Source organism: Tachypleus tridentatus, chromosome 7, assembly GCF_004210375.1.
Source record: "Tachypleus tridentatus isolate NWPU-2018 chromosome 7, ASM421037v1, whole genome shotgun sequence".
Lineage (NCBI taxonomy): Eukaryota > Metazoa > Arthropoda > Merostomata > Xiphosura > Limulidae > Tachypleus > Tachypleus tridentatus.
In genome coordinates this window covers 184,285,056-184,402,509 of record NC_134831.1, presented here as the reverse complement: position 1 = coordinate 184,402,509, position 117,454 = coordinate 184,285,056, and the positions used below count along the sequence as shown (strand labels likewise).

The 117,454-nt window shown below is 33.6% G+C and overlaps 4 protein-coding genes, 1 long non-coding RNA gene and 1 pseudogene across 10 annotated transcripts; 2 read left to right on the top strand and 4 right to left on the bottom strand.

The window, feature by feature from the left end:
• Positions 1-14,112: 14,112 nt before the first annotated feature.
• On the bottom strand, positions 14,113-15,131 carry LOC143257468 (lectin L6 pseudogene; annotated as a pseudogene). The gene has a single exon (XR_013031871.1). The product of XR_013031871.1 is annotated as a lectin L6 pseudogene (transcript).
• A 7,406-nt stretch (positions 15,132-22,537) lies between these two features.
• LOC143257465 (lectin L6) lies at positions 22,538-24,224 on the bottom strand. The gene has a single exon (XM_076516160.1). The coding sequence runs from the start codon at positions 23,638-23,640 to the stop codon at positions 22,921-22,923; it is 720 nt and encodes a 239-aa protein (XP_076372275.1). The 5' UTR covers positions 23,641-24,224; the 3' UTR covers positions 22,538-22,920.
• Positions 24,225-27,461: 3,237 nt separating this feature from the next.
• LOC143257466 (uncharacterized) lies at positions 27,462-28,897 on the bottom strand. Of its 3 annotated transcripts, none has more exons than XR_013031868.1 (3): positions 28,663-28,685; positions 28,179-28,421; positions 27,462-27,691 (listed from the first exon to the last, which is right to left on the bottom strand). XR_013031868.1 is itself a non-coding variant. In XM_076516161.1 (3 exons), exons 1-3 carry the CDS (start codon positions 28,843-28,845, stop codon positions 27,688-27,690), a joined length of 348 nt encoding a protein of 115 aa, XP_076372276.1. In that variant the 5' UTR covers positions 28,846-28,897; the 3' UTR covers positions 27,462-27,687. The 3 variants fall into 3 exon arrangements, 1 of the variants encoding a protein (XP_076372276.1); XR_013031869.1 differs by lacking the exon at positions 28,663-28,685 and adding an exon at positions 28,535-28,557; XM_076516161.1 differs by lacking the exon at positions 28,663-28,685 and adding an exon at positions 28,745-28,897.
• On the top strand, positions 28,752-30,965 carry LOC143257467 (uncharacterized). The gene is made up of 2 exons (XR_013031870.1): positions 28,752-28,892; positions 29,695-30,965. It is a non-coding gene; the product is annotated as an uncharacterized LOC143257467 (long non-coding RNA).
• Positions 30,966-35,432: 4,467 nt separating this feature from the next.
• LOC143257463 (uncharacterized) lies at positions 35,433-50,282 on the bottom strand. Of its 2 annotated transcripts, none has more exons than XM_076516159.1 (4): positions 50,113-50,282; positions 41,817-42,445; positions 38,784-40,081; positions 35,433-38,432 (listed from the first exon to the last, which is right to left on the bottom strand). In XM_076516159.1, the coding sequence occupies exons 2-4, from the start codon at positions 42,319-42,321 to the stop codon at positions 37,605-37,607; spliced, it is 2,631 nt and encodes an 876-aa protein (XP_076372274.1). In that variant the 5' UTR covers positions 42,322-42,445; positions 50,113-50,282; the 3' UTR covers positions 35,433-37,604. The 2 variants fall into 2 exon arrangements, with proteins under 2 accessions (XP_076372274.1, XP_076372273.1); XM_076516158.1 differs by having other exon boundaries at positions 50,123-50,281.
• A 22,883-nt stretch (positions 50,283-73,165) lies between these two features.
• Positions 73,166-114,649, top strand: LOC143257462 (cytoplasmic polyadenylation element-binding protein 3-like). 2 transcript variants are annotated; one of them, XM_076516156.1, is made up of 10 exons: positions 73,166-74,601; positions 77,948-78,062; positions 88,386-88,436; positions 90,815-90,841; positions 96,783-96,959; positions 100,198-100,287; positions 103,837-103,955; positions 107,041-107,155; positions 111,137-111,318; positions 112,918-114,649. In XM_076516156.1, the coding sequence occupies exons 1-10, from the start codon at positions 73,273-73,275 to the stop codon at positions 113,143-113,145; spliced, it is 2,433 nt and encodes an 810-aa protein (XP_076372271.1). In that variant the 5' UTR covers positions 73,166-73,272; the 3' UTR covers positions 113,146-114,649. The 2 variants fall into 2 exon arrangements, with proteins under 2 accessions (XP_076372271.1, XP_076372272.1); XM_076516157.1 differs by lacking the exon at positions 90,815-90,841.
• The last annotated feature ends 2,805 nt before the right edge of the window (positions 114,650-117,454 follow it).

Below are 117,454 nucleotides of genomic sequence, written 5' to 3'. Positions count from 1 at the left end.
CCTAACGTTTTATAGCCTTTCGCTAAAATTGCTGTGAAATTTAAAATCAATTGTTTTAAAGGGAAGTTTCTCAGCATATTGAAAAACAAGTATTCCCTTTCTCTAAAAATGGGTTTGGCTGTTTCAAAGCAATGTCACCCAGGGTTACTGTTTCTGCTGTGATGTATCGAAGCCCGGATTTTGGCATTGTGATTACATAGGCGTACTGCTGTCTTGCCGAGGGCCCTCCAAATAGGAATAGATATGTCATTTGTCATTTTGTTTATTTGTAGTTAAGTACAAAGCAGCACAATTAACTCTGTGCCCTGAACATCACGGGTATCGAAACCCGGTTTTTAGTGTTGTAATTCTGCACATATACCGTAGGTTCAGGCCGATCTATATCAAGAAAAGAATCTCTAAGAGAATGATGAAATTGATGACAAATTGCATACCGAATAGGTCAACTCTCAAAGACAGTATTCGTTATGATGTCACTTCGTCATTACAAAAGGAAAACTAAGTAGGACAGAGTGTTTGTGCCTTTCTAAACCTTTACTCGATCGATATTACTATAAAAAGCAATTAGTCCAAGTCTAAAGAATTCTCTAGCGTCATATTCCGCGAAAAAATCAGAAAGCCGAATGGGCAAGTAAATTTGGTAACGCGTCACTATTAAAAAAAAAAAGCAAAAAAAAGCGGTTATTTCAAAACCAGTTATCAGCACATTATACATCCCAGTTTCTTGGAAGCTTGCTAATATATTAATGTTCCATAAGGAAGGAAAGCCAGCAACTGAACCTAATAGCTACCGACCAATCAGTCTGACCAGCTGTGTAGGAAAAATTCTCGAAAGAATAATCAGTAATAGACTCTCCACATTCTTGGAGATAACATCAAAAGTACCAAAAGAGCAAAATGGATTCACGAAATTTAGACAAACGACAGACCACCTAATCAGATTAACCGAAACTGTAATAGATAGCTTCAATAAAAAAGAATGTACTGTCGCTTGCTTCCTTGATATCGAGAAAGCATTCGACACTGTATGGCACGATGGTCTAAGGTTCCGAATGAATGAAATGGAACTACCGTGAGGAATTATTTGCTGGTTATCTAACTTTTTGTAAAATAGAAAGTGTAGAGTAAATGTTGAAGGAACATTTTCCGAATACTTTACTCCACTAGCTGGTGTCCCTCAGGGAGGGGTGGTTAGCCCTATACTCTTCATCATGTATGTAAACAATATGCCACTGAGGGATCCGAATCATGGATTCTCTTCACAGTTCGCAGATGACGTGGCAGTCTGGAAAAGTGCCGCAACACCAACAATAGCAGCCACCAACATACAACCGCAAATAAATAGAAAAAGCGAATACTGTCAAAAATATAGAATAAAAATAAACACAGCAAAAATACAACTCGTAGTCTTTATGAAATTGACAAAACACAAAAAACAACAGCCAGAAATATATATGAATGGCACACGACTTCAGACTGCCCCATCGGCAAAAATTTTAGGTCTGACCTGTGATTGAAAATCAACTTGGATCAATCATGTTAACGAAATTAAAGTAAAATCTGGCGAAGAACTAACTATGCTAGGAGTCTAACTGGTAAAAACAGTGGATCATCTACAGATAACATGCTAAATATCTATAAAACATATATTAGACCAGTAATAGATTATGCAGCTTCAGCATGGATAACTGTAAGCAATAAAATAATTAAAACCAAATTACAAACAATCCAAAACACACTTCTCACAACTGCATACAGAGTTCCAAGAACTATATCATCTCAATTCATTCACAAATACTCGAACATACCAACCGTACCAGATAGACTCCTATATAGTACAATAATGTACTTCGATAAGAATTGGATGAAAAACGAATTACTACGCGAACTAGATACATGATGAAGCTCGCCTTAAATATCTCTCCACAGTTAATTTATATTTTAAACATAAAAATAAATAAATATATTAATATTATATATTAAATATATTATAATAATAATAAAAATTATAAATATTAAATAACAATAAAAACAATAAATATTAAATAATAATAATAATAAATATTAAATAATAATAAAAATAATAAATATTAAATAATAATAATAATAAATATTAAATAATAATAAAAATAATAAATATTAAATAATAAAAATAATAAATATTAAATAATAATAAAAATAATAAATATTAAATAATAATAAAAATAATAAATATTAAATAATAAAAATATTATATAATAATAAAAAAATAATAAATACAAAAATAATAATAATAAAAATAATAAATACTAATAAAAATAAATAATAATTTGTTTGTTTTAGAATTTCGCAAAAGCTACTCGAGGGCTATCTGTGCTAGCCGTCCCTAATTTAGCAGTGTAAGACTAGAGGGAAGGCAGCTAGTCATCACCACCCACCGCTAACTCTTGGGCTACTCCTTTACCAACGAATAGTGGGATTGACCGTCACATTATAATAATTATATTAAATAATAATAAAAATAATAAATATTAAATAATAATAAAAATAATAAATATTAAATAATAATAAAAATAATAAATATTAAATAATAATAAAAAAATAATAAATATTAAATAATAATAAAAATAATAAATATTAAATAATAAAAAGCCATATATAATAATAAAAAAAAATAATAAATAGTAAAAAATAATAATAATAAAAATAATAAAAAATAATAATAAAAATAAATAATAATTTGTTTGTTTTAGAATTTCGCAAAAGCTACTCGAGGGCTATCTGTGCTAGCCGTCCCTAATTTAGCAGTGTAAGACTAGAGGGAAGGCAGCTAGTCATCACCACCCACCGCTAACTCTTGGGCTACTCTTTTACCAACGAATAGTGGGATTGACCGTCACATAATTATAATAATGAATATTAAATAATAATAAAAAATAATAAATATTAAATAATAATAAAATAATAAATATTAATAATAATATTAAAAATAATAATAATAAATAATAAATAATAATAAATAATAATAAATAAATAATAATAATAATAAAATAATAAATAATAAATAATAATAATAAAAATAATAAATACTAATAAAAATAAATAATAATTTGTTTGTTTTAGAATTTTAAAGCTACTCGAGGGCTATCTGCGCTAGCCGTCCCTAATTTAGCAGTGTAAAACTAGAGGGAAGACAGCTAGTCATCACCACCCACCGCAAACTCTTGGGCTAAAACTTTAAAAAAGTGGGATTGACCGTCACATTATAACCAACGAATAGTGGAATTGACCGTCACATTATAATAATTATATTAAATAATAATAATAAAAATAATAAATATTAAATAATAATAAAAATAATAAATATTAAATAATAATAAATAGTAATAAATATTAAATAATAATAATAATAAATATTAAAAAATAATAATAAAAATAAAAATAATAATAAATATTATAATAATAATAAAATAATAAATATTAAATAATAATAAAATAATAAAATAATAATAAATAATAATAATAAATAATAAATATAATAATAATAATAATAAATATTAAATAATAATAAAAAATAATAAATATTAAATAATAATAAAAAATAATAAATATTAAATAATAAATAATAATAAATATTAAATACCAACGAAAATAATAAAATAATAATAATAAAAATAATAAATATTAAAATAATAATAAATAATAATAAATATTAAATAATAATCACCACCTACCGCAAAATAATAATAATAAAATAATAAATATTAAAAATAATAAATAAATAATAAATAATAAATAATAATAAATAATTAATAAATAATAAAAAAATAATAAATATTAAATAATAAAAAAAATAATAAATATAAATAATAATAAATAATATTAAATAAAAAAAATAATAAATATTAAATAATAAAATAATAAATATTAAATAATAATAAATAATAAATATTAAATAATAATAAAAAATAATAAATATTAAATAATAATAATAAATATTAAATAATAATAATAAATATTAAATAATAATAATAATAAATAATATAAAATAATAATAATAATAATAATAATAATAATAAATATTAAATAATAATAAAAATAATAAATATAAAAATAATAATAAAAATAATAAATAATAAATAATATTAAATAATAATAAATAATAATAATAATAATAAATATTAAATAATAATAAAATAATAAATATTAAATAATAATAATAAATATTAAAAATAATAAAAATTAAATAATAAATATTAAAATATAATAATAAATATAAATATTAAATAATAATAATAAAATATTAAATAATAATAATAATAAATATTAAATAATAATAATAATAATAATAAATAAAATAAATAATATAATAATAAATAATAAATATAAAAATAATAAATATTAAAAATAATATAAAAAATAATAAAATAATAAATAATAAATAATAATAATAATAAATATTAAATAATAAAAATATAAAATAATAATAAAAAATAAAATAAATATTAAATAAATTAATAATAAATATAATAATAATAAAATAATAAATACTAATAAAATAAATAATAAATTTGTTTGTTTGGGAATTTCGCACAAAGCTACTCGACGGCTATCTGTGCTAGCCGTCCCTAATTTAGCAGTGTAAGACTAGAGGGAAGGCAGCTAGTCATCACCACCCACCGCCAACTCTTGGGCTACTCTTTACCAACGAATAGTGGGATTGACCGTCACATTATACATCCCCACGGCTGGGAGGGCGAGCATGTTTAGCGCGACGCGGGCGCGAACCCGCGACCCTTGGATCACGAGTCACACGCCTTACGCGCTAGGCCGAATAATAATAATAACAAATATTAAATAATAATAATAATAAATATTGAATAATAATAATAATAAATATTAAATAATAATAATAACAAATATTAAATAATAATAATAAATATTAAATAATAATAATAATAATAATAATAAATATTAAATAATAATAATAATAATAATAATAATAATAAATAATAAATAATAATAATAATAATAATAATAATAATAATAATAATAATAATAATAATAATAATAAATAATAAATAATAAATAATAATAATAATAATAATAATAATAAATAATAAATAATAATAATAATAATAATAATAATAATAATAATAATAATAATAATAATAATAATAATAATAATAATAATAATAATAATAATAAATAATAATAATAATAAAAATGCCACCAACAAACTTGATATTCTGTTGATAGAATAAAATAAAAACTATACATGTACCAAAATATATGGGTATTGATTGCCCTGAAAAGGATCAAAATTAATATACAGTTCTACAACTACAAATACCAATCCGACAAGAACATAAGTACGGGGAGGAGGAAGAGGTCATAGAAAACCTGACCCTCCAGGGTATGAACTTTTCTTACCCAAACACCGACAGATAGAGCGAACGCACTAATGTGTCTCTAACACGTGTATTCGTAAAAACTTTGACGGAAAAGTAAGTGTTTTAACTCTTCAAAATAAAAGGAAATTATACACCTACTATGCATCACTTACTATATGATCTCAAACTGGTCGAAAATGTTATTGCGATAATAATACTGCAAAACAATCAGACGTGATGTCAACTTTCCATTTATGCATAATTATTGTCTCAAACATTTTTTGTTATTGAACCTTGAATTCAAAATCAAATATTCTGAATTAAAAGTGTCACAACAATTGTTCAGATTATTTTAAACACATGCACAAAAGAATTAATTATTTGTTTTCTAAAACTTGGCATTATGGCTGTGCAAAAAAATTGCAAAAATCTTCATATTGACGACCATCTCCATAAATGATGAATATCCCCATTTTTTGGTATTGTATCGGAAGTGTTAATAAGCTTGGTTGAAGGTGAACTTTGTGATTAATCAATATATAGCCGTAAATCAACAACACGAGTGATAGTATAATAAGCATTAAACCATTACAGATTGATTAATGACGACTATTTGACAGAACAGTTGAAATTAAAATGAAAGCAAAATGTATTTAACTAGCCAATGACAGTTTTCCAATAAAACCCAAAAATATTTGAGAATAAATAAGTTAAGAACATTCTCTTAAAGTTATAAAGTTGTGTTATGTAGAAAAATTACTCGTGGAATAGAGACATAGATTTTAGAGTTGTAAATCTCTAAAATGACCACTAACCAATCGAAGGACCACAAAGTTTATTATGTGTAAATAACAACTAGAAGAACACATACGTCTTTTTAGCTTCTGAACGATCCTCAATGTTTATAATTCTTACTTCTGCCTCCATCTGTCATTAATTAAATGACATGGACTAATTTTGCAATGTCTCCAATTTTTCACCAATGTAACTTGATTCACGTCCGTAAGTAGCACTTAAATAACCAACAATAAAAGCACAAGTAACATGTGAGATTTTTAAGACCTGTCACACGAGAAACCCCGGCATATTGACGTGGATCCAAAAAATGAGTAATTTCAAAAAAAGGTTTGAATTATTTTAATAAGGCAAAAAAAAAAAATCGCTGGAGCTGATCAAAGACAACGAGAGCCGATATGGAAAAGTTCACTTGTAATTTGAAATCATGCAGCAATGAACCTTGCTTGAAATTATTTAGAAGTGGTTGTGATAGTGATGGTTTAAGTGTAGCGATTAAGCTAAACTGTGTACCAGGTATAAAGAGGGAAGCATTTATTGGAAGATATTTTAATAAATTTTATACACCAGATGAATTCTAGATTTAACAATTGATTACTGTACTGACAGCGAATAATAAAACAAGGAGCACAATACTATCGTTATCTTTAACTTTGTTTGTGTGTGTGTGTGTGGGGGCGGTATTGGAATCAAATATAAGAAATTTTCTGTTCAATACTACTTTTTGAATGTAACAGTCTAAAGCTGTAATGGTAAACTTCAAGAAGATACATATCTTATAACATGATTTCCCCAGCGATTCTCCAATTGTCATTTCTGCACGTGGCATTTCATGGATATAAATATAAGTTATCGGTAACCTGTATCTCTAAATTGGCATAGGATAGAAAACAAAACTTCTAATCTATACATTTCAACACGGTGAAGGTCACAACCAATAAACACAAACAAACTAAAAATAATAAACAAAAGACTGGTTACTATTTTTATATATCTTCCTTATTTAATGTGATATACAAGTGGGGGTAGAACATTATACATTGGTTAATCTTGAGTTACTCTATCATGGTTTTCTTTGTGTTGATTTCGTGATCATCTTTACATACATTCATTGTTGAAAAACACGTATCATTATTTTATTGTTAATTAATATAAGTTTTTTCACCGGTTGTTCAAACAAATGAAACTCGACTTTAGTAAATAATGTGGATCTGTGAAACCTGTTACTTGAAAACGTTTATCATATTTCATCATATTGCTAATTTTAAGATAGAATTTACGATAAAGAATACAAAGAAAGATTTTCTTCATGCACGTGTGGTTGAAATTGTATAGTATATAACTCAGGGATAAAAGTAACACACGCCCGTCGAGTTGCTGTTTTGAGCTCTGAAAACTCAGGCGAAACGTTTCAACTTGTTGACCAGTTGTCGATGAATCTGAGTATTTAACATCATTCTAATGGATGTAGAGTAAAAGATTTATGTTAAAATTCACTTTACATGTTGTAACGTTCAAATGCATCAACTGATTTCTCGTTCCATTTTAACAGATTATTTCTGGCTTCGTACATCAATATATCAGTGCATTAGTTCAAAGTACTTACGAAAGAGTACCATCTGATGAATGTTTAAGTATTGATTTTAAAAAAACTGAAATATTTCTCAATAAAACTCGCATTTCAAATTACATTGTTGATGACATTCTACGAAAAGTAATTATGGAACAATTCGTGTATTCAGAAAACTTTGAGAGAAAATCCATCAAGAAACAAAGAAACTTATACCTGCTGTTAATGAGTTTTATGTCAATTAATATACTATACACTGTAGTATTTCAAGATAAAACTGAATTTACTTTTGAGCCATTCAATACGTTGACAGAATAACAGAATATTAGTTCAGGATATCTATAACAAACTGGTAACTACCAAACGGTACAACGAAATGTTATCGGATTGTAGCCAATATTAATCTGTTTACTGGATATTTTACTTTTACTCACCAAAAATGGCAGAATGTTTTATCTCCAGACATACAACGCTAGAAACTGGGTTTCAACACTCGTCGTAGGCAGATCATAGATGGCCCATTATGTAGCTTTTTGCCTGAGTATAAACAAATGAAATGAAACGAACTAGTATTAAATTTCCAATAAAATTCGGTTTTGGAAATGAATGAAACAAAGAGACCGGATACAAAGTAATATATGGAATAAACTAAAAACAAGGAAAACGTCATTACGTGAAGCATTTATTTAGACATTTCGGAATCTTCAGAATTCTATATTCCACGGGTACCAAAGTACACCTTAGTAAATACATTAGAGTGTTACAAAATCTATAATAAACGACAGTCATTTTGCAAGTCAGACATTCAATCCTCAAAATTCACTTTGATTTCTGTCATTTGTGGGATATCAAGGGAGAGAACGCCTTGAGACTTCTTGTTGAAATGTTTCTTTGTTAACATTAGTAAGTTCATCACAAACTAGTTTTATTTGGAATATTCGTGTTTATTACGGAATGAAATATCTTTATTAAAACAAATTTAACATAGGCACAGAGTGTGTACTTGATATAACAGAATGATTGGTTTGGTTTTTGGAATTTCGCACAAAGCTACTCGAGGGCTATCTGTGCTGGCCGTCCCTAATTTAGCAGTGTAAGACTAGAGGGAAGGCAGCTAGTCATCACCACCCACCGCCAACTCTTGGGCTACTCTTTTACCAACGAATAGTGGGATTGACCGTCACTTTATAACGCCCCTACGGATGGGAGGGAGAGCATGTTTGGCGCGACTCGGGCGCAAACCCGCGACCCTCAGATTACGAAGCGCATGCCTTAACGCGCTAGGCCATGCCAGGCCCCAACAGTATGATAAATTGTTTCTTTTCTCACGCAGGAAACGTCCAAGGAATCTATTAGCGCCACCATGCGACTTACTTCTTCATTAAAACGTGACCTCGAGATATTATTTTATTACCTTTGAAGGACGCTTTGTTGACATCATTTCTTCAATTATATGGAGGTTAAATTTAGAAAATCGAAGGTCTCAATATTTGTTGCACCCCCCGACGTGAACTTGTAAACCCGTTCCACTCAGCATTTTAATATAGTTACTTGTTTCTTTCGTTTTAGTCTGTGTTGTACTTGTCTTCTTTCTTGACGTCCAACGATTTCCAACTGGTAGAGCTGTGAGTGTTTTATTTTACATTTCTAAAGTGAGGGGTTGGATTACCTGGAAAGCGACGGCATTATACAACTATTAATTATGGTTTGCTACACTTCTCGTCCAGGTTATTTTAACTCTAACGTGGCAAAATTCTTTACGAAATTTGTATTTAGTTTACCAAAATATATAAATTCTTTAGACTGCGGAAGTTAATGTCGAACTCAAAAATTTACCTAGTTTGTGAAAAAATGTTTTTCGAAACGACATCACCGTGTTTTTTTACCTTCCTTCTTTGTTGAATAATTTGAATCATCATTTTATTGTTAATTAATATAAGTTTCCTTCACATATTTTTCAGAAAAATTAAACTCGTTTTACTGAGTAATGTGGATCTGTAAAATCTGTTTCTTAAACAAGTTTATCATATTTCACTTATTTCCGATTTACACTGAAATCATATTGCTGATTTTAAGAAAGAAATTATTAAATAAAAGCAAATTTGTTCATTCACATGTACTGGCAATTGTAATGTAGAAAGAAACCCGCGCACATTGTATTCTGAAAAGTAAATCAAAATGTTTAAAAATATTGATCCATTCTTGGTGAATCCCAGTAGTCAACATGATATTATTAAATTTAAAGTAAAACAAAAACGTTATAGTCATTTTAGAAGTTGTACCGATCAAATATCTGAACTGGTTTGTACGTTCATTTCAACACTTTTATTTCTCGATAAGTACATTAACACATTTTTCATTAAAACATTAGTTAATCGTAGGTGGGCCCTACCATGCATTGCTAGTGTACTTAATTTACCACTAGGTGATCTCTAGGATGCATTGCTCGGTGTAGTTCATTCACCATTATGTGGTCCCTGACATGGATTGCTAGATACAGTTAGTTAAGCAAGAGGTGGTCCTTATTAATTTAAAGTATAACATTAAATTTTAATATTGAAAGAAGTGTAGGATGATTTATGCATGACTATATTATCATTATGTCCTTCTTTGCACTATTTTTGGCACTACATTGGCTACATCATGTTTAATTTACAAAATATGTTTTATTACTTGCTCGACATTTTCCCGTGCCTTAAAGTATGAGAAAATTTAACATAACGTGTATTCACGCCACTAGTAAAGCGTGGACGGAGGGGTAAAACCACCCAGCTTGGAGCCGAGGTAATACAGATATTAAAGTTATACAATGTCACGGAATTATCTCTTCTACGTAAGTCTGCCAATGTCATTTAAGCTTAAAGAGATGCATCTCTGTCAATTGTGCTGAATCTGCGTTAACAAAGAGCAAATGCCTTGAAAAGGCCCAATGATAAAAATGAGTCTATTCCAGGAAACAATAAACAAGCGATTTTTCCACAGAATCGTCCAGAAGCTAAAAAGACGTACGTGTTCTTCTACTTGCTATTTACACACTGTAAACTGTGTGGTCCTTCGGTTGGTTAACGGTCACTTAACAGATTTAGAAGTCTAAAATCTATGTCTCTATTCCACGAGTTATTTTTCTGCAACAGACAACTTTATAATTTTAACGGAATGTTTTGAAGTTATTCGTTCTTGATTAACTTATTTATTCTCAAATATTTTTAGTTTTTACGAGAAAACTGTTATTGGCTGGTTAAATACATTTGCTTTCATTTTAATTTCAACTGTTCTATCAAATATTTGTCAAAAATCAATCTGTAATGGTTTAATTCTTATTATACTATCACTCGTGGTGTTGACTAACTGCTATATACTGATTGATCACTGTGTTCACTTTGAACCAAGATTATTAACACTTCTGATGCAATACGCAGAAATGGTGATATTCACCATTTATGGAGATAATCTTCAATATGGGGATTTTTTTTTTTGCTTTGACACAGTTATAATGCCAAGTTTTAGAAAACAAATAATTCATTCTATCGTGCATGTATTTAAAATAATCTGAACAATTGTTGTGACACTTTTAATTCAGAATATTTGATTTTGAATTCAAGGTTCAATAACAAAAAATGTTTGAGACAATAATTATGCATAAATGGAAAGTTGACATCACGTCTGATTGTTTTTGCAGTATTATTATCGCAATAACATTTTCGACCAGTTTGAGATCATATAGTAAGTGATGCATAGTAGGTGTATAATTTCCTTTTATTTTGAAGAGTTAAAACACTTCTCCGTGAAAGTTTTTGAAAATACACGTGTTAGAGACACATGTTGTGCGTCTCTCTCTGTGTGTGGACATTTGGGTATTGAAGTTTATCTACCCAGGAAAGTTAGATTTCTTTAACCTCTTCCTTCATATTGTACGTATAATGTACTGATAACTGGTTTCGAAATAACCGTTTTTTTATGAAGTAGTAAAGCGTTACCAAAATTACTTATCCATTTGGACTTTCTGATTATGTCGCGGAATATGACGCTAGACTTGGACAAATTGCTTTTTCTCGTAATATCGATCGAGTAAAGGTTTAGAAAGACACGAACACTCTGTCTTACTTATTTTTACTGATGTAATGACGAAGTGACATCATAACGAATACTGTCCTTGAGAGTTGACCTATTAAAAAGCATATAGTCATCAATTTCATCATTCTTTTAGAGTTTGTTTCCTTGATATAGATCGGCCTGAACCTACCGTATATGTGCAGAATTACAACACTAGAAATCGGGTTTTGATACCCGTGATGTGCAGGGCACAGAGTTAATTGTGCTGCTTTGTACTTAACTACAAATAAACAAAATGACAGATCTATCCCTATTAGGAGGATCCTCGGCGAGACAGCAGTACGTCTACATAATCACAGTGCCAAAATCCGGGCTTCGATACATCGCAGCGTGAACAGTAGCCCTAGGTGACATTGCTTTGAAACAGCTTAACCCATTTTTGGAAAAAGTGAATAGTTCTTTTCAATACGCTGAAACACTCCCGTTTAAAATACTGATTGTAAATTTCAAAGCAATTTTAGTGAACGGCTTTAAAACGTTAGGTTTGAAATTGATTATGTTCACTGAACATAAAAATTATGAAATACGGCAATGATTCTACTCCCACCACAGATACTGAACTCCGAATTTTAGTGTTATAAGCTATCAACTCCCCGTTGATACTCAGTTAACATATATCGTTCTTGCTCTTAAAATGGTACTGAAACCAAATTTCTTCTGTCATCATTGTCCCCATTCTCCGATAATTACGAAAATAACTTTCAATATTACAATAGTACGACAAATATTACAGATCAAAGGCTGAAGCCACGTTTACTATTTCTTATCGCGCGAGTTATAAATTTATTCATCAGGCTGGTAACGCTATAAACCTGGAAATATAACTTGTATTAGATTCATTTTCCATAATATTTTCTGTAATAAAGTGTTTGTCACGTCTCTGTTCCTTAAATATTTCTAACTGTATAGTAAGTGATATGAAACAAAATAATGAAAATACATTTGAAGGTATTTTCAGAAACAACCCAATTTTTTTAATGACAACGACAACGTCCATGACAGTTCATCATCCACAGAATATGCGGTTATTTGGTCGTAGATTATAAATTACAGACATAATAGAGACGAAATTTTCAAAGTAAATTTAGTCTGTTTCTTTCTCTGTTGTTAGCACATAAACAAGGACAAAAATAAATAATATAATTTTCCATTGAAAGCCAATTAGTTATATTTTACTATTCTTATTTTCTTGGAAGTTTGCACTCTAGCGTTTCAAATGATGGCCCACTATAAATAGCGAAACTCAAATCGAAGGATTCCAATGGCAAGTCGTTCTCAAAATTCCGAGAAACTTCTTATAAAATTGAACATAGTTATATTGCTTGTTTTGGTACCCAACTTTCATAATAATATATATATATCCTTGAACATTCTCTTTGTTTAAAAGCATATATTATGAGTATAAGCATTCGAAATGTTTACTAAAAGCAGCAAGTACTTAATAAGTCGAGAACAGCGCCTCCTAAAGAGTGAAGATAATTCTTATTTGTTTCTATTAATTCCTAATAAAAAATCTATAAGTTAGATATAATGTTTAAATATATATATACATATACTCTTTGTGACAAAAGCGGTTTGACATTAACGTCACAATCTGTTAATAAAAAAAAGAAATATTTCGTAATTCGCTATTTTGACACAATTAAAATTTTGAGGAAATGAACTTTGTTTAAAAGAAGGAACGTGATGCATGGTTACTTTAATATTAGCCAGCGGTGCCAGTTAAAATCATGTTCGTAAAAGACGGATAAATTTACATAACTACATAACATAATCCACTGAAAATCTCACCGTGAGCGCAGCAGGTGTGCAGGCTCGCAACGCTGTGAACCGGCCACAGCATTTGTTTGATTTTGAATTCTGTGCAAAGCTACTCGAGAGCTATCTGCGCTCGCCGTTCCTAATTTAGCATTGTAAGACTAGAGGGAAGGCCACTAGACATCACCACCCACCGCCAACTCTTGGACTACCTGGCCATGCCGGGCATCTGGGCACTGCACAGATATCCCATTGTGTTGCAGTGTACATAATTCTAAGTAAATAAATAAACAAACAAACTCTTTGAAAAGTGTATTATTTCCCCTTATACGGTTGAATGTTCGGGTATTAATTAGGTAACTAGAAAATATATGAGTCAGACTGGCAAAATTAAACTATCAATGTTTTGTCTATAGGTTTTTCATCTAAGGAAAACTTCCATTCAATCATGAGAGAAATATTTACCAGTTTTATTATCATAATTTAAATGACACAACAGAGAAATAAAGCAAAACTAATTTTATTTGTATTAAAAAGAATCCTTATTATATTATTTATTAACAGGACAAATTAAGGTCATAAAATAGAAAGATTGAAAAATGAAGTGATAAAAATCTCTCATAGTATTGAAGCATTTATAGCGTTTAAAGAAAAGATCATGCTGGAAACTACATAAAGACATTTTAACCTGAACGGTAGATATTGTCAACAGAATTAACTCCCACAATTGTGTTTCCAGTGGCATCACACTGCTTCAGTTTTCCATTTATTAGTGACCATTGGCCAGAACAAGGTTTAGTGCAACGGTAAATCTGGTCGTTAGAATTAACTCCGAAAACTTCGGAAATGCCCGACCCGGTTATATGCTTTAGGCTACCTGAAATCTGTTGCCAGGAACCGCTTCCATCTACTGGACGACGATAAATTGCGTTGGCGCTGTTGACCCCATAAACCATAGATTGACCACCATCTATCTGCTTCAGACGTCCATTCACTTGTGTCCACGCTCCATTACAAGGCTTTGGACATTTGTAGATTTGGTCATTCGAGTTAACACCCCAGATGTAGCCGTAACCTGAAGCGCTGACATGTTTCAGTTTACCTGAGACACGAACCCAAGTTCCGCTGCCATCCACAGGCCGTTTGTAAATATCATCGTTACGATTCACTCCCCAAACCTCGTGGTCATCAGCGTCGACCTGTTTCAGTGAACCGGATATTTGGGTCCACTGGCCGTCATAGCAAGGTTGTCTACATAAATAGATTTGCTGGTTACTGTTCACTCCCCAAAGGAAGTGGGGTGTCGCTGTAATGTGCATAAGTTTACCAGGGATTTGGTGCCATTGTACACCCAGACACACAGCTGACAAACTCAACAGCAGGAAGGTAATTCTCTGTGTCATTCTGGAGTTAGTCGGTTCACGTCTGTTATGCCGAGCGAATCTGGTCTTTTTATATTACCAGTCACGACGTATTATCAACAAACAAGTGACGTCTGTTTTTCACCCAGCAAGTCTGGTTCCTGAACACGAGGCGTTTAATGGGTATAAATATAAGTTATCAGTAACCTGTGTCTCTAAAATGGCATGAGATAGAAAACAAGACCTTTAATCTATATATTTCAACACGGTGAAGGTCACTACCACATGTTCTCTCTAACGAGACATAATAAACAAACGATTGGTGACTATTTTTCTTCAGATGAAATTTTCTAATAAATATGTTGTTTTGAAATTCGCGCAAAGCTACACGAGGGCCATCTGCTCCAGCCGTCCCTAATTTAGCAGTCTAAGACTAGGTAGGAGGCAGCTAGTCATCACCACCCACCACCAACTATTGTGCTACTCTTTTACCAACCAATAGTGGGATTGACCGTCGTATTATTACTCCCCCACGGTTGAAAAGCCGATTAAGTTTGGTGCGACCGGGATTCGAACCCGCGACCCTCAGATTACAAGTCGAACACCTTATCTCTCATGACCATGCCGGGCCAAAGAACATACAATGTGATATACAAGTGGGGGTAGAACATTATACATTGGTTAATCTTCATTTACTCTATCATGGTTTTCTTTGTGTTGATTTCGTGGTCATCTTTACATACATTCATTGTTGAAAAACACGTGTCATTATTTTATTGTTAATTAATATAAGTTTTTCACCGGTTGTTCAAACAAATGAAACTCGACTTTAGTAAATAATGTGGATCTGTGAAACCTGTTACTTGAAAACGTTTATCATATTTCATCATATTGCTAATTTTAAGATAAAGAATACAAAGAAAGATTTTCTTCATGCACGTGTGGTTGAAATTGTATAGCATATAACTCAGGGATAAAAGTAACACACGCCCGTCGAGTTGCTGTTTTGAGCTCTGAAAACTCAGGCGAAACGTTTCAACTTGTTGACCAGTTGTCGATGAATCTGAGCATTTAACATCATTTTAATGGATGTAGAGTAAAAGATTTATGTTAAAATTCACTTTACATGTTGTAACGTTCAAATGCATCAACTGATTTCTCGTTCCATTTTAACAGATTATTTCTGGCTTCGTACATCAATATATCAGTGCATTAGCTCAAAGTACTTACGAAAGAGCACCATCTGATGAATGTTTAAGTATTGATTTTAAAAAAACTGAAATATTTCTCAATAAAACTCGCATTTCAAATTACATTGTTGATGACATTCTACGAAAAGTAATTATGGAACAATTCGTGTATTCAGAAAACTTTGAGAGAAAATCCATCAAGAAACAAAGAAACTTATACCTGCTGTTAATGAGTTTTATGTCAATTAATATACTATACACTGTAGTATTTCAAGATAAAACTGAATTTACTTTTGAGCCATTCAATACGTTGACAGAATAACAGAATATTAGTTCAGGATATCTATAACAAACTGGTAACTACCAAACGGTACAACGAAATGTTATCGGATTGTAGCCAATATTAATCTGTTTACTGGATATTTTACTTTTACTCACCAAAAATGGCAGAATGTTTTATCTCCAGACATACAACGCTAGAAACTGGGTTTCAACACTCGTCGTAGGCAGATCATAGATGGCCCATTATGTAGCTTTTTGCCTGAGTATAAACAAATGAAATGAAACGAACTAGTATTAAATTTCCAATAAAATTCGGTTTTGGAAATGAATGAAACAAAGAGACCGGATACAAAGTAATATATGGAATAAACTAAAAACAAGGAAAACGTCATTACGTGAAGCATTTATTTAGACATTTCGGAATCTTCAGAATTCTATATTCCACGGGTACCAAAGTACACCTTAGTAAATACATTAGAGTGTTACAAAATCTATAATAAACGACAGTCATTTTGCAAGTCAGACATTCAATCCTCAAAATTCACTTTGATTTCTGTCATTTGTGGGATATCAAGGGAGAGAACGCCTTGAGACTTCTTGTTGAAATGTTTCTTTGTTAACATTAGTAAGTTCATCACAAACTAGTTTTATTTGGAATATTCGTGTTTATTACGGAATGAAATATCTTTATTAAAACAAATTTAACATAGGCACAGAGTGTGTACTTGATATAACAGAATGATTGGTTTGGTTTTTGGAATTTCGCACAAAGCTACTCGAGGGCTATCTGTGCTGGCCGTCCCTAATTTAGCAGTGTAAGACTAGAGGGAAGGCAGCTAGTCATCACCACCCACCGCCAACTCTTGGGCTACTCTTTTACCAACGAATAGTGGGATTGACCGTCACTTTATAACGCCCCTACGGATGGGAGGGAGAGCATGTTTGGCGCGACTCGGGCGCAAACCCGCGACCCTCAGATTACGAAGCGCATGCCTTAACGCGCTAGGCCATGCCAGGCCCCAACAGTATGATAAATTGTTTCTTTTCTCACGCAGGAAACGTCCAAGGAATCTATTAGCGCCACCATGCGACTTACTTCTTCATTAAAACGTGACCTCGAGATATTATTTTTATTACCTTTGAAGGACGCTTTTGTTGACATCATTTCTTCAATTATATGGAGGTTAAATTTAGAAAATCGAAGGTCTCAATATTTGTTGCACCCCCCGACGTGAACTTGTAAACCCGTTCCACTCAGCATTTTAATATAGTTACTTGTTTCTTTCGTTTTAGTCTGTGTTGTACTTGTCTTCTTTCTTGACGTCCAACGATTTCCAACTGGTAGAGCTGTGAGTGTTTTATTTTACATTTCTAAAGTGAGGGGTTGGATTACCTGGAAAGCGACGGCATTATACAACTATTAATTATGGTTTGCTACACTTTTCGTCCAGGTTATTTTAACTCTAACGTGGCAAAATTCTTTACGAAATTTGTATTTAGTTTACCAAAATATATAAATTCTTTAGACTGTGGAAGTTAATGTCGAACTCAAAATTTACCTAGTTTGTGAAAAATGTTTTCGAAACGACATCACCGTGTTTTTTTACCTTCCTTCTTTGTTGAATAATTTGAATCATCATTTTATTGTTAATTAATATAAGTTTCCTTCACATATTTTTCAGAAAAATTAAACTCGTTTTTACTGAGTAATGTGGATCTGTAAAATCTGTTACTTAAACAAGTTTATCATATTTCACTCATTTCCGATTTACACTGAAATCATATTGCTGATTTTAAGAAAGAAATTATTAAATAAAGGCAAATTCGTTCATTCACATGTACTGGCAGTTGTAATGTAGAAAGAAACCCGCGCACATTGTATTCTGAAAAGTAAATCAAAATGTTTAAAAATATTGATCCATTCTTGGTGAATCCCAGTAGTCAACATGATATTATTAAATTTAAAGTAAAACAAAAACGTTATAGTCATTTTAGAAGTTGTACCGATCAAATATCTGAACTGGTTTGTACGTTCATTTCAACATTTTTATTTCTCGATAAGTACATTAACACATTTTTCATTAAAACATTAGTTAATCGTAGGTGGGCCCTACCATGCATTGCTAGTGTACTTAATTTACCATTAGGTGATCTCTAGGATGCATTGCTCGGTGTAGTTCATTCACCATTATGTGGTCCCTGACATGGATTGCTAGATACAGTTAGTTAAGCAAGAGGTGGTCCTTATTAATTTAAAGTATAACATTAAATTTTAATATTGAAAGAAGTGTAGGATGATTTATGCATGACTATATTATCATTATGTCCTTCTTTGCACTATTTTTGGCACTACATTGGCTACATCATGTTTAATTTACAAAATATGTTTTATTACTTGGTCGACATTTTCCCGTGCCTTAAAGTATGAGAAAATTTAACATAACGTGTATTCACGCCACTAGTAAAGCGTGGACGGAGGGGTAAAACCACGCAGCTTGGAGCCGAGGTAATACAGATATTAAAGTTATACAATGTCACGGAATTATCTCTTCTACGTAAGTCTGCCAATGTCATTTAAGCTTAAAGAGATGCATCTCTGTCAATTGTGCTGAATCTGCGTTAACAAGAGCAAATGCCTTGAAAAGGCCCAATGATAAAATGAGTCTATTCCAGGAAACAATAAACAAGCGATTTTTCCACAGAATCGTCCAGAAGCTAAAAGACGTACGTGTTCTTCTACTTGCTATTTACACACTGTAAACTGTGTGGTCCTTCGGTTGGTTAACGGTCACTTAACAGATTTAGAAGTCTAAAATCTATGTCTCTATTCCACGAGTTATTTTTCTGCAACAGACAACTTTATAATTTTAACGGGATGTTTTGAAGTTATTCGTTCTTGATTAACTTATTTATTCTCAAATATTTTTAGTTTTTACGAGAAAACTGTTATTGGCTGGTTAAATACATTTGCTTTCATTTTAATTTCAACTGTTCTATCAAATATTTGTCAAAAATCAATCTGTAATGGTTTAATTCTTATTATACTATCACTCGTGGTGTTGACTAACTGCTATATACTGATTGATCACTGTGTTCACTTTGAACCAAGATTATTAACACTTCTGATGCAATACGCAGAAATGGTGATATTCACCATTTATGGAGATAATCTTCAATATGGGGATTTTTTTTTTTGCTTTGACACAGTTATAATGCCAAGTTTTAGAAAACAAATAATTCATTCTATCGTGCATGTGTTTAAAATGATCTGAACGATTGTTGTGACACTTTTAATTCAGAATATTTGATTTGAATTCAATGTTCAATAACAAAAAATGTTTGAGATAATAATTATGCATAAATGGAAAGTTGACATCACGTCTGATTGTTTTTGCAGTATTATTATCGCAATAACATTTTCGACCAGTTTGAGATCATATAGTAAGTGATGCATAGTAGGTGTATAATTTCCTTTTATTTTGAAGAGTTAAAACACTTCTCCGTGAAAGTTTTTGAAAATACACGTGTTAGAGACACATGTTGTGCGTCTCTCTCTGTGTGTGGACATTTGGGTATTGAAATTTATCTACCCAGGAAAGTTAGATTTCATTAACCTCTTCATCCGTATTGTACGTATAATGTACTGATAACTGGTTTCGAAATAACCGTTTTTTTATGAAGTAGTAAAGCGTTACCAAAATTACTTATCCATTTGGACTTTCTGATGATGTCGCGGAATATGACGCTAGACTTGGACAAATTGCTTTTTCTCGTAATATCGATCGAGTAAAGGTTTAGAAAGACACGAACACTCTGTCTTACTTATTTTTACTGATGTAATGACGAAGTGACATCATAACGAATACTGTCCTTGAGAGTTGACCTATTAAAAAGCATATAGTCATCAATTTCATCATTCTTTTAGAGTTTGTTTCCTTGATATAGATCGGCCTGAACCTACCGTATATGTGCAGAATTACAACACTAGAAATCGGGTTTTGATACCCGTGATGTGTAGGGCACAGAGTTAATTGTGCTGCTTTGTACTTAACTACAAATAAACAAAATGACAGATCTATCCCTACTAGGAGGATCCTCGGCGAGACAGCAGTACGTCTACATAATCACAGTGCCAAAATCCGGGCTTCGATACATCGCAGCGTGAACAGTAGCCCTAGGTGACATTGCTTTGAAACAGCTTAACCCATTTTTGGAAAACGTGAATAGTTCTTTTTCAATACGCTGAAACACTCCCGTTTAAAATACTGATTTTAAATTTCAAAGCAATTTTAGTGAACGGCTATAAAACGTTAGGTTTGAAATTGATTATGTTCACTGAACATAAAATTATGAATACGGCAATGATTCTACTCCCACCACAGATACTGAACTCCGAATTTTAGTGTTATAAGCTATCAACTCCCCGTTGATACTCAGTTAACATATATCGTTCTTGCTCTTAAAATGGTACTGAAACCAAATTTCTTCTGTCATCATTGTTCCCATTCTCCGATAATTACGAAAATAACTTTCAATATTATAATAGTACGACAAATATTACAGATCAAAGGCTGAAGCCACGTTTACTATTTCTTATCGCGCGAGTTATAAATTTATTCATCAGGCTGGTAACGCTATAAACCTGGAAATATAACTTGTATTAGATTCATTTTCCATAATATTTTCTGTAATAAAGTGTTTGTCACGTCTCTGTTCCTTAAATATTTCTAACTGTATAGTAAGTGATATGAAACAAAATAATGAAAATACATTTGAAGGTATTTTCAGAAACAACCCAATTTTTTTAATGACAACGACAACGTCCATGACAGTTCATCATCCACAGAATATGCGGTTATTTGGTCGTAGATTATAAATTACAGACATAATAGAGACGAAGTTTTCAAAGTAAATTTAGTCTGTTTCTTTCTCTGTTGTTAGCACATAAACAAGGACAAAAATAAATAATATAATTTTCCATTGAAAGCCAATTAGTTATATTTTACTATTCTTATTTTCTTGAAAGTTTGCACTCTAGCGTTTCAAATGATGGCCCACTATAAATAGCGAAACTCAAATCGAAGGATTCCAATGGCAAGTCGTTCTCAAAATTCCGAGAAACTTCTTATAAAATTGAACATAGTTATATTGCTTGTTTTGGTACCCAACTTTCATAATAATATATATATATCCTTGAACATTCTCTTTGTTTAAAAGCATATATTATGAGTATAAGCATTCGAAATGTTTACTGAAAGCAGCAAGTACTTAATAAGTCGAGAAAAGCGCCTCCTAAAGAGTGAAGATAATTCTTATTTGTTTCTATTAATTCCTAATAAAAAATCTATACGTTAGATATAATGTTTAAATATATATATACATATACTCTTTGTGACAAAAGCGGTTTGACATTAACGTCACAATCTGTTAATAAAAAAAAGAAATATTTCGTAATTTGCTATTTTGACACAATTAAAATTTTGAGGAAATGAACTTTGTTTAAAAGAAGGAACATGATGCATGGTTACTTTAATATTAGCCAGCGGTGCCAGTTTAAATCATGTTCGTAAAAGACGGATAAATTTACATAACTACATAACATAATCCACTGAAAATCTCACCGTGAGCGCAGCAGGTGTGCAGGCTCGCAACGCTGTGAACCGGCCACAGCATTTGTTTGATTTTGAATTCTGTGCAAAGCTACTCGAGAGCTATCTGCGCTCGCCGTTCCTAATTTAGCATTGTAAGACTAGAGGGAAGGCCACTAGACATCACCACCCACCGCCAACTCTTGGACTACCTGGCCATGCCGGGTATCTGGGCACTGCACAGATATCCCATTGTGTTGCAGTGTACATAATTCTAAGTAAATAAATAAACAAACAAACAAACTCTTTGAAAAGTGTATTATTTCCCCTTATACGGTTGAATGTTCGGGTATTAATTAGGTAACTAGAAAATATATGAGTCAGACTGGCAAAATTAAACTATCAATGTTTTGTCTATAGGTTTTCCATCTAAGGAAAACTTCCATTCAATCATGAGAGAAATATTTACCAGTTTTATTATCATAATTTAAATGACACAACAGAGAAATAAAGCAAAACTAATTTTATTTGTATTAAAAAGAATCAGTTTTTTAGACACAAATTGTTTGAAAATCATCTTAAATATTTGTGGAGATAAAATATATAGAAATAGTAATTAAGATATTCTACATACGAACATAAACTACTTACCACAAAATATGTTTTCAAATTATAACTAATTAATAAACTATAATAAATTTTCAAAATTAGACATTATTATCGATTGGTTTAGTCACATGATGCACATCCTTATTATATTATTTATTAACAGGACAAATTAAGGTCATAAAATAGAAACATTGAAAAATAAAGTGATAAAAATCTCTCATAGTATTGAAGCATTTATAGCGTTTAAAGAAAAGATCATGCTGGAAACTACATAAAGACATTTTAACCTGAACGGTAGATATTGTCAACAGAATTAACTCCCACAATTGTGTTTCCAGTGGCATCACACTGCTTCAGTCGTCCATCTATCAGTGACCATTGGCCAGAACAAGGTTTAGTGCAACGGTAAATCTGGTCGTTAGAATTAACTCCGAAAACTTCGGAAAGGCCCGACCCGGTTATATGCTTTAGGCTACCTGAAATCTGTTGCCAGGAACCGCTTCCATCTACTGGACGACGATAAATTGCGTTGGCGCTGTTGACCCCATAAACCATAGATTGACCACCATCTATCTGCTTCAGACGTCCATTCACTTGTGTCCACGCTCCATTACAAGGCTTTGGACATTTGTAGATTTGGTCATTCGAGTTAACACCCCAGATGTAGCCGTAACCTGAAGCGCTGACATGTTTCAGTTTACCTGAGACACGAACCCAACTTCCGCTGCCATCCACAGGCCGTTTGTAAATATCATCGTTACGATTCACTCCCCAAACCTCGTGGTCATCAGCGTCGACCTGTTTCAGTGAACCGGATATTTGGGTCCACTGGCCGTCATAGCAAGGTTGTCTACATAAATAGATTTGCTGGTTACTGTTCACTCCCCAAAGGAAGTGGGGTGTTGCTGTAATGTGCATAAGTTTACCAGGGATTTGGTGCCATTGTACACCCAGACACACAACTGACAAACTCAACAGCAGGAAGGTAATTCTCTGTGTCATTCTGGAGGTAGTCGGTTCACGTCTGTTATGTCGAGCGAATCTGGTCTTTTTATATTACCAGTCACGACGTATTATCAACAAGCATGTAATATCCGCTGTTTCTCAATATTGTTTGGAGAAACAATCTAGCCTCTCTATAACACCCAAAACACTTTACTTGTTTTAACGTTCAAATGCATCAACTGATTTGTACGTCCATTTTGACAGTTTTATTTCTGGATTAGTACATTAGCTTAGAGTACTTATGAAAGAGCACCATCTTTTGAATGTTTCAGAAGTGATTTTAAAAAACTGAAATATTTCTCAATAAAACTCGCATTTCAAATTACATTGTTGATGACATTCTACGAAAATTAATTATGGAACAGTTCCTGTATTCAGAAAACTTTGAGAGAAAATCCATCAAGAAACAAAGAAACACTTATACCTGCTATTAATGAGTTTTATGTCAATTAATATACCATACACTGTGGTATTTCAAGATAAAACTGAATTTACTTTTGAGCCATGGAATATGTTGATAGAATAACAGAATATTAGTTCAGGCTATCTATAACAAACTGGTAACAACTGAACGGTACAACGAAATGTTATCGGATTGTAGCCAATATTAATCTGTTTACTGGATATTTTACTTTTACTCACCGAAAATGGCACAATGTTTTATCTCCAGACATACAACGCTAGAAACTGGGTTTCGATTCTCGTCTTTGGAAGAGCAAGACATAAAAACATTTTTGATCCGACCCTTCACCAAAAAAAGTTTGCCGACCCCTGCTGTAGAAGAATAAAAGTTAATCATATTTCCTTACTAGCTCACGTAATTTTTGTTCCTCGTTTATTTATTTTGTGTTTTCACATCTCATAGTTTGCCATTTTCTTGTGAACTTTACCGAAGGTTATAACGGAAATACCTATTCACATGTTAAAACCATCTAGCAGAGTAAATCTAAACGTACTCCATTATTATAAGTATTACTACTGCGTTATTATAGCATATAACAAGTTATTGTGTACAAAAATTGTATTATGATTATATTTTTATTCAGTAAAGAAAAGTATTTTTGAATAATTTTAATACTTTTTTTACATATATAAATTACTACAACGTAAAATAAAAATGAAACACAGTCTGCTGTGTCGAAAGCGATTTTATTTCTATTACTCAAAATCGAAGTCATTTTTTATTCGAAGGTTCTTTAGAAACTCTTCGTTCTTAGTCTAGTTAGATATCGCTTTACCACTTATGTGCAACAACATAATTTAAGGAAATCCTTTCCATTATCAGGCTAAAGAGGAAAACTGCTTCCCTTGATAAAGTTTATATTCATGGAACCGTGAAAGGCCAATAACTTCTCATCCCAGGAAGTTAACTGGGAGTCTTTTTGTTCCATCAATGTTAACGTATGTTTGTTTGTTTATATTAAGCACAAAGCTACACAATGACGCAATGGGTTATCTGTGCTCTGCCAACCAAGGGTACTGAAACCCAGTTGCGAGTGATACGAGTCCGCAAAAGTTTGCATTTATGTCACAGTAAGAATATAAAAACGACACCAGCCAACAAAGTTTATAAATACAGTGGTTAAAACTTTCTGTAGCACATTTTGCACAAAATTAATTTTCGAATGCACTTCAAACACATACAAGGTATTAAAACAAGTTCCAGTACATTTCAAGTATACAGATACGGCCGATTTTGTACATAAACATTGGCAAAGAAATTAGCAAAAAAATAGTTGAAAACTGAATACGTAAACTTCATTTGGTTTGTTCCGAATTTCGCGCAAAGCTACTCGAGGGCTATCTGTGCTAGCCGTCCCTAATTTAGCAGTGTAAGACTAGAGGGAAGGCAGCTAGTCATCACCACCCACTGCCAATTCTTGGGTTACTCTTACCAACAAATAATGGGATTGAGCGTAACATAACGCTCCCACGGCTTAAAGGGCGAACATCTTTCATGCGATAGGGATTCGAACCCACTACCTTCGGATTATGATTCTAGTGCCTCAACCACCGGACCTACAGTAATAGATAAGAAAACGCTTGAAAACGTTTTCAAAGCAAAGTAGAACAAACCCTTTATTATGTTTAATTATTTAGATAATTCAAAAAAAGGTACAAATTTGAAACTTCTGACTTTTATCCAGTCAACTTGAAATAAATAACAGTTAACGCCCCAGTTTCTCAGTCAAACTACAGGGTGTTGGGAAAGTCACTGTGCAGTTAGGATCCAGGCCTGCATTGATACCAACGGGGGGGAGGTGGTCACTTTCCACATTGTTTATAATTGTCATCCATATTTACCTCCTGTATTCTATATTGGAACATGTCTGCTAATAAATATATAAGTGCATAGTGACTTTCCGAACATTCTGTATTAGTGTTATAGCTATTGATTCGTTTCTACTGAATTCAGTTGATGGTGAACGAAAATTTTTTTTTTCCTCTGGTTGTGACAACGCCATGTAATTATTATTATGTTCTATATCCTTTAGGAAGAAGTAACTAAATTCGTCCCCCCCCCTCTCCTCCCTTGAATAGAATATCACTCAAGCAACACCAGTTTGCTTATTGTACGAGGGGTAGTTTTCTTATATGGAAATAAAACTTTAATAAAAATAAAAAGGTTAAATACGTTTCTCATATTCCATGTTTAAGGTATTGTAATTTCAGGTTAACAACATGTAACCAGATATTGACCACCTTTGGTTTTTGTAAACGTTTTCAAACTTACGTTGGAAGTAAGCTCGTTCGTTAAATAGTAGTTCGTTCTTCGTTTCTTACTTTAAACGCAAAATAAATCTATAAATAGATGCCAATTTCATTTCACTTTTGTTATTTGGTTAGAGAATAAACTGAAATATAGTTTTGAAATAAAGTCACTTCCAAATAACTCACACTTTTGAGTTACACATGGATGGGTAGAATGTCTCAAAAGATTAGTTACCTAAAGCCATAACATTTATCTTGCTTCTAAATACAATGCGCATAACAATTAAAAGTCATTAAGTATCAAAGAAGGTACTTAAGTAATAAAAAAGTACCTTGAAATGTCCTTTGAGATTGTATGCAAAAATGTTTTTTCTAATTTATTTTAATGCTATTTACAGTCATTAAAAGTTAATTTCCAAATAGATATCGGCAGATGAATATTATTAGGACTGAAAACGTGAACCACAGCAGGAACGTTAAATTTCTCGTACTAACGTCACCTTCCTGAACAGCGAGAAAGGGAAGTAAGCCAACTTTCAATGATAGACTTGCACAATAGAGGACTAATAGATTGGGGTTAGTGTGCTTATAGGCGAAATAAAAAATGTCGTTACATTAACGAGATTTTGGTCTTTTGTAAATTAAAAATCCATTTGAGTGCTGCTAATATATTTATAATTAGATGAATTAAAAAGTAATAATTAAACTATAGGAATATAGAAAAGTTATTTAAAAAGATTATTCGTTAAGATGTACTAATCACGTAATGTTTAAAAGCGCATAGAATGCACTAAAAAGTATTAAATAATAGAACAAACTTTTGTTTTAATGTAGCCTCTGCAGACTTATTCGAGTAAAGTTGTTTACATGATAGTACTAATATTTGAGTACAAGTTATTAGAAATCACAAGAGTAATTTCAAGCTTGGTAGCTTATTTGGAAATTAGACATCTGTAGTCACCGATTGTTAATAATCAGATTTATATATTCTATATTAGTGTTGATAGAATGTAGTTATATCTCAAGAAGATGTTTAGTTTCGTATTGAAGTTTACGCAAAGTTAATTTATCTAATTAGGAAAAAGGTTTTTTCAGACTTTCAGAGATTGTTTTACAGATGTACTTTAATTTGTAAGGTACATCGCGATAAAGGTTATAGGGTACAGTTTCGAAGTTAAAAACACCCAACAATATTAAAAACAGTTCGAAGGAACTAGTAAAACTGGATAATTTAATACAAAAACAAAACGATAAAAATTAATTTAAACAATAAAATTAAAGATAACGCACGAGATAAATATCCTCCTGGCGTCGTATTTCGGCTCCATGGTTTTATCTGCGAATGTAAACGAAATACAAGTATACTAACTAAAGGAATAAGGTTTAAATACAGATAGAAATATTGTCGATTAAAACAAAAGTAAAAATGTTGAAAGACAGACAGACAGACATACTATAAAACGGGAAATAAGTAACAGGAAATTGCTTTTAGTTACATTTTACACATTATTTTAAGTTACGTATCCAAACTTAAATTGCAAAGCGGCTACGATGAAGTCGTAGCCGATAGAAGAGGTGCTAGTATTCTTTGTTCACATAGCTCAAGCCTCAAACTATGCTAACAATAACTTAGTTGAAAGCTACAAAGTATACAATTTGAGCTACGATAATCTTCACAAAGATATAGTAAAGGATGATACAGTTTTGTATGGAAGAAAGTAGTAGTCTGGGGAAACAATTTTACTACATGTGAAATTAAAATTACAAGTGGTGTCACTTAGAATATGATTTCATATAGAAAGAACGTAGTGTCGGTGGCGTACCTGTGCTTGCCAGAATCGATAGTGTTACTCGCCTCAAAGGTAGAGTTCGTATTGAGCGATTTGTTCATGGCTGTATCAGATATCAGACTATCATCAGCGAGGTACTTCGTATATACTGTACGAGGGATAGAAATTTTTATCAATCGTAGCAGCGTGCTGGAAGGATGTGGTTGCTTCAGAAAGACGTTCCAGTTGAAGCAGCTTGTAACAGATAGTAGACCCAGGATTACGAACACGGAGAGTCTATAAATGAAAGAAGTAATGGAGACTTCTAAAAAAAATTTATTTCGAAATTATGCAATTTCACCATGAGAAACAAAGACTCGAGTATTTAGTATTAATAATTATACTCCTACATTGAAAGGAAGGCTTATAAAAAGCTTCTTATTAGGCAGTAGGTTGCCACCTCAGTTGCAATAAACAAACACTTAAAGTAATATAACTAAGTCTTCTGGACCAAACTAATAGTTTTATTAGCTCTAACCTTCCTTCGAAATACTTCACAAGGTTCAGTAACGTAAAATAAATATCTAACACTATTATAACGTGAAAACAAACAACTTTACCCCTTCATTATATTTCTTTCTTCCTCAAAGCACAGATTCAGACACCTCTCAGGAACACTCCTTTTTAAAGTCCTAACTTGAGAAGCGGTGTTACTGTGCATGATTGAGAACTACGGTGCTGGACAATTCAATGTCACATGGCCGAAAGGTATGTTTTACTATCTACTATTTGAGGGGGTGTAAGGCTATAGATACTGTTTTAAATATAAAGTATCAACTTTCTCTTCGTTTATCGTTATTTTGAAAGTTAGAATTAACATGTATGTTATCCATTTATAAATCTTGGATAACATGATACTCTATTACTCGTTTCTCGCATTTATCTAAAAGCTCAGAACTGCATAATAGGTTATATGGACTATGCCCACTGCAAGGATCGAACATCGAATGTTTTGTATTATAAGTTCTCAAGTTTGCACCTGGTCCATCCGGAGCCGATACTCAATAAAATAAAAATTAGCTCTAGCAATTTAACTTCAAGAAAAACAACAGAAACCTCGAGCGGTTTCTATTTGATAAAGTTGTTTGTTTGCTTGTTTTTGAATTTCGCGCAAAGTTACACGAGGGCTATCTGCGCTAGCCGTCCCGGAAGGTAGCTAGTTATCACCACCCACCGCCGACTCTTGGGCTACTCTTTTACCAACGAATAGTGGGATTGACCGTTACATTATAACGCTCCCACGGCTGAAAAGGTGAGCATGTCTGGTGTGACGGGGATTCGAATTCGCGACCCTTGGATTACGAGTCGAGTGCCTTAACCACCTGGCCATGCCAAGCCACCTATCAACAAGTTGGATTAGAACCTGAGTAAGGCGGAAAAATAGTTTTCGATTAAATATTAATTTCTTATTAATTAATTAATTTAAATATTAATACATTCTCTGACATTTTGTTACAGTAAATATTGGTTAAATATATTCTGTTCTGTTTTTCTACCGTCATTATTCCAGAGGTCGCTATTCGAAAGAACGATTGACTGTACTTTTGGTCGCATTTGGTGATGGAAAACTAGAGAAACTATGGGTAATAGGTAAAAGTGAAAATCCGTGTTGTTTCAAAAATTTAAGGAAGAATAAACTTCCTGTGGAATAGAAAGCGAATAATAAAGTGTGGATGACAAGGTTATATTCGAATTTTTGAAATTAAACAAAAGAATGGAACAAGAAAATAGAAATATTCTACTTTTCCTTGATAATGCAAATTGTCACCCAAATGTTCGTTTAGTTTTTCTACCTCCGTGTACATCATCAGTTCTACAACCACTAGATAATGACATTATACAATGCATAAAATTGAAATACAGAAAACTGATGCTTCAGCATATTATTGTAAACTTGGACGACTATAAAAAAGCATCTGAAATGACTATGAAAATTGACGTGTTAGATGCAATTACATTTTTAAGTCATTCAATCAAATGTGTAAAAGACGAATGTGTAACATAGTGCTTTTAAAACTGTGAATTTATTCTTGATAATGGCGGAGATTGTGGAGAAGTTGTTTGTTATGACGATTCTAATGAAATCCAAACTTTGATTGAGAAGATTGATACAGATGATTTTGTGAAAGTTTGACAAGAATGTTGTAACAGAAACTGATGAAAATGATTTAAAATCTATAATAGAATCGCAAGATGATAACAGTGTGAGAGATTCAGAAGATGAACAAAATAGAAAAGATAGTGAGGAAATAGAAATTCCTACTTCATCGCAAGTGTTAAGTTATATTAACGCTATCAAATTGTACGCAAAAATGAAGTGGGAAAATGAACTTCATGAAAAGGCCGTATAATTGACGTTCTCTTTTAACCGCATGAAACAGTTGAAATTGGACACTTTCTTCGAATAAATTTTATTAAGATTTTGTGTATCTATGTATATTTTGAATGTCTATTTTTGTTCTTATTTAAATATATATATAGTATAAACAGTATAGTACTTTATTCACAAACATCTTACTTCCCTTGAGTCAATCAAGTATAACGTTCCGCTCAAAAATTATATATAATTAAGGAAATACATGTTCTCTATGTCTAAGCCGGAAAGTTTACTCGGTCCCGTGCAATTTCGCATTATACAGGTTTTACTGTAATTTTCATCCTTTCAGAAACTTCAGATTTCCTTTGCAAAAGTCTCTACAACGTCCTAAATATATTTCAAATGTTTTTTCCTCCAGGTTGTTCACAAGTAATTTAAGTATAGGTAAATATAAAGGTTGTAAATATATGTTTGTTTTTGTTTGTGTTTTGATTCATTTGTTGTTTTTGAATTTCGCGCAAGACTACTCGAGGGCTATCTGCGCTAGCCGTCCCTAATATTGCAGTGTAAGACTAGAGGGAACGCAGCTAGTCATCACCACCCACCGCCAACTCTTGGGCTACTCTTTTACCAGCGAATAGTGGGATTGACCGTTACATTATAACGCTCCCACGGCTGAAAAGGTGAGCATGTTTGGTGCGACGGAGATGGGAACCCGCGACCCTCAGATTACGAATCGCACGCCTTAAACCAACTGGCTATGCTGAGCCTTTGTAATGGTTCCCCAGGTGAGGCCCGAACTCTTGTTTTTTTACTTTCGCGCAAAGCTACACGAGGGCTTCTGCACTGGCCGTCCCTAATTTAGCAGTGTAAGACTAGAGGGAAGGCAGCTAGTCATCACCACCCACCACCAACTCTTGAGCTACTCTTTTACCAACGAATAATGGGATTGAGCTTGACATTATAACGCTTCCACAGTTGAAAGGGCGAGCATGTTTGGTGTGCGGGGATTTGAACCTGCGACCTGGGTATTTAACAACATCAATACCCAAATACCCACACAGTCAAACTTAAACTTGAACAAAGCAACTGAGCAGTTAAAAGCCGTCAAAGCGGAATGGTAATGTGTTGCCATCTAGTGGTACAAATTACAATAATACACGTATGAGAGCTCAACAATTTATGCTAGCGAGTAAATTATGTGTATTAAAAAAACACTTTGCAAGAAATTATGATTGAAAATCATTCTAGGATGAAGCACTCTCTACTTAATGTCACAGTAGTGTGCTGAGATACAAATATTCAAATAGAAAGAATAGTTTCAAAATGTGTAATTTAATAGTCCATGCGGCATGAATATTTAAAAAATACGACATCATGTTTCTCTATTTACCACAGCCACGATTTTCAAAATAACTCCCCCCATTGAATTAACGACAAATCTGAAGGCTTATAACGCTACAAATTGAGATATGATACCCGTAGTGATCACAGTACAGAGAGCCCATTATGTAGTTTTGTACTTAGGAACAAAGAAATTCTCAGAAATGGAATTCTTTAACTTACTGACAATCAAAATTATTCTTTAAACTAGTGTTTAAAGAAAAAACATTTTTAGACTATTAAGGCAGGTTAGTAAAATCAGGATACTGGACTTACGGTTTGTAACTATGGGATCTTTTTCTTCTGTGTGGAACACAGCAGATAGTCCGATGTGGCTTTGCTCTAAGAAACACACACACGCACACAGAATGTTTACAAAGAGAAAGGAAACTGAAACATTTACGTTTCGAACTGGATATCTGCATTTAGCTATCCATAATTTAGCAGTGTACGAGTAGAGAGAATGCAGGTAGCCATCACCATAAACTCTTCGGCTACTCCTTTGTTTATTTGCTTGTTTGTTTTAAATTTCGTTCAATGCTACACGAGTAATGTAATACTAGAGGGAAGTCAGCTAGTAATCACTACCCACCGCCAACTCTTGGGCTTCTTTTTTACTAAGGAATAGTAGGATTATCTGTAACGTTATAACTCCTCCACGACTGATAGGGCGAGCATATTTGATATGACGCATATTCGAACCCACGACCCTCAGATTACGAGTCAAGCGCTCTAACCACTTAGCCAAGGTGTTAAAACTGGAAATAGAGAACTAATAAGTGTAGTGCTAAAATATTTAGTCTTAAAAGTGGACTTCCCACGAATAAAAGTTTTGAACTTGGAACTGGAAATCCTTAGGGTTTAAAATATTCAAACTTGGAACTGGAAATTCTCAGAGATGAGAGAATCGAATTTGAAATTTGATATTTTTGTGAAACCAGACATCAACAATGGATAAAATAATTAAACTTGGAACTAAATTCAGCATCAACAAGTTCTTCATTTAACCTATTGTGACTGTATAACTTTTACTTCTTCTCTCATTTTCTAGTGGAATTAATTTCGAACAAAGGTTATTCATCTGAAGTGTTAATGAAGACCGATCTCATTATTAATGTTTCTCTCATTAGCAATGTTAACTAAAATGTTTAACATGTCTACTTTTGTTTCCTGGTGAGACAATGTTAAAGTCTATACACGCACAACGCTAAAATCCGTAGTTCGATTCCCAACGTGACTTTGTTGACAAACAATCCTTATTTTTATCTTGTCATACTTCTGTTAATGAGGTCGTTTTTCATTGTCAGCTGAGTAGGACTGACCTAAATCTGAGTATATAGATTCAGGACGAACCTAAATCTCCCGAAGGCCAAAGTTCGAGCTATACTATCGAGTTTACAGCAGAAAATATCGTCAACAGATAAAGTACCCAACTAATGAGACAGTGTATTCTGATCTTGAAATGTAATAAATGTATAATTAATCATCTATACTCATTACCGAGCCACGATATTACCATAAAAAAACACAAGAAGGGAAAGAGATTATTCAGTCAGTTCTAGTTCTGGTTCGTTTAGGTGACAAACTTTGAAGTGTTGTGCTCCTTTTGAGTTTTTTTTTGTATTTTTTGGTTTACGAAACTGTCATAGTTTAATGTATTACCATACAAATCACTTAAAATTAAGTTTGCCTTGCAAATGTGTTATTAAATGAATGGTGATCTCGTTGAAGAAATTGCCTTTGCCTTTATTCGCCATCTCACGTGACAGAGGCATACAATATATTTATATTTATTCAAAAAAGGAGCTGCCGTAGTAAAGAAAGACTTTGAGACCTAACGTCAAAGATGGTTGTTTTAATGGTTAAAACAATATATGTATAACAATGTTTTTAAAAACTAATTAATATAAATATTTTTCATTTAATTGTGTGTAGCCAGCTCTCCCAGTGGCACAACGGTATGTAAATAGCTAGAAATCGTGATGGGCAGACCACGGGTAGCCTATTGGGAATCTTTGTGCTTAATTACTGTAAACCAGTACCGATTTACAACGCTTAAAATCAGGGGTTCTATTCCCCTCGCTTGACTCAGCAGATAGCCCAATATGGCTTTGCTGTAAGAAAACATACATAGTATCAACCCAAAGTGCGTGTGTAAAGTTAATTACCAGACAATTAAGATTTCACTTTTAGTTTTAGAAAAATGTATTTTGGTAGATACTGCACCTCTAAAGGTTACTGACTGAAACGTCTCCCAAAACTTTATTTGCTTGTGTTAGAAGCACCCTCTAGTGAGTACCATCTGTTTCGACCCATCAACATCGCCTGCTACGTCAGTAGAGGTATAGAATCTTCACAAAATTGCTTCTTTTTACATGGGGCGTCGCTTGCTCTAATGAATACACAGAAGAGTCTCCTATATCTTCTTTCTTTTTATTCTTTTTAAAGAATGGCAGAAGAAGCTCTGTAATTATAAATACATAAACTTAAACAGTTTCCGTTCAGTTGTGTGAATTTGCGTGACCAAATTTCGCGATCTTATCGAACTTATGTTACAAAATTGGAATGATAAACTAAACGACTCTGGACATTCTGATTTTTGTTTTAAATTTAAACTCACTGCCTAAATAATTTATTCTTATCCACTGTAAACATATTTAATTTTTTTAATTCGCGAGAGATTGTGAAGGATAGAAAAATTCGGTGGTTTGTCCTTCATTTATTTTAAACATGACGTACCGCAAGTTAATATCAGAAACTCAACAAATTTCCTGTTGTTTTATCACGAGATGGAGCTACAAAAATATGACGGGCCCACAAGATGAATTTTTAAGTACACGTGACCACATATTGGCCACGTATTAGTGAGAATGTGATAGCTTTCAACCATATTTACTATAACAAATGCTGAAGAGGTCTTTCGGAATTGCCAAGAATCATCAGGCCATTTGAGATACGACAAACTGATGGAGATACTGTATCTAATAAGTTATTTGAACAGAAAGCGTTTCATTGTGACCTAAGTTAAGTTGGTGAAGTTTAATCTTTATCAGTATGTTAAGTTTTTGTTTTGGTTGTTATGATCAAGGATTTGTTTATCTTGAATTTCGCACAAAGCTAGACGAGGACTATCTGTGCCAGCCGACCCTAATTTAGCTGTTTAAGACTATAGGGAAGGCAACTAGTCATCACCATTCACAGAGCGAATAGGTTTAGTGTGATGGGGATTCGAACCCGCATCCCTCATATTACAAGTCCAGCACCCTAATCTCCTAATAATGCCACAGGTAACAGTTGACACATAAAACCGATTTCCCGACTTTATTAATAAAAGAAATCTGTAGTTTTAGTTTCAAGCTGATATTGGTACCAAGTAGTCATTTGTTTCAGCGTTCTGTAGTTGATAAAAAATGAAAATTTGTTACATTAAAGCATTATGCTTATGTTTTTAAAAGTAATTTAGACAGTAAACGTCAAGAAAAGGACATGGTGTGCTAGATAAACGACACATGCCACAATGGATAATTCCAGAAACGTTCAACAGAGCATTTTTTCCTTCTGAAACGATTTTATTTACAATGGCTAAACTTACATTCAGTCAATGTATAAACAATGAAGCAAGTTTAACAAATGTCCAAGAATAAATCTTAAATTAGCAAAACATTTTCATTATTATATTATCTAAAGCTTTAGGCAATATAACATCACAACGTTAAGGTTTAATTTTTACTAAATAATTTTCAATAAGAAGAGAATGCAAGGACATTGCTGGATTAGTTTGTCATTCGAAAAATTCTTACTTTGTATAGAAATGAGATCGGTAGCACTCTACGACAGGCCCAATCAGCTAACTGATCGGTTATAAAAGCTCAATATGTCAATACTTGTCACGTATAATAAATATACTGATATATACACACATACAAACCTTCTTTGGACTTCCTTTCATTCATGATCAGTTTACCATCAATTTCAAGATAAACTGCTAGAGAGCACAGATGTCTATCAAGTGTTTTAGACAAAACTGTTCATTTTTTCCTGTTCAATCCAAAGGATTGAGTTATCGTTAAAGTTTTAATCTCTCGAAACTGCTTCTTATTTAAATAGGCGGCGTCAGATTCTGTAGAAAACCACCACATGGTATCGCTCTATTCCCATTTGAAACTAATTTTTTGAGGACAGATACTTTAAGGATAGTAGGCGTTTAAGTTCATAAGAAAGCACCGTTAAATCAGTAACTATATTTGGTCTCGTGTAAAACAATATCTTATAGTTATGGATCCTTTCATTAGCACATGTGGCACCCGCCAGTAATACAAGCAATATAAACACAGTCGCAATTTTCTGGAAGAAAAGCGACGTGTTGATTCTTTTAAATAAATAAAAAAGGAGAAACGCGACCCGAATCTGGCAAAACAAAATATATTTCCAAACAAAATATTTTGGCAAATAAGGTCGCGTTAAAAACTACAAGGCACGTGAATAACAAAAAAAAAAAATAAACAAATTAAGTCAGAACATTTGTTGTTTTATAATTATAACAACATTCTAATTTTAACGTATCTTAAACCTTGTTTTTAGTATAACTGGAACATTTTCAATCAGTTACATTTGGTTAAATTAGATGGCCCTATTGTATACGATCCACGATAATTCTTTGTGTATAATTAAATTTAAAACAATAGATTTAGCAAGTGTTGATTAAACGGTTTGAAACGTATTTCAGTTAGCTCCACAATCTTGAAAAAAGTATAGAAAATCTAGAACTAACACTAGTTAATATTGGATTCAGTATGCAAAATTGTTTAAGTCACTTTTGATTAAATAATCGTCTGCTTTGTTTTCTGAAATGTTTTCGTGTATAATGACGATTAAAACTTTAAACTTGTTAGTTAGTAAAACCATCGAAATACTGAATAATACTAAGACTTGACTTTAGAAATACGAAGATTAATCAAAGAAACAGTTCACAGTTATGTAGCACATGCTAGTAAAAAGATTATATCTTCATAATATCAGGGTTTGGAATGACTGTACACCACAACCTCTCTCTCCTAATCTCATCCATAGTTGAAACATAAGTTCATTTTACGTTCTCAGGACGACGTATTTTCTATTCATAATCATCAGTTATAGAAATAAACGATGAAAAAATGAGCAACATAACAGGCGTATTTTCTGAAACTTCAGTTTTCGTTGGAATTCTTTAAATAAAAAATATATTTAAATAAGATATAATGCCACACACAACATGAACTTCCTAGATGGTTTTGCGGTAAGCTTGAGAGCTAGTAACACTAAATTCCGGGGTTCGATTCTCTTCGGTGAACACAACGTTTATAGCCTACTCTGTAGCAGTACGCTTAACACTAAACAAACACAACCTCTACTGTTTATATACATCATTGGTCAACACGGCATGGAATCAACGACCTTGGCCACCGAGTACATCAGTTCGTCAATAATGGTTCATGAAGTTGCAATTAGAAATCGACGAAATAAAATGAAAGCACCACTTGAACTGGTCATGTTCCTCCCCTCTGTCAGTGTTTTTCCCCACGGGAAAAATTTTTACGAAACTAGGATCCTATAAAGACAAAATGACATCATTTGTGGATAATAGAGGAGTCGTTCACTTTTTATAAAACCGACAAATCACATTGCATTTAGTATTGCCGTTTGAGTGCAGTTAAAATATTGTTGTTGCCACTCTTAAGAGGTCAGCAACGCGGAATGCTATTGTCCGAATCTCCAGAGGAGGCTAACGAATAGTTAGCTGAATCTCTTCTTTTTTGGTCACTCAGAGCTGACCTTTCATTGTGCGTAGGTTGTCCGACAAACTGATTTTTGCTGAACAGCTCATTATCATCTGCAGCAGGATGCTGGGTCCAGAAAGACGTAGGTTCGTTGTTTACAGCATTAGAAAGCAACGGACCATCTGTATAGTCAGGATGGTCATTAAGTGGTGCCATACGTTTATTTGTAGTCCGATCAAATCTACTGCTACCATTTTTACCACTGCCAACTCGGTTATTTTGGTGCCTCATACTCACAGTTAATTCGTATGGGTTATCATACAACGTACTATTTGGTAGCAACGAGGATAATAGTGTGGGGCCATTAGTGTAGTCACTTCCTATAGGTGGAGTCATGGTCCGCTGTAATGACAAACTTTTCCACTTGAACTTTGGTGGATCCATAGCTGGTATGTTCTCTAGACTAGAACACTTCTTGTCAGCTATAGTGCAGTTGGAGTGAACTCCACTAGGTGAGTCTCTAGCTGTTTTATCAATAGCGGTGGAAGCTTCACTGGTGGACCCTGATCTGGACGTTAGATTATCTTGAGAGCTGTTCTCTTTAATGATTCCAGAATCCGTGCTGAGAGTACTATGTGGAGTTGAGCTCCCGGGAGAAGACTGGAGACCACTGTGGACAACAACAGGAGCCAAAATCCTGTTAGGAGATCGACGGTTGTCGAGAAGGAAAGTATACTCTCCTTCGTCCAACAGAGGGCGTGTACTTCCATTAAAACGGAAAGGACTCATACTCTGTAAGAACAAATGCATGTATTAACTATTTATGTAAATTTCAGAACATGCAGTAACTAATTTAACACCCCGTTGCTATACTTTGTTATGTAATGATATATAAACTTATCACCTCTAGGTTAACTGCTTCTAGTTATTTAATAAACTTTTCTACTCGAAAAAATGTTCTAACATTCGAAGTCACACAACCAACTCGACAAATGAATTTATTTTAAACTTTTTTTATAAATCTGTATCTATTAATAAATATTACCAACTGTTGTTGTTGGTATCATATAAAACATTTTTTCTTTGTTTTCTTTGGACATAAATTCTCATTTCATTATGAAGTCGAGTATTTACTTTTCTCACCTTTAATGAAGGTCTCTCAAATCCATCATCTTTGGTTCTGATAAGTTCCCTCAGCGTCGTGTAATCCCCAATGTCCGAGTTAACGTCAGAACATTCTTCAAACTTAACTTGTGGTTTTCTAATTTTACCAACAAAGCTTGGAGTTTTGCTATTAAAGGATCTCACTCGTCTTAAGGAAGATCCTTGTAGCTTATCTTCAAATGTTACTTTCTGTTCTTTGGAGAAGGACGACTTTCGAGATATTTTGGGCAATGACATTCTGTCTTCTTCTAGTGGATCATCTGTAATCTTTGGGAGAGGAAACTTAGGTTTCAGCCAGTAGATGTCTCCATTATCGCCTGGTGATTTTTCACGAGTCGTTGACACCAGTGCTATGTCCATAATAGCCTCTTTAGATGTTTTTTCTCTGATGTGATAAGTGTGACCATTTTCGATAACCAGTAATGGCATTTCTTTGGTGTCGTTTAACAATTCTAGTTCACAATCATTAGCTGTTCTTGTTTTACTACAGTCTAGAGAGCAAGTTTGGCCTTTAGTTGTCCTGAATCTCCATGATTGCTTAATGGTGAGGCCTAACCAAAGCAACACCCAAAGCAAGAGGTGCATTACGGTGCCTATCACACCAGCAAATACCGCTCCATCCAGGCTTCCACAATAAACCATCGTATAGTCATACATCAAAGGTGCGGAGATTGAGATTACCAGGAGCAGAATGAGGAGAGCACTCAGATGAGGAATGTAACCCCAGAGACGACGAGATTCCTCTGTCCAGGTGACGTGACGTTTTTGGACTTTTTGCTCTTCGAATTCATGAAATTTCTGGAGACCATAAAGATAAAGAACACTGGAAGACATCATTAAAATCATATTGTAAACAAAAAACAGTAGCAGGCTCTGTGAAATGTCGAGAAGGAGTGGGGTGAACTTTAGGAGGACCTCTGTAGGTCCAAACACGTTAACTTTGTAAAGAACCGTGAACCCTGTGAACGCTAAAAGTTGTTGCAAGGCAGTGAGAACTGTCTGAATCGAAAAGAATAAAGTGAAGGTCTTGTTTACCTTCCAGAATACGGAGGGATAGCGTACTGCGTAAACAAATAAAGCCAGTCCATAATTTAAAAATTCTGCTGAAACAGGGGTCATGTCTTCTAATTGACCTTCGGTCACTGCTTTGGGTCTGAGTTGTTCTGTTGCTTCCTTCCCCCACACCTCAGTTTCATTTATCGTGGATAGAAATTTAAGCGTTACTAATCGATCCTTGTGGGTGATCATGAAGTCCAAATCCGTATTCCAGAGATTAGCTAAAAATCAAAATAAATTAAAATCATAAATTTGGTGTTCCTCAATTACAAGTAACATTTTGTTTCATAAATTTGGTGTTCCTCAATTACAAGTAACATTTTGTTTCATAAATTTGGTGTTCCTCAATTACAAGTAACATTTTGTTTCATAAATCTGGTGTTCCTCAATTACAAGTAACATTTTGTTTCATAAATTTGGTGTTCCTCAATTACAAGTAACATTTTGTTTCATAAATCTGGTGTTCCTCAATTACAAGTAACATTTTGTTTCATAAATCTGGTGTTCCTCAATTACAAGTAACATTTTGTTTCATAAATCTGGTGTTCCTCAATTACAAGTAACATTTTGTTTCATAAATCTGGTGTTCCTCAATTACAAGTAACATTTTGTTTCATAAATCTGGTGTACTTCATTTCATGTAACATTTGTTTCATAAATCTGGTTTTCTAAACACGTACGAAAACTAACTTTAAACTATTTAAAATAAGAAATCGATAAGAATGTTGTTGAAAAATAAAGTAACATTTTTATATAAAACATGACAAGTAACATTTTGTTTCATAAATAAAGTGTTCATTTTATATAAAACATGAGAAGAATGTTGAAAAATAAAGCTACATTTTGTTTCATAAATCTGGTGTTCCTCATGAGAAGTAACATGTTGTTTCAAAAATCTGGTGTTCCTCAATTACAAGTAACATTTTGTTTCATAAATCTGGTGTTCTCAATTACAAGTAACATTTTGTTTCATAAATCTGGTGTTCCTCAATTACAAGTAACATTTTGTTTCATAAATCTGGTGTTCCTCAATTACAAGTAACATTTTGTTTCATAAATCTGGTGTTCCTCAATTAAAGTAACATTTTGTTTCATAAATCTGGTGTTCCTCAATTACAAGTAACATTTTGTTTCATAAATCTGGTGTTCCTCAATTACAAGTAACATTTTGTTTCATAAATCTGGTGTTCCTCAATTACAAGTAACATTTTGTTTCATAAATCTGGTGTTCCTCAATTACAAGTAACATTTTGTTTCATAAATCTGGTGTTCCTCAATTACAAGTAACATTTTGTTTCATAAATCTGGTGTTCCTCAATTACAAGTAACATTTTGTTTCATAAATCTGGTGTTCCTCAATTACAAGTAACATTTTGTTTCATAAATCTGGTGTTCCTCAATTACAAGTAACATTTTGTTTCATAAATCTGGTGTTCCTCAATTACAAGTAACATTTTGTTTCATAAATCTGGTGTTCCTCAATTACAAGTAACATTTTGTTTCATAAATCTGGTGTCCTCAATTACAAGTAACATTTTGTTTCATAAATCTGGTGTTCCTCAATTACAAGTAACATTTTGTTTCATAAATCTGGTGTTCCTCAATTACAAGTAACATTTTGTTTTCCTACTTCGTTTCATGAACATGTGTTTGGCAGAACAAATTTTCTAAACACGTACGAAAACTAACTTTAAACTATTTAAAATAAGAAATCGAGAAGAATGTTGTTGAAAAATAAAGCTACACTTCATATAAAACATGAAAAAACAACACAACTGTTCTGTGCTAACAGAGTTCCTTCCACACAAAAAACAACAAACAATCACTGGGTTCTGAAATTTATAACACATGGAAAATTTCAAATTCCTGATTATTCATTTTATAGCTTTTGTTGAGCAGAGTTTAAAAACTTATTTAGTTCATGAATCTAACCATTAAAGAGTTTTCAAGACACACCTTTACTCAGAAATCCGTGCTGGATCAATCGGGCCTGGATCAACACTCTGGGTAGTAGCAAACAAAACGCTGTACAAACGTGAAGAAAGGGCGCTGTTGGGCCGCCATGTTTCCAAACAATCCTAAGCCACCTCCTTGGCTTGGCTTTGGGCAAGTTTTGATAAATAGCCCCATCGTCATCAGCATCTCTTCCCCACTTGCCGCCATCATTAGGAAAGTTTCCTACTTTTATAATACCAGCAGTGACAAAGAATGGTAGCAGAATCAGGGCTGCCCCAATAAAGGCAACATACGCATTTAATTCCACGAACGGTTGGTCATCCACTGGCCAAGGTAAAGAAATATGTTTAGTAAACTGGCGGATACTATTGACAATAATGTAGATTTGAAAGACGAAAGTCATGATGCAATACCATATTGAAAATAGGTTGTTGAGGCGAGGCCTACGGCATGTCAATGAGAACGCTCTCTGGTGTTTTCTGTTAGTATTTGTAACGAATGGCATGGTAACAATTGATTAATCCGACACTACAATTTAACGAACATCAAATAACATGCGAATTCATCGACAAAAGATATATTATTCCTAAGTGATGACCTGACCAGCTACGACGAACTCTCCGAAGGACCTAAATAGACACAAAAAAACGTAATTAGACGCATAATGTTTAGATGTTTCAAATCTTTTTAAAAATTTGATGCACTCATTAAATTTGAACTTTTTTCGTTAATAAATCAGTTACGTGATTAAGACTAATTAACTTAAAACACAATAAAATAAGACAGTCACTTAAAAAAATCACTTAATTATCGGTGTAAGGTTATTAAAATGAACTACTTTGGCAATGTCTCACCGCGGGATTATAAGGCTTGAATGTGGGGTCCGATACTCGATGCAGCTACAGCGCAAATAGTCCCAAAATCGAAATCTGTGTTCTGATCTCATTTAACATAACAGATGTCATATATGGTTAACACGTGATTTAATTCTACACCTATAACGAATAGTTCCAGTGGTATAACCTATATTACGTCATTAACTCCTCAACTGCTGTCAATAAATACCTGATGATTTGTAATGTTATCACCGAATGGTGTTAAAAATATACACATTAGTAGTGTTTTTTAAGTTTACTAACTGATTATAAGCATTTTTTAAATTACAAGTTACAGTTATTACAGAAACAGGTACAAGTTTCTTTATCTTTAAAACCTGTGTACTAATCCCATCAGTGATCAAAACTACATCTCTGTTTATAGAAATATTCTTACTGTAAAAACCGTAATTTATAATAAGAAATACATGTGTAGTTCACGCTTTATCAAGATTTACAGTTCACGGTGTATACAACAGTATGGAAAGAATAACGATTCAAGATAATATTGGTACTACCCTTGGAGTAAATGCTAAGAAACACAATGGTAAAAGTTTCCTATGAAAAGAAATGGAAGAGTATCGTATCGGTTAGTGTTTCTGAAACTGGGGCTATTAAGCTTTTTTTTTTCTGGGCGGAGGAGGGCAAAAACATAAGCCAAAAACAAATATGCTGAATTAATTTTAGTCCTAAATAAATAATTGTCGATAAAAAGTTATGTTAAATTCATGAAATGATACAATATGTTGAAAGGATATGTTAGTTTGTTTTAACTACGGCACTGTTTCTCAATCACCATGCTAAAGTTATAGGTTGAGGGGATCAGACATTTTATTAACATTAAGGGAACCTCAGACTGAAAGGGTTTAGGAAAGTCTTTTAAAACAACTGTTTTTTCTAGTCCTATCCGTGACCTGTTATAAGACGTTACTAAGGGTTACTAAGGGTAATTCTGTAAATTCAAATGATTTTTTTTTATATTTGAGATTTCCTTTAATTTTATTTCACAAGCCAGGTGGTTAAGGAGCTCGACTCGTAATCTGAGGATCACAGGTTCGAATCCCTGTCGCACCAAACATGTTCGCCCTATCAGCCATAGAGTCGTTATAATGGGACAGTCAATACCACTATTCGTTGGTAAAAGAGTAGCCCAAGAGTTAGCAGTGGGTGGCGATGATTAACTGCATTCCCTCTGGTCTTATGCTGCTAAATTAGGGACGGCTAGCGCAGATAGCCCTCGTATAGCTTTGCGCGAATTTCAAAAACAAACAAATCTATTTTATATAAACACACCACCGAAATATCATTAAAAGGGATAGTAACCAAGCAAAAAAAGATTGCATTCTAATTTGTGCGCGTTTCTACATAAGAAGATCGTATTTAATTAGCTATACTGATTTCAAGGTTGTTGTTTTTTTTGTTTCGCTTTTACTAAATAACTTGCTCTGATTGTAAGCCGTGATGCAATACTATACTGAAGCCCTTCGAATGGCAAAGCGGTATGTCTGGGGGCTTACAATGCCCTTAACCCATATTGAAAATAGATTATTAAGGTGTGACCTATGGCATGTCAATGAGAACGACCTCTGGTATCTTATGTTAATATTTGTAACAAATAGTATGGTAATATTTGATTAATCCAGTAGTACAACCTAACGACCATAAAATAAGATGCGACTTTCATTTTGTAAAACATCTGTAGAGATCAAAACCGAATTCCTTCAAAGTATTCCATATTCGAAACACACATAGACACGAACACACAAGAAGATAAAATCTAAACATTTGGCAGAAGAAAGCATCTCATGGAGATACGTTATGAGAACAGCTGCTCTCTGAACATGTGTTATCCATTAAAGACAGAGGTCTCATTACATATGGGCTGCAACTAGATCTCCGTGAACGGTGCGAAGATTTGGTGGAAACTGACATTACATCTACAGTTACGATCTTCCCGCCAAAAACCAGTTTCATAGAACCAGTCGAATTTATCACAAATACAACTTTTTAAGCTACATGTGACTACCTAAATCGTTCTAACCATTAAAGAGTTGTAACAACAGTCATAAACGACAATTTATCTAATGTGTTGTAGCAAACGGATACACACACAAATTGTTTTTGAATTTCGCGCAAAGTTACCCGAGGGCTATCTGCGCTAACCGTCCCTAATTTAGCAGTGTAAGAGTAGAAGGAAGGCAGCTAGTCATCACCACCCATCACCAACTCTTGGGCTACTATTTTAGCAACGAATAGTGGGATTGACCGTCACATTATAACACCCCCACGGTTGAAAGGGCGAGCATGTTTGGTGCGACCGGAATTCGAACCCCGACCCTCAAGTTACAAGTCGAACGCCTCAATCCATATGGCCATGCCGGTCCTTACACAGTATGTTACAGCGTATAATACGCCACTAACTGACAACAGTATCGTAATACATTTTTAATTATGGCCCAGCATGGCCAAGTGTGTGAAGGCGTTCAACTCATAATCCGAGGGTCGCGGATTCGAATCCCGGTCGCATCAAACATGCTAGCCCTTTCAGCCGTGGGGGTGTTATATTGTGACGGTCAATCCCACTATTCGTTGGTAAAAGGGTAGCCCAAGAGTTGTCGATGGGTGGTGATGACTAGCTGCCTTTCCTCTAGTCTTACACTGCTAAATTAGGGACAGCTAGCGCAGATAGCCCTCGAGTAGCTTTGCGCGAAATTCAAAAACCAAAACATTTTTAATTAATTATAAAAATAACTAAACAAAAATTAAATTTTCTCATTTATAGTTTCTGAACAAAGTTTCTAAGAGATTTATTTTTTCTTATATTCTTGGGTAAAGCATTCCAGATGTTCACTCCTACCTAAGTTATTGGACTCTGACCTAATGATTATTAGACAAAGCAATATGTGCCAACCAACATTAAATTTTATATCATGACAATTAAAATTCTTGTTATTTTTAAAATACTTAAAAAGGAAAGTAGTCAATATCAGCTACTGAGGTACCCTATGTCCTTTCACATGGGGTATAAGTGAACTATTTAAGACAATAATTTTAGGGTTTAGCAGCCTGCAAAAAGTGCTGATATTTTAAAATTATTTAATTGAGACATCTAGCAGAAAAGAAGAAAACTGCTGCCGTAATATCTCGTTATACATCGTGGTTGGTGGTGGTACGCATCACAAGCTATAGATAGATAAGAATCGCTTGTTCCAAGTATAAACACAAAGCTTCACAATGGACTATCTGTACTCTTTCCACCATGGGTATCGGAACCCGGTTTCTAGCGTTGCACAACTGTTGAAATATCGCTATATCACTCACTTGGAAGGGGGAAGAAGATGGAAAAGAAAATCATTACAGTAGTAATATTATTTTAAATATATATTATGGTTGATGGTACATATTACAAATGTTAGATTGATAAGAAAATCGTTACCGCAATGGTATTACTTTAATATACATATTATGGCTAATGGTACATATTACAAATGTTAGATTGATAAGAAAATCGTTACCCTAATGGTATTATCTCAATATACCTCATAACAGGTGGTCCACATTAAAAGCATTTCCCTACTTTAGAACATTAGCAGCATTCGTTGTATTTAATAGTAATTACTCAATTACATAATGCACTTTTTATGTTCCTTTGTTTTCTGATGGCTTTTAGATTGACCAAGCTTCATACCGAAAGCTGATAAGTTCATATATCATTTACCAAATGGCACTATTTCTATTGTTTCCAGGGATGATTACCTACGCTCGCACCAAGGGTTAAACAACTGCAAACATCGATGAATCGTGAAGCACATTAATTTATTCCAGAACTTTCTTTTATCAACCTCAGAAGCTCAACCTCAAGGCCAATGGCGATAACTTTGGCCTGCGTCCCCTCAAAGGTACTCAAATAAAAACACATAATTAGTGAGTCTGGTGCGTTAGAAACGACTGTTTACAGGTTGGTCAGGAGAAACTTCCCGCCAGTTCGTGACTCCCACCAAACGCCACTAATTTCCAACTTCCTGTCCCATAGTTCCGTTGTCAACTGTTAAGACATTTGCGTGAAGAATTTGTCATACGGGATCTACGATTGAACGATTCAATAAGAATCTTTCATGTCATTTTAAACCTTTTTATCCAATATTTGCTCTTTCTTACAACCAGCTGTTTCATTGTAGTGGATTGTTAAATGCTGTCTGCTATCATATTCGTTCAAAATGGAGTTCCCAAAAAGAAATCGATTTTTTTTTCTTTTGCTAAATAGATATGTTTCCCCAAACCCGATTGAATTCTTAAAATAATCAATCAACAAACGATTACTTTTCTTTTTTTTTTTTCAAAATAGACTTCTCATTCATGTTGGAATGAATATTAGAATAAGTGGACATGTAGCTTTTCTTTAAACATTTTTAACCTTCTAGTCACGTGACAAAGATATGCGAAAAAAATAAACTCTTTGTAAGGACTAAGCCTAATGAGTGTTTTGGTTTGATGCTTCTCGTTATATGTATGTATAACCATACCAAGTCCAAGGAAAAACAAACCATTAGTCTAAAACGTATTGTAAATTACCCTATACTAAGTGAAGTACACGTCTTCGGAACCTAAAACATATTGTTAGCTACCATATACTAAGTGAAATACACGTCTTCGGAACCTCTGCTGATCCGAGAAGAGTCCACTGAAGTGAGCTAATTTGGGTTAACCTTTAGTTTTGTTGAATAAAAGACACGTATAAAAAAGATGTCTATTTTCAGGGCTGTCTCAAGTACTTCTTGGAAGAAAACGTAGACGGGAACAATGGCCGTCGTGAGATAGATATTTAAAACGTTTTTACAGGTGTTTTTATTCCCAACGTTTTCGGCGAACTGAGAAAACCGTTTTGTTCTCGTACTCCCGATTACTGTTCGATTTCCCCGACTCCAAACGAACTTTCCAAAGTGCTTTCAGAAGCTTTGTCACAAACGGTCGACGACCCTTGGAAAAAGTGCTCGTAAATATATTAATACAATAAAACACGTCCACTAATCAATAATAGTAAAAGTACTTAGTGTGCATGCGTTAACCATCAAGTGAGACATAAAATAGACAACAAAGTCGATAAACTGGGAATAATACGCTGAAAATCACGTGGTACGAGATTGTCAACAATGTGTATACAGATTAACAAATAACAAAAGGCAACAAGTGTTAAATCTGAGATGCTGTATTGTTTCGTAATCAAGTAGCTTCATTGTTGTTTTGAAATTTTAATAGAACTATTTCTTCCCACGAACATACAACTAAGTTATTGTATTAGGTCCCATTACTCTTTCATCATTAATTAGAGAGAACAAACAAGCTTAAAGATCCTTCCTCGACCATTCCTCTTAACAATGCCAGTAATTGCGCTGGTTGTTCAGTTGTGGTTCTAGACGAACGAATTCCAACAATTGGAGCAAAATCCAAGTGGATCGCATGACACCGGAAGTAGACGAAAGCTGCTACTCGGCAAATGTTAGAAAATGATCTCGAATGTTCTGACACTTCCCTAAACTAGCATACACAGATGTCACTTGTGTTGCAGGTTACCTTCGTCTGCTGCAATTTGATTTACGTTTTATCAGAACTTAAGGGAATTCATCAAAATATTTGAAAATGTGTGTGTTATAAATTTATCTTCCCTTGCAAGACTCAGACTGTCATACTCTACAGGAGTCACCTTACGGACATTGTGCATGTTCCAGATAAAACCTGACAGTGTTACAATAGTGCACGATGTGCCCCGTTCCAGATAAATCCTTACAATGCTGGAATAACTTCTTGAAATAAGACCTAATTTGGAACTATTGACCAAAAAGTTGTTTTATTAAGCACATAGCTATACAATGGGCCATCTGTGCTCTACGCACCACGTGTATCGAAACCCGGTTTCTAGCGTTATACCTTCGCGAACATACCGTTGTGCCGCTGGGGGGAGGCTGACCAAAAGGAAAATATTCAACAAATAGAACCCTAATAGCCACAATCCTCACGACTTAGTGGAACTCTGTTAAAAGAATATTTGCTGTAAAAACATTATTTAGATCTCCAGGGTTTTGAGTCAAAACTGCCCCCCAGTGGCTCAGCGGTATGTCTGCGAACTTACAATGCTAAAAACCGGGTGTCGATACCCGTGGTGAGCACAGCACAGATAGCCCATTGTGTAGCTTTGTGCTTAATTCAAAAAACAACAACAACGAGTCAAAACTATATAGTTATTGTATACACTTCACTATTATCTCAGAGTATTTCTTTTGGGTTTGCTGACCCATGCTATATTGATGACCCTTGATAGGCCTAACTGCATCTCACAGCAAAGAGTGTAGATAATAAAAGAAGGTATTAGGCCTCTACATCACAGGTTCTCTTTCCGATTTCGCCTCTTGTGAAAAACGAAACAAAATCTGTTATATATTTATTTCTGTTGTACTTCATTTATGATTCAATGTAATATAACCACAGGAGACCTAGTTCATTTGTTTTTGTTTTTGAATTTCGTGCAAAGCTATACGAGAACTATCTGCGTTAGCCCTCTCTAATTTAGCAGTGTAAAACTAGAGAGAAGGCAGCTTGTCATCACCACCCACCCCAACTCTTGAGCTACTATTTTACCAATAATAGTGGGACTGATAGCACGTTATAACGACCCCACGGCTAAAATGGCGAGCATGTTTAGTGTGACAGGGATTCGAACCAGCGATCCTCAGATTACGAGTCGGCCATCCTTAACCACCTGGCCATGCCGTGCCTAGTTCGTTGGTGTATTGGTTAAAAATATTTTTTTAGTTTTGATCGTCATCCGTACCAGATTGTTAATTTAAATCGTCCTAGTTATTGTTCCCATCAAATTACATAACGGGTATCTGCACATAGCTGCACACGAATTTAAACTGATCGACTAGAAGGAATTCAGTTACCCAAACAGCCCCCACCGCCAATTCTTGAGCTACTCTTTAATTTTTATTTTTTATTTATTCATTGTTGTTTTTATTTTGTTTTGTTGAGCACAAAGCTACTCAGTGGAATATCTAATCTGTGCCCACCACGGGTATAAAAACCCAATTTGTAGCATTATAAACACTGAGAGTTACCTATGAGCCATTGGGAGAAAGGTAAATTCTAGATTGACCGTCACTATTCTATTGCATCAACAGTTCCAAAGGACGGGACACATTTTCGAAATAACGCGCAGCGAATCAAGAATCTTCGAAACTACAGTGCGAGCGCGCTAACCACTAAGCTACTCTTAGCTCTACATCTACATTAGAGATTGCAATCGCTAACCGATCTTTGAAAAAGAGTTCTAAGTAAATATCAGTCTTGGAAAGAAATAATCATATAAAACCTCTAAGCTAAACCAAATAATTTTTGATAAAAGGAGAAATGTAAAATCTCTTTACCTTTGCTTACTTCTAAAACTGTTTCTTTTCTCACACCCGGTCAGTACAAAAAATTACATACAATCGTTGTTATAAGAAATTAGTATCAACAAAGACGATTTCACGTGAAGCACTCACAAACTCCCGTGCTTATTTCCTGTCTTCTCAACATCTTGTGCCCAGACTCGCAAATGTATCGCACAGTAGCTCAAATTCAGTGCACCACTAGCGACATCTGAAGTCTTGCCTTCCAGCGAATGTCAGGACGCATTCACTGGGAGGAGGGGGGAAGGAAGGAAAATGAAAGGAATGTGGCCCAGACAAGGAAAGTAAAAAAATGAAACAAAACGTCGGAGTTTCTAAGGTTGTGTTTTGCGTAAATACTTCCAAGTAATTCCGCTAGTCGTCTCTGTAGCTTAAGAAAAAGCTTTGTTTCTCACCTGATGATGATACCACCTATGTAGCAGTTCTATTTCTTGTTTTTGTCGTTTGTAAGTTATTTTAACCAGTAATAAAAAGTAATAAACTTTTCTTCCGCCTCAAATAAGTGGCGTACATAATGCATCAGAAGGGTTTATTTCCAAGATACTATAACTTGAAACGTTCTTTTCCGAACGTTACTAACGTGTTTTTGACAAACTTTTATCTTTCTTTCTTAACCCTGTCGGAATGATTTTTCGAAGTAAATAGTAATTTCCAATCAGAATAAACTCAGAGCGAAATTAAAATCAACCTAGTCACCAGTACAGTTAATTAAATATACTTTTCTTTCGTTTGTACTTAAAAAACTTACAATGCATTGTTTCATCAGTTGGCAATTCTCACTGTTAATAATATTTTCGGCTGTAATCTAAATAATATCCCATCTAGGAGATACAGGCTAGTCCTAAATACAAATTGTAAGTTAGCAGTGTAAAACAACCTTTGTAATAAAAGTATAATAGCAAACAATAAATCAAAATAAAAAAAAATTACTATTAAAGAAAGCGTTATTTATTATATCTAACTTAGGGAAAACACAAACGTTTTAACCATTGTCGTGGAAGCATGTTTCTATAGAACAAGGAGTTTATTCTCTCTGACACGGCCCTTCTCAAAATGTCTGCCCTGAGTCAACATTTTACTTAAATAAATAAACTTGTTATGTTTTTTTTTTCATCTTTGTAAAGATAATGGTGGGTTGCGACGGCCGAAGTTACAACGAGAGATTCATGTGACAAATCCGGCTGAGAAACAGGGCTCTAACACATAATTTTATGTATATTAGAAATTCCTTATTTCTTCCTTACACATTAATGTATGCAATTTTTATATAAAACGTTTACGACAAGTCCTAACAGAAATTAGGTATGTATAAGTATTTAGACAAACAGATCGATATTAGTGTATGTATTGACAGACAGTTTCCAACTGTATGTAACCAAAACACAGCTACCATACAAGCAAAAGCAGAAATACTCATTAAAACTAGCAGCCGCTCGGCATGGCCAGGTGGGTTAAGGCGTTCGACTCGTAATCTAACGGTCGTTGGTTCGAATCCCCGTCGCACCAAACATGCTCACCTTTTCAGCCGTGGGAGTGTTATAATATTACGGTCAATCCCACTATTCGTTGGTAAAAGAGTAGCCCAAGTGTTGGCGATGGGTGGTGATGACTATCTGCCTTCCTTTTAGTCTTACACTGCTAAGTTAGGGACGGCTAGCGCAGATAGCCCTCGAGTAGCTTTACGCGAAATTCAAAAAACAAACAAAAACTAGCAATTACGTTAACGTTAAAGTAGTTAACTGGAAGGCCCGAAGATACTAAAACTTTGTCACGCTTTTCTAGAATTATAAACTTATCATTTCGAAATTCAGAATACAGAAATTTAAGCGTTTTTTTTTCTTGTGAATTTCAATTGACACACATAAAATGACATCACTTGTTTAAAGAATGCAGTCCTATTTAAGAACGGGGCCGAGTAAAACACTTATGTTATTATGCTTCTTTGTGTTCAAGCGTAAAGCTGTAAAACTGGTTCTATGCCAAACACAGGTATCGAACCCATATTTTTAAAGTTATAAGCCCTCACCTTCACTACTGAATTCACCGAGGGAAATAAACTTAAACAGAAATGGAGAAAGTTAAATTGGAAATTTGTTGGTGTTTGCGCCCCGCCCCCAGAAATTAATTGTATTTTCTGTTAAAATTCAGTGTTTTTTAAGTGTCAATAATACCACGTTTTTTCTTTGCACTTTTGTGAGAGGTAAAAATAAGTGAAACATTTTAATTTTAAAAGCTGTTTCCAACTCATGATTGTGAAGCTACTATTATAACCACCTCTCGGTTACTCCTGAGACTAATGTTGTTGTTTGTTTTTTTTCTCTCGTATCTAGCTATTAATTTCTTTAGAACTTAATAACAAAACTACACAAGGACTATCTGAACTAGCTTTGTACCTATGACCCCGATGTGAGGAATGCTCTTTTGCGGCAACGGGTTGAAAACCATTTAGTAAGGATTCGCAGTCCGATCACATTAATCACTAGGCTACGCCTCACTGTCTTTATTGAAATTATCACTTCTCAGAACTGAAAATGCTTTTCATAAGAAGAGGTTATACTGAAAACACCAATACACATTAGTTCAGAGGTTATACTGAAAACACCAACACACATTAGTTCAGAGGTTATACTGAAAACACCAACACACATTAGTTCAGAGGTTATACTGAAAACACCAACACACATTAGTTCAGAGGTTATACTGAAAACACCAACACACGTTAGTTCAGAGGTTAAACTGAAAACACCAACACACATTAGTTCAGAGGTTATACTGAAAACACCAACACACGTTAGTTCAGAGGTTATACTGAAAACACCAACACACATTAGTTCAGCTAAAATATTTGGGATATTTAAACAAATCAGGTTTCCTGCCATAACGGTCACAGCTGCCTATATTATATTAACAATTGATTATTTATGAATGAGAGCACGGGGAAAGGGAGGTGAGAAGGACCTAGGGTGCGCTAGGGAAGCTCTGAGAAAACACCAACCTGGGCTCGACTGTGAGCCTGGTTTAATGCAGCGAGTTTCTTTGTGATCCTTGTCTGCCTCTGAAAAAAGTTATTTTTTACCAAAAAATAACCGAAAACCATTCGTTTCTACATCTTCAAGAGTAACTCAATCTCTTAAAAATTATTTGGAAAACGAATAAAAATATATACGACCAAATATATAAAAGGGAAGTTTTCAAACGATTGCATTGTATAATTAATATATAACTTCAAGAACTCATGAGTGAAAAGAAAGACTAAGTAATAATGTGCCAACTACACCAAGTCTGCCATATTCATTGCCGACGAGACCTTTCGCACAATACCAAACCTCAAGAGGCATATAAGCTCGGCAACGCCAGCGTATTTTGTTGGATTACTAATAAAATCCCTCACTGTACGCAAAGATAGTGTAGGCTCATATTTGAAATTTCTTCATGAACACCCACTTTCGAGTGCCTTTTAAGCTGACGAATACGTGAGACTTGTTGCTTCTGTGAAAGTGAAGACGAAATATTGCAATTTAATAATATAAAAAATAGTTGTTTGGACTCTTAGACGTGCTTTAAAAATTAAAAAATAGGGGGAGTTTAATAGCTGAAACATGCTTTGTAAATGTGTCAATATAGGCGTTCTAACACATTGACTTTCTGTTAACATAGTTGTTTTAACACATTTACTTATTGTCTTCTTGTTAACGTAAGTGTGTGTTCTAACACACTGACTTATTGACTTCCTGTTAACTTTGATGTTCTAATTCATCGACTTTATGCCAACGTAGGTGTTCTAATACATTGACTTCCTGTTAATGTATGTCTTCCAGCACATTGACTTATTGACTTCCTGTTAACATGGGTGTTCCAACACAATAAATTCCTGTTAACGTAGGTGTTTTAACATATTGAGTTCGTGTTAACTTAAGTGTTCTAACACATTAATTTCTTGCTTACGTAGATGTTATAACACATTAACTAAGACTCCTTCTATGAAACATTTTTTATTTGTCAGAAAACTTCGATATTAGTAGTATGAATTTATGTACTTCTAAACTCGTGTGAGCAGTGTCTGCTGTTCTTGTGTTTTGTTTTTTACCGCAAGCACGAACATCGCTAGTCCACTGATGGGTCAGCAGTAGGCTTACGGAATTAGAACGCTAAAATCTGGGGTTCGAATTACCGCGATGGACAGAACGTAGATAGTTCACTGTGTAGCACTTGGCTATTAAAATGCCATCAACTTCTAACTAAACAGTGTTTATGTAGAAAGGAAGTTTGTTTTTGTTTGTTGTTATGGGCAAAGCTACACAGTGGGCTATATGTGCAGTGCCCACCTTATCTGTTGAAAACAGGTTTATGGCGCTATAAATTCATAGCCACCCACGAATTTGCAGCTTCTGCTTCCTGTAAGGGCGGTGATTTCATTTGAATTTTCTGTTAATAATATTATGTGGGGAACTTAAGAAGCTCTTTTTCATGACGTCACTATGTTAGGTTTCAGTTTTCATTATAAATATTTTTTGGAACTAAAACACAACGACGTGACCTTGTCTTTTTTCCTCTTAACTACGAGAGTCTTTCAAGGCGTTCGGTTTTAGTAACTTGTGATGAGCACTGTGTAAAGATTAAAATAAAAGAGGGAGTTGCGATCGTTCTCTTGTGGTAACGAATGTCGACAGTGTGTGTACAACATAAAATATTTTATTTACATGTAATAAGCGTTTCAAAATGTATTACTTCGATCATCAGCGAGACTTAACTATGGACAAATCATAAAATTTCCGTCGTAATAATAACAGTAAAATATATATACATATTCTATATCACACTACGAGACTTTCTCCACTGTGATGATTGAAACGCTTTTCTAGTTCCGTATTTTCAATCACGAAAAAACATTTTTTCACGATTCATCGTTCGTGTCTTGATGCTACTGCTGTAACTACTGGATACGTGTTTAACATCATAGGCGTAACTTACATGGGGAGACGTACCCCCCCTTAGAATTTCATAAACTTAATATAGTCCCTTTTCACATTTTAGCATTAATCACAGTGAGTCGTGAAGTCTTTTGAAAATTGTAGTGCATACTGGTGAGATTTACGAACTTTGATAAAAAGGGCAAAAATAATAATTACCAAAGAACTTTGGTTTTTTTAAACAACGTCGGTTAAAATACGAATTATGTTATAATTATCTGGAGTGTAAAAGTATAACTGTTTTCTAACTTTATTGTAAAATGAGTCATGGGGGTGTGTTCTTGCAACGGCCCGGCACGACCTAGCGCGTAAGGCGTGCGACTCGTAATCCGAGGGTCGCGGGTTCGCGCCCGCGTCGCGCTGAACATGCTCGCCCTCCCAGCCGTGGGGGTGTATAATGTGACGGTCAATCCCACTATTCGTTGGTAAAGAGTAGCCCAAGAGTTGGCGGTGGGTGGTGATGACTAGCTGCCTTCCCTCTAGTCTTACACTGCTAAATTAGGGACGGCTAGCACAGATAGCTCTCGAGTAGCTTTGTGCGAAATTCCCAAACAAACAAACAAACAAACAAGTGTTCTTGCAAAATATGCAATGTCTCTCACCCTTGTCCCCCACACATTCACTTTGTGACAAGTGGACGAAGGGAGAGTTTCAATACAGGAAACGAATGCTTGATCTGTACGTGGACAAAGATAATCACATTAATTATTCTAATCAAAACAATTTTTTTTAAGTTTTGTGTAAAACTCGTGAATCTGCTCCCGCCAATGGCACAGCCGAACTTCTGCGGATTCACACCGCTAGAAACCGGTGGGCAGAGCACAGATAGCCCATTGTGCACTGTGTTTAATTAAAAAAAAACACTCGTGAATCTGTTGGTATTGCAGAAGACCAAGAATGGCCAGGCGTTAGAGGGCACTCAACTCGTAGTCTCAGAGTCGTGACTTCGATGTCCCGTCCCATCAAACATGTTCGTCCTTCCAGTAGTGAGGGGCATTATGATATGACGATCAGTCCCACTATTTCTGTAGTTTTGCGCGAAATTCAAACAAACAAAGAAACTTCTACAGAATCAAAGTCGGCATGCTCCTGTAAGACTATGTAACACAAATTTTGTTCCTGGATAGTATGTGTTATTTCTTAATTGCTTATATTGTAAAAGTACAGAAAATGGCCATTATTCCCTTCAAACTTTGCTTTTGTGACCTGGATAAAGAAATTTAGAAATTAACCTATTTTCTATGTAAAAACGAGCAAATTTGCACATTTTCATTTACATAAGGTCTGAATAAAACAACATATGAATCAAGATTTACATATATTTACACTAAAGTTATACAAAAATGTTTAGAAGTGAGTAGCTTTTCGAGATTTGCGACTGTAATGTAAATCACTTTCACGTATCAGGCCCCAGATATAGTCTTCCATCATGTTTTTGTTATACGCTCCCAGGTCACAAAAATAAAGTTTGAAGAGGAAAATAGGCCTTTTCTATTTACTTTAGGCATAAGCAATTGGGAAATAACACTTTCTGCCCAGGAATAAGGAAAAGTAAAAAATTTGTTACATAATGTAATAAAACCAGATAGTTATAATTAATTTCTTTAGCTGCAATAAATATATTCAAAGGAAATATCAACTGTTTCTTAACCCACATCCTACACGTACTTTACATGCTTAGAAAAATAATAGTACGTATTACCACACTTAGATAAAACTACCTGCAATTTCAGGTGAATTTTGTCATTGGAAAGCATTACGCATTAAGTAAAGGACCGAGCGTGGCCTAGTTGTTAGTGTCCCATCTGTGAATCGGAGAGTTCATAGTTTTCATGTAGTTACCGCAAAAACACACGCCATTCCTCTTGTATGAACTTTAAGAGTGACCGTAGGTGCTGCGGACTAATGTTTTATTTGCTTCATTCTATAATCTATTCGCTTAAGCTTAGAGATGACTGTGTGAAGATAGTCTTTGTGTAGGTCTGTGCTAAAATTTCATAGCAAAGAAACGAATATTGTAAGATAAAATAAACATTGAAGCGTTCTGCGGAAGATAATATATTTTCTATACCAAACATTAATAAAACACTAACAAGATAATTATTGAAATCCATTAACAGATGCACGTTGTAACAATCAAGCAGTTAACAGTCTATTGTTTTTTTCTTTCTTTTTGTTAACAAGGGGTGTTTTCTCCACACTTTCCCCTTCAATTCAAACACTATGTGTAATATCAAGATCATTCATTAATACACAGGTATCGAAAAAGTTCGAAATGAAAACAGAAACGAATAGAGCAAGTGTGAGAAATAAGAAAAATTAATAAACATCGAATTAACGTCTAACAAAACCAAAACAGCCTTTCAGTGGCACAGCAGTATATCTATGGACTTATACGGCTAGAAATCGGGTTGCGATACCCGTGGTAGGCAGAGCACAGATAGCCCATTATGTAGCTTTGTGCTTAATAACAAACAACAGCATAGTCTGGTGACATTTGGGATAATTCAGCTAATATTATCTGTTGCCTATTGATCAGAGTTAACCTGCAACGGTTACAAAACCATATGTCATCGCTATCTTTTAGAGCCGTTGACCTGACAACACCCATACCTTCGACAGATTTAACGCACGCAGGTCTGCATGTACTACACCTATGACATTGAAAATACCAATATAGCTTCCAAATTATAGCCATCACGTGCTCAGTCCCGCCAGACCCTAGTCTATAGGCAGGTGGGCAGCTGCACGCCGTGCCCTGGTTTTGTTTGAGCAAAGAACGAGGTGTGCAGATACGAACATATGTGCGCCAACGAAGAGCAGATGGACGGAAATTGGCTTGCCTTCAATATTCTCCAAAACGTCGAATGTTTTTCATATTACTGAGCTTTAAATACTGTTGGATGTTGTTCATTTGCTAATCACTTGATTATACTTATTTGACTGATTCTATCTATCCGCTCATGAGTGTAATCTGTTTGCAACAGAGCAAAGCCATTTTGGGCTATCTACTGTGTCCACCGCAGGGAATCGAACCCCTAAAAACTTATTGCCGTTCCAGCGAGGAACAAGGTGTTGTGAACACATCAGGGTGGAAAATTTTTTCTACATAAGGAATTTAAACAACTTACATTAGTCAAAATAAAACTACTTGAACAATAACAATTTATTAAACTAACCCAAGAGAAGCAAAACTTAACTATGTATATCACTGTAATAAGCTAAAGAACTTAAACGTCGGGAGTAATTTAATTTACATCAATGTTACGATTCAGAATTGAACAAATATTTACTTTCAACACAAAAGACAAAATAAACTACAAAAAACAGAAGCCAATTTCTTTATAAAAGATATAGCATTTTAGTCCTTTCACAATGTTGAGTGGGATAAGACTGAGGAAATTATTAGTAGGGTAATTCTGACAAGATGATGAATATAATAATATTATGGAGAAAGTATAGCGTGAGAAATATCTGTTATGTAAACTGCTTTGTAATAAATATATAATATTAACTTATTAACTGTATTTACATCACGAAACTAGCAGCAAGCTGAAAAAATAGACTAACCACATGGTGACCAGACCAAAAAGTTATCAAACGTTGAAGTTCCAGAAGTAACTCGATGAAAGTGTGGCGGGCTAGAGATTAGTGATAGACATAATAAACAGACGGTTTTGTTTATATTCAGCCTGTTTAAAATTTACAAACATAACGTAAACACAGACACTAAGCTAGCACTTTGTACTACAAGTATAACTATCTTAAACTGTCTTTGAAAAGGTTTGTTTGTTTGTTTGTAATTAAGCACAAAGCTGCACAATAGGCTATCTGTGCTCTACCCACCACGAGTATCAAAACTTGGTTTCTAGCGGCGCGAGTCCGGAGACATTCCGCTGTGTCACTAGGAAGGGGGGGGGCATATTTGAAAAGTAAAGAAAATACTGGATTACACTAACTATTTGCAAACTTGTGATACTAAATCAGCGGGACGTGTATATGAAAAGCTGGCGTTTAGATCTCTATATACCACAATAATTAAGAAACGTAAACTGTTGATAACACTTGTGAGCCGTAACCTGTATTAACGGTAATTAAAAGGTTTCAGTGCCATTTAGAGGTAAAGCACTATTAAAGTATGACTAAACAACAAAAGAACCCGAACTCTTAATGAGGTTTAAAAGCTTATCTTAGTCTCCTGATGTATGGCGCAATTTAGTTACCTGTTGTCGCGTGCCACGTGTTCGCGGTGCCACAAACAGAACAATAAGCTATAGTTAAGAGCAGTTCTTGCCCGAAGTATAAGAAGACCGGCAATCAAGCATTGAACTTTGTTCCTAGGCTCAACTGGCGAATGGTAGCCTCACACCTGCCTGTAGCTCTTTAGCGTTCTGTAACAATACTAACAAGTATGTCTCGCACGCGTGCATGCGCACGACCTCTCGGTGTGTGGTGCAACCGAAGGTTGCTATCGATGGAAGCAATCTACGGACCATCTGTTGAGCATTGGCAGCTTGCTGACCAAACTATCAGCCGCGCCCTAACACTAACGTGAATTTGCCTGAGGACAGCCAAAGAACATCTGCTCCGTCGGCACGTGCCTTCTTTCTCTCAAGATGCTGCCGAGAGAAAAGAGGGGCCGCTACACCATCGTATAACATTCAAAATAACATCTTTTCGAGCGTTGCTTTCACATTGGTTCAAATGTGAATTCTTACTTTCAGTTTTCTTATTTTAACAAAAGCAACATATTTAGAACACGAAATAACCATATTTTGTTGTTACTCTGGACCTCGGGATGGGTGTGATAAAGAAAAAAAACCCTCTTGTCTAGAACAAGATAACATTCACGAAGCTCGTCTCTCCTAACACACAAATCACCCGGGTCAAAACGAACACACCCATCCACCCAAAGATCATTTATGGTTTTCTGTCACTGGAATGTCTTATCAATCAAGTCGTCTCATCCGATTACATTTCCTAGTAGCGTTAGACTTTTATTTATCAACGCCGAATGGCTATGTGAAAAAATACATTTCTACTTCCTCATTCGTACGGGTTTGTTCTTATTGACAGTGAAATTTCTTATCAACCAACAGGGGGAGCTCCATACCGCTCCACGAAGCTGACGTTTGACTTGCCTGAAATATAGTTTTCAGTTCTTTATTTGTCTAGGATCTAGCTCACTTTTGCCTTACATTTTTTAAATAAACTTCATAAAACTATTTTATATTGTTACGATTTATGTAGAAGAAATATTCAATCAGAAAAGTGAATCTCGTCTATGAGCGATTTCTTCTTTTTTGCTCTGGTTAGGAAAATTAATATATATTATCTAACATTTATATTTTCTTTTAATCTTCTAAGACTATTAAGGGATCTCCAACAAGCTTTAATTATACATACGGTCCCTTAAAGCTTGATTCTCTGTCAGAAGCATCTGCTCTCGTCTTGTCACGTGGCACGAGGCAGCTGGCACGAGGGCTGTGAAGACCACCTGTTGATTTTTATCTTGCATCAGAAACCAGATTGTCTTGGTGCTAGACAAGGTTACTCGAGCAACCACAACTGGACAGTTAGTAATACGAGGAAAAGTTAAACTGTACAATCTGCGCAGATTCCGGCTACCTACCTTCAAGTTTTTTACAGGAAGATCGTGTACATTATGTTCCTTAACTTTTTTTTGGTAATGGAACACTTCTGTTTTAAAATAACGATTTTAACAAGACAGAGGCGTTTAACTTCCGACAAGAAGAAACGTGTACAAGTTCTTTTCATGTTGTACATATCTGTTTCAAGAATCGATTATGTTAAATATAAAACCGGAAAATCACACTTAAGAACGAACTAAAGAAACTACAATCTGATTGGCTCCTTCGTTTTTATAAAAGCTATTTTAGAACTAACTTAAATGCTTATTCTAGTGTTCTTATCTTCGCAGGGATTTCGAACGTCTCATTTGATTTAGTTAAAATTCTTTGCGTCGTTATAATGTTAATAATATGCGTTGCTTGTTTGTTTGTATCGAAATTTCGCCCAAAGATACACGAGAACTATCTGCGCCAGCCATCCCTAATCTAGCAGTGTAAGATTAGAGGTAAGGCAGCTAGTCATCACCACCCACCGCCAACTCTTGGGCTACTCTTTTACCAACGAATAATAGGATTGATCCCCACGGCTGAAAGAGCGAGCATACTTGGTGTGACAGAGATTCGATCCCATGACCCTCAGATTATGAGTCGAGCGTCCTAACCACCTGGCCATTCTGGGTCAATACGCGTTGCACGTTCCAGGAAAACAAAAACAATAGTTTACAGAGAAAGAGTGCACGCTCTTGCCCCCTCTCCTTTTTCGATATTGCTTGCGTTTGTATTAAATAGCATCACATTTCATCTTGGAAAACTCAGAAAATCCATCTCAGATCTAGAATGATCAACGATCTGAATTATGAGGAGTCTTATCCGTAATCTGCTCATGAAAATTGGTACAAACCCGATCACACTTTACTGGAGTATTAATTAACCCTAAACCGTGAACCCATTTATAAAAAAAAAAATGTTTCAAAGTGTTACAGAAACTGGATCCGGACAAAATCTGGGGGGAACTAATTTCCCATCTTGTATAAAATTTTCGTATATGTCGGTTCATTGGTTTTTAAGGTGCGCGTACGGAACCACTGACAGAGACACATACAAACACTGACACCAGGCCCAGTATGGCCAAATGACTAAGACATTTGACGCACAACCTAAGGGTAGGAGGTTCGAATCCCCAAACATGCTATTTTTTCAGCCTTGGGCCCATTATAATGTGGCGGTCAGTCTCATTATTAACTGGTAAAAAATTAATCAAAGAGTTGCCTTCCTTCTAGTCTTACACCGCTAAATTAAGGATAGCTAGCGCAGATAGCCCTCGCGTAGCTTTGCGAGAAATTCAAAAGAAACCACTTTTTGCAATACCCTCGCCTTTGAATTTATACTTACAGTCACTAGAGGGCTAGTTTTTATTAGTTTTCTTCTTGCTGAAATGCTAACAAATTGAATTAAGACCGTGTAATAAAAGAAAAAAACGTGCAGACGTCTTTCTTTATTATTACTTATCGTTACCATAATAAACGCGATCGTATTTTCGAGCGTAATCGGTTACGTATAGCTTGACTAACCATGATGAGGAATTTGATTTACATAAATAAACTAATGCCTCAAAGTTATGTAACTTTAAATGATGTGTAGTCTAGAAAATTGAACTTTTTGCTGCTTCCAACAGACACGAGTCTTTACAAAGAGGTAACCAGATATCTTTGGTTCAAGGTTTCGTGCCCATTTAACGACTTACGAAGAGGGTAAACAATGAGGTTGATTGTGTGTGTTTAATCACCCATGCACACAAAAAATCTAATTGGTTTTTTTGTGTATGTGTGTGTCAGTTTATACATCTTAAGTTCAAGGTTGAGTCACAGAGCCCTCTACTCATGCATATCTAATAGCTGTTAAAATATTTCTGGCGTGTTGTTAATTGTCAGCATTTTCTTTTATGTAACATTAGAAGAGAAACTTAATGGCAGTTAAAAGATGACTTTGTTCCTTCTTATAAATAAATCTTCTTTGAGTTGTCAATGGCACTGATGCAGCAGATAAAACACTGGCTTATTTTACTTGTGTGTACTTAGGGTGTGTGTTTTGTCATAACAAAGTCATTTTGGGCTGTCTGCTGTGCCCACAAAAGGGAAATCAAACGCCTGGTTTTAGCGTTGTAAATCCGAAGACATACTACAGTCTCTCTGAGAGACTGCTGTTAGGGACAGGATGAATATGTTTTGTTTCAAAACTTCACATCACGCAAGTCCTTACCGTATACGGTCTTCCATACTTCACATCACGTAAGTTCTTACTACATACGGTCTTCCCTACTTCACATCACGTAAGTTCTTACTACATACGGTCTTCCCTACTTCACATCACGTAAGTTCTTACTACATAGGTCTTCCATACTTCACACCACGTAAGTTCTTACTACATACGGTCTTCCATACTTCCCATCACGTAAGTTCTTACTACATACGGTCTTCCCTACTTCACATCACGCAAGTTCTTACTACATACGGTCTTCCATACTTCACATCACGTAAGTTCTTACTATATACGGTCTTCCCTACTTCACATCACGTAAGTTCTTACTACATACGGTCTTCCCTACTTCACATCACGTAAGTTCTTACTACATACGGTCTTCCATACTTCACATCACGTAAGTTCTTACTACATACGGTCTTCCATACTTCACATCACGCAAGTTCTTACTACATACGGTCTTCCCTACTTCACATCACGTACGTTCTTACTACATACGGTCTTCCATACTTCACATCACGTAAGTTCTTACTACATACGGTCTTCCCTACTGCACATCACGTAAGTTCTTACTACATACGGTCTTCCCTACTTCACATCACGCAAGTTCTTACTACATACGGTCTTCCCTACTTCACATCACGTAAGTTCTTACTACATAGGTCTTCCATACCTCACATCACGTAAGTTCTTACTACATACGGTCTTCCATACTTCACATCACGTAAGTTCTTACTACATACGGTCTTCCATACTTCACATCACGTAAGTTCTTACTACATACGGTCTTCCCTACTTCACATCACGTAAGTTCTTACTACATACGGTCTTCCATACTTCACAACACGCAAGTCCTTACTATATGCGGTCTTCCCTACTTTGGAGCTGATATATTTGAGAGAAGGGAGCTAGAGAACAGTACCAACCGCCAATTCTTGAGCTACTCTTGTCTGATCGAGCATAGGGGTTTGCTTGGTTGCTTCTATAATGCATTTTGGCTCAAAGTGCAGAGCGTATATTTGCAAAAACGTGTCCAATTCAGTGTACGGCAAAAGTCTCCCACTAGTCCACGCCCAGTCTAGGACTGAAAACAAATATTATGAAAAAAGAAGTCGACAAACAAATTGTACGTTAGTTTAGTACACTTCGACCAAACAGCACAGCTAAGTGGTTCCTCATATTTATTAGCGCTTCGTTAAATATGTCTGCGGTCTTACAACACTGGAAACTGAGTTTCGATACCCTTGATGAGCAGGGCACAGAAAGCCCATTGTGTAGCTTTATTGTGCTTAATTCGAAACACGAACAACATCACTGAACAAGTTTGATATGACTGATGCTAGATTATAACCAGACGCAAGCTAAGAAGTTTTAAAACGATGTGAAACTGTCCATGTGACAGTAAGCAGGGGAAGTTTTAAAAAAGTAGTAATCACAGAATTCTGTTACAAAATTAAACCTATCCATCTTTTAGGCCATGTTAATGAGTTGTTTTATGTATGGATACACTTATTTGACTACTGAAAGTGGGTTAAAGTTTTTAGCTACTAAAAATCTTAGCTTCATACTTTTCTCTTGAGTGTGTTTGTTTGTTTGAAATTAAGAACAAAACTACACAGTTATGGTATCGGAACCCGATTTCTAGCTGTGTGAGTCCACAGACATACCGCTGTGCAACTTTTTTCTTTTGAATGAAAGTAACTTAACCTGTCACAGTTCACACGTGTTTTGAGCGCTACGTGTGACCCCTATATAAAACTAATCTAATCTCATACGTTGAACCAAAACGTTAGTTCCTGTTGCCGCTTTCACGAGTATTAGCTGCATGTCAGAGAAATTTAGCTGTGTATCACATATGGTACTCAAGACCGGGATAGGGTTAGCTCTAAGTAATGGTTCCGTACCTAACTTAGCTACTGTTACTCCGCGAAACTGTTACACTTTAGTTTATCATCATAAACCCGTTAGAGACACAAACAACAAGCCGTCTATAAAAGAGGTGTTAAATAATAATTTATTTAGTTCTTAAAACTAAATGACGTACATTTGTAAAGGAATACGTAACCTCATTTAAACTTCACAGTAATAATAACATACTGTCATCCACATGTGAGCTAAGTTGTCATGTCAGAAAACCTACTGGCGTCACTACTGACCAGAGAAAAGGCAATTGGTCAGCAGCACATGCTGCCATACGGTATTTGCCCAGTTTCATTAAAAAAAACTTGAAATTCAGAAGTATAAAAGCATCGAGGCACGAACCTTGGACCTTTAAAATCCATAGTACAATACGCTAACCTCTAAGCCATTCTTGGCCATAACTGTAAGGTGACCATATTTTGTTCATTAGATTCAAGCACACTTCTAGAGAAACTGATATAAATTCTCCATATTCCAAACAATCAATCATTTATTCGGTTATTAAAAATTAGACTAACAGCCGAAAGTTAGGGTACAGACGAATTTAAAACGATTTCTAATTAATAGTAATAAAACTGTGGCTAACAAATAATTGGACAGACAGAACGACATAGGTTACTAATAATAGAAGCAATTAACAATATAATCTTTGGCCCGGTATGGCCAGGTGGGTTAAGGGGTTCGACAGTACAAAGCTTTTTTTTTTTTTTGGCATTTTATGGTTTAAAAGTGCTCTGCTGTTTTCATTCCTTCCATATTGCCCGGCATGGTCACGTGGTTAAGGCATTCGACTCTTAATCCGAGATTCGCGGGCTCGAATCCCCGTCGCACCAAATATTCTAGCCCTTTCAGCACGGGAGAGTTATAACGTACGATCAATCCCACTATTCGTTGGTAAAAGAGTAGCCCAAAAGTTGGCGATGGATGGTGATGAGTAGCTGCCTTCCCTCTAGTCTCACATTAGTAAATTAGGGACTGCTAGCACAGATAGTCCTCGAGTAACTTTGCGCGAAATTCAAAAACAAACATATAATTGTTACTCTAGGGTCATATGCATGGACTGAGCCCTGAAATGGGCCTGAGTACGATGTTATACTTTTACTCTGGCCCAAAGCTATAAAAAAAAATTCCTAAAGACAGACGCTATAATCGTTCGGGAGGGAGGAAGAGGTCTAATGTACCTGACCCTCCTGGGTATTCAACATCAATACCCAAATACCGACACAGTGAAACTTGGAACTCTAGGGTCATAAATGACTGGTTGTCAATTATTCACAAGCACACAAACAAACTCTTATTATTTTCAAGTTCGCATACAAAAACATAGATTCTAAAATTAACTTAAATAACTTTTAGATATAAGGAGGAAATATATTAAACACTTATTTTGAATAAAATAGTTTCTACAGAAAAAAATGCCTACTTGAATTTTTCACGCTATACACAAGAAATAAAAACGTTCGACATAAGTGCTGTCATCTAACGACAAAATTAATATTTAAACAAGTAAAGTATCAACGATTATTACATGATGGTTTTCTCTAATATTTTCAGAAAAGTTTATTTATTTACTCTACTGGATCCTTCAAACATTGCCATAAAATATTTTGTTTTTATGTCGTAGATAAACATTAATTCTACCTAAAACAAGCCTGAACTTTCATCTGCAAAAAAACAATATATATATATATAAGTGGCAATAAGTGTATGTAGCTGTTCATATTTCTTGATCAATCAGCAATAAACTTGATGTAGTGGCACAGGATAATGTGAGTAAGGTCATGTGATGAGGGTTCTACCCCCCATCTAATTTTGGAAAAACAATCATTGTTGTGCATCACTCAACATTAGAATGAACTGTGTAATCACTGTTGTTTGGAATTCTTGAAAACACTATGTTTTTCTTTACAGTATTACTACCTTTATGTATTTTTATTCCATTTTCACCGTTTATATGTTAAGAGAAATAAAGATGCAGAACTTATAATCCTTTGTTACGAAGGAGTTTCCATTTCACTGGTCCAACAGACGAGTGTTGCAGCTAATATGAAAACAAATACCAAACACGACAAAGATTAACTGAATAAAGATGTGTAAATAAATCTAAAATCAGCTCTGTAACACTCGTTGTATATCTTAACCATAACAAAGATAACTACTGTACTGGTAAGTTATCACAGACCTCGGTGTGATCTCTTTCTTCAAAGTGTTTCCAGAATAAAGCCTGAAACAAAATTTGAGTGGAGAGTCTTTCCAAATACCGAAAGAACTCATCATTATATTTATACATATTGCGCATTCGTTACCCACGACACTGTGGACGATCTAAAAATTAAAATAAATAGGATATGTTCTCGAGGTATCATAAGGCTCGCCAAGGTAAAAAAAATCACTGCCAGTATTTACGTAATATATTCCAACGATATATACATATATATATATCTCAAAGAAATCTTTCCCCTGAGAAAGTGCATTTGATATCATATGCACCATGGCCAGGAGGGTTAAGGCGTTTGACTCGTAATCTGAGGGTCATGGGCTCGAATTCCGGTCGCATCAAACATGCTCGCCCTTTCAGCCATGGAGGCATTATAATGTGACGGTCAATTCCACTATTCGTTGGTAAAAGAGTAGCTCAAGAGTTGGTGGTGGGTGTTGATGACTAGCTGCCTTCCCTCTAGGCTTACACTGCTAAATTAGGGACGGCTAGCGCAGATAACCCTCGTATAGCTTTGCGCAAAATTCAAAAACAAACAAACAATCCTAAATATTTCATTTCAGAAGAAAAACATTTAATTGTTTTGAATACTTGACGTGTTGTATAATTTAATAATAGTAATATCGTAATTACTCCCTTTTCTTTCAAGTTTAACTTATAATCATAGTTGTGGTTAGATTCCTGTGGTTGATGTAGCAAGACGACTCTGCAGCCTTTTACTTTAAAATCCTTTAAAAATATCCTTGGTTAGCTTGAATAATCCACTCATTAAATCCCACGGATCTCTGATCACTAAACTAACGTATAAATTATGGAGCGTCCTCTCACGGTATCAGAAGTTAATGTATATTATTTATTATTCTATTGTTTACTACATTTTCAAGTACAGGACGTATTTGCAGTTTTTATACCCAACTTAGATTTTAGATCCAATATTGTAATTTATTTATCATCGCTACTTCAAAAAACAGTCTGTAGATGACACTACCATCACAACGAGTCTTTTTTATATATATATACATACATTTAGACACCTTCTATTATAATAATTTATTAACTGGCCATGCCAGGCCTCCTTAGTTTTACATAAAAGCACATAATTGGATTGTATTCTCCCCAAGGGGATGCCCCAGGGTTTGGGAAACGTTAATTTAGTATGCAATTGTAAAGAAATGGGTTATAATATTGTAATAGTTAACGTAATTTTTGCAGATAGGTTTATTATCATACTATTTAATCGAAACAAAATGTATATAATTACTTCTATAGCGCGCGAGTTACAAGAATATGTATATATACATACACACATACACAAACATTTATTTGCTTTAAAGAATTATAAAGAAAGGCTCTTAGGTTCCTTAATTGTATACAATAGCTGAACAACATTGCATAAATAATGCAAAAAACAACAATACTATATGATTGTTGCGGTATTGTATAAGTAATTGATCAACATAAAGGATTGTACGAAAAGTACTGATAAAGAAATATGTCCATCGGTGGGTTAGCGACAAGTTTACTGCCTGGTATCGCTAAAATCTGGAGTTCGATTCCCAACAGATAGCCCAATATTGTTTTACGGTTAAAACAAGTTCTGTTTAGTTTTTAAAACAAACGTAAAGAAATGATCCCCCCCCCATACACTTTATGTGAGTAAATAGGAACTGATGAAAAATCGTGTTACGCTGCACAACAATATTTTTTGAAAAGTTTGGCTTCCTGAAAAGTGTTTGCTGATTGTAACAGGTACCTAGTGGGTATGCACAAATATAGTTTTGGTTTTGCTTCCTCACGTAGGAACTCTGAGAAATAGACAGTTAACTGTTCACCGGCAATAATGTATTTAATTGCGTTTATGTTTTTAATACGCTATTAAGTTCAACGTAATTAAAAGTGTTTTGCTCTTGATTTTGTTTGTATTCAATGTCCGGTGCATCACTTTGCAGTGTCCAACAATAGCCAGCAAGCAGTGATGGATTCCAGTTGCCCTAATATTGTTTTTCCATTGTAGCAATGTCCTGGTGGAACTAAACATTTCGATGAAACGGTACGTGATGGGCAAATTTTGATGAGAATTTCGTGATCAGCAGCCAAAAATCTATAAGGAACACCCAACAGTGTTCAAGAAGCAGAAACTGCAATTGTGCAGTGTTATCGGCTCGAAATCGATCCGCCGGTGTGAATTTGGCTTTATACAACATGATGTAACCTACATCTTAACAAACGAAGAAGAAAAAGTTAAATAGGCACATTACAATACGTCCTTGACGAAACGTATTTGTAATTTATGCGTTAAGCCTAAAAGAATCAAAATAGACAATCCATGTTGTTTTAAGTGCGTTTACTTTAACTTGAATAGGCGAAACTACAATCCACAGCAGAAGGTACGGACGATCAAAGAATGCATTAGATCTCAACGTCACACATTGCTTTAAAATTTTACCTTCAGTAAAAAATAAAAGAAATCATTAATGTTTATGTACAAAATGGGATATGTTTTTGTGTTGTTGTTTTTTTAAAAATGATAATGACACATCATAGATGTAACTGAGAAGATAGAAACAACAGTCCTTTCCCATGTAGCCTTGAACTAATATCTGTGTTTTGTTAATGTTTCTTGAGGGCTGTCAAAGTGGGCATGCCCAGAGAGTTGTTGTTCTCTTAGCAGTTTGATGCAATTGTAGACTTAGGATCACGCCTCACCCCATTTTACTGAGCTCGTGTAATGAAGCTCATTAAAGGGTGAATTAATTATAGTTAAAAAGGATTATGTTGACAAGTGAAACTCGGGCGTCTATTCTTCTCTTTTAAATAAGAAATCAACTTTCGTTTCTGTATGAAGATATTTTGTGTAATAGTCCAACGCAATTACTAAAGAGTTAATTTGTTTATTTGTTCTTATGCGCAAAGCTCCACAATGTGCTATCTGTGCTGTGCTCATCGAGGATGGAAAACACAGATTTTAAGCGTCAGAAGTATTCGACGTTACCGCTGTGCCACCAGGGGGCTATAGAGTTAATAGATTTTAATGTTTTGTTTCCTTGTTTTTGAATTTCACGCAAAACTACATGAGGACTATCTGCACTAGCCGTCCCTAATTTAGCAGTGTAAGACAAGAGGGAAGGCAGTTAGTTATCACCACCCACTACTAACTCTTGGGCTACTCTTTTACCAACGAATAGTGGGATTAACCATCCCATTATAACGCCCTCACGGCTGAAAGGACGAGCATGTTTGGTGCGACGGGGATTCGAACTCGCGACCCTCAGATTACTAGTCGAACGCCTTAACCCACCTGGCCATGCCGGGCCGTATGCATAATGAGGTATAGATAAAGAACTCGTGGATGTACTTCTGGTAAACCCGTACATTACTTCTTCAGTAGTTCGTGTGTGTGTGTTTTCTTATAGCAAAGTCACATCACGCTATCTGTTGAGTCCACCGAGGGCGATCGAACCCTTGATTTTAGCGTTGTAAATCCGTAGACTTACCATTGTACCGGCGGGGGACCCAATAGTTCGTACAGCGATAATTTTGCAGTTTTGAGTGAAAACTAGTAATTCTATGTTATTCCTCAATGACTTTTTGTGTTAATTCTGAAATACTCAAATAATATTCCGATAAAACACACAAAAAACAAAATAACTGAGTATTATTTATCTATTCTTCTGAAACTAAAAAAAAGGGATAGTGGGGGACGGATACTGATAGAAAGAATCTTTTCGCAGCATATACTCAACATGTGTGGGAAACTGAAAATTTGTAAGTAAAGAAAAGAAGGAAGCTTTTAAAATAACAAGCACACAATAAATAAAAACATTAAAACTTCGTATATTATCAAGCATACACATAATTTCACAGGCACTATTTTTGGAATGTGTAGTAGATGTATTGTTGCTATTGTTTTATTATTGTTGACAGGTGATTCAAATAAAATAACCAAACGACTTTTGTTTGCCCAGACAATCTCTTTGCTCTGCTGAACTTCAACAGTAAACTAACACTGTTAAGTTACTAACATATGTTAATTATCTTTCAAATCGGTTGTCTTATAAAAATTGCGTGTCTCATAATCTGTAACTCTATAGTAATTTTCTCAGTAAATTACACAGATATAATTTTTATTGGCAATATTTTAGTAACGTCGTTTAACATCTGTGTTAATAACAACAGTTTCTCCATCTAGCGGCTGAATAGTTTTCAGGGCTAGAAATTGTAACAATAAAATTTATGATTCGTATGAAGTTAATATTTCAATTAATGACGACAACTGAATAAAAAATAATATTATTTATGTAAAAATATGCATCATATACAAACAAGTAACTCTCTGCATATTAATAATTAGGAAATATCTTGTGGTAATATCTCAACCGAATAACATAAGACGTGTAGAGATCTGTAGAGTTGAAAGTGGGAAAGGAAATAAGGAATTTGCTACAAACTTTTCGTTTCAGAAATTTTCATTTTTTGACATTGTACCCACTTCCGGAACATAATGACATCAGTAGTTCTTTGTTTTCAACTGAAACCAGTTAGAACTCGAATACTGTATATATTTTATATTATCGAATCATTAGTTGTTTTTTATATCAAAATACTTTAAAAATTATATTAGTTCTTCTGGATTTTTAAACAGAACGTATCTTAATTATATTTTTATGTGGTTACCAATATTTATTTGACATTATTCTTATACTTTATTCTTTAAAAGAGGTATCGGTTGTTGCCTAGTAGGTAGCGTGCCCAAATTGTAAATCGGTGATTTTCTTGTTTTCACTGCATAACTTTGTTACTCACCTCAAGATCGTGACTGTATCGTAGAAGTGACGATCGATCTCACTATTCGGTCATATAAGAGCACCTATTTTTCCTCTAATTTAGCAGTTCAAAATTAGAAAGGGTTATGTACAGATAACCTTGTGTAGCTTTGAAAGACAATTCTGCAATAAACAAACAAGCACAACAATGTTTGAAAGACTAGTTTGTTTCGAGTGAAGCACAAAGCTACAGAAATGGCTACCTGTGTTCTGCTCACCACTACTATCAAAACCCAGTGTCTATTGTTGTAAGTCCGCAGACATGACACTGTGCCACTGGGGGCGGTTTGTCGTCCGTTTTAATGTACAGGCTATGTTTAATTGCTTTTTCCTTTACATTTTTAATAATAAATGAAGAGATGACTAGAAATATTTTCAAGAATAGTGTATGTGTGTGTGCGTGTGTTTTCGTATGGCAAAGCCCCATCGGGCTATCTGCTGAACCCCTAATTTTAGCGTTGTAAATCCATAAACTTTCTGCTGTACTAACGGGGGGCGTTCAAGAAAGGTTTAATGTATAATTACATAACACTTTCATACCATCCTATACCGTTTAGTAATATGTTTGTATTTTTACTTTTTTTGATAAATTCAATAACATATTGAATAAGTTTTTGTATGTTAAGTAATAAACATTTACACAAAGAAGTTTCAAATATCATCTTTCACATTATATACAGTATGCACAATTTTTTAAAAAATTCTAAAGATATTTCGTTGAACACGTCCTTGAAAGTAATTTATACAAGCAAGTGAAACCACAAAAGTATCATTTTTAACATATTAATTAAAAGATTAATCAAATTACTTATAAATATTGATATTAGTGTATGTCATAATAACAAACATTTGAGTTTCTCCAGTTTTTTGTTGTCGCTTTAATTTATAATCTCATCTTGAATAACATAATCAAACTTTAATAAACACGGCGTTTGATGAATTTAACGGAATAAACAATGTGAAAAGAGAAAATAATATTTTGCTTTGTAAAAAAAGAAAAGGTAAAGTGATTTGAAGATCCTTCACTTTTATATTAAAATATATATATTTGTCAGTGAAAAATAAAACTGTATGCTTATACTTTATACAAAAAGACTGGATAATATAAGGGGAGGAAAAACTGGAAAGGAAAAATTATTATTGAGCCCAAGAAGGTACAAAATACCAAGCTGTTCACAATATGTATATTCTGCTGACTCTATAGATAATAATTAGGCACCAGATGTCGTAATATTCTCCGGTAACTATGCTGCACTGCGTACAAGGAGGAGGTACCATTTAGTATTGAAGACGTGGCTGGAGAACGATTGAGAGTGAAAAATTACAATCTCTTATGCAGGAAAGTAATTTAGGTAATGGGGGATTTCAGCTTGGAGTTATCATCAGCTGTAAATCATATATCATCCAGTGAAAATAAGAAAGTTAGTAACACAGCTGTCTTGTTTTCGACCAAGCTGAAAGCAGCAAGTGAACAAACCGGACAAGTTTGTTCCGGTGGATCAACCGATAGTAACAATATCGTAAACGATACAGTATCTTGTAGACTAACAAGTAATAATATTTCTAACATAAGGGAAGTCACGTCTGATATTGACACTAAAGAAGAACTGATGTTTGAGAAGTCTAAATCCCCAAGAAATGTTGAAGTTGAAAGTGAAAATTCAGGTATTTCTTACAAAAACTTCAGTGGGGCTACAGCAGCGTTTGGTACAAACAACGTTTCTCCCATTAGTATTAGCAGCAGTACTAATAACACTACTCAGGCTCAACTTACACGATCTCAGAGTCAGCCGCAAAACTTGTGCTCTTTTTCTGAAACAGGAATTGAGGACCCAAGAAGATTAGATTCAAGAAAAAGTGCAGATGGGTTTGTGTTTCCTATAATGGAGTCTAATACTAGTAACAAAAATATGGTTTCTCTCTCAAAAGAAGATTGCAGTGTATCAAATGCAACTGATAGTTTGTCAGTGAAAAATGGAGAAAGTGAGAATTTATCCTTAATGTGTGAAATATCACCTATTTGTACGGTGGTTTCTACCAGTGTAGGTCATGAAAGAATGATAACCTCACAGCTTGAGTTTGCTAAACCTTCAGTCTCATTTATAATGCCAACTTCTACATCAAGTTATTGGCCATTTGTTGGGCAAAACTGTGAAGAATATCCCAGCGGAATGCATACGGTTAATGGTAATTTTTCAGTACAAAATTCTCAGTTAAGTACTACACCAAATATCAATCATATCAACTCTGTTTTAAACTTAAGTGCCGGCCTAGGAAATCAAGTACAAACTGTCAGCAGTTTGAGTAATAATTTGTTTCCTCAACAGTACCAGTATCACAGACGGGCTATCACTGGAGCTCACGGTTTTGGCCGGGGTGGCCATGACAGTCAGTCACTAAACGAAGGGTATCCAGAATGGAATACCCCATCACAAGCCTGGCCATTACAACAAACTCGTAACTCTGTGTATCCATGGAGTGCAACAAATCTTGCAGGAGTTCAAAAGCAGTCTGTGTCTAATCCAGCCTCTTCATTGAAAAAGTTCCCTGTTTCTTGTGGACATTTGTCAAATTCACCGTCCAAGTTCCGGAAGAATGTTACGTGGCCTTTCAGCAATTATGCTGAACAGCAAGACTTACAGGCTAACCTTCGAAGAGAAGATGGCAAAGAAGAAACATTTCGGGTATTTATTGTAACTTTTAAAATGTTTTTTCTTAAACATAAAAAAAAACAAAACATGTTGATTGTTTAAGAGAACTGACATAACACGACAGTGTAGGTGATGGAATTTTAAAGTAGTTGTTTCTAAGTTATATGGTTTGTTGTTGTTCTTTTGATCAACCTAGATCAATTTATGTAATATATAAAAATATTAAAGTTTATAATGATGACAATATATGATTAGTTGCTGTAATTAGAACATAAGGACCAAAAATCGGAAGAAAAATTTAAAATGCTAGGAAACTTCAGGTAATCAAGGTCGCACCCATACTAACCTAAACATAACTTACAAACCACAAGGGACCATTTGGTTCTGTATAGCTGACCTTACACCAACACTTGAGAAAAGACAGTAATCTAAGTTCACCTTTAGTTTTTTTGGAAGTTGGGAACTTTCTTAATAAACCTCTTTGAAGTATTGGCATTTTTTAAGCCAATCACCCTGTTAATAAAACAAAACTTGTCTTCAGGATACAGGATTAATAATTCAATGGTTTATCCTGTTGATCCCTCAGATAATGAAAGTTTCATTGAGCTTCCCCATGCTCTTCTTTTCACAAGAGAAAATAAAATATTAATTTGCCCCTTTAATATATTTCTTTCCAAGAATCGTCTTAATAGCTCTCCTCTGATTCAAAATTGTGCACAGTATTCCAAATGAAGTCTAATTGGTGACTTGTATATAGAGATAATTACTTAGTTTTATAATCAGTGTGTCTACAGATACTTACTAAATTTCTATTAGTTTTATCATGTGCAACAAAACACCACTTTATTTACATGAGTGACTTATCCACCAGTATGCCAAGGTCTGTTTTTTCTGTCACACTGCTGAGAGGATTCCTGTTAATATTAGTTATTACATGTGTGATTCAAAGTTTTTGATGACTTTTTACTCACTGTAATTAAAGGCCCCTTGTTAAATGTTGGCCAGTTTATCAATTGATCTAAGTGATTTACTGTTACTGTAACATCCTTGGTACCCTAGGAGTGTTTAGTGTCATCAGGATACTTTATTAATTGTCCCCCTGTAGTTTTCATTAGTGTAATAATAATAAACAAAGCCTCAAGCAAATAACCTAGATTTAGTTTTGTTTTGTATTTACATGGCTACAGTATCTTTTTATGTTTAATATTACATTTTTGCATTTGCAGCAAGGTCCTTTTGATTTAGTTTTGTTTCTTTCATACCACATTTCATGATTTTAGGAAAGTATTTCTTACTGTACAGAACCCAATGTAAGAACCCAATAACTGAGATGAAGAGCTAATGTAAGTTCTAAAATTATCAGATGGAAATAATTGTTTTTGACAAATAACAACAGGTCTGAATAATTGGAACTCTATCAGATTGGCTTGAGGTAATTAGTAGGAATAGAACAAGGTAATGTCCTGGGACCCAATTTGTTTATGATTTATATGAATAATATTTCAGATATTGCTGCAAATACTCTGGTTTTGTAATATTTATATCTATTAGATACTGGATACCAAGTAAGTTTAGTTAAACTGAAATCCATAATTAATACCAACCCTAAGATGTTAGATACCAGATAAGTTTAGTTAAACTAAATCTACCAACATAACACTTGAAGATTAAAAGAAGACATGGTTAAAACTTAAAAGATTGTTAATAATAGCTGTGAGAGAAAACTAGTTATAAACAAGTGAAAGTAAAATAAATCAAAACTGTCAAATGAAAGACAGTTAGATATATGAAAATTTAACATTTTTGAGAGACTAGTAAAAATGTGGAATAGTTTTTCAAGTTATATAACAGAAGTTGGTATATTCTTTTGCAAAATGCTCATGAAATAAAATAGTAGTTTTCTCTAAATTCTGTTCCAGGACTTCTTTTCACAGTCAATGTAACCACAAGAAGTTTTTAATGTTTCGAGTTAAGAAACTCTTAACCCTTATTTTTTAACTTTCCTTATTTTAGCACAAGTAACTTTCAGTTTCACATCTCACTTTATTACAGTAATGGACCTTTTTTGGTCCAGCTAAGTTGTTCTATTCACTAAATTAAACTAAACATAAACTCAGTATCAGCCCTTATCATTCAATATTTATCAAGCTTTCCCTTAAACTCCATTAAATTAATTGCATCCACCACATCCAAAGGCAACCCATTCATAAGACCATTTATATTTTTGTAGCTAAAGATGACTCCTATCCTGCTAAAGATGATATATAAACACTCAATTCTCTTAACAATTTTAGACACCTCAATTAGATGCCCTCTAACTCTTTTCCCAAGAAAAAAATTCGGAGATCTTAAATTTTCTTTGTATAACAATCTTTTCATCGTAGTTATCATCCTAGTAACACTTTTCAATAATTCAATATCCTTTCTAAGGTAGGAGCCAGACTAAACCGTTATACAAGTGTCTTAACCAGTGACCTGTACAATAAATTATTGCCTCTTTAGAACTTCTATTCAGTATTTCACATACGGAATTTTCATGCAAGATCTGTTGAGTTTGCTTAGGAAGTACTAAAAATAGTCTAAAATAGCACCTTCTCTGGATCTTTCACTTGATGACTGAGAAGGCAGTTACTCAAAAAATCAAGAAATGCCTGCACATTATAAAATGAAGTGTTACTCAGTCAAGTTCCTTGAACATTTTTATAGTAAAAACTTTGTTTTGCTGGCACCATAACTAATCTGCCCTGAACACATTCCTGCCAATGATCAGTAGAAATTGTTGAGAAGTATTTCTCTAATGTATGCCTGACATATACCAACCTTGTTTATTTTTATTTCATAACATTTGGCTATTTTTTTTCCAAGCAAAATTCCTTGTTTCATTTGCACAGTTCATTTATGATACTGTTTAACCCTTTCACTGTGTAATGTTATTAATTTGCCATAACCAAAAAAAGTCTTAATATGATCTCTCTTATTACTTTTCCAACTTGAACAAAAACTATAAAATTTCTACATATAACATTAAAATTTCTTGACAATGTTATTAAAGGATGTAGTTTTAGATCTTCATCAAGAAAATATGCTGAAGAGAGTTCTTTGCTATATTACTAAAGAATGATGCCAGTTTTATGACCAGGGGAGTTCTGTTGACTGTTACAATGATGGAAAGCATATTTTGACTGCAATGGAGAAATTTCTCTAATGCATTTTAATATTCAGTTGCTGGTATTGATAAACTATCATTCTTGTCAACGTTATGACTTTAAAAAAAGTATTTTCATTCATCTTGATTTCATTTGCAATGTGACTTTTTTTTGTTTATATAATGCTCATATCAGATATGTGGCTTTATGTGTAATAATATTTCATCCTTTAGGAATGTCAGTTTACGGGAAACTTTAACTCAAGTCCTTTGGAACAACTTTATCCACTTGAACAACAGATATTAGATATAATGAAATCTGCACGAGTGGATGGTTATGACCCTAAAGGTAAGAAATGTTGAATGGTTTTTCAAGTTGTCAGTATGTCAGAGAGAGAAATGTAACAATTGGATTTTTGTCCCATGTAGGTAACTTCTAGGCCTAAACAAACCAAATTAAATATGAAGCCACATAGTATATATATATATATATATATATTATTAAACAGGAACTATAAACTTATGCCAAATCACAAGGCCAAGTATTTCAAAATTTAGTAATTCATTGTAAAAAATCATACTGTCCAAACAGTCTTCTTCATAGATTCCAGAAAGTTTATTCCTCAATCAAGTTACCATTACTAAAGCTATCACAATAGTGACATTATATGTTAATTATAACAAGGGACCTGTTGGTTCATACAGGTTGTCCTATACACAAAACTAAACATTGAGATAAATACTCAGTTTGTTTTTAAACTCCTTGAAATTAATTACACCTACCATATCTGAAGGCATTCCATCCTAAAGACCAATCACCTTCTTAGAAAAGTAAAGCTGTTTTAGTCAAAATAACTACAACCCTGCCCAGATTTGTTCCCCCGGGTACTGTCATTGTATATATTGAAGTTGCAATTTATTTTTAAGTTATTTCATAAAGTTTATCTCTACTATAATTGGTTTCTGTAGTTCAAGTGTCATTGATTTTTTTTTTTGTCGGATGAATGATAAACACAGTTCTTTGCATCAGTAATTTTTTTTAATTTTTGATTCTCAGTTGATGTGTTAATGGGAACAAAATCAATTTTGCTTTATCTGTTATTGTTTTTTATAATGAGCTTAAGGTCAGGAACTGAAAACTTATTACAATGAGAAGAAAACTTGTTAAAATCTGTAATTAGTTTCTTCATTATAATCTCATTAGCAATCTCAAAAAAGCTATTAATCAGAATACTACTGCACTGTTTTCTTAGTTTAGGTTGTATATAAAAATAAAAACTTAAACACAATTGTAGATTGGAATTGGATGGATTTCAGAAAGTTACCCTTGTAATACCATCCTTAAAAAAAAAGTCAAATATAGCACTTCTACTGTTGAGGCAAACTTTCTATAAACAGTTTATCTAACCTTATAACAATTTCTGGTTCTTGAAAGATTCACTTTATCATTAAACATTAAAAATTTTAAAATATTGCAAAGGCTCTTTTACAGGATTTGTGAAGGGACATGGTATTAGTTGTTAATTTAGTGAAATTATCTGCTTTCCATATAGTTGTTAATTTAGTGAAATTATCTGCTTTCCATTTAGTTGTTAATTTAGTGAAATTATCTGCTTTCCATATAGTTGTTAATTTAGTGAAATTATCTGCTTTCCATTTAGTTGTTCTAAAGAAAGTTAATCATTCAGCAGTCTGTACGTTAAACCTGATAAAATATTTGTATCACACATGGAAGGGTGGATCAAAGTGACAATAAGAAAGAGAACTGTGACAGCATATTTATTCTACTCAACACTCAAGAACAGAGTTCTTGATAAAGTACAGATAATATCAGGTAGAGAACAGCACTGGTTGAGTTGAAATATTGATGTGAATCTTACTTACCACACCCTACCAGTTGAAGGTTAAAGAGTATAGAGATTATTGTACTTTTTTTATAAGACTAATAAAGCCTAACTTAAATTACTGTGTGCAGTTTCTGGAAAGAGTCCAGATTGCAGTTATTATAATGGAGAAATGACATCTGACCTCCATAAATTTAGCTATGAGGAGGGGTTCCAAACCTTTGGAATAGTTCTTTTTTGAACTAGCGATGATTTAATTCCAATACTTATGATTGCTGAGGAATTAGATCAGTTGGACAGTGGAGGTTCAATGCTATAGAGTAGATTAGCTTGGAAGTACTGCAGATACTTAAGTGTTAAAAATAACAAATTTAGAAACTCAAATCTAGGCATTCACTGCTTTTATAAATAAATACTGTTGGTTTTAAAATGATTTACTTGATGTACAGATTCTAATTTCTCTAATTTGGGAGGTCTCTTATTTGAAACATTGAGTTTAACTTTAGATAATTTAGTTAATTATCTTGGTTAAGAGAGAGGGAGAGGAAGAAACTTTGAGATGAATAAATCTGTCATCTTTCCCATTTCCATATCCTGTTGCCCACTTGCTTTAGAAATATTACGATACTCAGATGTTAAGAAAGTACTTTTAGTTGTTCACTTGGTACAGTTCTAAAGTAGTAAGTATTTTGTTATCTAAATAATAGTTCAGAATACACCCTTGGTTGTTCAAGTGGTACCTTTCTGTAGTAGTAAGCATTTTGTTATCTAAATAATAATGTTCATCTGTTTCTACTCTTATTTTAAGATGTCTTTTGTTAGCTAAATGGGTGTATCTATAGAAACTTTCAAGTATTCAACCTTGTAAAAGATATACATTTTTGCCCTGTGATTTTCCAAGATTTGATTTCCTGTGTAGTTTCAATGATTCAAGTGGCTTTTTGAGGAGTGGGATATGTAAATTCTTGATAATTTTAATGCCTTAAAGCAGTGATTCTGTGACAGTTTTCTTTCACTATTAGAAACCCAAGTATTGTTAACTGGATTCTGAAAGTTAGCTTACATTATTGGTAGTTTTAAATGACATATTTGGGATGTGTACTTTGTGTGTGTGATGGTTGATGGACCCCTGATGGTTGTGACTGGATAATTGGTTGTTGTTGATGGATCCTTGGTGATTGTGACAAGGTGTTTGTTGTGATTGGTGAGCTTAAAAATGTTCATGTTCATAGAAGTTTTGATGTTGAAATTTACAATGCTGCTATAACCTTGGACCTTTGTTAGGGTGCTGTGTATAACTTTGGTTTCATTGGAGGAATGAACATTCTGAAAGAAGAGGTTACTGGTATAATGTTTAATTTGGAAGTCTGAGCTTTGAAAAGAAGTTTGAGGATTGTAACTTGTTTAATATACAGGAAGTGAAGGAGGTAGTGTGAGCAACTTGATTGAGGTGTTGACAGTTGTCAACTGCTTGGATAGGTTGCCCATTATGATGAGGTAGAAGTGAGAATTTAGCATTAGGAGTGAGAGATGAGCTCTAAGTATCTGGATTCTAAATATTTATTTTCTGTAGGAACTTTGCTGTAGAAGTGTGAGCTTGTGAAATATTTGAAATGATAATGCGGTGTTTGCTTACCTTTTAGATTTTATAAACTTTGTTGAATGAATATGGGGGGGGGGGGATGAATTTTGTTTCTGTTGGATATCCAAGGGTTAAGTTCCTTTGTTTATTTGTCTTGTAAATAATATAGTTTCTTCTCACATAAGTACAGTTATAAGGTCTCTCTTATAGCATGTGTGGAAAATTTTGTTCAACATACATGTCCTGAGGTATCCTGACATGTTAATTTTTTGTTTATTGTTAAGGTTTTATAGTCTTTAATTTATTTATTCTTTTCTCTAATACTGTTTTGAAAGTACTTTGCTCTGTTATTGTGTTGTAATAATATATACACACAGTTCAAAATATTGTTAAGTTGATAAGACTGACATGTATTGTTCTCATCCTAAGACATGGATTTTATTTGCATTTGTGCAAAGAATATGTCATGGACTGACAGTGCATGGAACAACCAGATAACAGTGTTGTACAAAATTGGAGAGGATATGTAGCTGAACTGATTCTATTTTCATTTGAGAATGTGGTGTACATGGCAGTGTTGGAAATACCATGTTAGTAGAATAAGTGTTGATGAATGTATCAATTTCTTCATCCTTTGGAATGGCCATATCATTGTCAGAAGCAATAAGAACTACAGTTTGTGATCATGTGTGATAAATTAAGCTGAAGTAAGCAAAAGATTTCTTTAAGAAGAAAATGTGTATCAGACGGACTTCAATTCTATTGATTATGTATAAGGATGCATTTTGAAGACATCTTGCATTCTGTCCATACATCAGGATATCTTCAAAAGAAATAAAATAATAAGTATACAGGTAGGATTAAAACAAAATTGGTGAATCACATGAAAAAATTCTAGTTATCTTAGGACCTTATTAACACTAGGGTTTTAAATATTTAAAATTGATGTCACATTAAATATGTTTTGGTCACTATATTCCAAATTAAAGGAACTTTATTGTTTCTTCCAGATAGATGGTAATATTCTCAAAGTATGGTGGTGGATTGACCTCATAAGCATGTTTGTTGTTAAGTGGCATTTCAGTATTTGCTCACTGTTGCATCTCACATTTAATTAAGCTTTGCTTGAGACTCTATTGTACAGCAGAATATTACAAGCAAAGGTTAACAAATGCCATCTGGTTTGACTGTCAAAATGTTAGATTTATGGTTTTAAAGATGTTGAAGATGACTGATGAGTATTATTGTTGCAGTGATTATTGTTGCAGAACAGTGTTAGTGGACAATCCAATCTCATTGTTAGCTTCAATGTTTCATGATTCATCTTCTGATAGTGCACCTCTGACCTCTCTTTTACATATTACATTGATGCCTGTTAGGAGTATTTTGTCAACAGGAATGGGCAGCTGGATTCTATTGTAGATATATCCCAGATCCAAGGCTACTTTTAGGGTGTTCTCACAGTGTTCAAGATTTTCCAATGTACCAGTTGTGAATTCAATGGCATTTATTTAGGTTTTTTTTCCACTGTAATAACCACTTAAATGTGATTATGCCAATAATGTTTTCAGGATGATGATTTCATGGTCCTCAAAATGAGAGCAATCCATCATTGATGTATATGAAGATTTGCTACAGGAACTTTACCTGTTGCCCTACTGTGTTGGTGTTAGAATGCTACTTTTATTTGGCTGAATACTATAAGCTTCATACTGGTGGAGATCATACACTAGCTGTACTTGGAACTCCATTTTTAAATGTATTTTTGGCTCTGTTTATCTCATCCAAGATTTTAGATTGTTTCAGTATCTGCAGGTAGTTTTAGCTCAGATATAGATCACTGTAGCTTGAGTTTCTCATGCATATTGCCATGTTCACATTGGTTAATATATCTGTGTATAGTATTCTTCATCTGTGTGGAATTGGGGTACTGTTATCATTCTGAATGACTGACATAACCAAGATTTTTGTTGTTATGCCAGTCATTAGATTGTGTAAGAGCTAGAATGAAGTGTTTGTAATGTTAGCCTTGTTGCAGAGTTTATGGATTTCTTTTCACAGGTTCTGAAAGTTAATTGTCTGTATGGAGAATTGGCTCCATTCCATGTAATCCTTACTTCTGCCTAGTGTGAGCAATGACTTGTAAATGTTAACTCGACCTGATCTTTTCAGACTTTATCACTATTCTACTAATATGGAGTTTTTGTTCTTTACAAAAGTTGTTGCTTTGGCTTTTCTTAGTGGTGGAGAAAACTTGACATTCTTGTACAAGTCTCAAGATTGTGTTATAACTTTGTCTTCAAGCTCACATTATCCATCAGGTGATCACTGTGGACATTGTTCCCTATACCAGGTAGATTCAACAATAACGTGGAGTTAATAAAAGCTGTGTATATAAAGGAACCTCTGTAACCTTGGTACTCAGCAATTCTATTTGATTTACCCAAGTGTAGAAATATAAGGTTAAAGGCTCTACTGTGGACAGCAGAATAATAAATCTTTGCCATTATGGCATCCCAGGTGAGATATCTGGCATTGAAGTCTCCTACAACTAGGTGCATAGGAGTATTATCACATGGTCAGGCAAGAACCTCATCTCTTCAGCATCATATGCTATGTGTTACCTTTAATGTACACCTTGGTTATTGCAATGACCATTTCATATTCTGAATGAGCCTGTGATATCAAATTGAATCCAATAAGAGTGAACTTATCAGGTTCTGAGAGTTTGGTCTCATGAAAGTGATTTTATAAAATTCATTGAAATTTTCAAGGCATTACTTGCTTCCCTTGATCCCTCTGCCAATGTTGTAACCTCTCATGTCATTTATCAGATCAATATTTAGTTTTCACTTTGTTTCTCCCTTTCCTGCTGAATAGTTGAGGTTCCTCACTGATTGCATGATTTCATTTGTCTCTTTTGAGACTTTAATTAGAGAAACAGATTTCCAAGAAAAACATCAAGTGAAAAGATAATGCCATTTAAAGAATTTTAGCAGAAGATTGATTTGAAATGGCTGAGAAATGTATAAATACACGATGTGTATGCAGTTAAAATCAGTAATAGAATTGTTTGAAAGTTATTGCAGGAAAATAGTCTATATGAAAAAGTTTTAGCCAAAAGTTATAATTTGTTTCATCTAAGGATCCTCAAGGATTTAAACTTTGCAAAGGATCCTGATAAAAGAGTGGTTGGAACAAAGATGGGGCTATTTTGAAACTACGATAAAGATGTTACTTTGAAGAGTAAGAGCGTGTAAAGAAAACAACAAAAAACATGATGTAGGTATCTCTTTTGTTGGAAATGTGAAAGATACTGTGAAAATTAATGGTATTGTGAAGAAGCAAGTCTTTCAAGAATCTTGTTCCTCAAGACATATCCAATGGACAGTATTTAGTTATCCCTGGTTTTGAATTTTCCAGAATGTATCTTTCTGCTAAGTGAGAAAAGGAAGTGATATAAACTTAATGAAAGTGATCCTAGTTAGTGTTCCAGTCAACAATTTGTGGGACTAATTGAAAAGTGATTTAATAGAAAAAAATCCAACTAACAACAAGAAAAAGTAAGAAATGACAGTTGCTAACCTCAATAACTTGTAGCATATATACCTGGTTTATGTCTTATAATAGGGTCAGAGGAGGACATAATAAATAATAGTTGCTCAGTGTACTGTGTTCCAAAGTTATCATTTTATGTGCACTACTGCAATATTGAATGTAGATATAATGTGATCCAAGAAAGGGTGTTTTTGTAGTTTTCTGTGAAAACTTAAGTGTTGGTACCATGAATTCAGGCTTTTATCTGGTATGACTTTGTCAAGTACAAAAGGAGGGAAAAAAAACAAAAAAACTTATCAGTTATGTTTCATTGTCTCATTAAGTACATTACATGCTTGTTTGTTTTATATCTATGTGTACTTCTGGTTTTACTAACAGCGTTTGTAGAATGTTTACTTATGAATGATAAACTGTAACTGGGACATTATTAATCAAGGCAAGTGAATACATATGGTACCTTTATATGTGTAATATATTCACCTGCTCTTGAATCTTGTGTAGAAGAAACTTTGTGTAATATACTCACCTGCTCTTAAATCTTGTATAGAAGAAACTTTATATGTGTAATATACTCACTTGGTCTTGAATCTTGTATAGAAGAAACTTTATATGTGTAATATACTCACCTGCTCTTAAATCTTGTATAGAAGAAACTTTGTGTGTAATATACTCACTTGGTCTTGAATCTTGTATAGAAGAAACTTTATATGTGTAATATACTCACCTGCTCTTGAATCTTGTGTAGAAGAAACAAACTTGTGATATAACTGACACATACTCTTACCTTCACCTCTACACTGGGGTGTAAACAAGGACAAAAACATTAACCCAAATAACTCGGATATTGGAGTTTTTCCATAGGAATTGGAAATGTATCAAAGAAATTATAATCTTGTTGTACTGTCTGTAAGAGTAGCTTGGATGGATTTATATAAATTACATAAACAGTATCCTCTTTATGGAATGTTTATGTAACTTTGCAGTTATAAAGATTTTAAGAAAAGAGAGGACTAAAGTATGATTTGTTATGAATAATTATAAAACTGAGATTTGTAAACACTTTTGCAGTTATAAGTTTTAATGCACTTTTAAGAAGAATATTAAAATAACTTATTTTTTGAATGAAATGAAAATCATACTTTGTCAATATCCAAAGATAATTATACATTTATGTGTAATTTTACTTAAATTTTTTTTTTCACTAATGCAATCAGAAAGGGAGTACCTTTTTTAAGACATGGACTTTCCCCAAGCCCAGTATCCTTCAAGTAAAACAGTTCAGTAATGTAATACACATTGCTTTGCTTTTGCTTCCATTTATTATTGATGTTGCTCACTAAAATTGTATAAAAGAGGAAAAGTACAAGTAAGGGTTTTGTTCTATTTAAAGCAGTACATGAGTTTTCGACCCTTTTAGGTATGTTTCAAATTCTGTGTGTATGCCAGTACCAGTATGTGTAGGTGTGTTAGACATCTACTGAGAAGCACTGTGAGTCAGCAATATGAACCAGAAATTGTGAAGTCTTGGGGGGATATACATAGTTTTCACTATTATAACCAATTCTTCCTTCTGTAATGTATCTTTATTTCAACTGAACGAGATTCTTCACACACACACACCATAATGACATGCTAATTTCAGTTACCTTTGCTAAAATAAATTTTGTTTCAATTTGGCTTTTAATGTTATTTACAGTATATTACACTTGCATTGGGGGTTGATCAGAAATGCTTTTGGATTTTGTGATGAAATGGATAATTAGTAGCTAAAAAAATGTAACTACATTCTTTATAGTGATATGTAGAATTTTTTTAAGATACTTAAAAATTTATTAAATATAATGTAGATTTAAGGTTCAATTCTGAAAAGTCTCTTGCATTTGCAAGACAACAGACTATGATTAGAACTCAAATAGAAAATATGTATTAATTATCCCTTTAAGTAATGATAGGATTAAGATACCATATTATAGTAGTAAGTCATGACTGTTTACTGTTTTTGTATTTTGTAATGGTATTTGAATAAAGAATTAAGTCTTTTATGAAACCAGTAGTTATTTTTAATAACATGTGAAAATAAAATAACTGTACATGCATTCTTGTATAACTGAATCTACTATGAATATTAAGTGTATGTATTTAAGATAGGTATGTAATATTTTGTACTTTTCAAGTTAAAAATGTGTAAATATGCATAGTAGCAAACAGTAGCATTTGTTAGTATCATGGGAATTGTAGAACAGTATTCTTGGGTCATTCCTTTTGTAGATTTACTGAATGTAGATATTAAACAAGGGTATTGCTAGCTATGGACATTTAACTTTCTTTGATGTAAACTTTGTGCAATAAAAATTTATATGGCTACCAAAATTAAATCACTATCCAGTTACATGTCCATTTAAACACTGTGGAGATCCTCATGTGTTCCACTGCCAGATTTCTTCAAAGTTGCTTCAGCCAACATATAACAAGTATTTACACATTAATACATCCGACAGACTGACATCTTTTTCATGGAGAAAGATATGTCCGAAACAAATCGGCATTATTTCCGTCATTTGTTTTAATGTTTAGGAGTATAGGATATGAAATACGTACTGTTAGAGTTCCATTATCATAACAGAAGTAAACTAATTTCCCATTTAAATGCCTCTTGATAAAAGGAGAGGAAAGTGGGAGTATTACTGAGTGTTGTGTAGGAATGTAAGAACAATATACTTATTTAATGGGTGATTTTTTATATAGTTTCTCTAAATAGACAGCTTGCTTTAATTAGAAGTCAATAACCCTTCCTACAGAAGTGTAAAACATATGAAGACAGTTATACTGAATCTGTACTGATATGAGTAAAAGCTATATTTACCTATAAGAGTATTAGGTGGCAACTTTTTCTTCTTACATTGAGACTAAAATGAGAAACTGTCCATGCAAGATGCACTGATGTTGTATATAATTTATTATTGTTCATGAACAATGGCTATCTGTTGTTTTATTTTTTCATACAAGGCTCTGAAAGAGAGTCTTGTATGTAATACATGTTTCACTGATGTTGTGTATAATATGTTATTGTTGTGGATGAGTTGTATTAACAATATTCATCTGATTAATCTTCAACTATGGTGGTGATGCTTATTGTTTCCTGATTTCTCTCCTATTGTAATTGTGAAGAGCAATACACAGTATACATTTCCCCCTATCAGCAGTCTAAATAGTGAGATTTTTTAGTTTGAATTTCATCTTGTTCCATGTCTATTGTGTACATGAATTATTAAGTGGATCTGTTAAACAACTAGTTAATATAAATATATTTAAGCTCTAAAATTCTTATCTTGTAGAAATTAATCTGATGTGATTGTGTAAAGGGGGATCTCTTTTATATATAAAGTTACTGTAGGACAGATATATATATATAAAAAACTGTTTATAAGCCACTTACTACTATGACTACAATAACTTCTGTTTGGAATATGACACACATGAAATTATTATTGTTAGAGAAGTCAGTTGATAAGATTTGGAATTTTCTGCCATAAAAAAAAAATTCTTATCAGTTGTACTGTATTCCTATTGATGGAAATTATGTAAATTGAACATCCTGTGTAGAAATCGTAGTTTTTGCTGGTGATGATATATATAAATATATTTGCATTTGTGTATATACCCTGTTTATTGTTATTTCTTTCATTAGGTTATTTCAGCCAGAACGTGAGTAAGTTGCAGCCCAAACATTACATGCAAGGTTAGTATAGTCTTGAGTAATTAGCAATTAGCAGTAAAGGTTTCTTTAGTGCCTGTTCTTCTAATAGGATAAAATGTCTACAGAAGATTCATAAATTTAAAACAAAATTAAATATATACTTGTTTGCATTTAACAGTGTTACTAAGTTCCTTAGTGAGAAACTAGTAAAATTGTTGGTTCTTGTACATGCTTAAAACTTCTTTCTAATGTGCAAATATTTCATGTCTGTCTATATGTTTAAAAGAAAATGGTGAATACAGGGTTTTCTCTCCTGGATACCTATTTTTTCAATAACTAGTATAAATGGGATTTACACTATATATGTGTAGTGGATTCATAAACCATCCATTGTGTTAATAGCAAGGTGACTGAAAGAAGGTTAATATAATTCTTTTGTGAGTTAGGTTTTGTACCAAGAATAACATAATATATTCATTAAAAACAATTTTTTGTGCTTGTTTCAGGTCTATATGGATGTATGTGTGCTTAAACACACACAACTATTTACAGTGTGTGTGTGTGTGGAATTAGCATTCCACATTGCTATATAAACAAACACAGTTTGAATATTTTCTTTTCTATAATTAACCAGCCACAACAGATGCATAAGTGTACACATATAACTATTAAATTTAACAAGGTTTTGTATAGAGTAATTTGGAGTGACATTTCAATAGTCACACAAAAAATCTTATAGTTAACACAGTAAGATTTATTTTGTAAAAAAAACTTAGTAGCATGCTACTTTTTGTATTGTAAAATGTGTAAAACTAAATATTACAAATTGTTATCTGTATTAATCCAAATATCACAGATTACAATGTTATCTGTGTTAATCCAAATGTTACAGATTACAATGTTATCTGTGTTAATCCAAATGTTACAGATTACAATGTTATCTGTGTTAATCCAAATGTTAGATTACAATGTTATCTGTGTTAATCCAAATGTTACAGATTACAATGTTATCTGTGTTAATCCAAATGTTACAGATTACAATGTTATCTGTGTTAATCCAAATGTTACAGATTACAATGTTATCTGTGTTAATCCAAATGTTACAGATTACAATGTTATCTGTGTTAATCCAAATGTTACAGATTACAATGTTATCTGTGTTAATCCAAATGTTAGATTACAATGTTATCTGTGTTAATCCAAATGTTACAGATTACAATGTTATCTGTGTTAATCCAAATGTTACAGATTACAATGTTATCTGTGTTAATCCAAATGTTACAGATTACAATGTTATCTGTGTTAATCCAAATGTTACAGATTACAATGTTATCTGTGTTAATCCAAATGTTACAGATTACAATGTTATCTGTGTTAATCCAAATGTTACAGATTACAATGTTATCTGTGTTAATCCAAATGTTAGATTACAATGTTATCTGTGTTAATCCAAATGTTACAGATTACGATGTTATCTGTGTTAATCCAAATGTTACAGATTACGATGTTATCTGTGTTAATCCAAATGTTACAGATTACAATGTTATCTGTGTTAATCCAAATGTTACAGATTACAATGTTATCTGTGTTAATCCAAATGTTAGATTACAATGTTATCTGTGTTAATCCAAATGTTACAGATTACAATGTTATCTGTGTTAATCCAAATGTTACAGATTACAATGTTATCTGTGTTAATCCAAATGTTACAGATTACAATGTTATCTGTGTTAATCCACATATTGTAAATTCTAACCTTGTCTGTGTAAAGCTATAAATTGATGTGCTGACTAATGCATCCATTTTAGTTACATTTATGGGTGGAAAAGATTTCAAAGGCTTAAGTGTTATTTTATTTTGGTCCATTTTGCAAGTTTCATTACTTTTGAAGAATACTTCTTAACAAAAAGCAGAAGAAGAAGGTTGGGCCACCATATGTACGATAGACTTGTATCATTCTCATGTTAATGGTACCACAAATCTTCTAACTACACATAATGTATTTTGTATAACTGTATGGACATGATAGTCTAAATGTTATTGAACTGAGGTCAAGGAATATGTACATGTAATGTGTAACATTAATTATGAAGAATTGTAAACATATTGAGAAATTTTCAGAAGATGCAAGTCATCTACATCATGCAAACTTTGTGTCTGTGATGTATGCAAGCTCACTGTTAAATTTTTAGTGGCTAGTGTGAACTGCATTTTGAGTGTATAAACCATAATATTTATAAATTTTGTACAGTAATTCTTAAACACCAAAGTACGCTTTTTCCACACTTATTAATAATTATTTCTTTTTCTAATTTTTTTCATTTGTATTGGATAGCAGTGGTGTTGATTGTCTATTAAAATTTGACTTAAATTACATTATGGTTACTTGAAAAATAAGATTCAGTACTCTCTGTTTCAAGCTGCTCAGACTTTTGGACGGAAGCAAGGTAATAGTTGTCTGAATGCTATAATGACTGTTATTGCTGTATTTGTCACACATATATATATATGTGATTGGTATTGTTAGTATACATTTATATAATAAGTAGAATATTTGTTAGACTGATTTGTATAACATATCTTTGGTGTTATTGTGCTTTTATTAAAATTTAATAGTTATAAGGTGAGACTACTTTTATTGTAAAAATATGAATGATATTGGGCTTTTATTCAATAGTAGTAGCTGTAAGATTAAGCTAATTTTATTCTAACAATGTGAGTAGTAATGTTGGGCTTTTATTCAAAAGTAATAGCTGTAATATTAAGCTACTTTTATTGTAACTATGTGAATGGTATTATTGGGCTTTTATTCAATAGTAATATCTGCAAGTTTAGGCTAATTTTATTGTAACAATGTGAGTAGTAATGTTGGGTTTTTGATTGAAAGTGATAGCTGTAAGATTAAGCTACTTTTATTGTAAATTTAAAAGTAGTAGCTGAAAGATTAAGCTGCTTTTATTGTAACAGTGTGAGCAGTAAAGTTGGGCTTTTATTCTAAAGTAAAAGTTGAAAGATTAAGCTAGTTTTATTGTAACTATATGAATGGTAATGTTAGGCTTTTATTCAAAAGTAAGAGCTGAAAGATTAAGCTAGTTTTATTGTAAGTATATGAATGGTAACAATGTTTGGCTTTTTATCTTCATTTGTTTGGCTTTTATTCAAAAGTAAGCTGAAAGATTAAGCTACTTTTATTGTAACAATGTGAATGGTATTATTAGGCTTTTATCTTAAAGTAATAGTTGTAAAATTAAGCCACCTTCATTGTAGTAATATGATTATTATTGGGCTATATTTAGATATAATAGTTTGCACCGGCTGTTTTTTGTTTTTTTTTCTGTAGCAGTATTACTTATTTTCAAACTTTTCAGTAACCTTTTGCCTGTGTTTGACTTCATTATAACAGTTTGGTTTTGGTATTGAATTACATTTATACAATTAAGCTTTCTGTTGGACAAGTATAAATGTAACAATACAGCTTGTGTTGAGATATTTTCATATGACAATATCATTGGTTGTATGAACTGCTTTTATGATATATTTTGACTGTTACTGTTGTATTAACATTGTTGTAATATTTAACTCTTTAGAGGAACAAAAGAAGTGTATACAATTCTTGTTTGTTTTTTTGACCAAATGAAGATAAAATGCCTTATGAACTTTTGTAACTGAGACTAGAAAATTGTAAAACATATTTCAAACTGATATTTCAGAAACACAGCTTACTTTTTAAATCCAGAGATGTGACTTCATGTGCACTACTGTATAACCTTCTGAACCTACTGTAAGCCTCGAAGAAAGCTCATTTTTGTATGTGATAATGCACATTGTGCTAGTCTAAGGTGTAGTCATCATTAGACTATAGCCTTTTATTAATTGGAAAGTAACCCATCTATCTGCTGTGTGCAATAATCCCCGGGAGTATTAGCACACAAACATAAGCTCATTTTTTCCTCAACACTGCTAACATTCAGGTGTGCTTTTCCTCAGTTTTGTGGAATTGATAGTTTATCACTTTTAGTTCACTGTTCCTCTTGTTACTCCTTTAGTTCATCTTAGTTTTTTTCATTGTTAGACTATGATTACTCTCATCTAATTATCCACCTTAAAGAAAACAATGATTGTTGATCTGTGGGTCACTTTTAACCATGAATTCTTATATCAACATTTCTGGTTACTTTACCAGGTCCTGAAACTATATTGTGTTCTTGATGTTTAACACACAAGCTGCAGCAAAGGGAACTTAATGATGTTCTAATGTGTACAATAGACTAAAACATTAAGGTTGCTAGAAACATGTTCTTGTAGAATTCAAGTAAAGTACATGGAGCAATAGGTTATGAAGAAAAACACCATTTGTGTACCTTTGTTTTACTGTTGTGAGTTCATAAGTATGGCATATTGACAGCTGGTGGTAACTCTGGCAGTGCTTATTAAGAGTGACAGTGAGGCAAGGTGTTGGTGGAGGTGGAGGGATGGGTGACCTATGTTCTTAAAATCAATTTACTAGCATTTATCATGATATAAATTTTGTGTACTATTTCCACTTAAATATTATATACAATTGCACTTCACTACATCACATTTCAGTATTTATTCATGGTGTTGTATTTTATGAAGTAATCAAAATAAAATCCAAACCTGTATTCCTTGCAGACTGTAGATACATTTTTCTGTTGCTTTTGTAGTGATAAACTGAAACACATGTATCAATCACCTGTTTATGGCATTCTGCATACATTTCTCTCTCTCTGTGTGTGTGTGTGTGTGTGTGTGTGTGTGTGTGTCAGAAAGTAACGACTAGTCCATTCTTTGGTGAAGGAGTCTGTCAGGTAGTCAGGTAGATTCATGTTGTACTGTCCCTGGCCAAATGCAATGATCATATGATATTTTTTAATAATTTGAAACACCATATTGTAACTGAATTGTCGTAGTTTCATTGTTTTTCCACTTTTGACCAGGTATATGTTGTGTGAATTGAGGATGGTGGCATCAGCCACATGCATGGTTTGTAGTACCATTTCATTGTTTTTCTAAAACACTTTACCCTTCCAATCTGTGCATCACTTCTGTCAACAAACTTCATGTTCTCTGTATAGTCATTCACTGCACCTGGTTTCATTACAGGTTTCTTAGTTTTATAGTCTATTTTGCCACTGTCTTTCATTTCACCTCTGTGAAAGTTACTGGTCTCTGTCACGTTACATTTGTCATCTAGTTCATCACTGGTACTTCACCTGATTTTCTTTGCTCACATTCATCATGTTGTGTCCCTGTAGTAAACTTTGGAACGCGTTTCCAGTTTTTTTTCTCACAGTTCCTTATGTTCCAGTTTTTTTTGTGCATGCATAAAATTACTCAACTCTGGTTATGAATACCATTTATCAGTGTATAAGTGACCTTTTCTCCTATACTTTGCCATTAGCTTTCTCACCACAGCACCAGAGACTTTAAAGGTACGTGTATACATAATGGCATCTAAGACAATTTCAGTTTCATAAAAGCAGAAAACAAAAATTTTATTCCAAATTAATGACATTTTGATGGTACTTACTGCTTGAAAACAAACCAACCTTTGAAAGGGTGAAGAATTTGCTAAATTATGAAGTTATCATAGCATACAGTTCTCTTAGTTTCCATATTCAGTCATTCTCAGATGAATGGTTATTGTCATCAAAGTGTAAAAACCTTAGGAGGAGGATAAACATGTTCTTCCCTATTCATGTATTTTCCGAAAACTGGGGTTCCATTTAACGGATCAGTTTTCAAATAATCCTGTGTTTCTTTATAAGGACTATCAGTAAAAGTAAGCTAAAAAAATACACAAAATTCCTGCACCCATGTGTCTATCTATCTATGAATGCAGGACTTAAGCATGAATATACAGTTATCCACTATGTACCTGTAATATTTGTTGGTTTTTGTGACAATAAATGATAACAGTTCCTGATCAAAGAATGATTCAAAGTAGTCGTTCTTTTGCATCATCATCATGAAAGTAGTCCTCAGTCACACCTGAATGTTACATGTAAAAATCATGAATATGTGGCTGAAATATGTATCTGTAGCTCCACACAAGGGACAACTTATTACTGCTCACTACGTCATTGATATATTCCTTAAAACTTCTAATAAACTGTTTTTATATCTTTTGCTTCTCTTTTTTTCAAGTAATTTTCTTTGCACCATAAGTTCCATGAAAATTCAACAATGAAAGCTAACTATCCAAGGAAGAAACATGCACGCTCTGTGACGTATGAGATACATCTGAGTGTTGGGGAGGGTGTGGGTGGACATAAGATAGCACAACATGATGTGTGGGACTCTGTATGGCTAAAAAGTTTGTCACACACTTGAATTATAGGCCACAGAATTCTGAACCTCATATGAGGACTATTGTACTTGGAACCTGGTGAGGATCATAGCAGCTGATGGGTTAATTGGCAATTGAGGCACTTTATCAACAATTTTACCACAGTTTTACATCAAGTGATTGGCATTTTTCTTCCTCGTACCTGTCTCTTTAAGCTCCTTTATTGTTCTGTTTTTTTTGCTTCTGAGCCTCCCTCATCTGATGACACCTTTGGCTGTTCTTGTCTCTGCATGTCTTTGCTTCTGTCACTTCTCTTTCAGAAGAGTTACTGGTATCCACCTTCTTCCATTACAACTCTTATTCAGGTATGTGACATTTTTTCTGTTTTGCCAGTAGTTTTTGATGCGTCTTGGATTGATTCACTATATAAGCTTCTGTCTTTATTTTCACCTCGCATGCTTCTATATGAAAAGTGAAGACCATCTGTGAACTATTTATTTTCTGCTGTTGACATGAAGTTTTCTACAAGACTGCTTTGGTCTGTTTTGCTTTGAACTTAAAACAATTAAAAAAAAAAGCACTAGGCCTGTTCTCAAACTTGTTGTTTTTAGTTTCATTAGCACAATGAACTGTCTCTCACTGGTGACATAATTTCAGATGACTGTGCCTGAAGAAAAGAGACTAGTCTCCTCTTTCCCCAACATTTCTTCTGTTTAGAGTATTGGAGAAAACCCTTATGTCCCCAGTTTCAAGCCTTGGTGTTAGTTGAATTGCCAAACTCCTAATTGGGTGGTGCATTTAATCACTGGTACAAGATCAAATGGATGTATCACTTGCTTGGGAAATAAAACTGTAGTGTTACCAGGTAGTGTAGTACAGATGTTGTTACCTGGTAGTGCAGCACAGGTTATATGGTCACATCATAGGCTGGTACGATACATGTGTGAGTTAGAGTTTTGTTCAAAACTTCTGATACGTGCAGGAAATTAAATGGCAGTGTGCATGAAGTAATGGTTTGTGATGCTGAGGTGAATATCTTTCTGAAATATATTTTCAGATAAAGAAAATGTTAATTTTTGATGCAATAAATTTACCAATTATCTTGTTTTTCGAAATATGTAAAGTATGTTCTTTAAACGTGTAATATGAGTAGTAAAATTCAGGTTTAGCATGGGAACACTTTTAATCTGCTTTTACCAAAAGGTGAGTGTGCTATTAGCTGTTGTTTCAGACTGATGGACATACCTATTATATATACACATTTCAAACCATTTCTGAAGTGCTCAGAAAATTTCATTTTAGTTTCATATAAATTGTTTCTCTTCCTTGTTTCTCCAAAGTACACTCTGTCATTTGGTGTTATACAAACACGCACACATCCTTAATGATTAGTTTTATAATTTATAGAGCAAAGACAAGAAAGTATTTGTTAGCCCTAAAATTACTAATTGGATATAAATGTTTTTTCCTGATCCCTTTTCTAAATTATTCATGTACTAAATTGCTTATGGGCCCATATTTTTCTTGGTTAAATGGGAGTCACACAAAAATTGTAAACAAAAGCATCATCAGGAATTCCATTAATCACTGCTTTGATTCTCTGTTTATTTTACATTGGAAGGGAGTGATTTGTACCCAATTGTTTTCACTAGAACTTTACACTGTAATATATGGGACTTTCTTGTGAACAAGTTGGTAATTAGAGGGTTAAATAATAATTAGTAAATGAATTCAGTGAAATTGCTATAAATTTTATTTTTGAAATGTAAATAATCTTAAACAATTATCAAACTAGTGAAATATATATGAAGAAATTGGGATTTCAGAGAGAATTGTGAGAATAGATATGATGTTACAATTTGATTACAGTATGAAGTAATACATTATAGAGACTACAACTGTGTTTGTGTAGGATTTACATATAATACATTTTGAACACCTGCTTGTAGATACTGTGTGCCATTTGAGTGTACATGTTTACCTGCCATAGAGTTTAACATACCAACAGGGTTGTTTTTTTCTAAAAATGTTTATCATAAAAGATTTAACTACATTTTATAAACTGTTTATTTTTTCAGGTAAACCAGCATACTTCCAGGAAGAGAATCATGTGTTAGTTGACAGACAGTTAGAACAGTTGGCTCAAGTGGGTCCTACATCCATTTTCCACCAGAAGTTCGATAGGATAGATGAAAGTTTAGGGAGATATTCTCGTAAAGTGTTTGTGGGAGGCCTTCCTCCAGATATTGATGAAGGTACACATAGCATGAAATGTCTGAAAATAAATATATTAAAAACTTTGCTGGGATTATTCTGCATGTCACTTCTTTGATCTTGTATATAGCACATTTAAGGGTAGTCCAGAAAAGGTAGCTTGACAATAGTTTAAATTATCTTATAGTTCCACTAGGGAACATCTAAGTTAGATATTGAAGTAATAATAAACCCTACTGTCTCTGATATTATGTAATTCTACTAAATATTTTGGTGGCTTGGGAACATGTTTGTATTTCTTAGGTAGAGATAACAGCAATTGGGAACATATATGTATTACTAAAATAAACATTACAGTAGTTAGGGAATATATTTGTGGTACTTAAGTAACCATTACAGTAGTTTGGAACATATTTGTTACTTAAGTAAACATTACAGTAGTTTGAGAACATGTTTGTGTTACTGAAATAAACGTTACAGTAGTTTGAGAACATGTTTGTGTTACTGAAATAAACGTTACAGTAGTTTGAGAACATGTTTGTGTTACTGAAATAAACATTACAGTAGTTTGTTAACATATTTTGATTTCCACATAAAAGATAGTACAATAGTTTATTAATGTATTTATACTTTTACTTAAAGGTTACTATAGTAATTTAACATATTTGTACTTCTACATAAATGTTACTCCATGCATCAAGCAGCTACGAATCTAGTGTACATCTTTTGGGGAGTGGATTAACATTGTGTTTTTATTTGATAGAAACTGGATTATGGGTCTATGGCTCTGCCAAGACCTTGGTTATGAAGATGCTAGACCCTGTTCATCATCAGAGACTTTGGCTCTGCAGGGGAGTTTTCAGCAGTTCCACAGTCCAAAGTTTGTACACAGTCTCATGAAGTTCCTCTGCCATTTGCAACTGTCTTTACTGTATGCTTCAAAACTTTATCACACCATCCAACCTGTGGTTGTGTTTTTCTTCCTGAGTGTGCCATGTTTTTTTTAGAATAGACAATCTGTCAATTTTCCTTTTGGCCTTCGTATCCAGACACAGTTGGATAAATTGGGTCTGTCCTTTGATGGCATTGCTGTATCTACTGGTCAGCCCATTCCACTATGGCTTATTACCATTCCCAAGTGTGACCTTTTTTCAAGTCATCTGAGAAAGGCTGATACTCTCGGTTGGAAGTACTGTCTTCTAATTGCTGGACATCTTTTGAACCATCCTTCCATTTCCACTTATATGGATGGTTAAAAAGCAGATGACTGCATGGACTTTGCCATGGTTTGTTGTGGTTCAGTGGTTGTGCACACCATTCTCTTTACAGTTTGTGTAACTTTCAAACTATGCCATTTCTCTTGTCCTGGATCACATAGAAGCTAAACAGTACACTAATTCTGTTACTTGTACTGACTCGCTTAGCTCTTTACTGGCTCTGGAATTTCTTCACATTAGTTCTCATTGATATTCAAAACTGACTTGTCTATTTATCTTTAGCATCTACTTTTATCCACTTCTTCTGGGTACCAGGCCAAGTTGGTATTCATGAGAGCAAGCCTGCTGACATTGCAGCTAAGTCTGTCTGCTCTGGTGCTATCACTGCTGTGCCTGTTTTATGGACTATGGTCCTATATTCAGTGCTCAGCTCCACACTAGTTGGCAGTTGACTTGAAGTGAGCAACATGATAATAATTTTTTCCAGATAAAACCCTATAATGGACTTTGACCATCTTGTTTCCGCAAGGATCAGAAGGAGAAGGCTGTCCTTACGAGACTATGCATTGGTCACATTTTTTTAACTCATTTTCTTTTATCTGGGATTGATGCACCAATGTGTTGTCTGTGTGACACTCAAGTCACAATGACAATAGTCCGCATTTTACTGTTGTGCTGTCGTTACAACTGTAAACATTGGCACCATTTTAGACGCATTTTATCTACAGGTTTACCCCTGATGCTGGACAGTGTCATTGGCAATGGCGACACTGTCCACCTTACAAATGTTTTTAGTTTTTAAAGGCCATTGGCCTTTTTAAAGCTACTTAAGTTTTTAAATCAAAAATTGAACTTTGTTTTGTTTTAACATGATTCATTTTTATAAGATTTAATAATTATACTTTATTTTTAATTTTTTACCAGTTGTTTGAGAAACATCTGTATGTTGAACTTAAGTATATGGCTGATGTCAAAGTCAGAATTCAGTCTTGTCCATTTTCTTTGATATCTCATACTCTACATTTATTTCAATCAAAATTAGGGTTAAGGTCAGGTATTTTGGTCGTCTGATATCTTGAAACAATTACGAATTCCTTGTCACTTTGACTTGCTAATGTTGAATTGTATTTTTAGTATCAGTACTTAACCATTAAGAGTTAAAGCTACAAGTGGTCATTCCTTTCTCTAAAGAGTTTTTACAGTAATTTTGTTTTATCGGGTAGACATAGTAGCTTTCCAGAGTATATGTGGTAAACAGTTCATTTAAATGATTTCATATGTAGTTCAAACATTTTTGGAAATTACTGTGCTACCTACATATTGTTTTCTTGAGTTGTTTCTTAATAAATTGTTGTATATTCCTGTTGGTTCTTTCAGTGTAAGTTTTTATGAAGTGCTGGTTTTACCTATTAATTTTTTAGTTTATTTTTTATAAATTATTTTTTTTATTAATTATTAGAATTATTTTCACTGATGAATAATTGTGACTGCCAGTTTGTTCTTTACCATATACTGATCCATTTGTTTGTTTAGTGGTTCTTGAAGTTACATATGCATAGGCAAAGTGTATCCATCAAATAAGGTTTTGCAGTGAAGTTACTGGTTCTTTTCAGATAAATATACATAAAGCACACCAGTAAAATTATATTTTTAGTGAAGCTGTTGGTTTTCTTAAGGTTCATCCAGTGAGAAGTTACCAGTCAAATGATCTTTTTTGGTTTTTCTCCTTAAGTACTATATTATGAGCATTTTTTTGTATAGTACTTTCATGTTTTGTAATGGATTCTTTTGTATAACAGTTACATATTTTGTAGTGGATTTTTTATGAGCTGTTTTTTATTGTAACTCTTACAAAAGTGTTTTGGGTTGATGTAACTCTTAAGTTTTGAGTAAATGGAATTTCAAAAAAAATATTTTGTGGTTGAAATTTGTAATCACAGCTGGATTTTGAAAACTTTTACATTTTGATAATGCTTGAATGACTACAAATCTGTAAATTCTATGAAGTAATTTGAATACTAACATCAGATAAACTCAAACATCTATATATTTGTATTCACAGAGGAAATCACTGCAACTTTTCATCGATTTGGACCACTTGTAGTTGACTGGCCTCACAAAGCAGAGAGCAAATCATACTTTCCTCCTAAGGGTATGTGACTGTTGTCTTTTCATACCATATCATGTGCACTCTGAGGTGGATTCAGTATTTAGTTTGTTTAAACAAAAACTAGCAGTTATGATGTAACAACATGCATGTTTTGGGGCAGTTTTTGTTGTGTTCTTAGTACTATCATTCACATTAATTTCTCTCTTTCTTCACCTGACAGTAAAATGTATTGTGTTGTAAGTCATTTGTTAATAAATTGTGAAGTTTGTGCTTTGAGTTATGCCATTGGACTTTAACATAACAATGTTTAGAGACAACAAGAGACCTGTTGGTTCATCTTAGCTGTCTCATCTGATAAGCAAAACTAAAAATAGAAAAATAAAAAAAAAAACGTTTTAAGCCAGTTCTTATCAGAAATTTACTGCCTCCACAACATTCAAAGGCAATCCATTCCATAGGCCAACCACCTTATTTGAAAAATAAAATTGTCTTAGCTGAAGACATCTTCTACCTTGCCCAAATCTGTATCTGTGTTCCCAGTTCTGTAATTCTTACTGTAACATAGGAAAAATATTGATGCATCAACACTATCAGTTCCTTTTACAATCATAAACACTTCAATCAGATTCCTCTAACTATTTTTTTCTTAAGAGAAGACAATTTTAATCTCTACTTGCATGACAGCCCTTCCATCCCAGGTACCATTTTAGTAACCCTTTTCCAAACCCTTTGCAACAATTCAAAGTTTTTCCTTAGGTAAGGAGCCCAAGACTGAACACAGTGCTCCAAAACTTTGGAATTCATGAGAAAAAAGAAAGACAGTTCATTAAATGTGTAAAACTTTATAGTAAAACCAAATTTCTGCATTAATCTGAGCATATTTTGATTCCATTTCCCTCAAACTTGACCTCCATACATTTTTTTATAATCATGAATTGACAAACCTTTTAACATGTTGTACTAAAATTATGTAGATAAAGTATTTAAATTTGTGCATGGTTATCACTATTTGAGATAAGAAAAAATATAATAGTCCAGATTTCCTGCCTGCAGGTGAAATTTGACTACTGACTTTTAACTGTATGAATTGTTATATTTTCCCACTTATTTTAAAAACAGAAACCCTAGATAATAATAGAGATAACATTTGAATTTTATTTTGTTTATTGAAGATAATGTTATGTAATAAAAAAAGCTGTTATCTTGCTTCTTCAGTTGTTAAGAGTTGTATGTTTTATATTCCTGTACCTTTACATATGCTGAAGTAGTTTCATTTATATTTTTTCTATTATCTTATGAATCTTATTTGTAGGATTAAAGAAATATATCACTAATAGTTGTATATTGGTTAACTTTGTACAAGAATAATACAGTTTTTTAAAAGAAACTGTTGCTTTCAGATCTCCTCTGTAAATGATAAGACAACTTGTAATTCAGTTGTAGTCACCAGTTTAACACTACATTTTCATATCACTATCTGTAATGTATATCTTAAGCTGTGCTTTTACATGGGTATCAGTTGTTAAGTGTAAGAGATAATTGTTGGCAGAAAGACTAATATAATAAAACTGCAACAACGTGCTTTAACTAACTGCTTCTGTTTTAACTTCCACATTCATGTGGATGTTAGACCACAATAAAACTTTGTGCTCAGAGCCATTTTGTGTCCTCAGCTGTACAACTGCAAGGAAACATTATTCAGGATTGTTCGAGAGCACTTGAATCATGTTTATGTTCTTAAGTATTTTTTTTGGGTTATCTAAGTAGTGATTTAACGTTTAATACTTTTGATATTATTAAATGAGCCACGAACTTGGACTGCAAAGAATTAAAAACAAGCAGAAACATGAGTAAAATTATCCATTTCTATTATTAAAGTTTTTTTTTTGTTTAATAGCATTCAGTTCTGCACTTAAATCAGAACTGTTTAAGCAGCTAGAAGCAGGAATTAGGCTTACTGGCTTATTATTAGTGTACTTTTATATTATTTCATAAAAAAAAGTAATGAAGGTAAAGGAAATTTGAAATTGTAATTTTTTACACTTTATTATGTGGTGTGATTGTTTGTTTTTGGTTTATTTTCATACCTGGTGTTTTTTGCTTTGGTAACAAAGCAAGTACTCACACTGTTCATGAATAACACAGCAAAGTCAGTTGGGTTTGTGATTCTCATTTTTTATTAAAATACAATTTATTGAATACATTCAATATGCAGTAAGGCTGGGACATTAATACAAGCATAAATTAAATTTGGTGGTATTGTAAAAAATACATGATTAATCAAAATTAAATTTTGTAATTATTACTCTGTTCAATTATTTTAACTATCAAAGTAATCAAACCATTGGAAATATGGTTTTCTTCATTATTATCAGGTTCTTGAAAGTGTTAAGCTTAATTGCTGTTATGCCTCATTAAAGTAACCATCTTATATTAGCAATTATGATTATTAACATTTGTTTTTATTCCAACTGTATATGTTTCATGGAAATAAATTACTTGTTGAATGTTAGTGATTAATTAGCCCATTAGTTAATCAATTAGTGAACTGTAATATTCACCTAACACTAGCATATATATGTAAGTGATTACAAGAAAATATGGTGAATATACACATTAGATTGCACATAGCCTGTGGTTTACTGTAAAAAAAATCCATAATAGTGTTAAGTGCTTAACATTTTAATTGTACTTATATTAACTGTTTTATTGTTTTAAACCTGGATGTTCTATGTGAAGAATCTGTGTAGCAATCCTTGTGGTCTAGCTATGCCACAGTATAATGAGTGATTTGTTGCATAGTCTATACTGTTATTTTTATCTTATTTTTCAAACACAATGACATTTCAATGTGTTGGATGCAAATTTCTATCAAGTGATTGCACCTAATATGACCATGTATCTATATCATTACACATTAATTGATGGCTGAGGTTAGCGTTCTGAAAACGGTTACTCATCAAATAGTCTGTTGTGTTCTAGCTTTAATATTACTGCAGTTTAATGGCTACAAGATGCAGCGTTTCAATTTCATACCTTGAATATTGTAGTTTTTTTTTTTAAACTAACACAGACATAGAGTTCATATTATATCTTGTAAGGAGTTAGATCAGTGATTCAGTGCATCTATACTTTAGTCTGACAGGCTTGGAAATTAATTAAAAACTTTTCTCTTCAATTGATGTAGTGTGTAGCTGGCCAAGTTTAAAATTCCTAGATGTGAATCAGAGATTGAACAATGTTTTTACTTTTTATTGCATGTAAGAACAGTCAACATTAGAGGTACCAGCTTCATTATCTTTTCTCTCCCCCAGTGTATGATCTTATAACTAATTATTTCTTGTTCATTTGAAGGTAATTCACTAGGAGAAGTCATGTTTCTCTTTTCTGGTGAAATCGGCACTGGCTTGTTTGTTAGAGCTAAAGTTTGAGGTTTTTTGTTTGTTTTTAAACAAAGTGGCTAGATTATGGTGATCTTTCACATTAACAATGAACCATATATTTTGAATGCATCAATTTTATAGTAAGTCAGTGACACCCAGACAGGAACTTAAGGGCTGAAAAATGATGTGCATTTTGTTCTTCCTAAAGGCTATGCTTTCTTACTATTCCAAGAAGAGCCATCAGTACAGCTGTTGATAGATAGTTGTATTCAAGAAGATGACAGGCTTTACTTGTGTGTATCTAGTCCCACTATTAAAGACAAACTGGTAAGTGTAGATAGGTTAAATGGTTAGGCTGGTGTGATTGGCTTTTCTGTTTTAGCTTATTATCTTTGTAATTTTATTTATGTAGAGCCAGAATAGTATGCATGCAGTTTTACTATACATGTTCAGATTGTTCTTAGTGGAAACACAAAGATGCTTCTTTACATATGTGTTTGTGTATATATTAAAAACAAATTTCAAGCCACTTCAACCAAGTGTTTTATATCATATATAAAGGAAACAAAAGAGCTCATGAAACTGGTTGCTAATACTGCCATAGTGGTTCGTGAAACTGGTGGCTAATACAGCTGTATAGTATTAGTAGTACTGTAATATTTCACTTTGTTTAGTTCATATGATGATAACTTTTTGCTTCCAATTATATATATGTTTGAGTGTGTATTTATAAATAACCACTGAAGTAGGTCAAACCATTGTGACAAAAACAAGCCTGGTTAAACAAAGATTGAAACTACTAAACAATGTACAAGAATAAAAAGCTTCAGGAGATGATTCATGGTGTGGTAATCTATCAAATGTATGTGTAGAAGTAGAAACACAAAATGTCACGTCTAATTTCTAAATTAGAATTCAAACCTAGTATTTCTACAAACAAATGTATTAAAGAAAATTAAAGGAAATACTTCTTGTAACAAATGTGGGTTATTGATAATGGATAACAATATCCCACACTGTTGTTGCTCTTCAGTGTAACCAGACAGTTTCAAGAAGGTGGTTCCTTCATATTGTTTTTTTGATACAGGTAATTAAGAATAAACCATTTAGGGTGATACAAAACATCTTATCTATTGTAGTTGCTGGAATGAGTTATTACACACATTTTGTCAATAACCTTTAATACCCCTTTCCTGTCTAAAGGTTGAATAAGTTTGTTGAAAATATACTATTTGAAATTTTGATTAAATCTTTATATAAATTACATTTAAATAATTGCAATTTATTTCAAAATTTATTTCAGTAAATCTATTAAATTTTAATCTGCAAACTAATAGGTTCACATTCTGGTAAGAAAAAAGCTTAAGATTCTTGCAATACCTTTGCAATTCATGTACAATATATTTTTTAAATCTCTATTACTTGGAAAGTTAGTGTAAGCTGAAGGGGATCATAGGTTTGGAATTGGAAGTTCTTTTTTGGTTTTAATCAGACATTTTATTTTCTATTGCTCATGTTTAACTTCTTAACTTCCTTATTGGCCTCTACATTTTTACCTGTTCAATGCAGCTGGTACACATGGATTTTTTTGGTTCTAAAATTCCTGTACAAAGTATTAGATTGTAAATTTTCAAGTTTGTTTTTCGTTGACATTCCATTATATGTTGCCATACAGCGAGTCAGTTATTTCTGCATTCTACACATCAGTTATCTTCACGATTTTATAGAGGCCTGTATGCCATCTCACTGTTCAGGTTTTTTTTTATGGATTTACAAGATAGAATTGACTGAGTTTATGCAGTGAACAAAACAAACATTTAGAGACCATATATATACCAATTACAATGAATCAGTTATGTATGTTTTTCTTCTAATTGATGTAAATTTTATGTTTAATTGATGTTTCTTCCTCATTGAACTAATACACACACATGCACACAAAATATATAAATCATTTTTAATGTCAGTTGTTGTCACATTTTTAAGGTTTTGTTTCACCAGAAACTTAGCCTTATGTTTATCTTTACATAACACAAAGTGTATCATTATTGTAGAAAATATCATAATAACATCTCCTGTTTTAAAGTCCTGTTCCATTATTTTATAAAATAGGGAGTTATGACAGAAGCTATATTAGTTCTGTTCTAACTGTTATAACTGTAAAAAATAGAATAGTCAACAGACCCATTTTGATACATATTGTTTTCTTATTGTTTAAGACTTCATCTCAATACCTATGAACTAAAACCTTAAATCCAAATTTAAAAATTTAGCTCAATTACATGTTATTAATAAGGGTGTCAATCCCTCTGAACAGTACATGTTCTTGTAGTGACCGACACAGTTGGTTGTAGCACATAGCCCATGTAGCACGTGTATTGTAACTCTTGTTCTTGCACACTGATGTAAGTTAAATATGTTGTTGATGTTTAAATTTCTAGTTTGTCATAGCCCTTCTTTTGACAAAAAATGTTTCATTATTATATCATTTTAAGGCGTCATGTTTTCTTTGTAGTCTACGTTGTCTCGTATGCTTTTCTTTTATAATGCAGGTAAGAAACTTCTGTAACACTATCTTTTTATGTGTTGGGTATTACAGATTTGTAAATACTGATGATAAAAAGTGTATTGTACCAACAGGAATTAACTGTTGGTATGTATATATAAATTACATGTTTTCTTATTTGCCCATGAACTACTACTACTACAGTTGTTTTTGGAGATAATAGGGCCAAACTTGGTAAGCCAGTTAGGTGCTGTTTGAAAGTGTATCCTTATCTATATGGAGTAACTGGTAACTCCTCCCAAGATTCCTGGAGTTTCTACTTTTGAAACTGTACTAATAACGTAAATTACAAGTTAGTAGACTAAAATTGGTTCATGTGCTTGCTAAGGTATTTCAGTGGTGTTTTTCCAAATGGATGTTTGGGGTTACAGACTTCCCCTTGAGTTTTAGCTATAGAAGTAACTAGGGATAATGGAGAAGATTCTGTGAATCGTGAGGTCTCATGTTAGTAGGATATTTTAATTTTCATTGTGTATACTTACATTTGTGGGCAATAATAATTTTCTTAGGGGAATTAACACTTAATTTTGTGTATCAATGTAAAAAAATGTTTAAGTTTTTCTAAGTTACCACAGTTCCATGAAGAGTAAAACTGATCATGAAACTAGCTGAGTATATCTTTGATTCTGTAAGTATGGTTAGGATTGAGAAAGTGATAAATGTTGGTTTAAAAAAGCCTTATAATCCTAAATGTTTCTAGTTTATCTGTTGGGAAAAGGGAGTTTATCCTTGAAAGCTCTCAAGTTATGAAGTGTGTTTGAACTAACAATCAACAGATTTGCTCCAAGTTATTTCACTTGGTTTGGACTTGTGTGTGCCTACTCATCAAATATTCTTTGTGTTCAGGTTCAGATACGTCCTTGGAGAATAAGTGATGCTGATTATGTGTTTGATTCCTCCTTGCCGCTTGATCCAAGGAAGACTGTCTTTGTAGGAGGTGTTCCTCGTCCTCTGAAAGCATGTAAGAACACCATTTGTGTGTGATGAATGATTTGTAAGCTATTTTGCTACATTGAAAAGTCTACATGTAGACAGTACTTATTAGAAAAAAGAAAGAAATGTAAACTTAATAATCATTGTAAGTTAATAATTTCAAAACATTTACTTTAACTGACAAGTATAGCTATTTCGTGATCTCCAGGGTTTCCACTTTTTACCCATCTAAGCATTGAAAGCACTTGCTTTTGTCTTTTATACCCCACTCGAATACCCTAAGTAAATTCCAATTTTTAAATTTCTCTACTATTTTCAATGCACCCTCTATTTAGGTACTGTGTATAAGCACCTTATTGAGATAATGTAGTCAATTTATTGAGAAATTACAGTTGCTTTACTACTACTACTAGCCCAGAATGGCCAGGTGGTTAAGGCATTCAACTCATTATCTGAAGGTCGAGGGTTCGAATCCATATCATACCAAATATGCTCACCCTTCCAGCCATGAGGGTGTTATAATGTGATGGTCAATCCTACTATTTGTTTGTAAAAGAGTAGCCCAAGAGTTGGCAGTGGATGGTGATGACTAGCTGCCTTCCCTTCAGTCTTACACTGCTAAATTAGGGACAGCTAGCACAGATATCCCTCGTGTAGCTTTGTATGAAATTAAAAAACAAACAAACTACTACTACTACTGCTAATTTACAACTTAATTACTTTATTACAAATTAACAAAGCACTTGGCACAGTTTTCTGTCAGCAAGGGTGTTGTGCTAATTCACTCTTATGTTGCAACGTTAAACATGGTTGATATTTCTCTGGTTAACTTGCGATTTATGTTTGTAAATTACTTAACAAAAAAGTGTACCAGTAGGTGTGAATTCCACAGTTAATTTCCCTACTGCAGAAGTCAATTGAGCCTTTTTTCTTCCACCTCTGCTATATGGTGTTTGTTAACAATCAGGGGAGAGTCACTCTGAGTTGAAGCTGTCTGTAATACGATTCATTGCGATGTGGAGACGTGAACTAAGAGTGTCTCTTCAGAGGGTTATTCTGAGGTGGCTTTTGCAACTGACTGGGAATAACTGGCAAGAATTTGCTTTGCTTTTTCTGGCTTCTTTTTACTTGATCGGCCTCAACAGAGGTTAATTTTGGTCAACAATCTCCAGTCCCTTTTTATCAGTTGGTTACTTGGAGTTGTGAGGTTTTGGGGGTCTCCTATTGCATATAACTCTACTCCTTCCTTCTTAGCAGAAAGGAAGGCAAGTATCTACTTGGAATTTCTACCTCCTTCTGACATTGCTGTTCACGCTGGGAGATTTGCTGCTCAGTTATATGATGGGAGAGGTATGCCTTCTCCAGATTTATCGGATCAACATATTTTGGTTCATCGCTGTCAGGAGAAGGTTTATATGGATTCTCAATGGATGTACCAACTTTCAGGCCTATGGGAGATTAGATTGGAACCTGTAATCACTAAACAGATCAGTTTTCTCAAAACTGTCTTACTCTAACAACTATCCTGATCTATTTATCTTCAATTCAACTTGGTCAGATTGTCTTTTTCAGTTCTTTTTTTGTTTCACAGCTGGTTTGTTGTTGGGATTTACTGGATAGAGAGACACTGTTAGAAAGTGTTCATTTACTGTTTTCTGCCCTTAGAGAGTTATGGGAAGCTCTTTTCATCCATCCTATGTTATTTTCTGGAGTTTCAGAAACATTATAATTCAAATTGATACAATTTGTTTACATTCATCATTATTGACTTCTTGCCTTTCTGGCACTAATTTGGGAGTCTCAGCCCGTAGTGTCTTCCACCCCCTCCTACATTTTTTAGGTCTGTCCATATTCTCGAGGATCTTTGGCTCAGGCACATTAACTACAGTGGTATCAGTGTCTATCCAGTGGACAGAGGAGCAGTGAGAGCACGATCACATAACTTCCTGGACTTGTGGAATTTTTTTACCAGGGATTCTATGGGTACTCGATCTTCTGGCTTCAGGACTGGCTATTCCATTTACATCAATTCCTCCATTGTCTGCTCAGTCTGTTGCCTTTCTATTAGCAACAGATCCAGGCCATAAGAGAATCTTCAGTCAAAAGGGCAGTAGAGAGGGTTGATCTTATTCATCTGTAATTACATTCCCATTTATTTGTTCCACCCCAGAAGACAGAAGATTGTCATCCTATTATCTGTTTTAGCTCAACCATATTTTTGATCCTCCTTGTTTTATAATGGTATCTTTCCTCAACCTACAATGGCACTTTGCATCAGGGCTCTGGATGCTCAAGTTTGATTTTACTAATGCTTATTTCTATATTCCCATAGCAGAGTTTTTTTGGAGGTTTTTCATGTTTTTACACAAAAGTCAGGTGCTGCATTTCAGGGCTCTACCTTTCAGTCTTGCTTGAACATCTTATTTCTTCTGCAGAGTTGTTTGAGTCTTTTCTCATCATTTGTGGTCTTTGAATTTATGTACATCATTATATGGATGATTGGCTCCTTCTGGCTCCATTCCATCTATTAGCACAACAACACTCAGATTCTCCTTTCTTAAACTACAAAGGCAGTCTTCCATTTCAGACTGTAGAAATTGTTTTTGTCCCATACTAATGGAGCTTGGGAGTCCTTACCACCCCCAATTTCCAGTCATTGGTATGGAGGACAGAGGCATTTCCTCCAGGGTGTTCTGGTGTTTTCCTTTACTCTTAGAGAAGAGGGCAAATTTGGGGACCCTCCTACTTGGGTCCCTGAATGGTTTTCCCAGGTACCAGTAGGAGTGGCACCAGCCTCTGTGGGAGCCTGCTCATAATTCCAATTCAGACTTGACACAACACTGTCTGTGTGGGTGGTGCATGGCTCTTTTCTTTAGTCATTATTGGTTTTGTATATTATTCATGGTACGAGATCCACTATCTCCTCATAATTTCGAACTCAAAGTGGTACTATCTTAGGTTCTTGGTTGGGTACAGATTTCACATTCTCTCTATAATTCTAAGAGCAAGTGGAATACTTCGTGTTCACTTGGTTGGGGAGTGAGGATAAATGTTCATAATTCCAGATTGGATGAGTTCTGTTCCTTTGGTTAAACGTGATATACACAATCTCATCATTCCAAGCTAGGGGTGTTGCCTTTTGGATTTCATCTGGTGGAAAATAAAGTTTGTCCACTTATGTGGTGCTTGCTTTCTCTTTTGTATGCCAGTTGTGTAAAACATATACATACCATATTTTACACCTTGTAAGATGTTACAAAATGCATTTGAAATAATACTTATCTCCACTGAGGCTCTCTCACCCCTATTTCCCCACTAAAAACTGGTTTATGACTTGAAAAAATGAGTACATTATCTGAATGAGGTGGTTATGTACTGTGCATAGACAGAGGGTGCATTGAAGTTGATAGAGAAATTTGTAAATTAGAATTTGCCCAGGACATTTAAGTGGGGGTATAAAATACTGGATCAAGCATTTCCAATGCTTAGTTGTGCAAAGAGTGGAAATTATGGAGATAAAGAAACAGCTCTTGTGTGAGTAGAGGTGATTAATATTGTAAACACTTTTTCAGTTTAGAAAAATGTTAACTTTTGTTCTGTGCATACATTGTTATAGTGTGAAACAGTCTTTGTAGTTTTACAAACATCTGTTTAAACCTGATGATGTAGCTGATACTGTAATTTGTAGAATTTGGTCAAAATTATTAGAAGTAATGTCTTTGATAAGGAAACTGAAGCTATGATGAACTGATTTTTTTTTTTTTTTTTTTCTGATGTCAGACAGTCAGAGTATATGAAATTTATACTGAGTTGATGGAATCTACCAATCACTTATGTTATCCTTGTATTTATAATTCTGTGTGGATGGTAATTAGTTTGGAAGCTGTACATTCCCTACCTCCCCCAAAAAACATTAAGTTATGTATCTTTGTAATATTTATGTACTACATTTTAAACAAGTTAGTTTAATTTTCAACTTTTTGTTTTTTACTTAATTGTACTGTTTCAGTTGAATTAGCTACTATTATGGACAGACTCTATGGTGGCGTGTGCTACGCGGGAATCGATACTGATCCAGAACTAAAATATCCCAAAGGAGCTGGACGTGTGGCTTTCTCAAGTCAGCAGAGCTACATAGCTGCCATTAGTGCTCGATTTGTGCAACTACAGCATGGAGACATAGAGAAAAGGGTATGTTGGATTCTGTCTCATAAATCTTTTAGTAAAGATATGAATAAAGAATTGTTTTTTGTACCAGCTTAAGCTAAAGATCTAGGATATTAATGGTTTGTTTTTTTTTCCACTTGCCCTGTGTATAGTTCAAAACAGTTGTTGTAGAATGAACAAGTCCAAACAAAATCGTATGTTGGACTTGAAATTATAAAAAACTAAAAGATACATAAATGTATTATCCACTGTTGTGAAGGGAATCAACAAGGTGATTCAGTTATTTACAAATGGTTAAACTAAAAAGTTGCTGCTTGGAATGTTATTATCCAACAGTTACAATGCCTTCAAGAATTACTTGGACAGTGTAATTCCTTCTTTTTATCTTTATTTAATTTAAATGTTACATGGATGAAGCTGTTTAGCTGTTTTTAGTAAATATTCAAATTTTTGTGTAGTAAGTACTTTAAACAAATGTTATACTAATATACTTGAACAATACATTATGTGGAAATATTGTCTTCCGGAAAAATAGTTTTACTGGTTTTAATTGAAATTATACAAATAAAAATCTAAATGATTAGAATGAGAAGCACTTTTTTATTAGAATAATTTGTCATTATTCCTCTAAATGGCATAAAGAATACACCACTCTGATACATCAATGAATATGTATATTATTATTATTATACAATGAGAGGAGCAGGAAGGAACTGAAACTACACAGCAAATAGTGCACCGTGGAAGCTCGAGCAAACTGAAAACACGAGCAGCTTGATAGGCAGGGAGCAGAAAACAGTCACTACGAAGCAACAAGAAATTACTGTTGTTTCCGAGGTTGGAAGAAGCAAGTTTGTGCTTCAGGTATTCTGCAAAAGCTGCTTGAAGACTATGACTTAGCATCAACAAGGACAAGTAAAAGTTCTACAGAACCTGCCAGTTTTTTAAAGCGACGTAAATTGAGAGTAACAGTGAAAGCCAGACTAGTGAATTTGGGAAGTATTTGAGTTTTTGTAGCATATTATAAAATGTGAAAGGAGGTAGTGTAATAGTTTAGGGATGTATGGCAGCATCATTTGTTGGTAAACGTGTACAAGTAGGAGCTGTATGAGTGAAGAAATGTGCACGAGTAGTGTACAGAGGAACCTAAATAATCCGACTAGGAATACAAGTGTAAGAAAGTTTTGTTCCAACAAAATCATGGTCTTGTACACACAGCTGAACTTCTGTGGCTGGTTGGTGAAAACAAAGGTGGATTGGATGACAAACTGGCCTCCACATTCACCAGATCTCAGTCCATTGAACATTTGTGGAATGAACTAAGTTCTAGGATGGTAAAATCTAAGGATCTGCTGAGCTAGTTCTACAAGAACTTGTCTCAGGCTAAATTTAATTTCAATTTTATGTTACTAACCAGTGAAATTAAAACTCCTCTCAGGCTAAGTTTAGTATCAGTTTTATATTATGAACCAGTGAAATGAAAACTCGTCTGAGGCTAATTTTAGTATCAGTTTTATATTATGAACCAGTGAAATGAAAACTCTTCTCAGGCTAATTTTAGTATTGATTTTATATCATTAACCAATGAAATGAAAAACTGCCTCATAATTATTTTTTGCTCAGGTTGAAGTTAAACCATATGTCCTGGATGACCAGATGTGTGATGAGTGCCAAGGTGTTAGATGCGGTGGTAAGTTTGCTCCATTCTTTTGCGCTAATGTGACTTGTCTCCAGTATTACTGTGAGCAGTGTTGGGCAGCAATCCATTCTCGACCTGGGCGTGAGTTTCACAAACCCCTCGTGAAAGAAGGAGCTGACAGGCCAAGAACAGTTCCCTTTCGTTGGTACTAGTGTTTTAAATCATTTCAAAATTCAGAAATTTGAAGACTGTATGGATTTCTAGATGTTAGTCTGCTTCGTATTCCAGTCTCTATTAACATGTTGTCCTCTGTAAAGCTAAAATGTAGTTTTTATGATCCACTACAGTCACATAATTTGGCTCTGGAAACATTGTATTGGTCTGCATTCAGTTTGTTTATGCAAATTGTGCAGTACTTTACAAGTTATTTAAGTATGTTGTGAGTTTTATTAAAGTAAGGTAGCAGCCTTACATTACAGTACTATGTGAAACTGTGCATGAACTACATTCTGTTTCCTATACATACCCTCAGGTAGTTTAAATTATGGTAGAACATATTAGCAGACTACTGTTAGGAATAGCTTTGTAGCTAGCATCATACTTATAGTCTACAAGATGGGTGAGTATATGATCCTTATAAAAGGCTCATGAGATATATAACTAGTAGATAGCATACATAAATCAAGTTTCTCCACAATCAAACTATTTTAAAAGAAGCGAAAGACTTGGTTGTTGCATTCGTAACTGTAATTTAATGTAATGTTGAATAGACTCGTAATCCTGTTACCATTTCTTTCTAGCGTGCTTCATTTTGTGATAAGTATGGATCTAAAATATTCACAACAATGTGTAATAGCAAATGTATGCCATTTGGTACAGTACTAGAACTTTGAGGTCTCAGTTAGAGACTTAGCTAACACTAGTCAATCTTGGAATAAAAAAAATAGTTGCAACATGGATAAAACATAACGTAACAGAGATCAATGTTTGTGCTGTTGTGGGTAAAGTGTTTTAGGAGAACATTTGTGATTATATGATACTAGAATGGTAAATTATTTGAACTAGATTTTATTAATAGTTGAATTGTATCTTCGTTAACTTTTGTTTTGAAAGAAAATACTATATTTTTTGTTTTATTTTGTTTATTGGGTTTTTACTACTTTAATTTTGGCTTGTTTGTACCATAAAATAATTTGCTAGATACATTGATGAAACCTTGTTCAAAATATTACCTTTGTGACATTTTAAATTATACTACAAATATCCTTTGCAATGACATGTCAGAAAATTTGATGTTTGAAACTTTCTGAAATAGCATAGTTCCACACCAAACTTTATTTTTTTGCAGTAGTGTCAATACTTATAACTTGCCTTTTTTCTGTTTGAGAGGCCTGTGGCTGTGACATTACAGATATTAGACTAAAAACAAAACTTCTGTAAAGTCACATGCAGTATAAGTTTGGGTTTTAAGTTTGTTCATTAAATACTTAGTTTAAAATTGTTTTCTTTTACAGTTAATTATTTCATCTTGGTATGGAATCTTAGCACCATTCACATGCTACCTTATTCTCTCATTATAAACTTAAATTACCTTAAAGGAATTAATTCACCTCCTTGATTTCTCTCTTCTCAAGAACTGAGAAAAATTTTAAAAGCTGTAAGTAGTTTTATGGCTTGGAACTGCAAATCTTTTATTCTGATGTTAAAGACCAAATAGAGTTATGTGATGTGGAAATTACAAATTGAGCCACAGGTGACTGTTTTAGGATGGTACATATTTTTGTATTTTTTGGATTGAGGGTAGTGTGCATACATGTGCTGTCTGTGATTTTGAAGCTAGTGACCTGGTTTTGGTGTGAAGAACCAGAATGTATGGACAGGAAATAGAAGTACATTCAAGTAGTGTATGAAGTGATGTTTAGAAACGTTTTATTTAAATATTCACTTTGAGCTTACTGATCTCGACATCAGTTTGTAAGAGTAGTTGAATATGAGAAAATATCAAAAAGAATTAGTCAGTGGATGAGTGAAACACACACAAAAAAATTATATTTTATTGTAAAATCTTTGTGAAAATGTAAACAACTGTTGTAATCAAAATAGTTATTTTATGTGAATGATTGTCCTTTGTGTGGTACAACATGTTCATTCCCCTTTTGCCAAGGGCTGTGTAAGAAAAAGATTTTATTCAAATTATTATTTCTAAGAGCATGTAAAGATAGGTTTTATGAATTTTTACTGGTGAATCAATTGTATTCATAATAAGAGAAAAAAAGTGCTTTATATCAATATATTTACACTAATTATTCTTCTGTAAATGTAAAAAGAAAAATAAATATATATATACATATATATATAAATAAGTTATGGGCAGAAGGAGTTCATTTTTGTATTGTTATGTAAAGACTGGCATATGTTTTGTGTGTAACTCCAGTTACTGATAATTAACCAGTCTCATTTTGGTTATTTAAGTATAATATTGATATCTAGTCAATTTTGTTACTACTATAAAATGTCTTAGGAACAGAATGCCTTAGTGTTTGGGTGCTTAGCACATGGTCTTTATCAACTTAATCAAAAGAAGAAAGGTTTGTTTTTTTTCTTCTCTTTCTCTATTTGCTTAAGTAAAGTTTCATGGGACACAAAGTTTCACTTCCGTGTAAACCAAACATTTCCTATGCTTGTGAAACAAGTATTTTATTGTAGTTTTTAATTAAACAGTTCTGTCTGTATATTAAGCAGTGTTGGACAATCTAAACTAATCTACAGGTTATGTGCACAGACGTGAAACTTTCTCTAGAGCTATGAAACTCCCTTTAACAAATTTAAGCCAAAAATGAGCTATATATAAGTGAATCATACATTATGATGTAGGGAGGTCTCCGGTTGACCACTAGCCTCTTTTTACTGAAAATATTTAAATTTAATTGTTGGATAATGCTTAAGTTTTTGTTTTGGAAATATCAGCTGTAATCTTTATTCACAGTTGTAAAAGACTTGAACTGCAGTCTTCAACACGTATCATTGTACACTGTATATCATTGTATAAATTCTGATGACAAGAGGTTTTGAGGTTTGTGAGTATTATAAATTTTGATGACAAGTGTTTACGTGAAGAGATATTGTTTCTCCAGCTTTCATTAAAAACTTTGGTGAATTGAAGTATTGTGCTTGTAACTTTCCTTAGAAATTTCCATGAAAAGAGGTAAGTGGTCATGTGTTCTTTAGATATTTTGATAAGAGTTAGCATGCGTGCGTGTGCCTGCAACTTTCTTGGGTTGTTTTTTAACAAGTCACCCTACAGGTAACGTAACATGTTGCCATTTCTGATTTTTGTCATATTAGGTACATGGTGTTCATTATAGGGAATATAAAAAATTGAATTTTTTAGCTCAATTTAGGGAAGACTTGTAGAGGAAGATCACTAGGATGGTGTATGATCCCTCACTTGTGATTCATTTACTAAATGATTATTTATGGTAGAGATTTGTATAAGGTGTTATTTATTTATGGTAATTGTAAGAGAACTCGAGAAATGGTTCATAAAACGTCATCTGATTTGTTCTAGCTATTTATAAGCCATGTTATTTGAATGTTAAGTTTCTTTAGCATGAAAAAGTAGGTTTGATTTTCTACTTTGTAGGTGGAAAGTTGGAGCATTGAAACATTTTTAGTTTTTTGGTTTTATGGTTTGCCCTCCCCTTTTTTTATTCAAATGCATATTATATATAATTCTTGTAATTCTGTACAATTTCAAATAAAAGAATGGCCAGTGCAACTCTCTAGTACAAATAGTTTTGGACAAAAGGTCATTTAAAAAACTATCACACTTAAACCCATTTGATGATGTACCAAGTTTAGAACGGATCAGAAATTGTAAGTCGTAAATCTGTTTGATGGTTTGTTAGTGAATAACTCTCTTTAGACATTTTAGTATGAAGTACTCCTTAAAAACCTAACATCAGATGTTACTGTGCAATATTAATTAGGAGGTAATGTCAAGAGGGATTGTTCTCTGTATGAATTTCCTTAAATTTTATCCTCAAGAGCGACTGCTCACTCTTTCTTTAGAAATTTTATTGGCAAGTGATACATGTCTCAAGGTTTCTTAGACATCACCAAGAAGCATTGTTTACCAACTTTTTCATACGTAAACTATGACAGTTGAGGTTTAACTACAATGTTTTGATAGACATTGTGCATTTAACAAGATTTGTCTGTGAAGAAAGGTGCAAAATATCTTTAATAAAATGAACCACTTGGCACTGATGTCTGTCACCTAAGACGTGATTGTTGTGTGGTCACTTAAAGTATTGCACTAACATTTGATTTCACTTATACAGCACTAGCAGAGAAGTCATAATATGTAGAATATGACTCTGCATTTATTCACGATTAGCTCAGCCAATTTATAGTAAATAGTTGTTTTGAGTTGTCCAGAATCTGTGAAATTAATATGGAAACTCGTGCTATATTACATAAGGGTTGAGCCTTCAGTAGCCAGACCTGAAATGTACTAGT

Bases quoted from the DNA above. Each gene is read 5' to 3' on its own strand.
- LOC143257465 (XM_076516160.1), bottom strand. From the start codon at position 23,640: ATGACACAGAGAATTACCTTCCTGCTGTTGAGTTTGTCAGTTGTGTGT.
- LOC143257466 (XM_076516161.1), bottom strand. From the start codon at position 28,845: ATGCACAGTAACACCGCTTCTCAAGTTAGGACTTTAAAAAGGAGTGTT. The intron at 28,422-28,744 runs GTAAAGTTGTTT...TTTCATTTATAG, and splicing joins GAAAGAAATATAATGAAGGG to ACTCTCCGTGTTCGTAATCC.
- LOC143257462 (XM_076516156.1), top strand. From the start codon at position 73,273: ATGGGGGATTTCAGCTTGGAGTTATCATCAGCTGTAAATCATATATCA. The intron at 103,956-107,040 runs GTAAGTGTAGAT...CTTTGTGTTCAG, and splicing joins CCACTATTAAAGACAAACTG to GTTCAGATACGTCCTTGGAG. The intron at 107,156-111,136 runs GTAAGAACACCA...GTACTGTTTCAG, and splicing joins TCCTCGTCCTCTGAAAGCAT to TTGAATTAGCTACTATTATG.
- LOC143257463 (XM_076516159.1), bottom strand. From the start codon at position 42,321: ATGCCATTCGTTACAAATACTAACAGAAAACACCAGAGAGCGTTCTCA. The intron at 40,082-41,816 runs GTGTGTCTTGAA...TTTGATTTTTAG, and splicing joins GCACGGATTTCTGAGTAAAG to CTAATCTCTGGAATACGGAT. The intron at 38,433-38,783 runs GTGAGAAAAGTA...TTGTTCTTACAG, and splicing joins TTGAGAGACCTTCATTAAAG to AGTATGAGTCCTTTCCGTTT.